Genomic DNA, 117,197 nt, shown 5'->3' on the forward strand with positions numbered 1-117,197 from the left:
ATGTGGGGACGAGGCCTCTATTTCAGGTGAATCTTTGGGGGTTTATTCCCCTGGCTTTGAAAAAGCACCTAGAAGTGTAAGTGGAGCTCTGCAGGCAGTTCCCTCCCTCACGCTGTGACTTCCCAGACCCACATGTTTGAAAGCCACCACGACTGGACAGTGGCCCCAGTAGTGTGACTTGGGGGGGACAGGTACCAAGTCAGTCCATTCCTAAGAGTTGGGTCCTGTGCCAGAGAATGTGATGGGCTTTGAAATTACAAACTAAGCTTTTGAAAGGTGACGTGCCAAGCAGCTGGGACGTGAAACCCCTGTAAGATCCCAACATAGGGCAAACACAGTGCCAGAGATGTTCAGTGTAGACAAGAATACCTGGAAATCGCTTCCTCGTTCTCTTAGGGCACAGGGTTATTCCCATCAACTTCAACAGTGCAGGACCTAGCCCTCAGCGGCCAAGCTGTGAGTCCAGGGTTCTGTGTGTCCCCAGCACCACAAACACCTTGAGCCCAGTAAGAAATACAGCTTCCTGATTTGCACCAGAGACCAGTGATGCCACCCACTGCTGCAGGAGAGACACAACTACTGTACTGTTGTCTGGCAGAGCAGCTTACAATATTGGCTGTTCCGTGTAAGGGCCCCAGCTCCTGGAATCTGGTGATTAGGGAGAATCTTGGCTTTCATTTAAAACAAAGCTAAGTGGAGTGTCTGGCCCTCATGAGTGCAAAGCTTGAAAATGTGACCCAAGTGCTCCCCAAAGACTCAGAAACCCGACAGCAAAGACGACACCCCTCCCACCCTCCCTTATTTTGATAACTATCAGGATTTTTAAGCCAATCATAAAAATTGGGACTTTGGGGGGGGGCCTGATTCGTGGCTTTCGAATACTTGTCTTTGGGGCTCAGCAATTCAACCGGCACATAGGCCCAACCCTACTAGCCTGTTGCGAGGGTGGGGGCTGGCTGTGCCACATTCCCCTCTGCATCACCTTTCGAACCGGACCAGCAGCCTCCCTCTGGGGGATGGGTTTGGGGTAGATAATTTTCAGGCCTGGACCCAGCTGCTGAAAACCTGTCCCAGAATCCCCTTCCTCTGGGCAGAATCCCAGCCACCGAGCAAGTCAGCAGCCATGGGGAGGGCTGGCAGAAACAGCCGCCGCTGTGCCCAGAGATCGGACACAGCAGGGCCCTGCAGTGATCCGTGGCAGCAAAGAGAGATTCCGGTGGCCCCTCCCCCCAAGCTCCCCTCTGCAGTTACTGGCAGGCAAAGAGAAGGGGGCTCCCAGGCACAAGCCCCCATGCGGGGAAGGTCTACTGCTGCCAGGGCTGCAGTGACAGGGGCTGGAAGGGCACCCTGCCGGTCAGGCCGCTCCGCACACAGCTGGCTGGATTTACTGCTGAGTATGGGGAACTAGCACCTGCCCCACTGGCCAGGCCTGAGCCTTGACACCATCTCCTCAGTGCTGGGAGCCCCCCCCCCGCTGCAGCTCCCGGAGGCCCAGCTTGGCCAGGGAGGGGCTAGCAGGTGGGCAGCACGCCAGGAGCTAACAATGTTGATTAATGTTCTGATGTCTGCTAAGCCCCTTCTAAAAACACGCTTTAATATTTCTGATATGTGCAAATCTATTTTGTATCCTGGAAATGTTACATGGTGCCGGGATTAGGTAATGTAGATAAATTCTGTGGGGGGGCCCGGCCACAATCATTTGCAAATACAGCCTGAGATTAAGGTATTTTTTTGAAAGATTAGTTGGTATTACCACTGATTGTGATATGCAGGACCGGGCTGCAGCCCCACTTTGCCAGCCCGCTGCACAGACCTGCATTTAGGATATTGGATGGTATTGCAAAGATCTTAAGGAGTCAGTGCAATAATACTTCCGATCTAATGAAAATTACAGTGCTAAGCTGGGGAGGGGGCATGGCCACCCATTTATTATTGTTACGGAATTGCTTTGGAAGCACACACCCAAGAAAGCCAAGAGCCAGAGGTCACCCCGCTGCACACCCTGGGAGCAGAGCCTCCCTCCAGATTAATTCAGCCAGGTACCACCGCAGGGGTTCAGACACTTAACCCTCCATGTCCTGTGGCAACCCAGAGACTCCAGGGCCCAGCTGCCATTCAGGCTAGTGTTTGTTCCAGTTCCTAGTGGTTAGATGGAGTGGGGGTTGGGAGCCTAGCAGCAGGGAGCTGACACAGCTAAGGGCTGTTTCCAAGTTGGCAGCTGCTCCTCCCATGGCAGCCTGGCCTCGCTAGCTGGGTTTGCCCCCATGGCCATGGGCAGCAGTTTCCAGCTGGCACTGCAGGTCCGAATGCCTTGCCCAGCACAGAGCCCAGCAGTGCCTGGTGCCAGCTGCTCAGTACCAAACTTCAGAGGAGCTCAAGGTGCCAGGCCTGATGGTTGCCCCCTGCAGCACCCGCCTCGGCCGGGCCCACGCCTAGGGCTCGCCCAGGTTGGTGACGATGGCCGCGTTGTAGATGAGGTCTGAGATGTACCCTAGGGAGGTCTGTGCAGGGAACATGTCCCAGCAGGGGAGCCCCTCACCAGCCCTGGGCTCTGCTCCCTGCACCCCCGCCTGGCTGGGGCTGGCCAGTGACCACTGGGCTCCCCCCTGGCCGCAGCGGGGCTGGCAGCTGTCCTCCCACAGGAGCTGCCCCTGGAAGGCAGAGCCCAGGCTGGGCAGCGCTGGGCCCAGGCACCTCTGGGGGGAGCTGTCCCGCAGGCGGAGCTCGGGCACCTGTTGGCTTCTGGCCCCTGGGCACTGGGGCAGGAGGCAGCTGCCCTGGGGCGGTGGGGGGCAGGAGGGGGGCGGTTTACTGGCCAGAGCCCTCCCGCAGCGCGGCCGCTCCAGCTTCCCGCTCTTGATCCTCCGTGCGCGGCGGTTCTGGAACCAGACCTGGGGAGAGAAGGGCTGTGAGGGACTCCCCTGCCCCGGGCCGCAGCGCCCCGCTGCCGCCCACCCCAGCCCCATGGCGGCGCCCCGCGACCTCCCAGCCCGCGGGACACGGCGGGGCACCAAGGGCTCCCCCGCCCCGCCCCGGCTCACCTGGATCTTGGCCTCGGGCAGCTGGGTGAGCTCGGCCAGGCGCTCGCGGGTGCCGATGTCGGGGTAGGGCAGCGCGGCGAACACCCGCTCCAGCTCGCACAGCTGCCCCCGGCTGAACGTGGTTCGCTTCCTCCTCCGGGGCCCCGCCGGGCAGCCCCCCGCGCCCCGCTCCGGCTCCGGGCGGCTCCCTGCGGGCAGGGGAGACGGGGAGAGCTCAGTCCCCAGCGCCGCTCGCAGCCCCGGCCCCCGGGAGCCTCCCCGGCCCCCCGGCCCGCGCCCCCGGGATCCCCCGCCCCAGGCTGCCCCGGCGCCCTCCGCACCGACCTGCTCGGGGCTCGGGCCGGCGGGCCAGGGGGGTGCCCCGGGCGGGCGGCGGGCAGCGGCTGGAGTCTCCGTCGGGGAAGAAGAGCCGCGGGCTGAGGAAGCGGCGCGGGCCGGGTGCGGGTCCCGCCCCGCTCATTCTCCTGCCGGGGGCTGCGGCTCAGCGCGGCCGCCCGGCGGCTCCCCGGGCCTTTTATCCCCTGCTCCGCTCCCCCTCCCCGGCCAGCAGCTCCCAGGGGTCTGGGACCGCCCAGGGCTTTGATCCCGCCGCCGTCTGACACCCGCGGGCTGCCCGCCCCAGCCCAGCCGCGCCCGTCGGGGGGATCCCAGCCCAGCCCCCCCATCCCCAGGCCCCCCAGCCCAGCCACATGCTCCAGCGAGCCCAGCCCAGCCCTGTCTCTCCCCACCCCCAGGGACGGGGCTGTCCTTGGGCTCCCTAGGTTGGGGCTGCTTTAGCCAGGTCAAGTGCCCTGGGCTGCCGCCTTGCCCTGCTGTCTCCCAGCCCTTCGGCCCCCAAGGGCACTGGGAGCTCAGGCCGCTTTGCACTGGTGCATTCCCTTCCTCCAGCGGGGTGAGCAGCCAGAGCCAGGCCCTGCCCCGGGGGGGGGGGGGGGGGATGACCAGGGGTGGCCCAGGAGCTGAGGAAGGGAGGGCCCAGGCACCCAGCAGCAGCGCCTCCCTTCCGCGGAGCCCAGGGGTAACTACCTGTGGCCCCCCCTTCCCCGTGGAGACCTGGGCGGTTGCTGGTTCCAGGTTTGGAGTTTATAAGGCTAAGCTGGGCGGGGGGGGGGGGGGGGTGGCTCACAGCAATATGTGGCCCCAGGCAGAGTAGGGTTGGCTGTGGAGACACAGGCTGAATGCTGAGGACCAACCCAAATCCCGATTGTGAGCCTCCCTTTGCTCTGGGACGGCCCTTTGGTTCCTCACTGGTTTCTTGATGGCACCCACCAGGTGCCATCTAATTCCTTGCGGGGTGCTGGCAGGGCTGGCCCCAGTTCCCCACACAGGATATTTCTGCATAGGTCCACCCGTCAGCGTCTGCCCAGGGCCACGCTCCAGGCCAGCCCCCTCTGCACTCGTGGTCCAGGCTTCTCTGTGGGAAATCCTGCCCAGGCTGGCAGCCCACAGGGCAGGGTGCCCTGGGGAAAGTGGCTGTCAACCTCCCAGTCTGGCAAATGGCCAGTGGCACCAGCCTGAGAGGCTATCAATGCCTGAGAGGCTGCATGCAGCTGCCCATGGGCTCCTCTGTGGTGTGGTGGTTGGCAGTGGGTTGGCTGCCCTGAAGGCTGTCGACCCATCTGCACCTGGACTATTAAGCATGGAATTGCCTTGGCCTCACAGGGAGCCGCATGACCTGCAGCTGCTGGATTGTTTGGGGAATTGATTTCCCAGGGGAATAAATAGCAAGTGCTCCCCTTGCCAGGCTGCCAGCTGCAGGAGCAGTGCAGACGGGAGCAGACGCCTCTGTGCCATCCATGGCTAGCAGCGGAGTATGACACCAGAGTAGCCTCCCCCAGGGCCCTGTGAATTGGGACTGAAAACTAACTCCAGCCCATGGGGGGAGGAGGGGTGCAGATGGGACTGGTCTCAGTTTGCCGCACCAATGGCTGGCGCTGCCCTGCTCACGCGTGCAGTGGAAGCACTGTCTGCACTGTAGCCCGGGCACGGCCAGCCCCTCCTGTGCCTTGGTCAGTTCCTGGTGCAGGGACAGAGGGGCTGGAAGGTGGATTCAGTGTGAATTAACCAAGCAGCCAGAGGAGCAGAGAGGGGAAGGGGAGAAGGAGGTCAATGGGGCCAAGGCTGCTGGTGGTAGGGCCTGCAGAGAAGGTGTGCAAATATGAGGGGCACACCCACTCCAGCGGCAGGCAGAGAGACACCAGGCCCAGGGGGGCCAGGGTTTCAGGCCTGTTCCTCTCATCTGTGTGGGGAGGGCTCCACGGGACAGCGGCCGTGCTGCGGCAGGCAGGACGCAGCGCTGCCAATGTGCCGTGTGCAGGGCCCCTTGTGGCAGGGAGGGTCCAGCGAGTCATGGCCCCTTCCTGGCTGACACACAGTGGCCCTGCTGCTTGCCTGGCAGCTGCCCTGTGCCAGGCCCCAGCGTTGTGTTTCCTCCAGCCCCCATCGCCCGCTCAGTGGGGCTCCCGCTGTCATTGCTCCAATTGCAGCCACTCGCCTCTCCCTGCTGAGCGGGGCTCAGAGCTGGCTGGGGTCGTTCCCCCCTTCTCGCTGGGTACCCCTGAAAGAGGCTGGCTTTGGCCAGCTTCCAGCAGCAGGTGGAGTCAGACTCCAGCCCCCTTCTCCCTCTGGCCCCTCCTCAGGGAGCCTCCCCTGCAGCTGGCCACTTTCCAAGCCAGGGGGGAGGGTCTAGCTGAGCAGGTGAATATTTAACCGGAGAGCCGGCACTTGTTTTGCTTGGGCAGCTCTAGGCTGGTTGGGGGTGGTTCTGGCTGGAGAAGGGGGCCGTTGGGCAGCCGAAGAGCTGCAGAGGAGAGCTGTGGGATGGAGCCGGAGCTGGGGCAGGAGCCCAAGGTGGGCGCAGGAGCCAAGCCGCTACATCTAGCTGCTCAGTAAGCCAGAGAGTCATGGGAGCTAGTGGGGAGGGGGCCCCATCTCTTGCGGGCCACCGAGGGACTAGGGGTGGTCAGTGCACCCAGTGCTGGTAGGGGGAAAGGACCACAAGTCCCTTCAGCCTAGGGGGGCCCCTGGAGTCTCCTATTCCTCCACACCTGGTGCAAGGGTTCCGTTCCCTCTGGCAGTGGAAGGGTTAACCACATACCTGGGCAGCTGTGTCTGGCACATCAGACCTCAGCATGCTGCAGCTGGTGAGGGGCTGCGGGGCGCTGGAGCCCAGAGAGAATGAGCCCAAAGCCTGAGCGGCTGCACGGCCCAGTGAGCCAGCCCCTGGCTCCCCCACAGCTCTTGGGGCTGCCAGAGTCCCTGCTCCCCACACTGGTTGTTTTCCCCAGGAGCCCAGCAGGCGAACAGGAGGATTCCATGGACAGGAAGGAAACATGTCTCCGGGTGGTGGTCAGGTGAGGGGGCAGGGACAGGCCTGGGGGAGCAGGAGGGCACAGACCAGGGTTGGGACTGGGGGCGGTGGGGGTCACTCAGAGGATGTAGGTGCTACAGGAGGCTTAGCAGCAATCCGCCCACACAGCACAAGGGGCCCAGACGAGATTGTGGGTGAGGGAAGGTGTGGGGCCGAAGGAGGAGGGTGGCTGAGGGGTGCATGAGCTGAGGCCGGGTTTAGGGGCTGGCACCTGGGACCAGGAGGGTGCCCGCATGGTGCATGATGCCTCTCCCTTTGGCTAGGGTTCGGCCCCTGACCTGCCAGGAGCTCCGCAGAGGGGACCAGCGTGTGGTGCACTGCCTTGGGGACAACACCATCTACGTGAGTGCCCCGCCCTGGAGAGGCCAAAGCTGGGCACTGGCCTGTCTGGGCCCGATGCTGAGCCAGCTCTTCTCTCCCCGTGCCAGGTGAATGCGGCCGGGCAGGAGGTGGCCTTCAGGGCAAGTGCAGCATTCGATGCAGGCACGTCCCAGGAAGGGCTGTTTGAAGGCAGCGGGATGAAGCGACTCATAGCGCTGGCAGCAAATGGGTGAGGCTGAGGCAACCCTGCGTGGAGAGCATGGTCCCCTTCCACCCCCCCACCCATAATCCCCACCCAGCCATGCACATGCTCCCTCTCCCCCAGCCCCCAATAGCCCCCAGCCGGGCGTGCACCTGCTCCCCCGCCCTTGCCTGTAACCCCAGCCAGCCACGTGCCTGCCCCCATGCTTGCTCACCCCACTGTGGCCTCCTTCCCAGCAGCCAGCTGCAGCTTTCTGCCTCCACACGCCTCCGGGCACAAGCACCCAGCAGCACCCACTCCCCAGGAACCACCCGCAGCACCCTCCTCACACCAGCGCGCGCCCACAGCCGTGCACCCCTTCCCCTCCTTGTGCTCTCAGCACCGCCTTGTGCCCCGCTGTCCGACCACAGTGCAGGTCTGCATTCCCTGGCTCCGCCACGAGGGGGCGCCTTGCACCCTCCCAGGAAGGGCGCAGGTGCTCAGCGGCTCTTTGCCCCCTCGCCCAGGTTCTCCTGCACTGCCTTTGCCTTCGGCCAAACAGGCTCTGGAAAGACCTACAGCTTGATGGGACCCTTAGCTCAGGTGAGAGACCCCCCTCGGGGGTAAACCCGCGGCGGTGCTGAGCAGGTACTTCAATCAATGCCTTACTGCGCCCCCTGGATCATGAGCCCCCCCCTCTCCCAGCAGGGGGCGCTGTGGGGAGCGGGGGAGGGCGTGGCTGTGGGGGGCGCTCCCCTCTACCCCAGGCCTGGCCTCTCCCAGCAGGGGGCGCTGTGGGGAGGGGGGAGGGCGCTGGCTGGGGGTGGTTCTCAGTTTCCTGCTGCAGGGGGTGGAAGCTCAGGGCACCCAGCCATTGGCCTTCCGAGACTTCTCCCCTCTCTGCAGAGCGAGGGCCAGCCGGTGACTCCCTACCTCATGGGGCTGATGCAAAGGGCCTTTGTGTGTCTCCTGGAGCAGACGCAGTGCTACAGACCCGGCCTCGTGCTCAGTGCCTCCTATGTGGAGATACACAATGAACAGGTAGGGCCACCCCCATCACCCTGCCTGGATAAAAAGCTGCAGCACCTAGCACCCCCAGCCCAGGAGCAGGGCCGGCTGATGGGCACCAGACAGACCTGTCCCTGCCCCCCATTACCTCTCTGCCACAGCCCTTCCTGCTCACCCACGTCCTCCTGGCTTTCTGGGCTCCATTCCCACCTGCCCCAGTGCCTCTCCTCTGTCCAGGTGAGAGACCTGCTGAGCCCAGGGCCACCCAGGCCCCTGCCCGTGCGATGGAGCAAAACCAGGGGCTTCTACATCGAGAACCTGCTGACTGTGGAGTTTGGGAGCCTGGAGGCCATCATGGACCTGCTGCAGGAAGGTACCGCATGGGGCATCTCCAGTCTTGCAGGGCGCTGGGGAGGGGCAGAGGCGGGACCCCTGGTGAGTGGAGACCCCAGGGCTCTGCAGCCCATGGGCAATGAGCCCAGTGCCCAAGGGGCCCCCTGGAGGCCAGGTGGGAAGTGAATTCCCTTTTGCTGTTCCTGGTGATGGGGAGCTCACCACATCACTCCCACGAGCAGACCCTGGCACAGTCCCGCCCTCCCTGGTGCCGAAGCATCCCGCCTGCGCCAGGGCATCACTCTGGCCTAGGCCACCAGCTGTTTTCCAAGGCAGGACTGGCAGCCTGGGGGCCCAGGCAGCAGCCAGATGGGAGCAGCCCGTGCTGGCCTAGACCCTGCCGCTGAGGGAAGAGGCTCCATCCCTGTTCCTGGAGCTGCAGAGGGGCCCCCCGTAATGAGCTCAGGACCCTGGGACCGCAGGTTCTGCAGGAGAGTGAGGCCCAGCGCCAGGGGGGTCAGGGGCTGTTTAAGCTTTTTGCCTGGCTCTGACCTGCCTGCACCTCCCACTCCCAGGCACCCGACGGCGGCAGAGCGCTGCGCACGTGCTGAATGGGCACTCGAGCCGCAGCCACGCCCTGCTGACCATCCGCATCCACCGCAAGGCTGTGAGTCACTCACGTCCCCGCACGCGGGGCCTCGGGGGCCAGGGCACATCCCACCCTGCTCCCAGGGGCGCCAGCAGCTTGTGGGAGGGTCCTACGGGCACACGGGGAGGCAAGTGGGCACTGGCCTGAATGGCTTTGATTTGCTACTGCCCTGCCCACCCTGCAGGGGCAGCTCCAGGCAGAGGGGGCCCAATGGGGAGTTCTGGGGCAGACTCCATCATGGGGAGCCCTTGGAATATTTGGCAGCCAAAGCCCTTGCCCTTGTTCTGCTGCTGGGGGGCTGCTCTAGGCTGACGCCTTTGTGAGCCAGCCTGGTGCTTCTCCCTTCACTGGACTGGCTAGGGCCTGCACTGGAGACCCCAGGATTTCCAATGGTGGGGCGGGGGCTGGGAGTGTCCCTGAAGGCCAATGGAGCAGGACACCTGAGAGCTTCAGTCCCTCCCCTTCCCCGCAGCTAAGCCCAGACCCCAGCTCCTGCCAGCAAGGCGTGCTCTGCTTCGTGGACCTGGCCGGCAGTGAGAGGGTGAAGGACACCGGCTCAGCTGGGGAGCGCTTAGTGGAGGCCAGCAACATCAACCGCAGTCTCCTGGCTCTGGGTAAGGCCCCTGCAGCCGGGCCAGAGAGAGGGGCCAGGCTGGCATGGCGACAGGGAGCGGGCACCCCCAGCTGGCTGCAGGCTCGGCTGGGCCTCGAGGCTTGTCTGTGTGCTCATCGTCTGGAGCAGCGTCACCTGAGAGCCCAGGCAAGTGACGGCCTGTCCTCCCCGCAGGGCACTGCATCTCTCTGCTGGTGGACCCCAGACGGAGGCGAAGTCACATCCCGTACAGGGACAGCAAGCTCACCCGGCTGCTGGCGGAGTCCCTGGGCGGATCTGGGATCACGCTCATGGTAGGAGCCTGGCCGCCCTCTGCATCTGGGGAAGGGCTGGGTGAGGGCCTGGAGCCGCGGCCCCACAGGTGCAGACCTGGGACAGGAGCAGGGGCCTGTCAAAATCACATTGCAAGGCTGTGGCCAAGCAAGGAATGGAACCCAGGAGTCTGGGATTCCAGTGCTGGAGCTGGCTAGCCTGGGGCCGGGGGGAGAGACTCACCAGAGCCCTCTCTGCTGAGGGCCCCACTGGGAGCTGCTCCTCAGCCTCGTCCCTTGTCCGGCAGGTCGCCTGCATCTCCCCCTCCTCGCGCTGCCTCCCGGAGACACTGCACACGCTGCGCTTTGCCAGCAGGGCCAAGAAGGTCACCACCAAGCCTGTGGCGCAGAGGGTAAGGCAGAGAGCTCTGAAAACAAGGAGGGGCACATGGGGTTAGACTCGGAGCCCAGTGTCCTGTCTCTGACAGCGGCCAATGCCAAGTGCTTCAGAGGGAACAAACAGAACAGGGCCATTGTCAAGTGATCCAGTCCCCGGCTCCAGTCCCAGCCTTTGGTGGTTTAGGGACACCCAGTGCATGGAGTTGTGTCCCTGCCCAGCCTGGCTGACAGGCGTTGATGGATCTAGGCTCCAGGAACTCCTCTCGTTCTGGTTTGGACCCAGTTATACTCCTTGGCCTTCACAACATCCAAACATATGAGTTCACTGCACCCCCAGGGCAGGGCCCTTGTGGTCAGGGTCCCCTCTAAGCCTTGTGCCTTTGATTTCCCAGGTCTCCCGGGAGAAGCTACTGCAAAGTTTGGAGCAAGAAATCCAGGCCCTGCGGGAGGAAAACTTCTCCCTGCGCCAGCAGCTGCGTCTGCCCAGGATACGGGGCGAAAGCCCAGCCACCCACACACCCCCCACCCGTGCGTGCTCCTGGGGGGCAGGGCTGGGGGTTAGAGGGACCCAGGGATGCCCTGGAGGACAGGAGTGGGGAGCCTGCAGAGGGGCACCAGGGGCTTGTGCATCAGAGATGTATGTGACCTGCCACCGCCCAGGCCCTGGCCCAAGTGCAGATGCAGCAGCTGGGCTCCAGTTGTCACCCATCTCCTCTTCCTTGCAGAGCTGCCCGAGTGCCAGGGAGAGAACTGTGCCCCCGGGCAGAGAGGGGCCCCAAGGAGAGCACCCGGCTCAGCCAGGCGCAGCCTCTATGGCCTCGTACAGGACTTTGTGCTGGAGAACGAGCAGCTCAGGTAGCAGCAGGACGTTCCCCCTCCTGGGCTGACCCCTGGGAGACTCAGCTCCTGGCTGCGGGGGCCAGCCCCGGGCCTCCCTCGAGCCCTGACGTGCGGGTGAGCCCCAGGCATGGCCTGGTACCTGGCACTCAGGACAGCGGTCACTGGAAAAGCGATGCCCCCCTACGCACATGGGGTGGGCAGGGCCGAGCCGCGTGTTCCCTAGCCACCTCAAACCAGCCGCTACCCCACAGCACTGCGACTCTCCCAGGCAGCGAGGCCCTGCCCAGCTCCTCTCCGGCTGGGCTAAGGGAAGGGGCACCCCTGCCCCATTTCCCTAGGCATGTGCCTTTCCCCTGGCCTGGGGGCAGCGAACGGCTGGGAGCCGCTACTCCGACCAGGTCCCAAGCCAGAGACGCCCCCGCCTCGGCCCAGGGGCTCACCCTCAGGCCAGGTGGCTGAGCTCTCCCCTGGCACAGACTCACCAGCAGCTTTACAACTCCCACTGCCCGTCCCTGCCTCTTGCTGCAGAGGCTCCCTGCCATGCCCAGCTCTCTGGGCGACTCCCAAGAACCACCGCCGACCCTTCCCCATGCCTGGAAGCGCCCCCAGCAGACCGCGGCTGCCCCAGCTCAGTCACCCGACCGGGAAGGGGGCGCAGCTCAGCTGGGCCTGGAACCCCGAAAGGTCAGCACTGCTGGGCCAGGTGAATGAGCCAGATCTCGCTCCTCCCGGCCCTCACACCTGGCGAGGGGTTGCCCCAGCGCACTACCCAGAGGGCAAGGTGAGCAGGGCAGCGCTGGGCCCTGTCCATGCGCTGAGTCTGGCCTGGCACAGGGCAGGCTCCCTGCATGGGGGAGCCCTGCTACTGTCTGGGTGAATGGACAGGGTGGGGCCCAGCATCCACGGCTCACCACGCTCTCCCCTTCCCATTGTCCTGCTTGGCCAAGGAGGGAGCCAGTCCTGCTGACAAGCACCTGAGCCCTCCAGGGGCCGGTGGCAGGGCCTGAGAGCCCCGTGGGTGGGTAGGGCCCAGGCTGGAGACCTGGCTGGGTGACAGCTTGCTGCGCTGCAGGGTGAGGAAACCCCTCATTAGCCAGGCCCTGAGCTGCGTGTGGGACGGGGAGGCATTTCTGAGTCACCTGGAGGACTGGGGGGGAGGGTCCGGGCTCTCAGTGCTGGGTGTGGGGGGGTGCTGAGTGTGCAGGGGACACCTGACGTGTGCTGGGTGCATGGGGGGGGCACTCAGCATGCGTTGGACATGCAGAGGGATGCTCGGGGTGAGGGGCTCTCTGCTGGGCATGGTAGAGCCGAGACCCGTCCCTGAGGCTAATGCTTGGGTTACTCATGGGCCACGGTCCCCAGGGCAGGTGCAGTCCCAGGCCTGGCAGAACAGCCGCGCCCGGGGAGCCCTTGCCGGAATTTCTGCTCCAGGCAGCTTCTCAGCCAACCGCTGGCCTCACCCGGTCCCTGGAGCTGCTGGCTGGGGGAGTGACCTGCCCATCAACATGGTGACCCCCCCCAGCCCTCCTGAGTCCCACCCTGCCAGGTCTCTCCCCACCCCAGCTGGCTCTTTCCTTGCTGGGCACCGTAGCTGGGAGGGCCCAGTTCCTCAGGCATATTGGGATGCCTGGGACTGCCCCACTCCCACTTGTCTCATTTACGTTCCAGGCACCCGGAGCCCCCCCTGGCCTTCAGCAGCTGGGGCCACGACAGACGCTCCCCCGAAGCCGCCCCCGGCTCCTGCAGCATCCAGGCCCCAACCTGCCCCCGCCCTGTCCCCGGCGCAGCCCAGTGCGGCCACGTGAGTCTCCTTTTCCTGTCTGACTTGGCGCACGAGGCCCTGACCCCTCGTGTGTCCTGCATGCTGGCCTGTCAGCCCAGGGGAGCCACCGCCCCAGGGGAGCCACCGCCCCAGTGTCTGGGCTGGCTCTGGCTCTGCCCGGGGGAATCTGGCTGACAGGTGCTGTGGGGCCCAGCTCAGCACAAAGGGCAGAGAACGGATGGGCCATGGGGCCTGAACTCCAGCCTCCACCCTGGCCCTGGAGCCCCAAGCCGTGCGCGGAGCTACGCCCCAGCACACTGAGGGCGCTGTGCCGGCCGGCCGCCTGAGACACGTCCCCTCCCGTGCTCTTCTTCCTCTTGCAGACGCCGGCTCCTGTCCACGCCTGCCGCTGCCCCTGCTGCTGTGCTGTCCGGCCAGCCCACGCCACCCCCTGCCAGCGCTCCCAGGTACGGGCCACCCCCGCAAGGCTGGCTGGGAACAGGAAGCTTTCAGCCTAAGGGCTCTGCTTGTCCTTCCAGCTGCTGAGGGAGCTGCCCCCATGGGAGGTGCTCGCTGCCGAGAGCAGTTCCAGGTTCCAGGGGGTTGGGCAGGGCAGTGCGTGGGAGGACCCGGCTCCGCTCTGGCCCCAGCAGCACCCTGTGGCTCCCTGGCTACTCCGTGGGAAAAGGTGAGAGTCAGCAGCCTGGGCCCAGGAGCGAGTCCCCCAAGACAGGGCAGGGGCTCAGGGCACAGCGGGAGGTGACCCAGGGAGAGGGTGGGAGGCCGTAAGGTGGGGCAGCCGTGGCCAGATTTGATGTGGGCCCCAGACTCACTGCACATGCAGCTGCCTCTAAGCTGCAGGAGCTGGCAGGTTAGTGGCCTCCTGTGCTCCATCTGGGCCACCAGCCCTGGCCCCAGCTCTCAGCACAGGCCTCGCTTGCACTGCAGGGGCCTGCGCCGAAGGAAGAGCTCCACTGTCTTGTGTCTGCTCCTGGGAGACACCCGGCAGCAGGGCCCTGAGCCTCCCCCCGGCCTGGAGGGGCAGGTCGCACCGTCGGCCCCGCCCCTGCCAGGGCAGCCAGACAGCAGCGCAGGGCGCCAAGGTAAGCAGCTGAGGTTTCCCTACTGGATCTCTGGCCACGCGGGCTGGAGGGGTCAGAACTGGGGTGACCATCGGGGGCTCTCGACCGTGCAGATACTGTGAGCCTGGGACGGGAGAAGCCTTTCCCAGCATGGTCTGCACAAAGGGAAATGTGGGGCAGAGGCTCCCTGGAAGCCATGCCTCCATGGAGCTGAATCAGTGGGGGGAGGGAGGAGCTCCTTCGCTTTGGGGCCCATCCCAGAATCGTGTCCCTTCTCCCAGCTCCAGCTCCCTGACACCCGCTGCAGCCAGAGGGGAGCGGGGCTGAGCCCAGGGCGGGGGGCACGAATCGCTCCTGTCCTGTGCGGCCAGCAGCAGGAGCTGCGGCTGGGGGAGGTGCTGGACTCCATCGCTACCGCCTGCGGAACCAGGGACGCCCGGGACTGACCCCGCACGTGCCCCACGCCAAGGGACCAAGTGATCTATTAACCCTCCCAGTGCCGTGATGGAGCACCCCATGGCCTGGTGAGCGGCCAGGACACAGGGCCCCAGTCCCCTGCAGGCTGCGGGGAGGCAGGTGGGGCCTTGCCGGGGCGTGGCATGCACAGCCCTGCCCACGAAGCTCCCCCTGCCCCAGACAGACGTGGTCCAGGGCTGACACAGAGCTCCCTGTTTATTTGGCTTTCGCGAAAGACCCAGCTGCTGTGGATATGGCGGGACGGTGGCGGCCCATCCCCGCGGGGGCGCTCCTCTCCCGCTCAGGGGCAGCCCAGCCAGTACTGAGCGATGGGGCGTGGGTAGCGAGGGCGCACAAAGTCCACACGCTTACTGCGCAGGTTGAGGCGATAGTACTTGTCTGCGGGAGAGAAGGGCGTGACCGTCAGTCCCCGGGGAACAGGGCCCAGGGCTCCGCTCACCCACCCTCGCCACAGCTCCGAGCAGCAGGAGCTGAATGGGCCCTGCTGGCCTCCCCGAGCATCCCCCAAGCATAGGGACAACCCTGCTCAAGGCTTCGGCCAGAGTCCAGGCTCCACCAGGGCAGCCTGACTCCCCGTGCCCAGGCCCAGCCTGCTCCGGCTCTCCTCCCCGCCATGCGGCGCCTCTCCACGTCAGCCCCATCGCTCATGGTCAGGCCGGGCAGAACTGCAGGGCCCTGGGAGAAGGTGGCCATAAGGGGGCTGTGGGGGCCACATTGCAAAGCTGAAGCCAAGCCCTGCTGGGGGGCTAGGTCAGGTCAGCTGTGAGAGCAGCTGGGGTGAGCTGATGGCACTGGGACCCACCTGCCACGAAGAAGTAGACGCTCTGGATGGGCTGGCACCGGGAGCCCCCTGGCAGCCAGTCAAGGTCCATGTCCAAGGAGTCGGACTCATCCTGCAGCCAGTCCCAGACGGTGTGAGCTGCCGGCCGCCGGCTCCTGTACCTCTTGCGGTGTCGGCGGGATTTCCTCCTTCGAGCCCAGCTGCTAGCCCTCGAGGAGACGTAGATCCTGCCGGCCATGGCAGCATCCAGGTGGCTTGGCACCCCCCTCCAGTCTCTGCTGATGTACCGTGGTCCACTGGCCCCACCTGGCAGAACAGCACAGGGTGGGCATGAGGACTGGCTGGCTGCATCGCTGCCGAGGGTGCGGTGTCCCATCCGCAGGCAGAGGCTCACCCAGTGGGGAGGCAGCCCCGACCGACCGCAGGCAGCATCAGGGAGTGGGGTCCCCAGGGCCTCCAGAAGAGGGAAGGAAAGAAGCTGGCACAGGGGAGCAGAGCCGCCCCTATCCCCATGACAGGGCAAGGAGCAGGCTGGGAGGAGAGATGTGATGGCAGGACCCAGCCTGCCACAAGGGGGCCTGGAGCCTAGCCATGTTTCCCTCCTCCCCAGCTTTCTGTTCACCTTCACAGCCCGGCAGCATTGGCTCCAGTTAAAACAGACAGCACCTGGTACCTGATTCTGTCCTGGTATGTTGGGGGGCAGGGGGTGCCGCGCCTGTACGGGGGAGAGCAGTGGGTGCAGTGTGCATGGTGCAGGCTGGGGACATGGGTTGTGGTGTGCAGGTGTTTTGGGGCTGGGGGGATGCAGCGGGGGGGCTGCGCTCTGCATGCAGCTGGGTGCTATCACTCCCTTCCAGGCTCCCAAGGCCCTTGGGCCTGTGAATCTGGCCTCTTGCATGCATTGGTCCCACTAAGGAGCACTGGGGTCTAACGTTCTCCAGAGCCGGATCAGGGGCCCTCAAACTGCCTGTCCTCTTTAGCGCCTGACCTCCCAACCTGCATCACTTCCTCTCTGAATGGCCCTGACTCCAAAGCCCCTAGCAACTCCCATGGCCTCTGGCTCCCCCCAGCCCACTGACTTCAGTGAGCTGCTTGGCCCGATCCCATAACCTGGGCCATTCCTCCCCACTTACTGCGCATGGAGCCCCCAAAGAGCAGTTGGAAGAAGTCCTCCCAGCTGTCGCCCTGCATGAGTGTGTAGTGGTCGAACACCAGTGATGGGGAGGACACCTCGCAGTCCTGCCGGCTGGGCTGTTTGGCAAAGTCATATGCCCAGTAATGCTTGTCTGGAAACGAGACATGGAGCCTGTCAGGCTGGAGAGATGCCATCCTGCTGGACGGGGCTGGGGCCCAAGGCGCAGGCTCCTCACCCTGCTGGCTAGAGCAGGGCAGGGCATCCCCCAGCACTGGGACGGGCTGGCAGTACAAGGCAGCTCCACGCAGCAGCCCAGGGGCTCGGCAGCCTTCATAGCGTAGCCAGGCTGATTGTTTGTTACCCGTCTTGGCATGCTAGGAACACTCCAGGCGCTGGAGGCAGGTTTGCGGCGAGAGGCCTGGCTTTCCTTTCAATACAATACAGCTGGGTGCCATGACCGCGTGCAGCGAGCAGCCCAGACACCCCCTAGCTACGGGCAAAACCATGTTTATTAGTGTCTAAACCCCCCATTTCTAGCCACTCTCCTGAATGCCTGGAGCTGGCAGTGCCAACTTCACCCGCTGCCTGGGTACGCAGTCAAGGGCCCTGCAGCTGCTGGGCCCTGTGCCCTCTGGCTGAGCAGCCGGGCAGGGACTGCCCAGCGCTCTCAGACAGCATGGCTGCGGAGACCAGCAGGCGCGTGGGCAATGGGCTGCAGTGAGCTGAGGGCACTGCCCGGGTGTGGGGACCATGCCCCAGGGGCACTGTGGGGGGGGCACAGCTGGGAGGGGTACTTGGGCCAGCTGGGAAAGAAGCTCATTTACCTTTAAAGAAATAGACCCTCTCCTGGCCATGGTAGCTGTGCGCAGGGAGGGCGAAGGCTGCGTCGATGTCATCAGGGATGTCCTGGAAGCCGTCGGAGATATTGCGGGGGTAGTCGGGGTCCAGGGCACCGTCATCGAAGCGCCAATACTGACTGCCCTTGGGAGACAGCCACAAGGCAAGGTCAGCTGGGGGCGCTGCTGCTGGGCAGAGCCTGCCGGGGGCCCAGGCAGCATGTCCCTCCCCAGAGAGCAGGATTCAAGAGCCACAGAACCTGTGGGCCATGAACCCACAACCCTGAGCCTGCAGCAAAGCGTCCGCCCCCGTTAGCGCTCTCCCCGCTGCCAGGTAGGACACTGGCCTGGCCATGCCCCGAGACACCAATGGGCTGCCTGGCACACGCCCACGGGCTCTTGGCAAACTCCTCTGTCACTGTCCCACCTTTGGCCGGGGACATCAGCTGTGTGCCTGGCCTGTCAGCTCTGCCGCCCTCCTGCAAAGGGGAACAGGCCAGGGGGACGAGGCCTCGCTGCTCATCGGCGTGGCAGCCTGAGAGAGGGGCTTCCCAGAGGAGCCGGCTGCGGCGAGCTGGGCCGGCCCGGTGGTGTAACGGACACCACAACGGCGAGTGGCGCACACGAGTCAGGCACAGGCAGGACTAGTCCAATCCCTGCTCGCAGACCCACCTGGAAAATGTAGGTCTTGCCCTGACAGTTAATGCGTGTGAAGGCGGCATCGATGGGCCCCTCGATGCCCCAGACATCGCGGATGAGCTTGGGGTAGCCGGGCCTCACGCTTTTCTCGTCCAGTTCGTAGACGTATTTCCCTGAGCGAGAAGGGAGACAGGAGCTGTGAGCCCCCCGCTCCCTAAAAGTCCCCCCCGCTTTGTTTCCAGTCGTGTCTTCCCGCCCCAAGTGCACACAGTCTGGAAGGCTGGCTATCTGCCGGGAGGTTCCGCACCATGCCGGAGCCGTTGACCATGCCGACAGCCCTGGCAATGCAAGCGACCCAGGGCCCTCCCTGCCGGGCAGCTCAGTTCTGCCTGCGTGGGGGACTCAGGCTGCCAAGAGCCCAGCCAGGGCCAGCTGTGCCGGTGGGCTTGATGGCATGGACGTCTCTGGGAACTGGGCTGAGACCCACCTTCCCCCACTAAGCATCTGGCCAATGGGAGTGACGCGCGATGGAAGCGAGTCCGTGCCCTGGAGGGGGAAGCCTGTGCAGCCCTTTCCCATGCTCTGAGCCGGCCCCCGCCCAGCGCCCACGGGCAGCACCTCGGAACGCGTAGAGAGAACCGTTCTTCAGGTCCGTGAACGCATCAAAGGGCTTCCCGCTGCACAGCTCCTCCTCCTCCTCCTCCTGCTGCTGCACCTGCTCCAGCTCTTCCAGCCCAGTGGGCACCAGCAGGGGGGCACCACTGCCTGGCACCGTGACCGAATCCGCAGCGGCAGCAGTGACTGGGTCTGGAGATGTGGTTGGGGGGTCAGTCCCTGTGTCGAGGACCTCTGCAGTTTCACCCAGGGTAGCGCTGGTGCTGTAGTCCATGTAGTCGTCCTCGGGGAACGCAAACATGTCCCCGCGGGTCACTGCGCACAGGGCATGAGAGAGGCTCAGCACGATCCCGTCAGCAGCCGGGAGCCCAGAGGACGCTGCAGCCCTGACTCTGTGCTGGGGCTCTTACTGGCTGGGCCAGAGGTGATGTGCCGCCAGAAGAACGTTCCCATGCAGCATGGGAAGAAGGGTCCCCTCTACACTCCTCATCCCCTGAATCAGTCTCTAGCCCCCAGACTCCCTGTCCCTTGGAAATCACAAGGGCCCCTCAGTGAAGGGGGCTCAACATCAGCCTGCCTCCTAATGGAACATCCCACTGACCAAAGCAGCTGCGGAAAGGGGCAATGCTGGCTGGGCACTGACCCGGGGCACATTGCCACGTGCAAATCTGGCTCTTTGTGCAGCCTGGCGCCCTTCCAGCTAGCAGCCAGCCAATGGCAGCCGCAGGAAGCGGGGGCCTTGCTTGTGAGTGCTCCCTGGTGAGAGGAAAGGGCCCTGGGGGGCACCAGAGGGGGAAGGTACCTTTCAGCTTGCAGGTGCTGGCGTAGTCACTGCAGCAGCTCCCGTAGTACACGCAGAGGGCATCACACTGGCACTTCCTCTGGGCATTGAAACCATCCTCGCAGTGGCCCACACAAGACTCTGAAACAGCCAGCTGGGAAGTAACCACAGCACCCCCGCCCTGGCCCAGGGAATGAGCCACGGCCCCTGGGGTGGCCAGCAGCTCCCCACACCAGCCACACTGCTAGCGATGACGGGCAGCTGCATTTCTGTAGCAGGCAAGCCCTGCACACTGCACCGGGATTTCACCCCTCCCTGCTGCACCTCTCCCTCCCCCCAGGACTTGCTGAAGTTGAGGGTGTCTGGCTGCTCGCCCCCCTGCTGTGGGGTGTATGATGTGTGACTAATGCTGCAATACAGGAGACTCATACAGGCGATCTGCCTGTGGGGAGAGGTCAGCAGTGCCTGGCTGATCCTTTAAAGATCCTGTCCACAGAACAGGCTGCCTGGCAGCCCCGGCCAGAAGCCCAGCAGGCTCCTGGGGAATTTGGCTGCTGCTTTCTCCTGGGCTCCTTGGCCAGTTGGAGGCCTCAATAGCCCTAGGACTCAGTAGCCCAACAGACCCATTTGCTCTCTCCCAAAAGCTAGCTGCAAGCAGGAGCTAGGGAACACTTTGAATTGGACTGTCCAGCAGGGAGCCCAGCCAAGGGAGAGCAGAGACTTACCTTCAACTGCAGAAGCCCCGCAGAGCAAACCCAGCATCAGAGCTGGGACCAGCAGCCTCATGGCGCGTGGCTTGTCTGACTGCTCCAACTGCTGCTGGAGCTGGGCTGCAGCCTCCTGTCCCAGGAACTCACTGTTTGCTTAGCCTGCCCCTCTCCAGGGAGAAAACAAACAGTCAGAAGGTCAAAAAAGCACAAGAGCAAGAGGTGACTGACGCCCCCTGGCCTCTCCCCAGCAGGCCTGGAAGGGGTCTGAAGGCTTTTGCACAGTACCTGCTGGGACCCTGCTCGGGGGGCTGACTCTCTATAGCAGGGCTAAACAAAACCCGTGCACACCAAGCTGAAGGCAGTGCCAATCTTGCTAGCTAGAGCCAGGTTTGAAACCCACTGGCTGGCGTGGGCTGGGGAGTCTTTTCCCAACACCTCGGCAGCCCCACAATAAGGAGCTGGCTAGCGGGCAGGAGATGAGAGGCCTTTTCAGACAATCATAGTTTAAGGCCAGAAAGGACCACCAGACCATCACTGGGGCACCAGCTCCACCCAGCACCGCATCCTAAACCCAACAACCGAGACCAAGTCCAGCCCACAGGAGATGGGAGTTAAAACACTGTTCGAGGGTCCAGTCAATGTTACCAACTCACCAGTCACGCATGTGCCTGACAATATCAAAACCCAGCTCCTGTGGTGAAGGTTACGGGAGAATCTCAGCTTCTGTTTTATAGCCAGTAACTTTCTAGCCCTCACTTTTGCAGAAAAAAGTTTGAAAATCATAGACTCATAGGACTGGAAGGGACCTCGAGAGGTCATCCAGTCCAAACCCCTGTATTCATGGCAGGACTAAGTATTATCTAGACCATCCCTGCCCCGTGTTTGTCTAACCTGCTCTTAAAAATCTCCAATGATGGAGATTCCACAACCTCCCTGGGCAGTTTATTCCAATGCGTAACCACCCTAACTATTAAGAAGTTTTTCCTAATGTCCAACCTAAACCTCCCTTGCTACAATTTAAGCCCATTGCTTCTTGTCCTATCCTCAGAGGTTAAGAAAAAATTTTTTTCTCCCTCCTTGTAACAACCTTTTACATACTTGAAAACTGTTCTCATGTCCCCTCTCAGTCTTCTCTTCTCCAGACTAAACAAACCCATTTTTTTCAATCTTCCCTCATAGGTCATGTTTCTAGACCTTTAATCATTTTTGTCGCTCTTCTCAGGATTCTCTCCAAATTGTCTACATCTTTCCTGCAATGTGGCACCCAGAACAAGACACAATACTCCAGTTGAGGCCTAATCAGCGCAGAGTGGAATGGAAGAATTACTTCTCGTGCCTTGCTTTCAGCACTCCTGCTAATACATCCCAGAATGATGTTCACTTTTTTGCAACTGGGTTACACTGTTGACTCATATTTAGCTTGTGGTTCACTATGACCCCCCAGATCCCTTTCTGCAGTACTCCATCCTAGGCAGTCATTTCCCATTTTGTATGTGTGCAACTGATTGTTCCTTCCTAAGTGGAGTACTTTGCATTTGTCCTTATTGAATTTCATCCTCTTTATTGCAGACCATTTCTCCAGTTTGTCCAGATCATTTTGAATTTTAATCCTGTCCTCCAAAGCACTTGCAACCCCTCCCAGCTCGGCTTTGTCCACAAACTGTACTCTCTATGCCATTATCTAAATCATTGATGAAGATATTGAACAGATCTGGACCCAGAACCAATCCCTGTGGGACCCCACTCATTATGCCCTTCCAGCATGACCATGAACCATTGATAACTACTCTCTGGGAACAATTTTCCAACCAGTTATGCACCCACCTTATAGTAGCTCCATCTAGGTTGCATTTCCTTAGTTTGTTTATGAGAAGGTCATGCAAGACAGTATCAAAAGTTTTACTAAAGTCAAGATATACCACGTCTACCACTTCCCCGCTATCCACAAGGCTTGTTATCCTGTCAGAGAAAGCTATCAGGTTGGTTTGACGTGATTTGTTTTTGACAACTCCATGCTGACTGTTACTTATCACCTTATTATCTTCTAGATGTTTGCAAATTGATTGCCTAATTATTTGTTCCATTATTATTCTGGGTACAGAAGTTAAGCTGACTGGTCTGTAATTCCCTGGGTTGTTCTTATTTCCCTTTTTATAGATGGGCACTATATTTGCCCTTTTCCAGTCTTCTGGACTCTCTCCTGTCTTCCATAACTTTTCAAAGATAATTGCTAATGGCTCAGATATCTCCTCAGTCAAATCCCTGAGTATTCTAGGATGCATTTCATCAGGCCCTGGTGATTTGAATACTTCTAACTTGTCTAATTTGTCTGGATTTGTGCTGGAAATGGCCCACCTGTTGATCACTTTAGATAAGCTATTACCAGCAGGACAGTGGGGTGGGAGGAGGTATTGTTTCATATTCTCTGTGTGTATATAAAGTCTGCTGCAGTTTCCACGGTATACATCTGATGAAGTGAGCTGTAGCTCACGAAAGCTCATGCTCAAATAAATTGGTTAGTCTCTAAGGTGCCACAAGTACTCCTTTTCTTTTTGTGAATACAGACTAACACGGCTGTTCCTCTGAAACCTGTCATTATGCAAGGCACTGCATTTAGCCGTATGGAGTGGAAATCTATCAACTGCATGAAAAAACTTGTACAGATACAGACAGACATCATCTTCCTTTCCAAATGCAAACAGATGGACATCGTACCAAAAGGACTGAAGGTCAAAAATCCATTACAATCTACATACCACACAGACTATGCTGACAGCTTGTGCCTCACGCTCTCAAAGAAACTGCGGAATCACCTGATCAAGATCCTCTACAGCAAACAGGGAAAGATTAAGAATGAGCTCTCAAAAATGGATACTCTCATAAAGAACCAACCTTCCACACAAACTTCCTCGTGGCTGGATTTTACTAAAACTAGACAAGCCATTTACAACGCACACTTTGCTTCTCTACAAAAGAAAAAGGACACTAAACTTTCTAAACTACTACATGCTACAAGGGGCCACAGCAATGGTTCCCTCACCCCACCTAGCAATATTGTTAACCTATCCAACTATACTCTCAGCCCAGCAGAAGCAGCTGTTCTATCTCGGGGCCTCTCCTTCTGCCCCTCCACCCCCACGAACATGATACAGTTCTGTGGTGACCTAGAATCCTATTTTCGACGTCTCCGTCTCAAGGAATATTTCCAAAATACCTCTGAACAACATACTAATCCGCAGAGGTCTCCCTGCCAACACTACAGAAAGAGGGATTCTAGATGGACTCCTCCTGAAGGTCGAAACAGCAGACTGGACTTCTACATAGAGTGCTTCCGCCGACGTACACGGGCTGAAATTGTGGAAAAGCAGCATCACTTGCCCCATAACCTCAGCCATGCGGAACGCAATGCCATCCACAGCCTCAGAAACAACTCTGACATCATAATCAAAAAGGCTGACAAAGGAGGTGCTGTTGTCATCATGAATAGGTCGGAATATGAACAAGAGGCTGCTCGGCAGCTCTCCAACACGAGTTTCTACAAGCCATTACCCTATGATCCCACTGAGAGTTACCAAAAGCAACTACAGCATTTGCTCAAGAAACTTCCTGAAAAAGCACAAGATCAAATCCGCACAGACACACCCCTGGAACCCCGACCTGGGATATTCTATCTACTACCCAAGATCCATAAACCTGGAAATCCTGGGCGCCCCATCATCTCAGGCATTGGCACCCTGACAGCAGGATTGTCTGGCTATGTAGACTCCCTCCTCAGGCCCTACGCTACCAGCACTCCCAGCTACCTTCGAGACACCACTGACTTCCTGAGGAAACTTCAATCCATCGGTGATCTTCCTGATAACACCATCCTGGCCACTATGGATGTAGAAGCCCTCTACACCAACATTCCACACAAAGATGGACTACAAGCCGTCAAGAACACTATCCCCGATAATGTCACGGCTAACCTGGTGGCTGAACTTTGTGACTTTGTCCTTACCCATAACTATTTCACATTTGGGGACAATGTATACCTTCAGATCAGCGGCACTGCTATGGGTACCCGCATGGCCCCACAGTATGCCAACATTTTTATGGTGGATTTAGAACAACGCTTCCTCAGCTCTCGTCCCCTAAAGCCCCTACTCTACTTGCGCTATATTGATGACATCTTCATCATCTGGACCCATGGAAAAGAAGCCCTTGAGGAATTCCACCATGATTTCAACAATTTCCATCCCACCACCAACCTCAGCTGGTCCAGTCCACACAAGAGATCCACTTCCTGGACACTACAGTGCTAATAAACAATGGCCACATAAACACCACCCTATACCGGAAACCTACTGACCGCTATTCCTACCTGCATGCCTCCAGCTTTCACCCTGACCACACCACACGATCCATCGTCTACAGCCAAGCTCTGCGATACAACCGCATTTGCTCCAACCCCTCAGACAGAGACAAACACCTACAAGATCTCTGTCAAGCTTTCTTACAACTACAATACCCACCTGCAGAAGTAAAGAAACAGATTGATAGAGCCAGAAGAGTTCCCAGAAGTTACCTACTACAGGACAGGCCTAACAAAGAAAATAACAGAACGCCACTAGCGGTCACCTTCAGCCCCCAACTAAAACCCCTCCAACGCATTATTAAGGATCTACAACCTATCCTAAAGGATGACCCAACACTCTCACAAGTCTTGGGAGACAGGCCAGTCCTTGCCTACAGACAGCCCCGCAACCTGAAGCAAATACTCACCAACAACCACATACCACACAACAGAACCACTAACCCAGGAACTTATCCTTGCAACAAAGCCCGTTGCCAATTGTGCCCACATATCTATTCAGGGGACACCATCACAGGGCCTAATAACATCAGCCACACTATCAGAGGCTCGTTCACCTGCACATCCACCAATGTGATATATGCCATCATGTGCCAGCAATGCCCCTCTGCCATGTACATTGGTCAAACTGGACAGTCTCTACGTAAAAGAATAAATGGACACAAATCAGATGTCAAGAATTATAACATTCATAAACCAGTCGGAGAACACTTCAATCTCTCTGGTCACGCAATCACAGACATGAAGGTCGCTATCTTAAAACAAAAAAACTTCAAATCCAGACTCCAGCGAGAAACTGCTGAATTGGAATTCATTTGCAAATTGGATACTATTAATTTAGGCTTAAATAGAGACTGGGAGTGGCTAAGTCATTATGCAAGGTAGCTTGTTTCCTCTTGTTTTTTCCTACCCCCCCCCAGATGTTCTGGTTTAACTTGGATTTAAACTTGGAGAGTGGTCAGTTTAGATGAGCTATTACCAGCAGGAGAGTGAGTTTGTGTGTATGGGGGTGGGGGGGATGTGAGAAAACCTGGATTTATGCAGGAAATAGCCCGACTTGATTATGTAAAGAGTTGTCACTTTGGATGGGCTAGCACCAGCAGGAGAGTGAATTTGTGTGCGGGGGTGGAGGGTGAGAAAACCTGGATTTGTGCTGGAAATGGCCCACCTGTTGATCACTTTAGATAAGCTATTACCAGCAGGACAGTGAGGTGGGAGGAGGTATTGTTTCATATTCTCTGTGTGTATATAAAGTCTGCTGCAGTTTCCACGGTATACATCTGATGAAGTGAGCTGTAGCTCACGAAAGCTCATGCTCAAATAAATTGGTTAGTCTCTAAGGTGCCACTAGTACTCCTTTTCTAACTTGTCTAAGTAATTTTTAACTTGTTCTTCCCCTATTTTAGCCTCTTCTGGTCCTAGTGTCCCCCAAAGGCTCAGAGAGCAAATGACCAGAATCCAGCATTTGGGATTTTTGAGGCAGTCTCATGATTTTTTGGGTCTGACTCACGATTTGTGACCACCTGGGGCTGGCGATGTTGACATGAGCCCCCAAGACATGCAGGGATGGCTGCACTTTAGGATCTGAGTGAAGCTATTTCCCTGTGTATCAGCAGCTGCAGGGCCAGTGACCAAACCACCTGGCACTCCAGAGTGGTGAGGGGCTGAAGCCAGGGGCCAGTGAGCAGCCTGGTTGCATCATGCAGAGTCTGGGGTCTTTGCTCACTTTCTCTGTGCTCTCCAGTTCATTGGGTACACAAAGCTCTGTGTATTCTGCTCCCAGAATTCTCATTTCATCAGAGCCTCTCGTTACCAATTAACATAAATTTGGCTCTTCCTCCTGGCTCCTGATAACTCCTAGCCATCAGGGGGCAAGGAGCAAGGCTCCCAGATCCACATGGGCTCAGCCTGTACACGCTGCCAAGGCCCAGCCGGAGCACGGGGCAGCCTCCCATTGCAAAGCTGGGCCCAGCTGCTCTGCCCCATGTGGGGCATCTCACATCGCTATAGCAGAGAGACACTGCACACTTTGTGCCAGAGTTGCTGGGATTGGACAGACCGGGGACTGGTCTGTGTGTGCTGCTATCTGCCCTTGCAGGAGTCATGTTTGTTTGTCAGCCTTATCACCCCTTCTGTAGGCTGGGAGACAGAGACAAGGGGACCTGGGAGCTCTCAGATCTGCCACACCCTCCTGTTCTGCACTAGGAATGCAGTCGGCAGGGACTGCTGAAGGCTTCTCCACCAGACGAATGGGGTCAGCAAGACCGTAGGGACAGGACAGTGGGAAAAGCAGCGAAAGTCAGGCCGGTACGGATAGGGTTTGCCAGTTACCTTTTAGTTCAGTGATAAAGGACTAATTATCTTCCGATACATTCACATGCACGCACACACCAGCTAGCCACCCCCAGGGACACGCGCACAGACCAGCTAGCCACCCCCAGGGACACGCGCACAGACCAGCTAGCCACCCCCAGGGACACGCGCACAGACCAGCTAGCCACCCCCAGGGAGACTCACATGAGCTAGCCAGCACCTAGGGAGGCTCATTACAGTCCGTAGCCCCCTGTGCTCTGTGGACTCCTAGCTAAGATGACCTATTGCTAGCACTGGGTAGAAAACATGGGCCAGGAAACTCCTTACAGCTCTGCACTCAGCGTCTCCTGGAGGCCTGGGACATTCCGATCCCGCTGTTTACTGTCCCCTGCCACAAGATAACAGCCCTTTCCTGTGACAGCCCCGGCTCTATCCCTCCATGCAGGTGCAGGGAGGATCACCAGTGGCTGCTATGGCACCAAAACGTCAACTTGGATTTAAGTCTCAGGCTGAGATGGCTGCGGCTTGGCTGTGGTGCAAAGGGTTTTAACGGCTCTTTTCAGCACGGCCAGGCAACATCCAGTGTCTTTTGTCCTGTGTGTCTGTCTAGGCTAGGTGACAAAAGGAGGTACCAGGCCAAATCCTGCTTGCAGCTACCCTGGGGTAAATCTTGAGCCAATGGACTCACCCTGATTTACACCACTCTGAATGAGGACAGCTTGGCCCGGTAGCGAACGTGCACGCGGGGGCAGGGCCAGGCAGGCAGGACGACTCACCCACCTGTGCAGAGAAGGAACAGAGCAGCAATCAGCAACGCCGGGAGGCCTAGGGGCAGGGGCTGCTTCCTGGGGGCTCCGTGGGGACTGCGGAGGGGAGAGGGAAAGGCAAGTGTACTCTGCTGCCTCCTGCTCCGCCCAGGCCCCAGGCCAGCCAGGAGCAAGGGGCAGCCCCCCAGGCCCACGCCACCCTCCTGACTGCACAGGGAAGAGTCTATGGGGTGAGACCATGGACCAGCTGGGGCGGCTCAGGGCGGACCAGCTGCGGGGGCAGAGGGGGGCTCTGGGTGAGGAGGGCCTGACGGGAAGGCTGCCATCCCTGCTCAGGGGATTGCCAGAGCATCTCTGGTGGCCGCAGGAGGAGGGGATGCTGTTGTCATAGGGACAGATCCTCCTTGTCGGGGCGGGACCTGAGAGGGTGACGTCGCCCCCGGGGAGATGGGAGGATGCTGAGCAGGCGGAGCCTGGATGGGTCTGGAGCAGGCAGTGCAGGGAGCAGCTGCCGTTCACTCACCTGGTCCTGCGAGCTCTGCATCCCGGCAGCGCGGCAACAGCATCCGGGTCTGGGAGGGGAGAACAAGCTGGCACACGTCAAGCACTGCAGCTGGTCCCCAGCCTGGCTCCACCCCTCCTCCTCCTGCCATTCCAGCCTCCTTCCCCCAGCTCCACCCGCTTTGTTCTCCATCCCTCCCGACTCCTCCATCTCCCTCTGCTGCAAGCAGCAACTTCTGCTCTCGCCCCTGCGAGGGCACCAGGCCGCAGAGCCGCTGGCCTGCCCAGGGTCCGTGCACAGCCCTTTGCAGCTGACTCTGTGCCCTCCAGGACGAGTCCCGGGCCAAGGCTCCCAGGCCCCAGCTGTGGAGGCTGAGCTGGGATGCTGCTCTAGGAGCTGCCCATGGTTCTCACCCTGCTCGTCTCCATCTATAAACTGTGCCGGTTTTTTGCCATGTCCAGTTCAGAGAGGCTGTCGGTGCCTGAGTACATGAGCCATGCATGCTTGTGGTCAGGGGTGGGAGCTGCCCACAACCATCGAGAAGTGTCCCCTGGCGTGAGCATGGATGTCCAGGTGGCTCTGGATCGGATCCTCCCTGACCTGCACCTGGCCATTTCCTCCCTGAAGCAGGCAACTGACCCCCAGGATCTCAGGAAGGGGATTGCAGAGATCTTCCAGCTGGTGGAGGAAGCCTGGGTGATGCCCACCCTGGGGAGAGATGTGGCCAAAGCTCTGTGTGATGTGATTCGCCTGGAGGGGGGCCTGGACCTGCTGCTGAACCTGCTCCAGGCAACAGAGCTGGAAACCAAGTGCCAGGCAAGCAAACTCCTGGAGCAGATCCTGGTGGCAGAAAACAGGTGAGTCTGCAAAGGACACACACCCAGGTGCCCCCTGCCCCCAGTGCCCCCTCCAGAGCCCTTCCCCCAGCACACATCCCGCAGAGACACATGCCTGATAACAGACCCACAGCCCAGCCCTCAGACATCCCTCACCCACTGCACACACAGAGGACAGAGGCCCCCAGCACATCCCAAAGAGACGCCCCCCTCTGGAGCAGGAACATCCCACACAGAGACCCACCAGCACAGACATCAGCCACCAAACACACACACTCCACAGACTCCCACCCCACAGTACAGAGACAGCCCAAAACACCCGAGACAGCCCACCACCCACAGAGACACTGTCTCCCTCACACACAGAGCACTGCCTATGCTCGTACAGACACTGCTTCTGCACACAACCGAGGCAGACGCCCCCCTGGCCTGCCCCATCTGCCCAAGGTTCCCGCCACCCCTCCCTTCTGTTGTGGACAGCGATGCACTCCGGACTGCAGGCTCCCGTGGCAGGGCAGAGTCATTCACACAACCGGGTGACTCCAGCAGCATGTTCCGTTTGTATGTCACACGTTTGGGGTCTTTGTCACAACGGGCGTCCCCTGTTCAGGCCTTGGCAGGTGAGGGGGACGTACCCTCTGGGAGCCGGCTCACTGCAGAGGCTGCCCAGCACGGCCAGTAGCTGAGGATGAACCATGGTCACGATGGTCATGCCGAGGGCCCCCACATTGGCCCCACTGTCCTAGGTGCTGTGGAGACACGGCACTGAGAGGGATGGGCCAGCGTATTTGACAGAAGGCCCTAAAGGCTGGGGAGGTGGCAGCCATGAAAAAGGGGCTGAGGCAAAGTGCAAGGGACACTGACACTTGCTAGCACATTCTGGCTCAAAACACGTCCCAGGCTCAGCTAACTGGGTCTCGCAGTTCTCAGCCCTCTTAGGAAGCAGGGAGACGAGGAGTTCTGCCCCTGACATCCACAGGGACCGGCTCAGGCACCTCTTGTATGGTCCAATGCACGTACTTGGGTTCGGTCTGACAGCTCCAGCCCTCCTGCTTGGATGAAATGAGACCTGCCCGCCGTGTTCAGTCACCCAGCTCTGCCTGCTCACTCATTTAGCTGAGCAGAGGTTTCTGCAGCATAGGAGGCAGGTTAGTGCCTGGATGAGTTTTCCAATCGTCCTCTCTCTTGCTGCAGCATTTGTATCTGCCTCTCCCTGGGCTGGGCTGTGAAATCATCTTCCACAGGGTGCATCTCATCTCAGCCAGTGACCTCAGCCTGCCGGTGGCTGTGCCATACACTGACAGCAGTGTCCCCTGCACCAGAGAGCTGCTCTCCTTGTCCCCAGGACACTGAGTGGCTGGGGCCGGGCACCTGGTTCTAAGCCCTAACTCCCTGCGAGTTCAGAACGTTCTTCACCCAAGCCCTGGTGTCAGAGTGCTGCAGATGACAGGCCCACGGGCCGGCAGCTTCACCCGGTCTCTAATGATTCCCTCCTGGCTGCTGCCATTGGCCTTTCTGCCCCATCTGTGAGCTAGGCTGCTGGTTTCTCTGATTCCCTCCCCACTATCCCCACATCCTTTCCCTGATCCCTGTGCTGGCTTCCCAGACTCCCAAGCCTGGTTCCTTGCTCCCAGATTGGACTGTATCTGTATCTGGACAAGTAAACCTAGGGTCTTGGACTCTGCGGGGAGGAGTCCGAGGCAGAAAGTCTCTGCAATCTGACCTGAATTTCTTGTTTTAATAAAAACAAGGAGTCCTTGTGGCACCTTAGAGACTAACACATTTATTTGGGCATAAGCTTTCGTGGGCTAGAACCCACTTCATCAGATGCATGGAGTTTTAAATGTTTTAACATTTCCTGCAAACCTGACAATCACGTTGTCTAACCCATCAGTCCTACCAGCTGCCCAACATGGCAGCTCACTCCAGCTCGGACATTTTCATCCACGATTCCCCTTCCTCTCCTGATCTCCAGCAGGTTTCTACCCAGCTGCCACTCTGCCTGAGCCATTCTGCTCTGCATGGACCCTGCTCCAGTATTCTTTGATCTGCTGCACCCTCACAACCCTGCCTGCCAGGGCTGCACTGTCTCCAGGCACCAGCCGGTAGTTGAGACTGACACTGCCTTGACTGTGCAGCTGAGGTCACACAGAGCTCCCACCAATGTGGGTCTGCATAGCTGGGTGTCCAAAGAGGCTGACCACGATGGTTAGGACTCGCTTTTCTGGGAGTAGATTCTAGGTACTGGGTAGAAGGATTCATGCTTAGAAAGTGAATGCACGAGGCACGTTCTTTGCAAACGCATCTGAGTGTGAGTGTAGTGGGACTTGCGGCTGTCGGGGAAGAGCTATAACGTACATATTCAGTGCAGGAGCCATTTCTGAGAACAAGGTCTCCTCTGCAAACGCGGCTTGGTGCATGTAAGGATCAGCACATGCTGCAGCTGGCCCCGCTGTGGAGTCTGGGGCTCACCCAAATTTACAGCCTATTCTGCCCCCTCCACTGAGCCCAGTGGTAACAGCAGGACCCAGAGAGGCAAAGAGGTTAATTAGGAGAATGCATTAGGATGTCATTAACATGGGAGGAAACATCAGCTCAGAGAGTTTGAATTCAGCCCCTCGGTTTCTGGCAAGAGGGAGCGGCCGTTTGGCCCTGCTGTCTGACTCATACAGAACCACACGTCCTGCATCTGGGCAGGGAGACGAGTCTGTTCACTCTGTTCCCAGCCAGCCCTCTTGCTGCAGCCTAGCGGGCTGTGCTCTGCCCCTATCAGATGCAGGCTTGGAGTGTGATTGCGCCCCAGAACCTCATAGGGGTGACACCAAGGTACCCCTCCTCCCAGCGTTCCCAGGCTGAAACCCGGGGATGCTCAGAGGGCACTGTGGTCACCCAGGGATGAGCCGCAGCACTTCAAACTGAACTAAGGTTCTCAGCCTGCTTCCTGCCATGGCCATGCAAGCTGCCAGTCACAGCAGCTCCTACCCAGAATCCTTTGCAACTGTTCCCATGCTGCAACAAGCTCAGGATGACAGTGCCCTGCCCTAGCCAGAGATTCAGAGAATCCCCACGCACCTAGTGAGCCTGGAGACTGCGTGGAGGGGCCTGGACTCTGGATCCCAGCGCCAGGCTGAGTCTGCTATCTGAGTTGATTCCTGTCAAATTGAGCCCAAGGTCACTGTGAGCAGCACAGAGAACAGGAGTTCCCAGAAACACCCATCTCACCTGCACTGATGGGAGACAGGGGCTGCCTGGGTTGCATTCCTTTAATGTAGCAGGCAGAGTTGCTATCTGCCTGCAGGGACTTTGCTGACCCTCCAGCCCACCCCTCTGTGGAGTCCAAGGGCCAGAAACACAGTGCTGTTCTTCCCAGCCACTGGCCGGAGATGCGATAAGTACCGACTGCTCCAGTGCCCCCAGCCGGTGCTTGTACTGGACCTGCAATCCGCATTAGCCTATTGACGGCATGGTGCAGAGTGTGCGGCCCACCACACACCCCACACACTCTGTCACAACCTGGCCAGTCGCCAGTCTGCTGGGAGGGGACCTCATCACTTGTACGGGAGCTGCACCGAGCCCTGGCACTATGTTTCTAGGGCTCACTCCCAGCTTCCGGTCTCTTGTCCAAGTCCTTCCTTAGGATGAGGGACCCCATAGTCCTGCTGCCCCAGACCCTGGAACGAGCCACCCTGGTTACTTACACATGCTCTCCCAGCGCGCTGGGCTCCTGATTCAACCCCTTTGGGGACAATGGGACAAGGATGCAACGAGCTTCCTAACCACATCGACTTTACTCCAAGAGCACTAGAGAGCTACAGATCTTTGCAAATAACCAAAATCCTGACCCTCCATTTCCTCCCCACCAATCTGATCTCTCACCTCCTGGGAGACCAAGGACTGGTCAGCGTTTCTGGCTGGGGAGAGTCCCTCCTGCCTGACCCCCGCCAGCCAGTGCCTCTAGAATGTCATGGTGCTTGGCTCCCCCTCCACAGCAATGCCTCCCACCTTAAATACAGTCTCTGTCTGTGTTTGCCATGTGGCCGGACTGAGAAAGTCCATCTCCTTTCCCCAGCCAGACATCTGCACAGATAATTCACTCTTCCTTGGGCCAGCCAGCAGTTGTGATGGCCCCAGATTGCTTGTCATGACTTCTCAGTTGCAGTCATTCAGCTCTGCATCCAAGACTTTCCTGGGCTGGGCACCTGGTTGGACTGCAGCCTAACAGACCATGTTCTCATGGGCACGACCAGAACAGGGGGCAGGACAAGGACAAAGAGTCACAAAACACAGTGGTGCGCACAATTTGCTAGAACAGATGCCCCCACCCCCATCACATGCTACACAGATCCTGGGTAGACATCAGGAGTGAGTCATGGGCACGAGCTGTGGGCCCCAGCAGGACATGCCCCAAGTAACCTATCCCTAGTCAGGGTGCTGGGAAGCCAGGAGGCTCTGTGATGTGGCAAGAAAGCCCCTGGACAAGCATAGGAGACCTGGCTGGGGAGCAAGTGTCACTAACAGAGGCTGCTCCCAGCTTTCATCTTGCGAAAGCCCCCCATGGGCTCAGAGGCAGGTGAGAAGGGAAACAAGAAGCACAGTCAGGAAATGTGCCTGCAAAGCATGAATTTGAGAGCCTTTGAAGAAGGGCCTGCCTCGCAGTACCTCAATGGCCTGGAGCAGAGAGCCAAACCCCAGCAAACCTGGTGCTCTGGGGAGCTGGGATGGGGCTAACAGACAGAGAGGGCTTTGCTGAGGGTTGTAACCACCTGTGCCAGTCAAACAGACAGAACCAGCTGAAGAACATGAGCAGGAACACAAGAAGTGTAACCGCGTCAGTAGGCACCAGGGAAGCATGTCCTTACACATTCCTGCTCGCAGTGCAGACCGAGATCACTGGGGACAGCGAATCATGGCCAATCCAGCTAACATGCCAGGGGAAGGGAGTGTGGGACTCTGCTCAGGTGTGTGTTTATGTGTCTTTCTCCTGTTAACTACAGGGTGAATCCAGACCACTTCCAGAGCATTAACAGAGCAGGGCACAATGGGCCCTTCTGGGTTCTGAGGACCCATGAAGGGGGTTTGAATCTGCTGAGCAGGGAGGTGGCTGGTGGGAGCTTTGATGAGAAGATGGGGACAAGCCTCATGGGGGGAGGGGAGTCAGGTGAGGTGTAAACTCAGGAAATTCACTGCTGCTGATGTGATGGTCTGGGTTGGGGGAGGAGATCCCTTGGGAGATGGGTCTCTGGGCCATGCTTCCTCAGGGGGATCTGGGCGCTCTCTGGATCCAAGAAGATTTGTAAGGCTCTTCAGGCACGAGAACAAAGCAGTTCTTTAGTACCAGCTCTGTACGTATCTAGCCACACTATGGAGGGGCAGGGATCCTGGCAGCCAGTCGACATGAGAGACAGCATCCTGCCATCTGTGCCACCGGGAGGCATTCCACTGTCCGCAGAAACCTCTGTCCCTCCTGGGGCAAATACCAGTCTCTCAGTGCCATGTAAATGCTGATGGGTTCAGTCTCTGGTGACCCTGGCACTGCCATTCTCTTTGCTTTCACCCCTGCTTCTCTTTCTCCCAGGGACCGGATTGCCCGGATCGGGCTGGGGGTGATCCTGAATCTGACCAAAGAGCGAGACAGCCCCCAGGTTGCATGCAGCCTCTCGGGGATCCTGGAGCACATGTTCAAACACACTGAGGAGACCTGTTTCCAGCTCATTTCTGATGGAGGCCTGGACACCATCCTGTACTGGTGCCGCTGGACTGACCCCGTTGTGTTGCGCCACTGTGCTATGGCCCTGGCCAACTGTGCCATGTACGGCGGGCAAGCCAACCAGCGGCTGATGATCGAGAAGAACACAGCAGAGTGGCTCTTCCCACTGGTGTTTTCCAAAGATGATGAGCTGATCCGCCTGCATGCATGCCTGGCCATCACAGTGCTGGCCACCAACAAAGAGATCGAGAAAGAGGTGGAGCGGTCGGGGACCCTGGCGCTGGTGGAGCCCTTCATCGCCTCTCTGGACCCGGAGCAGTTTGCATGCGACTTGCTGGACAGCAGTGACAACAGTCAGGGAAGGACAGCGAAGGACCTGCAGCACCTGGTGCCCTTGCTGGACAGCTCGCGGCTGGAGGCGCAGTGCATCGCTCTCTTCTACCTGTGCATAGAGGCGGCCATCAAAGCCAGGCAGAAGAAAACCAAGGTAAGACTGGGTTTGGGCGGGGGGGGGGCAGGATTACCTGAGACAAGTAGATGGAGGAGGAGGAGGGGCACTGAGGTTGCATCCAAGCAGCCCTGCAGCCTCTGGGAAATGGGGCATTGCTTGCTCCCCCTGTGTGCTCACAGTTCTGCCTATTAGGGTGCTGTTGTAGATCTGAAATGCCCATGTGCCAGGACTGCGTAGCATGACCCAGCGGGAAGGCACTAGGGGAAACAAGGATGTGATGGCTCCTGCTCCTCTGTGCCCAGATTTTCAGTGAAATAGGGGCTGCCCAGAGCCTGAAGAGGATAGTGTGTTACTCCACCAACACCACGGCCTCATCGCTGGCCAAGAAGGCTCTGCGCATGATGGGCGAGGAGGTGCCTCGACGGATCCTGCCCACCGTCTCCAGCTGGAAACCCATCGAGGTGCAGACATGGCTGCAACAGACTGGATTCAACAAATACTGCCAGAGCTTCCTGGTAGGGCCGTGCTTATGGGGAAAGGGGCAGTGGAAAGGCCCTTTGCTGGGAACACACAAAGAACCCACTGTAACGGGTTTGGTCACAGACACCCTCTTGGGACTGTCACCTGATGTGCTGAAATGACCTCTGAGCCTGTTTTCCCTAATGGCTTGGGATTCCAGAACTCCACCTTGTTAAGCCAGACACGCCAGCCTGCTGCAACACAGACCCAGGTCTGGTCCACTCCCCCACAGCTGCAGGCTTTAACCAAAACTGCTCAGCAGGTCACCTTTCTCCAGCACCCAGCTCCCAATGGGATCCAAACCCCAAATAAATTTGTTTTACTCTGTATAAAGCTTATACAGGGTAAACTCATAAATTGTTCGCCCCCTTTAACACTGATAGAGAGATATGCACAGCTGTTTGCTCCCCCAGGTATTAAGCACTTACTCCGGGTTTACTAATAAACAAAAGTGATTTCATTAAGTATAAAAAGTAGGATATAAGTGGTTTCAAGAATTAACAGACAGAACAAATTAAATGACCAAACAGAATAAAACAAAACAGGCAAGTCTAAGCCTAGTACATTAAGAAACCGAATACAGGTAAATCTCACCCTCAGAGATGTTCCAATAAGCTTCCTTCCCAGACTAGACTCCTTCTTAGTCTGGGCCCAGTCCTTTTCCCTGGTACACTCCTTGTTCCAGCTTGGGTGGTAGCCAGGGTTTTTCTCATGACTGCAGCCCCCTTTGTTCTGTTCCACATCCTTTTATAGCTTTGGCACAGGGCGGGAATCTTTTGTCTCTGGGTCCCCACCCCTCCTTACAAATGGAGAAGCATCAGGTTTAAGATGGATTCCAGTACCAGGTGACATGGTGACATGTCCTGGGAGTCCCCAAGTCTCCATTCTTCCTGACCTGACTCACAGAAACACAGGAAGGCTTACAAGTAAACAGAGCCATTTACAACCAATTGTTCTAGTTAATGGAAGCCATCAAGATCCTAAGCCACCATCAATGGCCCACACTTTGCATAATTACAACAGGACCTTAGAGTAATACTTCATATTTCTAGCTTTAGATACAGGAATGATACATTCATACAAATAGGATGACCACACTTAGTAGATTATAAGCTTTGTATTGATACCTTACAAGAGATGTTTTGCATAAAGCATATTCCAGTTACACTATAGTCACACTCATAAGCATATTTCCAAAAAAAGCATATGGAGTGCAACATCACACCCACCCTGTAACCGTTTCTAATAAGGAACCCTATAGATACACCATCACCCAGAGCAATGGCCACTGCCACACCAGGGCAACATCTCCACCAGGCACCTTCAGCCTTGAGGAGAGCTGGATGGGACTAGGCCAGTTTCTTGTCTCACCAGTGCTGCAAGCCCCAGAGCAGGAGGCCAGCCCTCCATGCACACGCACTGCCGTCCCCGGGGAAAATCCCTGCCTGAACACAGCTGGGGCAACAGGCCACCATGTGTCACCTCTCACCCAGAGCCAGAGCATGTTGGAATTGCGGGAGCGGGAGTCTGGAGGGAGAGGCGGTTGACGAGAAGTCCCATCTCTGGATGGCAAAGAGAATGGCTTAGGGCACTGGAGCTTCCCCATGAGCCCCCATGTGGGCTGCCACCATACACTGCATGACCATCTCGTCCATGTCCCCGGCTGAGCCTCCTCCCTGGCTCAGGGTTCCATGTGCATTGTACAGCAAGGCCTTGGTGGACAGCTCTGACATCTCCTCTCTTGGCAGGAGCATGAGGTGGATGGGGACTTGCTGCTGCGACTGACGGAGACAGATCTGCGGGAAGATCTGGGGATGGCCTCTAGCATCATCCGGAAGAGGTAGGACCCTTGTGTCCCAGAGGCATCACTGAAAAGACAAGTGGGAGAGTCCAGGTCAAAGACCTTCGCCTCTCCCCTTCTTTCCCTGCTGTGACAGAAGCATTAGAGGCAGCTGCCTCTGACCTCACACTGGGAGAGGCCTGGGCTCTTGGGGCCTGTGCCCCCCTGTGACTCCATCCTGCTGCCGGGGAAGTTCTCACAGGGTGGCCAATGCCACAGGGAGTGGCTGGATGGGATGGGGAGGGGCTCTCCTCAGCACAGGAACTGGGATGGGGCCCTGTGTGCTACTCAGAAAGCTGAAGACTTACCCTGGGTTCTGCTTCCCTGGCTGCAGGTCCTGCCCCATCACGTCTCAATGCAGAGATCTTCCACTAATCAATCAACTGTCTGTCTGTCCATCTCTCTCATGCACCCTTCACCACAGCATCTGGGAGCTCTTCTCTTCCCGAGTCCCTGCCTTACCCCGAGCCCCATCAAATCCCCTTGTGCTTACATCCGTTGACTTGCCAGGTTTTTCCGGGAGCTGACAGAGCTGAAGACATATGCAAATTACTCCACCTGCGATCGCAGTAACCTGGCTGACTGGCTGGGCAGCATTGACCCCAAGTTCCGCCAGTACACGTACAACCTGGTGACTTGTGGCATCGACCGCAACTTCCTGCACCGTGTGACGGAGGAGCAGCTGCAGGAGGACTGCTGCATCGATGTGGGCTTCCACCGCGTGCGCATTCTCTCTGCCGCCAGGGGTAAGGCCCTGCTCCCTTCTCAGCACGGAGGCCCTGGGGGCCAGTCTGGTCATTGGACCCAGCCAGGGCTGGTCAGATCACTGCGTCGCGGTCCGGATGTGACTAGTCTGGCTGCCGGGTGACCGTTCAGAGATCACCATTAACTCTTCGCTGCTATCCTCTCTCATATCTAGAAATGCTTCACTCTCCCCTGCCGTGCAGTGGCTGCAAATCCACCTCCGAGGGGCCCGACGTGTTTATCAGCTACCGACGGAGCACTGGCTCCCAGCTGGCCAGGTGAGTGCCGAGGGGTCGCCCCATTCAGACCCACTCCAGGGGAAGGCGCAATGGCCCCTGTTCTGCGTCATGGTGCTGATGACTTAGGAATGACCCGGGATCTCTCTGCGGACAGAGAGGGACAGCGGTGCAGGCTGCAGCCCCACTGGGCAGAGCAGCATCTGGAGGGGACAGTGCCTGAAGGCTCAGTGAGGGCAGAGCAGACTGGAAGGGGAATTCAGCCCCCAAACCCTTTCCTGCTTCCCTGCTGGAGCTGACTTGCACTGTCCTCATTCTACACCCCTGGTGGCCCAGTAAGAGGCAGGGCTTAAAGCCTCCCTCCCTGTTAGTTCTGTGACAGCCCAGGTGCCTTGAGCCCGCGCAGGCCTGAGCCAGCAGCTACCGTCTCGAGGGCTGCAGTTGGCTCAGAGGAGCAGAGAACAGGCTTCCACAATCTCATGGTGCCCCCAGATGAGATGATAAGGATAGGGCGTGAACTGCAGGTGCCCAAGGAGGTGCTCTGATGGTGCTGTGCCTCTCTTGCTCCCAGCCTGCTGAAGGTCCATCTGCAGCTGCATGGGTTCAGTGTGTTCATAGATGTGGAGAAGCTGGAGGCGGGGAAGTTTGAGGACAAGCTGATCCAGAGTGTGATGAGCGCTCGCAACTTCGTGCTGGTTCTCTCTCCAAACACGCTGGATAAGTGCATGGGGGACCCTGACCGCAAGGACTGGGTGCACAAGGTGAGAACTCCTGGGCAGGAGCTCAGAGGGACTTGGTGGCACCGCAGGAGCGGGAGGGGCTAGAAATGGCTCTGGCTGCCATGCAGTAGCCATGGGCTAAGCTCTGGGCTTTCCCCGCAGGAGATCGTGACGGCCCTGAGCTGCGGGAAGAACATCATCCCAGTGGCTGACCATTTTGAGTGGCCTGATCCACAGGATCTTCCTGAGGACATGAGGGCTGTCCTGAAATTTAACGGCATCAAGTAAGTAGGGCGGGGCCCTGTCCCAGCCATGCTCTTGCGGTGGCTGCTGACTTGTGTGGAGTGCGGACAGCACGATGCAATCTCGAGGCGGAGGGCGGGTGAGAGAACAGACGCAGGCTGCTGAACGTCACAAGTTCAGGGCAGGGGGTTCTGTCCTCTCTGCAGCTGGGACTCATCTCATCTGGGAGGTGGAATTTTCTTCTCCCGATCTCCCTTGAAATAATTCTCCTCCCTCCTTGGCATTTTGGCTCTTCAGCTACCTGCAGGCAGATCTCGTGTCTCCTGTTGTCCTTCAGGAAAGCAGGGCAGACTGAGCTCCTTCCACCCCTCCTCCTGACCCAATCACTCCAGCTCCTTCATTGCTTCTGCAGTTCTTCTCTGAGCTCTGCTAGCCACTAGTGCAGGATCTCAGACGCGGTCCCCAACACCCATGGCCCCGCGGCCCTTTGAATGGCATCCCAGGAGGGGCGGTGGTCCCTACCGTGCCCGTGGCCCAGGCTTGCCAGGGTTGAGAGGCACCTCGCTACCACGGGGCCATAGCATGAGGGAGCCTTTTCTGTGCCGCTGGGGTTCAGCTCCCTGCCTCTGCTAGCCACAGGCAACCCAAGCCCTGCCTCTCAGCCCACGTGGGCTCTACTGGCCCTCATGCAGGTGAGCGATAGGACACTCCAACCCCCTGCAGTGTCCAGCCCCCATGCACTGGCCACTCGGGATGTCCCCAAAGGACCAGTACCCCCAGCTTCCTAGTGACCTGAGACCCAGCTCTGCGTCACACACAGCACTCAGGTGCTTCCTGAGAAAGCAAGTGTATGTAGCAGAGAACAGAGACTCATAGGGCAGCCAAGTGTATGTAGCAGAGAGCAGAGATCCATAGGACAGCCAAGAGAAATACTGGAAACAAACAAGTCGCCCTGGTCTGATGAGCTGCTGCTCACCCCCCGCGCTTTCTCCCTGGGATGGCCAAGACCCTGCGCCTGCTGGCTGCTCCCCTCCCCCAGGATGTCTGTCTGCACCCCCAGATATATCATCTCTCCCCTTTGCTCTTCACCTGAAAACAGACCACTGGTTACCTCCTCCTGAAGTCCCACAAGCTCCCCCTTACGCTGCCAGACCCTGTCACGGAGTCCCCGGGCGATGCTCTGGACCTGCTCCCCACGAAGCTAGTCGGGACTCTGGGGAAGTCGCCTTTCTGTGAGCAGACTGTCTGCAGGACACACAGCTCACACAGCTTCCACCTTCCTGGGTCTGACCTCAGAGCACTCAGCATCCTCTGCCCCTCTGTGCGCTTCCCACAGCGAGTCCACCCAGGCGGGGTCCTGCCCCCCAACTCCGCAGTCAGACGTGACTCTCAGCCAGCCAGTAAAACAGAAGGTTTATTAGACGACAGGAACATGGTCTAAACCAGCTTGTAGGTGCAGAGAACAGGACCCCTCAGCAGGGTCCATTTTGGGGGGCAGTGAGCCAGACAACCCCATCTGCACTTCACTCCATGTCCCCAGTCAGTCCCAAACTGAAACTCCCTCCAGCCCCTCCTCCTCTGGGCTTTGTCCCTTTCCGGGGCCAGGAGGTCACCGGATTCCTTTGTTCTCCAACCCTTTAGCTCTCACCTGGCAGGGGGAAGGGCCAGGCCATCAGTGGCAAGGAAACAGGGTGTTGGCCATTCTCTGTGTCTAGACCCCTGCACACACCTGCCCTCTAGGGCTCTGCAATGATCATACACCCTTATCCCACCACCTAGAGACTTAAGAACTGCATAGGGGAAACTGAGGTACCCCCACAATATTCAGAGGAAACATTAAGAACAGTTCCGCTTCGTCACAGACCCCCATTGTGAGCCACACAACACACAATGGCCAATGAGGGAGATAAGTGATGGGAACCTGACTTAGGGACGCTGCCTGTGGCTGACCTGCCTTTAGCTACAATGCCTGAGGAACACTCTTTCCAGTGTAGACAGACACATGCCTCCTTTCACAGCACCCGCACATACCATTAGCAAGGTGATGATGTGACACCGGGTTCCAGCAGAACCTGCACGTGACGCACTAGTGAGCTAGAATGTAAACACCAGATCCAGGGTTTCCTGTAACCTGCATGCCCTCTGCCAGTTGGCATTGAGGCCCTTCAGTCACAGTGGCATCCGGGGGGTCCGACAGTGCCCGTGGCCCAGGCACACTGAACAGCATCCCAGTGGACCGGAGGATGGGGTCTGACAGTGCCCGTGGCCTGGTCACACTGAACAGCATCCGGAGAGGGTGGGGGTGTCTGACGGTGCCAATGGCCCAGGCACACTGAACAGCATCTGGGGGGAGGGAGGGGAAAGTCGGTCTCACAGTGCCCGTGGCCCGGCACATCGAGCTCACCTGCAGACTTTCGAGTCCATCGAGCAGGGTGTGATTGTCCATTTTCTCCCCTGGATGCAGATGGTCCCATGAGTACCAGGAGGCCACAATTGAGAAGATTATCCGCTTCCTCCAGGGCCGCTCATCCCGAGATTCTTCAGCTGGCTCAGAGAACAGCCTGGAGTGTGCAGCCCCTCTCGGGCAGACCTACAGCCAGGCAGCACCGCCCCATATCCTCTAGGGGAGTGTTGTTCAACCAGGGACCAGCTTGCTGCTTTCCTAATCTGCATCAGGGAGATCTCAAGGCATGGCGCCGGTCCTCGGCCCAGCGGTTGAGAAACACGGTGCTGTGGAATTCCCAGAAGAGCTCTCCCCAAGTGGGGTTAAATCCTTCCTGTTAGAGCTTCCTGCTTCCAGGGCTGTCCCCTGGGCCCATCCCCGAGGGACCTGGCCCACTTCCCTGGCTCAGTCAGTGCAAAAGGAACGGCCCTTGACTGGGGCAGCAGCCAAATATAAACTCTCTAATTACCCTCCCATCCTAGAATTCAGCCCCAGCACCAAAAGGGAAGTTCTCCCCTTGAGAGCAATGACCGCTTCCTATCTGCCTCCTACAGCCCATCCCAATGCTCTGGGGCAGAGAGACAGCTGTTCCCCTTCTCTCCCCAGTGACCTGTCTGCGACTTTTACTAAAAACACCCATGAGCTGTGTATTCACAAGGGGCAGCAGCTCAGGGATGAGTGGCATCACAAAGTGCCAATGGGCAAGAGAAGCCAAATGAAAGCAAAGCCCTGGAGCAATCCCCTTGTTTTATGTCAGGTCCTTACAACCTGTCTGGGTGGAGACCTGCCCTCCCAGCATCCCAAACAGCAGCTCCCTCTCCCTCCTCCTGGCCTCTCACCACGTGGTGCCCATCACCATCAGGCTTGGGGAGCCTTCTGCTTCTAGCTCAGGTAGAAATCTTTCCTGGAGGCCTTCACAAAGTTCATCTTGTTTTTATCACCTGACTTCTCAGTTCTTGCCCCTCGGGCGCCATTGTAAAGGTGCTGTCAGGCCCATGCGTGCAGGGCAGTGGAGCGTGCTGCTGGGTGGGGCGAGGAAGGACGTTAGCTGCTGTATTGTACCTGTGGGATCATTATACACCGGCAAGGCACTGGGCTGTGGCTGTGCTTTATTCCTGCCGTCTCTGGTCTTCATTCTAGATTTGTCATGGCACCTGCTCCTTTCAGAGGGAGTTTGCTGACGTGTAGCCCAGTGGGTCTGAGTGAGCTTCCCTCTGAGCTCAGGGCTGTGCCTAGGCTGTGTTGGCTCCAGCATTAAGTGACAGGTCATTTCCTCACCTCTCCCCCTGCCCCCCGAGCCAGATCCTTTGCACATTCAAAATCAGCCAGCAGCTACTCAGTCTAAAGGGTACTGGGGATGGGGGCAGAGGCCATTGCCGAGGCAGACGGGTGTTTCCTGGGGATGGGGATGGGCTGACAGCAAGACCTTGCAAGATGTGGGGCCAGGCACAGTTGGGCCCTGTTCCCGGGGGGGTGGAGGGAAGTGGGCTCAGCAGCCTGTACTGCAACCGGAGCTCAAACATGGGGCTTGTTTGCTTTACTTTGCCCTTTTCTGTGGCATCTGTGGGTGCACGGAGAAGCTTGATGGTCTCAGCTTGCTGTGCGGCGGCATGTACCTCACCCTGCACCTCTGCACACACAGTTTGGGTTCTATCCCACCCTCCATCTCTGAGAGCCTCTGATCTTTGGCTGCTGTGGAAGCTGCTCTTAACAGGCCCCTTTCTGACGCAGGAACTGGCCATGGGGTTTTCTTGGAGGAGATTTAATCTTCTCCAAAGGGGTCCCCACGCTGCAGGCTGAAGCTGGCTACTTGGGGCCACACCAAGCACAGCCCTGCCCTAGGAAAAGGAAGGTCATTGACCTATTGAGCAGTGACAGCATGTCCCCACTGCACACCCAGCGAGACAGGCTTCCAGCTCCAGCTGACACATAATGTGACTGAATGGGCCAACAGAGGGCACTCCTCAGGTACCACATCCCTTCTCACCCCCATGGTCCGTGCTCCTCACTGCAGCTCTCCTGCCTGTTCTGTCCTGCTTCCATTCACAGGGCAGCTACTGCAGCAGCCCCCACAGAGCGCAACGCAAGGTTTCAAGCCGGTGTGGAGCGTCAGGCCCACTGCAGTGTAAACACTCGGGTGCCTCTGCACAGCACTGTGTGTACAGGAGCTGCAGGCAGCCAGAAGGGCTGGAGCCTCCCACCCCAGTGCTGAACGGGTTGCTTAGTCCCAGCAATTACATCCACCGAGCCCCCTCTGCCCACAAGCCGGTAGGCTCCAGCCACACGAGACGCGTCCAAAGAAAACGGGATGCAGTGAAGGAACATTTACAAAGTATTCATTATTCATGAGTGGAGATGATGGGCTCCTGAATTATGAATTGCTTTCAATTAGAGGCATTGGGTTTGAGCGCGTGACGCCACGGGCCCGCAGCGGGCGGGGAGGCACAGCAATGCATCTGCAGCTGATGTGATCTGAGACAGCCATAGGCACAGGGACATGGCTTGCCTAGGCTCTGCTCCCTCCAGCCTGCACCTTCTCTGCCACCCAGGCCTAGGGGGCAGGGATGAGCCCAGCTCATGTCACTTTGGACTGGTCTGAAGATTCCAACCCCAGCAGAACTGCAGGCCCGACTCAGGCCATCTGATACCGAGAGTCTCCTCCTCGCGTGGTGAATGAAGGGGCAGAGCCTGTTGTATGCTGCACTGACCCAGAGGCACCTGAATGGATTTTAGGGCAAGAGGACACTATTGTTCATCAGGGCCAGACAAACTTGTCCTTTGGGAAGGCACAAACCATCAGGCCGCAGGAAACTCCAGCTCGTACAGGATGCTACAGTTCGTCTCCTCAGCACCACAGGCTACTGTGAGCCCATGCGGCCTGTCCTCCACCCTTTACACTGGTTTCCCATAGCCAAGAGAGTCAAGGACAAGGACCTGTACAGGTCTAAGGCATGGGGTGAGGGCCATGGCCAACAACTCCACCTCTCAGGCAGTGAAACTTCCTACCATGAGGATAAAGCTGTTCTGTGTGGGAGACAGAGCTTGCTGGGGGGCTGGTCTGAGACTGTGCAGAAACTCCCCTGGGAGCTAAGCCCAAACTCCCACTCCCAGCACCAGAGCCACTGCTCTGACCTGCCTTCTCAAACACAAAGAGCAGCATGGACATAGCGAGGGGGGAACCTACCAAAACATTCCACTGCCCACATCTTCTCTCCTGGAAAGAGGATGAGAGACAACTGCTAGCCATGTTGCTTAATGCATGAGTAGAAGGCGCTCAAGTACTGGGGTGCTGAGGGCAATACAAGAACCTGTATAATATAATATAGAAACAGCCTCCATTTTACCCAGGCCCTGGATGTCCCGGGCAGGGTTTGGGATTAATGTGAGCATGGAGCTCATTGAATTCTAAGGACAACCATACTTGCTGCTCATAGCCACACCATGGTAGGTCGTGCATTGGCCCCAGGCTTGAGGATCTGTGAGGAGAGCCTAGAAAAACTTGTTTAAGCAAAGCACTGTTATTCTTCCATAAATCCTATTGGATTCTTCCTTTATACACAGTGGATGACTGACACACAAGGCCAGCATGGTGGGACCAATGAAATCGAACTGTACAGACACTGCCAGCTGGTGATACTGGCCAGGAGAACAGACCTGCAGCCCAATGGGATCAGCTAGGATTTAGTGGCCTGGTGCTGCACTGAGGAATTCAGATACAAATTCATCCACAACCCTGAACTCCTGGCATGCCCTGTTTGTAGGGAAAGTCAGTGTTAGCCTGAAGCTCAGAGTTGGCCAGGCAGCCCCCACATTGAGCTTTGTATTGACATAGCTCAGCATTCTTACAATGGGCCCACTGTGATCAGATCAGGCTCCTAAGGCAGCCGATAACCGTTCTCCCCTCACACACCTTCCCACTGCATGTACCATCTCGCCCCATTCCCCACTTGAGCAGGGGCTAAACAAGAGCTTGTGCTGGTTTGGCAAATGCTGCATATTATATTTACAGGCAGTAACAGAATCAGAGCTGCTGTGAGCATCACTCCAGTGCCCAGGAAAAGGTTAACCCAGTATGTAGTTGCTGCTAGCAAGTCTCAGGGGATTATCTCTAATCTTTATGGCTCCAGGCTCTTTGATAAGCTCATTCTCCACCTGGCATCAGATTATTTGCTGCTGCTTTTTACTCCAAAGTCTTCAACCCAGAGAGAGAAAAGCAGGAGAATAATGGAGAGAGATAAGCAGGGAAGGAAGTCTGGACAAACTGGAGAGAGTCCACAGGACACCACCACAAATGATAAAAGGTTTAGAAAACCTGACGTATGAGGAAACATTTAAAAAATGAGAAAAGAAGACAGTCTTCTGTGTTAAAGGTTGTTATAAAGAGGATGGCTGTTATAAAGAGGATGTGTTAAGGGCTGTGATAGAGGATGGTGGTCAGTTGTTCTCCGGGTCCACGAAGTTAGGACAAGAAGTAATGAGCTTAATCCGCAGGAAGGGAGATTTAGGTTAGATATTAGGAAAATCTTTCCAACTGTAAGGATAGTTTAAGTATTGGAATGTGTTACCACTGTAGGATCCCCATCCGTGGAAGTTTTTAGAAACAGACAGCTATCAGGCATGGTCAAGGTTTACTTGGTCCTGCCTCAGCAGAGGGGGCCGAGCTAGAAGACAACCGCTCAAGGTCCCTTCCATTTTTATGATTCTATAGAACAGCTCTGCTGCCAAGGCCAGCCTTTATGGGCCATGAGAGGAACCAGGGACTTGCTATTCTGGGAATGAGCAATCTTGTCCTTGTCATGAATCCGATTACAAAACAGCACAGGGACTATCTCAGCACCTTGCATAAGGGGTTTGTTATCAGCAGTGCCACTTAATTACTGTACAGATCATCACCGGTTTCAGAGTAACAGCCGTGTTAGTCTGTATTCGCAAAAAGAAAAGGAGGACTTGTGGCACCTTAGAGACTAACCAATTTATTTGAGCATGAGCATCCGATGAAGTGAGCTGTAGCTCACGAAAGCTCATGCTCAAATAAATTGGTTAGTCTCTAAGGTGCCACAAGTCCTCCTTTTCTTTTTGTACAGATCATATATTCAAGGGGAAACAAGTTTAACAGCTGTTAGAAGAATAGCTGTGAAGGCTTTGCACACCGTGGATTGGTGAGAGGTGTTACTACCTCGGCAGGGGATAGCTGAGCAAGTGACAGTGTGAAAACATAATGGCACCTTCCACTGTCTGGGAAGCGAAGCAGCAGTCCGCTTGCTGACAGATTACGTCCCACAGAACGTATGATCTCCCCCCTGCAAATACAGCCCCCTGCCCTGCTCCCTCATCCAGCTCAGCTTAGTGATAGGATGAGATTGATCCTGGCTCTGCCATTCGCTTACTTTGTGGCCTTAGGAAGTCACTTAATCCACAGTTATAGAATTTAGGTGCCCACAGTTATGGATGTGGGGACAGGTTTAGCTTTAACCCATCTTCCTCAGGCTTCCAACCTGCACTGCCCACCTTTGCAAAGAACTTTGAAATCCTGGGCTGAAGGGCACTAGGAGAAGGGCACAGTGTAACGTGCCTTGGCACTTCCCCCATCAGCTTCTCCTCTGTGGCACACACTGCACTGCGGCTGATGCTAACACCCATCTGCCAGCTGAGAACAGCCGAGCTCCATGGGACTTGTGTGCACTGCCATTAGTTCTTCCATGAATGGGCTCTGCAGCTAAACAGGCAGAAGGGGAGAATGTCCCTCCAGGCTCACACGCACTCCTAGGAAGACTTATTTCTCACTCTCAGCTTGCTACAAGAGCCTGGCCTGAGCAGTATAGTGCAGAACAAGTCCAACCTAGTGATGTCCACGTGACACATTGAAAACCAAACAACCCAAGCAGTTTGGGTGCAGACGGGGGCCCGGGCCTGCCTCTCTCCCTCTACAATCTATTCAGCCAGTGCTGGGCTTCCTCTACTTCCATTCTGCTCTTCAGGTGCCATCTCTTCCGGGAGGGAGAGGTGAGTTTGGTCATGAGTTTCTTTTTCCACACTAATGGCTTATTGGCCACTCAACAGGGTAGAGTGCCCTCTGTTCAGAGGGGAATTTGCGCCCTGGCGTTGCCCCCAACCCCTCAGCAGGAGAGCACATTCCCCCATGGGCCACCCAGCCTGGCCTATTAGTTCTCACTCCTCTGTCACCTGCAAATGGGCATCAGCAGCATCTCTTTCTACTCCTTTACTTTTAAAATTGCTTGTGTTTTCCCAGACAGGCCGAGCCAGCAGGACCATGAGGCGCTAACCCTGCTGCCAGGATCAGGTTTTTACTGGCTGATTAAAGCCATGATTTCCAGCTACTTGGAACTTTAAATAAGCAAGAACCTTAGAGATTTTGTACGCTCATTGGTCAGATCTTCCCAGCAGAATAAGCAGCAGCTTTCCAACCAGCTTGCTCAGCCACACAAATAATTTTCTTTTGGTGAATCAGTGCTTAGGCTTGTGTGAGGGATCAGGAAGCATCCGTAAAGTGACCATATTCGGGTGTCGTGTCCGAGATTTCTATCCACCTAAGAGAGAAAGGACAGTGTCAGAACTCTGCCTGCACAAAGCCAGGGCTTTAAAATCTCAAGGGAAGAGAGAGGAAATGGCCCTGCGAGAAAAACTCCACAGGTCCAGCATTACTGCACTTCTCCTATAAGCCCCACCCCGGCCTCCCAGCCAGAGCCACCACCACTGACAACGTCAAAAGCAACCTCGCTTCTCTTGCTTTAACCAGCAGGGCAACTGAAGGATGACAAGCTGTTGAGTGTACTCAAGCTCTTCCCTACAGCAGCTGCTGGAGGAAGCGGTGAAAGAGCAATATTTTGCCCAGGCTCTGAGCTCTCCACCTCTCCTCATAGTCCTTCTGTGGATTGGTGCTGAGCTCTGGGACAGCACAAAGCTCAGGGAGATATAAAGTAAGAAAAATAAACTGTCATGTTTTAATGGAATGACAGCTAGTAGCTCGTGCCAGCACAGTGCAGGCAGGCAACGCATGAGCATTACATACATAACTGTGACAATGTGCCTCAATCCTGACCTGGCATACCCCCTGCAATTCCACTCCACACATTCAGCTCTTGAAATGTAACTCAGTTCTGAGCCGCTTCCGCCCCCCACCATCCACACGCACATGGAGTGCAGGGGATGTGTGTGTGGAAATGTTGCAATGTGGACACATAGTGAGTAGGAAGAACCCCACTGAAATCAGTTTACTTGTGAGCCACGAGAGAACTTGGGCAGTGGTTTCCCCAGTTGAGAAACTTGGACATCGGCCTACTGTGGCACCAAATTCCTTCCAATTAGCAGCATTTAGAACAAGCCTTGTAAAGGCCTATTACAAGCCAGTGTCCTGCAAGAGACCCCACCAGCAACTACAGAGCCACATACAAAGGCTTTTAGACCGAGTTATAAGACCAGAATCTTAGTTACCCAACAAGAGCAGCTGGAACAAGCAGAATTATTGCCCCAAACAGAAAGGGGAATCCCTTCATGAAGTGCAGGCTTGCAGGGTAGAGAGAGTTGAACACTCCTGTGGCCACAAGCGAGCAGAGACCTTCCACGCAGGCAACAGAGGCAAAAAGAGCACCTGGAAAGACACCAACGTCAGAGCTTAGCAATGAAGCTCCCCTTTTGGCCACCCTGACCATCTCGGTACATTTCAATAAGGCAATCTGGACCTTACTAAAATATTTCCACTCAGATCAGAAGGTGGCCCTTTTTCTTTGCAGTGCAGGTGCCAAGGGCTGGGAGCTGAGATAGGTATGATGGGCCAAGTTCAGCACGAGTGTAAGTAGGATAACTCCACTGCCCTCCATAAGTTGCACTCACCACAGTGCTGAATCTGGACACTGCATCAGACGGACTGTAAATCCCCCGAGGCAGAAACTAGCTAAACGTAAGTGCCAAGCACATTTTATCACCCAATAAATATTAAACACAGCAGAGATCTGCAGGTTTAGTTTTATAACCTTGGAATCAAATTTACACTAGCTTCACTCTAAGAGGGGCCCACATTAGCCGGTTGGAGGAACCAGCGCTTTCATTTAATCACTGGGAAGCCATTTCTGGGCTACACTGCACTAAGCCCGTCTTCCCCTCTCCTGACTCTGCAGGGGCATTTCCAGCCAGGTCCGTGTACAGGAGGCAAAGAGGCCCAGGTCTCCCCAGCGTTATGGAGAAGGGTAACCCTACGTCCTGTGGTCACATCCTTTACTAGCGCCGAGTTCTTCCAAATGTTGCCAGCTCACGCAGACCAAAGCCATACCCTGGGTTATTAGTGGTTCCAGAGTTTATTTTTCAACCCGTTCTAACTCCAGTTCCCGTGAAAGGTTTTGCGACCAGTGGGAGGTCATAAGTGACCCAGCCCCAAGATTTAACGTGCTGCTTTTCTCTTTGACTAGATCTTCCTCGGCACATTCTAGTCCCAAGTAGGTTCACTGTATTGCCTAGAAAAACTGCTCACAATGCTGCACAATGACTGTCCTGTGCAGGGCCTGGAGATGTGTGCATATGCCAGCGGGACGAGGGATCAGAAGAGCGCGGAGTTTACCCGACCTGGTCCTTTTGGTGCCTCCTGCCAGGAGAGGCTGAGGCACACTCCTTGGGTTGTTTGGTTTTTAATGTGTCACGTGGACATCACTAGGTTGGATGTTTCGGAGCCTGCTGTGGGTTATACGGGTTGATCACTTACCCTGATCTTTCTCATCCACTAGTTTGGACAGCTTTGCCCGGATCACTGGAGTGGCTGCCATTGAAAGAAACAGGATTCCATAACCTGTGAGTGAGAAATAAGACACACCCAGGAGGTTTCCTTACCTGTGGAATAACATTGCTAGCTTAAAACAAAACCAACCCCACAAATAAAACACTTGTAGCTGCCAAGGAGCCTGCCATCCTCCTGCCATTAGCCCATGCGCGCCCTGCAGCCCACCTTCTTCTAGGGCCCCTTTGAGGGTAGCTTAAGATACCTTGTTTGTGTGGCTTTTGGTTAGTCTACAACTGTCTGTAGCGATTCCCTCTACCTGCAGCACCACCGCCCGGTGGGGACAGTAAATACAAGGTGTGACAGGCTGCTGATCTCAGCAATTTTGGTATATGGATACTTTGGAGACGTCTCTTCTGCCTTTCTGTCTTTCCAAGAGGATGCCATCCTCTCCTCACTCCTCTGGCAATTTTTAAGCTAGGACACTGTGCTACCTGGACTTAGGGATTCAGCATCACCTGTGAACATCAGTGGTGTCGTGGAAGCAAGTGAAATCAGAACCAGGCCCGAGATGTTGGAGAGCAATCCTAACTCTGCTACCCAGGTGTCTTCAAGGCACAGCTGCAGTGCCCGCAGCCCTGCCAGGCTGCTCAGGTAAGTCAGGTAACTAGCCGCTGAGCCATAGCCAATCAGATCAGAGCCCCAGCAGAGAGGGGAGCTGAGTTCGTATAGGACAAAGATGTCCCTGGCTCCAAAGTGGATGGTGACAATGAGAAAGAAAGTCAGAGAGTAGAGAGCAAGCTTCTGCCTGGATCTCTGGTACCCTGGGGCTACATACAGCCTGTACACAGACACGTAGTGACTGAGGGTGAACAGCTTGGCTGGTTTCCTCTCCTTCACCGATTCCTGGAGACAAAGAGCAGCATAGAGGGCAGTGGCAAGACTGACAGCAAACACGAGCCAGAAAGGATTGATGTAGCCCTGAGCTTTGCGCCACTGCCCTCCAATGATGCTGGCCAACATGCCTGCCATGCCAAGGCACGCCTCCAGGATGGCTACACGGAACGTACGGGAACGCTGGTCACTGATGTCCGCCACGTAGGCAAAGCAGCTGGCCAGGATCAGGTTGTAGTCCCCCATAAGGCCACAGAGAATGCGCCCAAGCAGGAAGTAGCCAACAGGCAGCCTCAAGTACATGACAAGGAGATAGATGGCAGCCTGCAAGGCCATGCCCACAGCAGGCAGGATGAGTGTGGGACGCCGACCCACGCTGTCACTCCATGGTCCAAAGAGAGTCACGGAGAAGAGACCCACAAAGAAGCCTGCCAGGTTGATGTAGAGGTTCCAATGGGAGGCCAAGGTCGCCACTTCCTGAGACAGGAGAACAGACACAGGCAGGTGAGGCCCCTGGAAGGCACAATATCTGTCCCTCAAGGTCTACGTACCCGGCCCATCACCTCGGGGTCTGAGCGAGGTGCCGGAGCTGCGAAAATATGGCCCAGCTTCCTCCCAGCTCTGCCTGGCTGGGCACAGAGGGGTTGTGGGGCAGCCCCTGAACCCTGTGTACAATGGGGCCACGGCAAGCCCGGGGGTGCGGCCGCAGCCCCAGCCCCCCTAGTTCCAGCACCTCTGGGGTCCCAGGGCTGGGCCCGCTCTCGGGCACCCACCCACCGACAGCAGTCGGAGCGCAAGGGGCCCGCGCCCCCCGACGGGCTGCCCGCGCCCCCCGACGGGCTGCCCGCGCCCCCCGACGGGCTGCCCGCGCCCCCCGACGGGCTGCCCGCGCCCCCCGACGGGCTGCCCGCGCCCCCCGACGGGCTGCCCGCGCCCAGCACCGCCCGCCTCCCGGCCGCCTCGCCCACCTGCTGCCGGGGGTCCCCCGCGCCGCTCGCGTTGCCGCAGCCGGGCGCGCCGCTGGCCGCGGAGCCGTTGTAGCCGAGCTCGGCCCCGAGCCGGTCCCACAGGTACTGGGTGCAGAGCGGGGCCTGCAGGGCCAGCGCCACGGTGCCCAGAAAGAGAACCGGCTCCACCGCGGGGGCGGCCCGGGGGCAGCGCGGCCGCCCGCCGCCAGCGGGGCCCGGGCTGTCGGCCATGGCGGGGGCCGGCGGAGCGCGGCGCGCCGCCCGCAGAGGCAGGAGGCGGAGGGGAGGCAGGCCCCGCCCGGAGCGGACGGCAGAGGGCCGGGGCCGCGGCTGCCAGACGCCTCCCCCCCAGGCCCCGCATGCCCGGCGGCCGGAGCCGCCTCTGCTGGCCGGCGCAGAGCGTGGGACGGCCTCCATGGGGAGAGCGCGGGGCTGCCGGGGACCGAGCGCCCCTGGGTTCCGCCCTGCCGGGCAACGCGCTCAGCCCTTCCCCGCAACTAACCCCCGTGCCCAGGCTCAACCCCTCTTGCCCGTCTGCATTTAACCCAGTGCCCTGGGCTCTGCCCTTCCCGCCCGTGTGCGCGGTAGCGGGGAGCACAGCTTCCACTTCAGTTCATTCCCCTCCCACCCTTTTTGGGAGCGAGGCAGTACAATGAAAGGGGGCCAGGAGTCATTTCCTCCAGTTGTCTCCTTTTAGCACTCTTCACCTTCTCCCATTCCCTCCGCTTTGGGAAAGTTGCAAAGTAGCCAAAGGGGAAAAAAGGAAAAGTGAAACTAAAAAACCCCTACACCTTCTGGTGCATTCAGTGGCAGAAAAAGGAGAAGGGGAAAAACAGATGTCAGCATTTCTGGTTTTGACAAAGGAACACACAAGTTTTGCTGAAAAGAAAATCTTTGCAAAAGTCTTGAGTTTTGAAAAAGCCTGTTTTTAAAATGGGGGGAAAACAGTTGTAAGGAATAAATTGCATTCAGCTCTAATGATCTCTTTATCTGGGATCTGATAGGGCAGCCATCACCCTGCTCTGTGAGCTCTTCCAGTCAAGGCAGGAGTCTAGTTCCATAGGGACAGAGCCTGCAGAGCTGGGATGAAATTTCAAAAGCACCTAAGAGTTAGATACCCAGGTCCAGACCCATACAAGTATTTCAGTGGAAAGTAGGGGCTTAAATAGCTTTGGGGATCTGGGCCCCTCTGATTTTGGAATCTGAGGGGGAAGGGGAATATTTAAAGCCATCAAATCAAGGAAGTAAAGGTAAGCACACGTGCAAGTGTTCTGCAAATCAGGGCCTAATTTACATTATATTACACATTGTGTTGGAATTGGCACTTTGTCTTTTTTGGGCAACAAATACTTAAACTTATGCCGTGTAACTTCCCCTGTACTTTCTCCTTTTGATTAGTTCATAAGCTAGTTTTGAAGAACACAAGTTCAAAATAAAAAACAAAAGCCTGTTATAGATTTTCTTACAAATTGAGGGCCTAAACTAGTGATCAACACAAGAAATCCAAGGGACTTCAGTGTGTTTCTGACCATTTGTGGGACTGGGCCCTGTCTGGTGATGAACTAATTAATCTTCAATGAGTTCATGACCCAACAAGGTGTGAATTTGCATAGTTCTATTGATGAAAAAGTTAAGTTTTTATCTTAGCCAGGTTAATCTTCAACAAGATGATGTTTGACAATGAAGGAGTTTGTTACAGGCTAGCTATCAGGTAATGACCATGACAATAAAAAATCTGTTTCAGCAATTTTACCACAAATGATATAGCTGTGTTTGCTTATGAAGAAGACTTGCTGTACTTCGCATACTTCTTGGTGGCAAAAATAATGTATGTTGCAAAGCTAAGGAGATGGAACTTTGAACATTCACATTTCTCTATTTCTTATGAACAGAATCACAGAACTTACTGTTGTGTCACTACTTAATTATAACATAGCATTCAACCACATTCACGTTAGTGACTGATGAATACATTTAAGATAAACTGACAATTTATTAAAATGTTTTCCCCCCTCTCAAACTACAGCTGTAAAAGAAAGTTATAGTTAGTAACTGAAATAAACAAAAGTCTGGAGAGTCAGATTGTTGTTAAGGTTATTCAGGAATAATTTCAATTAAAATATAATATGTTGGGATTCCCTCCGAGACCTTTTCCATTTGGCTTATCCCCAACACCTTGTCTAGTGCTGGGAGAACATGTCAGGTCATTCCAAAACATTCAGTTTGACTCTGGATTTTGTCACTTAAGTTCCTTACTTGGCATACAGCAAAGCTACGATGAGTTGATCAGACTCAACCATAGGGGGTGAGTATCTGGCATTCCACACATCCAGAGTTACACAGATAACCTCTTCCTTTGTGTTCATTTATATGTTACATTGCATTTGCTGTACATTACACCACACATTTTTGGATTGGCTTAGTTACTTTGCAGGAACCAATCCCAGACAGTGTGCTCTGTCAATATGCTGTTCATGTGGAACCTGATCTTTATATTCCATGTTTATCTTGTCCATAGTCCCTAGCATAAAGCTGTTGTTTCTTGTCTAGCTAGTACAGAAATCCTGGACTCCAGCATACTGTTTGTCAAGCCCCTATTTACAACTGAACCTTCCATTCATCTTCCCAATTATGCCCACTAAGAAATGAAGCAAGTTACTTATGTCAAGCCAGGCCTACATAATATTTGAACTTATTTTTAAAGGCTGAATATAACTTAGCAGCTTTAACTTGTAGCAGTTTCTGGCTGAGTTACTTTCAGATTTGAGGATATTTAAGTAGCATTCATCTTCCTTCCAGCCTGGCTGTATCTGGAGATTTGTGACCCGTTACCTGGAGAATGCTGTATTTCAGGAAAGTAAAAAATGCTGGGCCCTGGAAAGCTGAGCTCAAAGCAATGTCCTGTCCGTGTGTCGACTCCTGCACAACGCACATATGAGGTCACGGAATGGCTACCCCAAGGTGGGCAGCATCTCCTCATGAGTCTGCATAGCAATTCACAGTGCATGAGGAAGACAAGTCATTTTTTAGGCTGTCTGTCCCTCTCAGAAGAGCATTTTGCTGGATCATCTGACATTTCAGACTGTGGTCTTTAGATAAGCATTAGAGTGACCTGTTTTGCTCTCTAGTTTATGTAACTGGGCCACATCCTCAGCTAGTGTAAACTGTTGTTGCTCCACTCAAGTCAATGAATATATGCCAATTTACACCAGCTGAGAATCTGGCCCACTGTATTCCTTCCCCTCCACTCCCCATGGGATCTCACTGGTGCTGCTGATTGCTGATCCCCTCAACTGCAGGTCAAAACACCTGGTCCCTAGACTAGAGCTAGGGCAAGGCCCGTTTGTCCTTCACTTCAGGTGGATGACATTATTGCTGGAGATGTTCATCTTCAAAAAGAGCCGGTTTTTTAGAATTCTTGTATGTGTTTGCTACAGTATTTTTGTAGTTTCAGCAATTAGAATGGAGAGGAATGCAAGGCCAGGCAGAGTCTATCCTGAGCCCCCAGCTGATATACAGAAATAGTCGGTTATCCTTCTTTCGAGGGAGAAGAATGTTTGTGTGTCTACCCCTGCAGGTGCTTTCCCCAGGAAGCATATGCAGCTTTTACCCACTAACCACAAGCTCTGGATGGAGAGAGCTGCAGGACCCCCAATTACACTATTGCCAAATGGCACCACCAACTCACCTCTCAGCAGGTAGACACCCATGTACAGCACCTCATCTCAGCCAGAAGAATTGTGGGAGCTTCGGTGGAAATAAGGAGTGGAAATGGAGCTTCCAGGGATGTGTGGCTATGGAGGAAGAAGAAGTATTTGTAAGCTGAGGTCTTTTTGCATTTCTGTCCCAGAGACAGGCCTGCAGCTGAGAGCTGACCTTCCCACTAGCCACAGAGAGCTGGGAATAAAACTTCCTTTTGGAGTCTGATGGCAAACGTAGGAAATAAAAGCATAAAGTGCTATAATGAAGAAATTTCTTTGCCGTTGGCCAGTCTCCTGGTTTATAATACAGTTTCCCTCTTTCCCACCATCAATACACTCAGATACTGTACAGCAGGGTTCTCACCCTTTTTCTTTCACAGTCCCCCCCAGACATGCTATAAAAACTTCAAGGCCCACCTGTGCCACAGTAACTGGTTTTCTGCCTATAAAAGCCAGGCCTGGCATTAAGGGGTAGCAAGCAGGTCAATTGCCCATGGCCCCAGTGCCCCATGAAGCTAAGTTGTTCAGGGCCCCAGGCTTCAGCCCCATGCAGTGGGACTTTGGCTGTCTGCCCTAGGCCCCAGTGAGTTTAACACTGGTCCTGCTTGACGGACCCCCTGAAACCTGCTTGTGGCCCACAGGAGGCCTGGACCCCTGGTTGAGAACCACTGCTGTACACTACTTCAGGTTAAGAAGATGCTAAAGTGTACGGATGATAGTTCAGTCTAAAGCCCTTCCTAAGAAGATGGAGATGTTAAAACTCGGGACTATTGATTATTTAACACAACAGGATGTTCCTCTTGCACACAGTGAGCCTGAATCAAGGGAGCAATCTGACTTGCTTTTCTCCAGTTCTGGGAGCTCAAAGCATCCATAAACCCATTTTAACTGCCCTAGGAGAATTCTTTGTTGAGGGATCCTTTGTTGGTGATGAGCCACTATGACAGTTCTTATGTCACCCTCTGTGTCTGGCCATTGGCTGATCCAGGAGTCCCTTGGAGCCATGGGCAGATGGGCAGGTTGGTCTAAATTAAGCTGGGGATGGGGTCAGATGCAGGACTAGGCAAGAATAAAGGCAGTTTAAAGCTGCCTCTATCTGCATACCCACTCTTGGTCCTACACTGAGCACAGCTTGGCCTGAGCAAAGACTCTGGCCCTGTAGTTTCCTAATTGCAGATTTTGTTGCAGTTCCATGACCAGAGCATTCTTATTCACTTTAATTGCTATCAACTGTTATGTAAAGGTAGGTATGAGATTTTTTTAAAATCCTGTTTCCCTTATGAACTCTTTGTGTGGTAACAATGTCCCTCTGCATTTATCAGTTGCTTGCCCCTTATTTATGGCTGTTGCCAAACACAGACTTATGCTAAATTGAAATTAATTTCTTGTTGTCCTTAGAACTTCCTTTCCACTGCACTTGCGCTTTCTGCTTCTTCCATCCTGCTTATGAAATCAGGCTGTTTTTATAATGTAAGTGAAGTAGGCCCTGTATATATTACATCAACAGCCACCATATTTCTTTGGACAATTAAAGTTTTGGAAAAAAATGACAAATGACTGATTGCAGGGTCTGGAAAGTAATCTCATCGCAGCAGGAGGTCGCTGGTTCTTTCAGAGCATTCAGGCATTGGGCTTGTAAATTGCACAATGAAATTGTAGCTGTGCTGGGTAATGAAGTTACTTAACATCTGCCATCTGCGGATCTTAGAGCTTTATACAAATACTATTAATTAATTCAGCCTCCTGCCTCCTACTCCCCGTCTTACCAGGGTGCTGCATTGCCACCAAGAGCTTAGAACAAAACTGAGGTATCCTGACTGCCAGTGCCCTGATTCAACCAAGAGACTGTCCTGCAGTGACATGATCATTTCTCTCCAGTGACTGGATGAAAAAAAAAGGCAAGATTAAAAACGTATCTTCCCTTTTGGCCTTCTGAACAACTGAGATTAGTTTACAAGAGTGACATTTTTAAGAAGTAACCATACAGTAATCGGTGAGTTTAATGGGCCTGCTAGTTTCTGTGGAAAACTCTCAAAACTCATAATTCCTCCTGACACAAAATAAATAACTTTCCAATAAAACAAATGTTGGTGATATTACTGTAGAAACACAACATTAATATCATGGCAGATGTGCATAGGATACTATTTTGAGAAAACCACTAGATTAAAGAATGCTAGGTTGCTTGATTAAGCACCAAAGTGAAGATTTATTCTGCTCATGTGCATTATGATATAGTCTTTAATTACATGATCACACACTGATTCTCAAACAATAGAAGTGAACATTATACAATTTTTTCTACAATCTTGCTGAAATCTTGGACACGTGTATTATCTTGTAGTTGTGTGTCCTACTCTGTGTCCCAGACAGTGTCCATGAGTGGTGATTACAAGATATGCAGTCATTAAGGCAGGGCTCCTGCAGCTGTATTTCACTTCAAGTGGAAGTTCGTGAATCAGTGACTGATTTCTAGAGCTTGTTTCTCTCCTTGACCTGCTGCACTGACAGACAGCACATTGTGTAGTCCACCTTTACTTTACTGTAGTTACAAGTTAAGATTCATTGCTAAGAAATTTTATACAAAGCTGTAATCATGTGTCCGTTATTGATCTCAGTAAAGCAACCAGGCAGATACCCTGGAAGGAAATTTACATTAGTGCAGATGATATCTATTTGCAGATGCTTTATAAAACAGATAAATTGACATGGATATTTATGTCACTATATAGACATAAGAGGAACAATGAAATCAATGCAAAGAGCCTTTACCTGTGTTACATCTATTTATTGTGTATTCCACCAAGAATTCCTGTTGTGTGCTCTGACATTACAAGAGATTACTCTAGCATCATTTTAAGCCTTGAAATGTTCCTTTGGGTCCCTCTTAACCTCATCACCCAAGAAAACAAAAAGTTGACACAGGGTTTTCTGCACAATCAGTACAACCATGGCACTAGCCCTTTTCAGACTCTGAGTTGTGGGAGTTCCTCTGAAGGCAGTGAGGTTCTTGTGTTTGATTTTCCCCAGTGTCTTTGTACATTGGATATTGGGTTTCATGACATTATTTGTAGCTGTTTTGCTGGTGCCAGAACTGTACTAATGCTTCAGGCCTTACTCTAGGAAAGTCTATGTTTATGTCCATCCCTGTTCAGGACAGTACTGGAGCATGTTCAGTGGGACTTAAGTACATACTTAAATGTTGGCGTGTCCTTCAGTGCTGTCCCGAATAGAGATCCTTTCTGGAATCAGGAACTCAAATTGGTCCTCCATTTCAGATGTTGCTTTTGTGGCATGGACCTCAATATCCAGTATCTTGAGCTGGCTTTTTAAGGAAAACACATATGTTTCTGGCCACATTTCTGTGTCACTGTGTTTCATCAGTTATATTGGGAACAAAGAGAAAAGCTATCCTCTGTTAGCACTGTTTTCAAAGACAGTCAACATTTCAACTTGATAGACCTCAAAATGCCATTAAAGAGCAAGTGTCCATGTGAGGTGGAAAAAATCTGAGACTGAAGTCTTTTAAGATCCCAGACACGCCAGCCTTGTGATTTACACAGAACATATCCTGTACGAACTGTTGCCAGTCATGTAGCCTTTCTGAAGCATTCTTGCAGTGGTAGCAAAGACGTTTGAAGAAGAATGCACACTGAGTCCGGCACCTGGAAGCTGTGAGATTTAAATGAACGGCTTCACAAGGACCCCAAGTTTCCCTGAATCTGTTTTGCATAAGGACTTGTCTACATTAAGTAATATTATTGTGTTTCCTTTGAATGTGATTGTGAAGACTCAACTTAGCGACAAGTTGCTGGCCATGATTTGTCGTGGTGTGTGCTGTTGACTCACTCCTGGCTAGCACTGTGCCAGATAACTCAAGTCTTGACAACCCTCTTCAGACATGATTGAACGTTATAACGTAGACATTTTAGTCTCAGTAATATTGTTCCTAAAGGGCTCCCTGAGGGCATCACCTTCTTCCACTGTCGGTGATACCATAGTAGGGACCAGCCTGCTAGCAACAATTCCATCCATTTCTTAGTGAGATCAATGTGAAGTCCCTTCCATTGTCTCAGAAGCAAAGAAATGTAGAGCTTGTCTACACAGGGCCTTAGTTCGCACTACTTGGGATGTACATTCTAGTGCATGCTAGCATGTTGTGCCCTAACTGGCCTGTGTGGGCCCTGCTGAAGTTCCCTAGTGCACTTTAATATACTCCTGTTTCAAACAGTGCTATTTTAATGTGCACCAATAAACGTAGTGCACATCAGCAGGATCCACCTGGGTCAGTGAGCGTGCGACATGCTATTGCACATTGGAATGTGCGTCCAAGCCAGTGCAGACTAAGGCATTGTGTAGAAAAGCTCCTAGTGCATCCCAGTTTTTGTGACTTTGGGCCCAATCCTGAACGTCTAACTCCAGGCCAACCCTTCAAGGAGGTTCTGTGTGAGTGAGGAGTTCAGAACCAGGCTCTTGTGGGGTAACATTGCCTGACCAGAGTAGGGGCAACATACTTTGCTGGTGTAAGCTGGTGCCACTCTAACAGTAAGTGGAGCTGTGCAAGTTTACACGAGCAGCAAATTGGGCTCATTTTATGGTTTAATTACTGTAAAAACCTTACAGCCTAATTACCTGATGCAATAATTACCCCACAAAAGGAGTCCAATTCTCTTCCTAGGGTATGAAGTAGGAAGGCTGGGATCTCTGCAGTCTCCCTCTGAGACTGGTTGGGCCACAGTGAGTTAATTCTCTGCTGAATTTATCAAGCATCAGAAAGATTTCCCTTAGAAAGTTCCTGGCCTGTCCTTCCTTCTCTGCCCCTCCTTTCTTTGTTCTCTTTTCTCTTTCACCCTGATCACAGTTCTAAAAACAACACCCTACCTGCCAAGGTCAATGTTTAATGTTTCAGAGCCTTTATATAATCCCCATGAACAGACCTGTGCACGTTTCTTCACTGGACTAGTTCCAGCACCATGACTGCTGTGTGGAGAGTGATTGTGGCCCACAGGAATTATCTGATTGCTTTGCTAGTACCTTTACTGATTCTTCCTCTCCCGCTGCTCGTTCCTACCCAGGTAAGAACTCTTCACTGCACTAAGAGACTCCGAGTTATTTGGAGAGCACTGCGTCTTTTAAATTACAAAACCAAATGGGAACCACAGGTCCCTTCCCTGAGTAACTTCCATTGTTTCTGAGCTGGACACTTACCTTTCCAGCTAAAAGAAAAGGAGTACTTGTGGCACCTTAGAGACTAACTTTTCTTTTTGCGAATACAGACTAACACGGCTGTTACTCTGAAACCTTTCCAGCTAAGTCCCCTTAGACAACTGATGGGGCACCTGGAATACTACAGCAATGAGGACCTCACTGGATAGACAGACTTGTAGGTCTATCATGAAAATGTGTTACTGAATTACAGTAAAAATGTAACTTGCTTCAGATGATGGCCCCGATTCAGCAAAGCATTTTTGCACGTGCTTAAAGTCCATACCTATGTGCCTAACCTTAAGCACATGCTTTAAGCCTCAACTCAGGAAGCATTTTATGCTCAACTTTTAACTTCCCTCCTGATTTTCTCAAAAAATGCCTTTTCTCCTATTTTTCAAGATTTGTCTTGAGACTGAGGAAACACTGTCAGGATTTTTTGTTTTATAAGTCAACAGGACAAGGCATTTCTGAGCTATGGGACAAAAATAAGGTGTGTTTCCCTTTTTAAAAGTTTTGGAACTTTTTTTCTTTTGGAAAATTGTTTTTAAAGAATGATTTGGTCTAGAATCTTTAAAAGTCCTGGGGGACACTTAGTGTTTATGATTACTTCTGACAAAGTTAAGTTCAAATCTTGGAATTAGTCACTATAGACTTTTAAATTGTGATCATGCTAAGATATTCCAGTGGACTTTAAAAACTCTGCCCAAAGTCTGTTAGAGTTTAGAAGTTCTGCTAGCAGAGTGCAGCCCACACAGAGTATGTAAACTCTCAAATGAGCCGCACTGGTTCAGGGAGGCTACAAACTCTGCTCGCAGGATTTGATTTGGATACTCTTTCGCCTTGTGTTTCAGTCACATTATAATATAGCACAATATAGTATCTTTAGCAGAAAAAATATAAACTTCAACATCCTTTTCACTTAATTACACACACAAAAAAACTGTGAAAGAACAATTGGAGAATTGTTCTGAATTCAACACAATGAAATTCAATAAAGACAAGTGCAGAATACTTCACTTAGGCATCAAATGCACAACTACAAAATGGGGAATAACTCGTTAGGTGGTAGGTACTGCTGAAAACAATTGGGGGTTATAGAGGATCAGAAATTGAATACAAGTCAGCAATGTGATGCAGTTGCAAAAAAGGCTAATATTCTGGGGTGTATCAGCAGGAGTGTTCTATGTAAGACGAGGGCGGTAATTATCCCATCATACTCAGCTGGAATACTGTGTCCAATTTTGGGAGCCACACTTGAGGAAAGATGTGAACAAACTGGAGAAACTCCAGAGGAGAGCAACACAAATGATAAAAGGTCTAGAAACCTGGATCAATTTGGAAAGATTAAAAATACTGAGCATACTTAGTCCTGAGAAGAGAAGACTGAGGGATGGCCAGAGAACAGCCTTCAAATATGATAAGGCTTATTATAAAGAGGACTGTGATCAATTGTTCTCCATGGCCACTGCAGGTAGAACAAGAAATAATCAGTTTAATCTACAGCAAGGGAGATTGAGGTTAGATATTAGAAAAACTCGCTAACTCTCAGGGTAGTGAAGCTCTGGAACAGGCTTCCAAGGGAGGTTGTGGAATCCCTATCTCTAGATGTTTTTAAGAACAGGCTGGACAAACAAGGGCCAGGGCTGGTCTAGGTTTACTTGGTCCTGCCTCAGCGCAGGGGGCTGGACTCAATGACGTCTCAAGGTCCTTTTCAGCCTGACATTTCAGATTCTATGATTATTAAGGTTATAAAGCCAAGCACTCAAAAGTCAGGAAATGACCAGGATGAAGGTTGCCTGTGCAACCTTAATTCAGCCCTCCTGTGTGCATGCATTATGATATGGTCTAATTACATGATTGCATACTATGTTTTTCCACAGGACCCCAGCCTCATTCAGTGCACAGAGGATGGACAATGTACACTTAAAGAGCAGCTATTCCAAATTTGCTTTTATCCTCATTGTACAATGTTTGGCCCTGGCCTTATTTATTGTCCATTATTCAAACTCTGCACTGGATACAGAATTATTAATTTCTTCATGGGTTTTTCTATGGCACTCATCACTACAGTATGAGTGCTTCACATACATTAATTAATTTACCTTCACAACACCCCTATGTGGTATGGAGACGGTATTATCCCCATTTTACAGATAGTGAGCTGAGGCACAGAGATTAAGGTCAAAAATTCCACTAATTTTGGGTGCCCAATTTGAGACACCAAGGACCTGATATTTTTGAGAGTACTTAGCATTATATTGACCGTACATGTTTAAAACACAGCTCCTATTGACTTCCATTGCAACTGTGAGTTTTCAGCATTGCTGCAAATGAGACCCCAGGCTATCAAGTTGGGCCCCCAGAAAATGAGACACATACAATTACTGATCCCCTGTGAAAAGTTTGGTTTCAGTGACTTGCCCAGCATCACACTGGAATTCTGTGGCAGAGGCAGAGATAGAATCCAGTTCTCCAGGGTGGCATTTAACTGCCTAACTATGAAATAATCCTTTTTCTGCCTGCAATCCTTTGTCTCATTCATTACACACCTTCCAACTTCTGAAGCAAAAGAGGAAGGGTCCTACAAACATATTCCTCCACTACACAGCCCTGATTCATCTCCAGAGCATAGTCCATCCTACACACTAAATGAGTTAGGGATTCTGTGGAGAAATAGTTTCTGATCATGTAATTAGACTTCATCATAATGCATACACATCACAGGGCTGAATTAAGGTTGTATATGATAACTTCCTAAATATTGAGTACTTGACTTTGTAAACTTAACATTTATTCAGATTTTTGTGCAATTTCCTGCACAATTTCAATTAAAAAAGCAAACTGAAAAAAACCCATACATTCCATCACATGGCATGATATTGACACCCACATGAGTTATCAGCAGGGTTGGAACCTTTAGATCCATGGCACAGATCTCTGCAACCAGAGCAAAAATAATTGACAGCAGCAGTAGGTTGTCATCCTCTCTGTGGACCAGCACAGAGGGAGATGAGACATACACGTTGCTAGGGGGTTTTACAGATTTGCTGGCAGCAGAGGAATGATGAGACTCAGGAATCTTGGGTTCCACTCTAGGCCCTGGAGGGGTGTTTGCTAGTGGGCACAGACTTTTCTGCCCCACCCCCTCCAATCTGTCCCTGTTCTGTCTCTTCCCCACCCTGGATCCTTGTCCCAGTTCCACTCTACTGCTCAGGTTTCTCATCCCAGTTCCAATCACCTTGGCCAGCCACACCTAGTCTCCCCCTCTGGGACTGCTATCAGTCCCAGTCTCTCCCCCTCCCCATACTTTATTCCCAGACCAGAAAATAACCGTTGGGTATGTTGAAATGCCTGTACTTATCCTTGGGGACCCAGCCTACCCCTTAATGCCATGGCTCATGAAGCCATACACAGGCAGCCTGGACAGTGGTCAGGAGCTGTTCAACTACAGGCTGAGCAAGTGCAGAATGGTGGTAGAATGTGCATTTGGACGTTTAAAAGCGCGCTGGCGCAGTTTACTGACTCGGTTAGAGCTCAGCGAAACCAATATTCCCACTGTTATTTCTGTTTGCTGTGCGCTCCACAATATCTGTGAGACTAAGGGGGAGATGTTTATGGCGGGGTGGGAGGTTGAGGCAAATCGCCTGGCTGCTGATTACGCACAGCCAGACACCAGGGCAGTTAGAAGAGCACAGGAGGGGGCGGTGTGCATCAGAGAAGCTTTGAAAACCAGTTTCATGACTGGCCAGGCTACGGTGTGAAAGTTCTGTTTGTTTTTCCTTGATGAAACCCCCCGCCCCTTGGTTCACTCTACTTCCCAGTAAGCTAACCACCCTCCCCTCCTCCCTTCGATCACCGCTTGCAGAGGCAATAAAGTCATTGTTGCTTCACATTCATGCATTCTTTATTAATTCATCACACAAATAGGGGGATAACTACCAAGGTAGCCCAGGAGGGGTGGTGGAGGAGAGAAGTACCAGGAGGGGTGGTGGAGGAGGAAAGGACAAGGCCACACAGCACTTTAAAAGTTTAAAACTTATTGAATGCCAGCCTTCTGTTGCTTGGGCAATCCTCTGGGGTGGAGTGGCTGGGTGGCCGGAGGCCCCCCCACTGCATTCTTGGGCATCTGGGTGAGGAGGCTATGGAACTTGGGGAGGAAGGCGGTTGGTTACACAGGGGCTGTAGCGGCAGTCTGTGCTCCTGTTGCCTTTCCTGCAGCTCAGCCATACGCTGGAGCATATGAGTTTGATCCTTCAGCAGCCTCAGCATTGAATCCTACCTCCTCTCATCACGCTGCCGCCACCTTTCAGCTTCAGCCCACCACTTACTCTCTTCAGCCCGCCACCTCTCCTCCCGGTCATTTTGTGCTTTCCTGCACTCTGACATTGTCTGCCTCCACGCATTCATCTGTGCTTTGTCAGTGTGGGAGAACAGCATGAGCTCAGAGAACATTTCATCGCGAGTGCATTTTTTTCACTTTCTAATCTTCACTAGCCTCTGGGAAGGAGAAGATCATGTGATCCTTGAAACACATGCAGCTGGTGGAGAAAAAAAAAGGGACAGCGGTATTTAAAAAGACACATTTTATAGAACAATTGGTACACTCTTTCACGGTAAACCTTGCTGTTAACATTACATACATAGCACATGTGCTTTCGTTACAAGGTCGCATTTTGCCTCCCCCCAGCGCGTGGTTAGCCCCTCCCCCTGGCTAACAGCGGGGAACAATTCTGTTCAGCCACAGGCAAACAGCCCAGCAGGAACAGGCACCTCTGTGTGCAGTTCTGGCCTCCCATGTTTAAGAAGGATGAATTCAAACTGGAACAGGTACAGAGAAGGGCTACTAGGATGATCCGAGGAATGGAAAACTTGTCTTATGAAAGGAGACTCAAGGAGCTTGGCTTGTTTAACCTAACTAAAAGAAGGTTGACGGGAGATATGATTGCTCTCTATAAATATATCAGAGGGATAAATACCGGAGAGGGAGAGGAATTATTTAAGCTCAGTACCAATGTGGACACAAGAACAAATGGATATAAACTGGCCACCAGGAAATGTAGACTAGAAATTAGATGAAGGTTTCTAACCATCAGAGGAGTGAAGTTTTGGAACAGCCTTCCAAGGGAAGCAGTGGGGGCAAAAGATCTATCTGGCTTTAAGATTAAACTCGATAAGTTTATGGAGGAGATGGTATGATGGGATAACATGGTTTTGGTAATTAAATATTCATGGTAAATAGGCCCAATGGCCTGTGATGGGATATTAGATGGGGTGGCATCTGAGTTACCCAGGAAAGAATTTTCTGTAGTATCTGGCTGATGAATCTTGCCCATATGCTCAGGGTTTAGCTGATCGCCATATTTGGGGTCGGGAAGGAATTTTCCTCCAGGGCAGATTGGAAGAGGCCCTGGAGGTTTTTCATCTTCCTCTGTAGCATGGGGAACGGGTCACTTGCTGGAGGATTCTCTGCTCCTTGAAGTCTTTAAACCATGATTTGAGGACTTCAATAGCACAGACATAGGCGAGAGGTTTTTTGCAGGAGTGGTGGGTGAAATTCTGTGGCTTGCATTGTGCAGGAGGTCAGACTAGATGATCATAATGGTCCCTTCTGACCTAAATATCTATGAATCTATGAATGGCCCCTTAAGAAAAGCACCCTATTTCAACCACCGTGACCATGAATGATATCACTCTCCTGAGGATAACACAGAGAGATAAAGAATCATAGAATCATAGAATATCAGGGTTGGAAGGGACCCCAGAAGGTCATCTAGTCCAACCCCCTGCTCGAAGCAGGACCAATTCCCAGTTAAATCATCCCAGCCAGGGCTTTGTCAAGCCTGAAAGAGTGGATGTTGTTTGAACACCAGCAAACATACACTGCAATGCTTTGTTCTACAATGATTCCTGAGTACGTGCTACTGGCCTGGAGTGGTAAAGTGTCCTACCATGGTGGATGGAATAAGGCTGCCCTCCCCAGAAACCTTTTGCAAAGGCTTTGGGAGTATATCCAGGAGAGCCACAAATGCCAGGGCAAATTAATCATTAAACATGCTTGCTTTTAAACCATGTATAGTACTTTAAAAGGTACACTCACCAGAGGTCCCTTCTCCGCCTGGCGGGTCTGGGAGGCAGCCTTGGGTGGGTTTGGGGGGTACTGGCTCCAGGTCCAGGGTGAGATTCCTGGCTGTTGGGAAAACCGGTTTCTCTGCTTGCTTGCTGTGAGCTATCTACAACCTCATCATCATCATCATAGAATCATAGAATCATAGAATATCAGGGTTGGAAGGGACCCCAGAAGGTCATCTAGTCCAACCCCCTGCTCAAAGCAGGACCAATTCCCAGTTAAATCATCCCAGCCAGGGCTTTGTCAAGCCTGACCTTAAAAACCTCTAAGGAAGGAGATTCTACCACCTCCCTAGGTAACGCATTCCAGTGTTTCACCACCCTCTTAGTGAAAAAGTTTTTCCTAATATCCAATCTAAACCTCCCCCACTGCAACTTGAGACCATTACTCCTCGTTCTGTCATCTGCTACCATTGAGAACAGTCTAGAGCCATCCTCTTTGGAACCCCCTTTCAGGTAGTTGAAAGCAGCTATCAAATCCCCCCTCATTCTTCTGCAGGCTAAACAATCCCAGCTCCCTCAGCCTCTCCTCATAACTCATGTGTTCCAGTCCCCTAATCATTTTTGTTGCCCTTCGCTGGACTCTCTCCAATTTATCCACATCCTTCTTGAAGTGTGGGGCCCAAAACTGGACACAGTACTCCAGATGAGGCCTCACCAATGTCGAATAGAGGGGAACGATCACGTCCCTCGATCTGCTCGCTATGCCCCTACTTATACATCCCAAAATGCCATTGGCCTTCTTGGCAACAAGGGCACACTGCTGACTCATATCCAGCTTCTCGTCCACTGTCACCCCTAGGTCCTTTTCCGCAGAACTGCTGCCTAGCCATTCGGTCCCTAGTCTGTAGCTGTGCATTGGGTTCTTCCGTCCTAAGTGCAGGACCCTGCACTTATCCTTATTGAACCTCATCAGATTTCTTTTGGCCCAATCCTCCAATTTGTCTAGGTCTTTCTGTATCCTATCCCTCCCCTCCAGCGTATCTACCACTCCTCCCAGTTTAGTATCATCCGCAAATTTGCTGAGAGTGCAATCCACACCATCCTCCAGATCATTTATGAAGATATTGAACAAAACCGGCCCCAGGACCGACCCTTGGGGTACTCCACTTGATACCGGCTGCCAACTAGATATGGAGCCATTGATCACTACCCGTTGAGCCCGACAATCTAGCCAGCTTTCTACCCACCTTGTAGTGCATTCATCCAGCCCATCATCATCTTCTTCCTCATCCCCAAAACCTGCTTCCGTGTTGCCTCCATCTTCATTGAAGGAGTCAAACAACACGACTGGGGCAGTGGTGGCTGAACCCCCTAAAATGGCATGCAGCTCATCATAGAAGCGGCATGTTTGGGGCTCGGACCCGGAGAGGCTGTTCGCCTTTCTGATTTTCTGGTAGGCTTGCCTCAGCTCCTTAAGTTTCATGCGGCACTGCTTCGGGTCCCTGTTATGGCCTCTGTCCTTCATGCCCTGGGAGATTTTGACAAATGTTTTGACTTTTCAAAAACTGGAACGGAGTTCTCTCCCCATACAGCGATCAGATCCCATACCTCCCGTTCGGTCCATGCTGGAGCTCTTTTGCGATTCTGGGACTCCATCATGGTCACCTCTGCTGATGAGCTCTGCATGGTCACCTGCAGCTTGCCATGCTGGCCAAACAGGAAATTGAAATTCAAAAGTTCGCGGGCCTTTTTCTGTCTACCTGGCCAGTGCATCTGAGTTGAGAGCGCTGTCCAGAGCGGTCACAATGGAGCACTCTGGGATAGTTCCCGGAGGCCAATACCGTCTAATTGCGTCCACAGTACCCCAAGTTTGACCCAGCAAGGCCGATTTCAGCGCTAATCCCCTTGTCGGGGGTGGAGTAAGGAAATCGATTTTAAGAGCCCTTTAAGTCAAAAAAAAGGGCTCCGTCATGTGGACGGGTGCAGGGTTAAATCGATTTAACACTGCTAAATTCGACCTCAACTCCCAGTGTAGACCAGGGCCTAGTCTCTTTTCCCAGTCAGTCCCATTTCCCTCCCCCCCACACACACCTCCTAGCTTCCTGTCAGACCTGTCTTCCTTTGCCCCACTCCTGTTTCTCCCCACACTGGTTCCTAGTCCCAGTCTCCTTGTTGAACCAGTCTTGGTCTCCCCCAGCTCCTCGTCTGATCTCAGTGTTGTTCCCCCAGCCAACTGTTTCCTAGTCCCTACCCTCATTTCCCTCACCAGCTCCCAGTCGCCTGGCCCAACTAGTCCCAGCCTCCCCTCTCCCAGTTCCAACCTCTCCCTCGGTTCCTAGTCCCAGGCTCATCCCCACCCCAGGCTCTTTCCCAGCTACTCCCAGTTTCTCTCTTTCCTACTCCTACCCTGCCCAGACCAGTCCCACTAGGCTCCTTGTCCCAGTCTAATCCTTGCCCTCCCCCACGTCTGGCTTCTGTTCTCGTTACATTCGAATCAGATGATTTCCTCATCCATGCTTCAGTGGTGCCAGCAGGGGAGTCATTGAGAGCACAAAAGACAGAGATTTATGGTGACCAGACAGCAAATGTGAAAACTTGGGATGGGGGTGGGGGATAATAGAGCCTATATAAGAAAAACACCCCAAAATCAGGACTGACCCTATAAAATTGGGACATCTGGTCACCCTACAGAGATTCCCGGCTTGCAGTTCCAGTGCCCAGCCTCAGCCCAGCCAGGAGCAGCCTTTACAGGAAAGTCTGGTTTGGCACCTCTAGTAGCCCAGTCTGCTCAGAACTAGGAGCTGTGAGAGACTCGAGGGTGGTATCTTCAGAGATTTTAGTAGCTAAAATCAAAGAAGTCTCTACTGAGCATGTGCAAACTGCAATTTTACAAAGGTTTATAATTGGGCCAAATTTGGATTTTCAAAGGACAGCACAAGGCACATCCCGGAGACAAATGGCAAGTTTCAGCTTCCTGCTCCAAAGTGGGGGTGGGGGGGAGGCTGCTAGAGCTGTTCAAAAATGGTCTCCAGAATTTTTTTTAACGGACAAAAAAATTTATTTTTCCCTAGCCTTATTCTCAGAAATGGCTGACTCATTTTGGCTGAAATTTTCCATAAAACTTCAGCCTGATGCAGACAGCTGCCATGTAAAATTTCAGCCCAAATGGTTAAAGTTTGGCAAAGTTATGAACAACTGAAAACAGGGTCTTATAATGGGATGCGGTGCACAATCTTAATAGTAGCAGGTGCCACCAGTCCTGCCTATAATAATATATTTAAATACTTTCTTTAAAAGGCTAAAGAAATTCACAGACAAAACACTGTGTGTACAGTTTGGCTCTAATTTAATACCATTACATGGAAATGATGTTTTTAGATGTTGCAATGATAAAAATGAAGTAAATGCTTGAAAGTGTAGAAACACAAAGGTCCAGATATGGAAGCACCCTTAACTCTAACTCTGTCAACACCATTCCTCTCCCTGTCCATCAGCACTCTCTTTCCTCAGCCACCATCCTCCTCCGTATTTCCAATAGGGACTATAAGCTATCAACTCCATCTGGTAAAATACAATAATGGTATAAAGAACCAGAGCTATTCAGTTTTCTGAACGCTGGCATTATGAGATTCTAACCCTAGTTCACCAGAAATCCCAGCAACTACTACACTGTAGATATAGCCTCCAGCACATATGGGACACTGCCCAAAACACTGGCACAGAAATAGTTCAGCTGCCTGTTCACAGCAAGAAACACCAACATTTCCCTTCATATACTGCCACATACAGTCTAGAAACAACAATGGATACTGCGCATACCCACAACCCCCATGAAAGCAGTGGGAGCTGCAAGTGCTAAGCCTCCGTTAGGGCCAAAGGCCAAGAGTCAGGGCCCTGTTCATTCCACAATTTTGTGACCATGGAATTCACCCCTTGCTGCAGAATCTCAGCTTATGGGAGAGACTTTCAGTGGCACAAATGGGTATTAAGTGCTTGATTCCCATTAACTTTCAATGGCAGTTGGGTGCCTACCTTCTTTCTGTGCCTTTGAAAATGTCCTCTGGTGGTTATTGCCCTTATGGTGGTAGAGGTAACCTTAAAATGTGAACAGATTTCAAACTGATGCCATGTTGCCTGCCTGAGTCTGCAGACATCCTGAAACAATATATCTGAGCAATGTAACCTGTCCTATTCACCTCGGCCAGGGGGACTCTAATTCCATGGATATAAAACTCTAAATTTTGATGCAGGCAGGCATCTGGCATTTTGTTTTCTGTTTCCCTACCCCACTGAGACCTGTCCTCCAGCGTTCCACAGAGGGACAAGTTCCCTGCACTGTTGCATAGAATCAGGAAGCAAGGCATCAAGGAGCCAGACCTGAAGTCCAGCTTGCAGTGAGGTGGGGGCAGCCAGAAACATCGGCTGGCCAGCCTGGAGAAAGGTGCAACAGAAGAGGCCCTGGTAGCTGGGGAGATAAGATGCTGCAGCTGGCTACAAGCTCCCCTCCTTTCCTGGCACACATGATGGTCCTTAGCCAGACCACCTAGGCATAATGAAGGGAACCAAAGCCCAGGGAGTGGAGCTGGGCTGGAAAGCAGAGTGACAAACCTGTCCTTGAAAAATAATTTCTGCCAAAAACAATCATTCACAAATTTTACACAGAGTATTTTCAACTATAAGCCATAGTTATGTGTGAGTTGGGGAGGTTGTGATGAGGGAAATGGGAATGAAAGGTATTTCATGGCAATAGACTAGATTAACATTGCTTCAGAATTTGGTCCCCTCATGCCACAGAGTAGAAGGGGCCCTGCCTATAGCCAAGCATTTCAAAAGTGATGATAGATTCATAGAGTTTAATGCCAGAAGGAACCATTAAATCATCTAATGACCTCCTATATATCACAGGCCATTAAATTTTATCTAGTTATCCCTGTACTGAGATCAATTACTTGTGTTTGACTAAAACACATCTTACAGAAATGTATCTAGTCTTGATTTGAAGGCATCAAGAGAGTGAGAATCTCTCTCGATGCCAATCTCAAATGAGTAGTTTGTTCTAATGGTTAATCACCCTCAACTGTTAAAAATGTATGCCTTATTTCTAATTTGAATTTGTCTGGCTTCAGCTTCCAGCCACTGGTTCTTGTTCGGCCTTTCTCTGCTAGATTGAAGAGCCCTTTAGTATCTGGTAGTTTCTCCCCATGAAAGTATTTACGAACTGTAATCAAGACACCTCTCAATCTTTGTTTTGATCAGCTAAACAACTTGATCTCTTTAAGTCTCTCCCTGTGTAAGGCATTTTTCTCCATCCCTCAAATAACTGTTGTGGCTCTTTTCTGCAACCTCTCTGATTCAAATTTCTGGATGTCCAATCTGAGACACCTTAATGGAGCCCGATTTTCAGAAGACAGGCACTCAGCCCTCTCTGAAAATCATGCCCCTTGAACATCTCACCCAAAATCACTTGTCACGTTTGAAAATTTTGGTCAAAGAGCCCAGTCTGCATCTTTTACTCTTCAAAATATGGACTCAGTGGAATATCCCACATACATGTAATCCTCTGACGTGATTCAGGTGTCTCTGCAGAGAACAGGTGGTCAGGATACAGGGTCAGAGTTCAGAATGTGAGAAACCTTAACTCTCAACTATTTATATATAACTGTGGTATTTTAATAATGCTTTCTTTTTCTTATTAGTATTACAGTGATCGCTATTTACAACCTCAACTAACTGAATCATGGCTTGTCAGCAAGTATTCTGTCAGTCTGATTTCCTGGTCATTTGCATGCCAAGATTTGTGATTGTTATTATTTGCTTTGCAGTAGCACTCAGAGGCCCCAGTTGGGTTCTGGGCCCCATTGTGTTAGGCTCTGTATAAATACAGACAAAGCAGTGCTCCCTGCAGCGTGGGGGTCCCCAGTCTGCGACAGTATAAGACACAAAGACACATAATACATGACTATGTACATGTTTTTCTAACAGTGTAAAGTGAAGTAGCAAAAAAAGTAGTTAATGAAATTAAATGGGACTTAACTCAGATAACTGCTTATGTGGCTGGGGAACAGGATCCAGAACTTTTCACTACTAAGTCATGGCTTCAAACCCAGCCAAAGTTGGTAGTGCCTGGAAGTTACCATTTTATCAGGTCTTTGGTATCTCTTGTGGAAAGATTTGGTAGATCTCAATTCAGTGTCACAAAGGGCACCAACTGGCATCTACAGTTCAGCAGAGGCCAAGGACTGACTAGGCCCTGGAGAGACAGAAAATATTTCTGACCCTCCAAGTCTAAATGTGGCCTTTACAGGTTAAGATTGGGCACACTGCTGGGCCATATGGGAGAAGCTTGCACTCTTACACTGGCTCAACAGTGCATCTTCAGTGTACAGGGCTGTCAAGCTGACACCTACACTAAAAGGGGGAAAGAAAAAAAAACAAGAGGAAGGGGCAGGACGCATAATGCCACACTCAGATGTCTGATCCCTCACAATTAACCAGCATACCTTCCTAGTAGTTAACTTGCCCCATTGGGAGATATGGCTAGGGCCCTGAGATAAACTGTTGTGTGAACAAGGGTAAAACAAACAGAATTATAAAGGCTTTCTCTAAAGCCAAAGGAAGCAGAAATTGACAAAGATAAAAAGGCAAATAATCAACACCACACAGAAACCCAGCCACTGAGCTGAGCCTGATGCCTGAAGCTTCACTAGACCATCTAATCTGATAACCAGCTTTGACTTCGAAGGAGGGTGTAAACTTTCACCTCTCTGTCTGTCTGTCTCTCTCTCACACACACACACCTCTCAAAGAATTATATCCTGAATGCCAGGCTGGTGGTCATGGCGTCCCCTGGAGCATGAACAGGATTCGGAGCAGTAGCAAAAAGAAAAGGAGGACTTGTGGCACCTTAGAGACTAACCAATTTATTTGAGCATAAGCTTTCGTGAGCTACAGCTCACTTCATCGGATGCATACTGTGGAAAGTATAGAAAGTATATAGATCTTCTATACTTTCCACAGTATAGTATACTTTCTATACTTTCCACAGTATGCATCCAATGAAGTGAGCTGTAGCTCACGAAAGCTCATGCTCAAATAAATTGGTTAGTCTCTAAGGTGCCACAAGTCCTCCTTTTCTTTTTGCGAATACAGACTAACACAGGCTGTTACTCTGAAACCGGAGCAGTAGCAGGATGTGCAAGATCTAGAGTGGAGGGTGTATGAATGGAGACAGAAGTATCTCTGTCCCTGGGGATAACTGATGGCCCCGCTGGTTGCCAGTAGCACTGATATCCCTTTTCCAGGCCTCCAGACAGTTTCTATTTTTCGTTTTTATAAATCCCAATGGAGTAGGATGTGGGGGAATGTTCTGAGGAGAGAGTCTAAACCAAGGCCCATAATCACTGAATTCTTCACTGTCCCTGGGTTGGAGCCATACAATGTGAAATATTATTAGGCCCCCCATACTCCCCCTTTCCTGTTACTGTGTTCCTGACAAGCTTTATTGGAGGTGACCCTGTGCAGGTGGAATGTGTCAGCATCCCAGGACTTGCCAGGGATTCTCACTGACAGCTTTGCCAAGAGAACCCAGTGGCTTCTCACAGGTACACTAAATGGGAGAGATGGATTAATCAACATTGGGAAACTCCAATTAATGTTCGGCTTGATGGAATATTTAACTAGGGAACTGCACTTTTTAAAGTTTCTGTGGTTGCCACTGAATATGGGGGGCCAAAATCCATCCGTTCCTTTCCTCAGAAATCCCTCTCTTCCCCCCATTCCTGCTGCTGAAACCCTTATCCAGGACCTGGTAATCTCTACCTAAAGTACTGCAACTTTCTACTCTCTGCCCTTACTCAATCTCACCTTTCATCCTTCCACATCACAAGCTCTCCATCTCTTTCCATGCCATAGTCATGCTTGCCTCTTGCTTTCCTGGGTCTTCATGGGTCTGTCCGTGCCTGCTTTTCAGCTTTTGTCTAGTGCTATTCCTCTACTTAGACCCTGTGCTCAGACCATTCCGTCCCACTCCCTTTAGAGCATTCTCCAGAAGATCTCTGTGCTGTCTCCCACATTGCCAGATAGGTTTGAAATTATCTCGATTCCAGATTCCACATAACTCTTTTCTTCTTCAAATCCCTCTGCAAACTTCCTGCTAGTCACGCTTTCCAGCATTGACCCACACTTCTGAGTCAGTCGCAGAATGAGGGGGATGTAAGCCACCTCCCCTCAGTCCCCACCACAAGGCTGATTCCTTCCCTCGGGCCTGAGTCACCACTGTGTTACCACCTGAGGAACTACACCGAAATAAATGCAGGCATGTCATAAAAACTGGAGTAACGCACTGGTAAAAGAGACCCCTTGTCTGGAGAGGGCACCTTACAGCCCATGGTTCCTTCCTCTCCCCAAGGAAAGAATCCCCATGCAACATGCTATTTCAGATCACCTTGAGGTGATGTAATGAAGTAAATATGTTTAATTTAGAAGCTGGAATGGTCTTCCAGAGCAGAAGTAAGCCAAAGTCGCCTGGAGAAAGGGTGGAAACAAACGTTGGGATCGTTTCACGATGGGGAAGGAAGAAGTTTTTGAATAATTTTGTGAATTGCAAAGGGCATTTTACAACAATACAAAATAAAAAAAGAAATCCCAGTGATTAGGAACTGAAGTTGAACTGTGATTATAGTTTGTCAATTAGCCTGTGCAAAGGCTGCGGCTAATTGTGAAAAATCAAATGAAAAGTAAACATATAATGATTTACAATGCTAGAAATCAAGGCTGCAGAAACCAATCAGAGTTCATCTGGGCCACTGAATGAAACAGTACAGGAGAAAAGTGAACTGAACCAAAGACTAACTGAGCTGTTCAATCATTCAAAGACAGAAGTAAATCAGGGAGAAGTTGCTACCATCAGCAAAATCAAGGAGTCTGTTCAGAACTTCCGCCTTATCTGGGCAGGGTTCAAAGTCAGTGATATATTTCTTTTTCTGTGTATAAGTTTTGCGTTTCCTTGTAAAGACTCTTCCACAAGGTCACCGTAAATGCTGCCCCCTTATTTCTATCCCAGATCTCTGACAAGGTCACTGAATGCTTTGCTCTTTTCTCCGTGACAGGAGGCAGATAACTGGGATCTGTTCCCCTTCTCTACCTGGGGCACAGTTGGGAGAAAGAGGCTAGAAGCAGGCCTCTGACTGAATGCTTAGTAAGAGCGTATGAATAAGCTTGTGGGCTAGCGTCTCAGCCAGCTGTGCAGTGTGCTCTGATTGTGCGCATTCTCTTTCAGGAAGCCCGATGTGGTTATGTTATCATCCTGATGGCGCTGTTCTGGTGTATGGAAGTCCTGCCATTGGGTGTTACTGCCCTTTTTCCTGTCGTGCTATTCCCGCTCATGAACATAATGGATTCAACTAAAGTAAGAGATCTGGCTCTTACCTATCTGCGTCCCCATCAATTTCTCTCAGTGTGTCTGGATGTCTCTCATCTGGTCAGTCTGCAGGGACAGGATGGTTCCAACACGCAGTGTTGAGGGGGAGGAAACTGCATGACTGGCACCCAGAGAGAAGGCTCACAGAACAAAGAATTTCTCTGCCCACCTGGAATGAATGCTGGGTCCAGCTCCAGAAGTGAAACCAAAGGAAAATTATTAGCAGTACGGGATGCATGTAGCCTGCATAACAGTGTCTCTGACCCTCCTTCAGTAAATATTCTCTCTCTGACTGTCTGGCTTCTCTCTCTGACTGTTTTCTCTCCCCTGTTTTCTGTTACAGGTCTGTATGGAGTATCTGAAGGACACCAACATGCTCTTCATCGGGGGGCTGATGGTGGCCATTGCTGTTGAACACTGCAACCTACACAAGCGCATCGCCCTGGGGGTCTTGTTAATCCTTGGGGTCAGACCAGCCCTGTGAGTGAGAACCTCTGAAGTGGGGGGAGGGGGCAGTCAGTGAGAAGACCAGATTCCACCCAGGGAAGGAGTTTGGAAATCTTTTCATTCCTGATTCAGGAAAGCACCAAAGTACATGCCGACGTCCATCATTTAAGAGCTGTCTTGATTCGGGCTCTTTGTTTGCATTTGGTTCTCATCTCATTTCAGCCAGAAGGCTATGTGGGGTTTGGGAGTCTCCTGTGTGATGTGTGATATGAGTAATGAACTCCTGTGTTCTCCGATATGTACTGCAGCCAGCTCTCTTTCTTTCCCCTGTCTATATATTGGATGGAAGGACTGACTTAATAAGAAATATTTAATATTATGTAGCTAAATGACAGTGAGAAAGGGAACAGCATAACCAGACCCATAGAAAAGCACTGTGTTAATGATTATGATCCTGAGTGGGGACTGGGGTATCTGTATTTAAAGAGATTAGAAAACCAGGAGCAATTTGGTTTTGAATGATAATTGTAAGGCAAAATTACAGAGGTCTATAAAATATACAGAGAAAGCTATATGATCCTATCTAGTTTGTCCCATACCACAAGAACAAGGGAACATTTGAGGATGTTATAAGACAATAGGATAAAAATAAATAAAACCCAAAACACTTTTGTACATAATTTGTAATTAGCTTGTGTATCTCATTGCTGTAAAATAATGTGGTAAGATCCAAAGGAAGACTAGACTTTTATATGAATCAGAACAGAAACTGCAGTGATAAGAGGTGGGATAAATTACAAAGATTATTGATTCTCAAGCTTAACAGTGTTAACTGATCACTATCTGGGCTCAAAAATAAATTCTCTCCCAGGCGACAGTGTTATACAATTAGCTGTCCCCCCAGGTCACTATCACCCCAATTTCAGATCTGTTCAGCTGGGCAAACTTCATCTAATCTTGTGTTAAGGGCCCTCTGCCCATGCATGGCCTTGGTACCATTCTGTAATGATGATCTGCGTGGGATGTACTGTACATTACAAGCCAAAAGCTCTGTGCTGCTATTCTCCCCTAGTGCTAACTTCGTTTCCTAACAAAGAGAGCTCTCTGTACAAGGAGATCCACCACTGGAAATGCTCACCCTGGCCGTGCCCTGTACCCCAGTCCAGGACACATTAGCTAGTCAACAGCTAATTAATGCATTTCCCCAGAGGAACAGGAGCTGACAGGACAGTCTTTATACCACAATAAAACCTATACAGAATTCTAGCCACAGCATGGAATGGTTTTCAGTGCAATCATGCATGGATCCTGTCAAACAAGCTGTTGCCATATGTATCTTTTTCTCCTGGAAACCTCTCCATCCTCTCCTAGACTCCCTCTTCTTCCCTGCCTTTCATCCTCCTTCCTCCCCGAGAAGAACCTGGGCTAGTAGCGAATTTACATGCCAACAAAATCCAGGCCATTAAGTGATTGAGAGAATTGAAGATAATTTTGTCCTTCTTTGTGCCTGTGGGGTGGGAGAGAAATGGGGTAATGGAGCACTGTGAGAAAAGACTGTGCCCTTGACTTCTGAAGTGAGCTTCACATAGTCCTCTTCATTGCAGGCTGTTTATGGGCTTCATGTCTGTCACTGCGTTTCTGTCCATGTGGATCAGCAACACTGCCACCACTGCCATGATGATACCAATAGCCCAAGCTGTCCTGGAGCAGCTGCACAAGTCGGAGCAGGAGACCAGCCCAGCTGGGCGCGTGGCTGAGAGCATCAACAAAGCCTTCGAGCTGCAGGAAGCACCAGATAAATCAGATTCCTCTCAAGAGACACAAACACAAGGTGCATAGCTGTAGGCGTTTTCTTCTTTAGGGTAATGGAGGATATGCAGGTGCCTTCTCCATCTCCACCTTAGGTGCTTCTGGCCTCAACATTCATCGCTGCTTCTAAATTTTAACTTAATAAGGGAGGAAGATGTCTATGGCATCCAGACTATATCAGAGAAGATTTCTGATATGAGATAACTCTTTAATCTCGCAAAAAAAGGTATAACAAGACCTAGTGGATGGAAGCTGAAGTCAGAAAAATTCAAACTGGAAATAAGGTGCAAATTTTAAGTGAGGGTAATTAATCACTGGAGTAACGGTCATAGGGAGGTATCAAATTCTCCATCACTTGGATTCCCTAAATCAAGTCGGTTGTCTTTCTAAAAATATATACTGTACCTCAACCACAAATAATTGGGCTTGATACATGGATGGCAGTGTGCAGTTCCCTGGCCTGTTTCATGAAGGAGATCATGTTAGAAGATCACAGTGATCTCCTACTGGCCTTAAAATCTATGAATTTGTGAACAGGCAGCTCCCTTTCTTTATCAGACTTCCTCTTCTTTTCTGACCCCTTGATTCTACTCAGGTGTCCTTGAATTTCAATCACAAGCTTTTTTTAATCAGGTCCTGATGTGGGATGAGCTGCCTGTTCTCCAGTTGCCTGTGTTCCTGAATGTGTTTTCTTCTCCCACTTCCTCCCACAAGTTCAGACATTGCTGAGTCCAGTTACTAGTGTTTGCATGGTGTAGCCACGTGGTGTTATCACACACTCACATTTTGTGTATTATTCCAATTTTCTCAAAAAACCTCTTTTCATCGGATTTTGTATCAATGCAAACACGAAATGGGACAGAGGCTCAGGGAACTGCCAAAGTCTGCCCTGAAATGACCATGTCTTGACGCCATTCCTCACCTTGGGGTAGCCTGTTGTTTCCTAAACTGGAAATACTTTGTTAAGCAGGCCCAACAACCTTCCCAATTCCTTTCTTGCCCAGCTTGTGCAACTCTTCTCTTGTTCCTGCCTCTGCACCCAGATAATGGACATGTGCTGACAGTGGAGGAAGAGGAGAAACTGAAAGACGTGAAGCAGCTGGAAGAGGAGAAGCACCTGACATTTTGCAAGGGAATGAGCCTCTCTGTTTGTTATGCGGCCAGTATTGGAGGGATCGCAACCCTGACTGGTACTACCCCCAACCTGGTGATGAAGGGACAGATTGATGAGTGAGTACAGAGAGGTTTCGGACTGCACCCCCAGAATTGCTGTCTGTTAGTAGTGTAACCCTTCTGCCCATCAGAGTTGGCAGCAACAAGGGCCGGGTTCAATATCTAGGGGATCCATTCCAACAACACAATGCAAACCGGCTCGAGCTCCCACCCAGTGACCTGGGACAAATATATACCACCCCCGCTGGGCGCCTCCAAGAGGCAATACTTCCCCTCTCGCAAGCACATAGTCTGAGTGTAGCAAAAAGCCTTTTAATAACAGAGAGAAACAATTGGCATTATGTTGGGGAAACACCACCAACAGGATTCATAACACAACCCATGAGCAAAAAACCCACCCCAAGCAAATTGGGGCATGCCCTTTCCCTTTGGTTCTTGAGTTCAGCAACCCCAAATCACCCAAAGTCCCAAAAGTCCAGTGACCCAAAAGTCTCTGTCCCTGGTCAGGGCAGCCCCAGAGTTCGAAAGTTTATCTGCAGAGCTTTACCTCCCAACCTGGGTGGAGAAGGGGGGGGAGGAGAGAGAGGTAAGGGGCACCTTACATGATCTGAAGCTGACCGCCCCACAGCTCCATAGGCCTTCGCTCCGCCAGCCGCCCCACGAACTGCTTCACTCAGCTCTGCGGCTCACAAGCAGCTCCCACCATCCCACGAACTGCTCCACCAGCCGGTCCACGAAGTGCTCCACGTCCCACAAGCAGCTCCCGCCGTCCTATGAATTGCTCCACCAGCCTGTCCACAAGGCACTCCGGCCATCCCGCAAACTGCTCCACAATATATCTTCAGGCTCCCCCACTACTTAACACAACACTCAGTGATTTCAGCTCTTAGTCAGTTCAGCTCTTTGGTGAATTCAGCTTGTAGTAGGGGAGCCTCAGTGCTGGAGCACCATTAGCCCAAAGTGAGCTCAGCAGCCTGTGACTAGACTCCTAATGGAATCAAAATTAGCTCTGATATTCCACAGTGGAGAGAGGAGGAAGTGCAATTAGCATGTAAGGCCCTCACCAAGGGGCCCATGTCACCAAGTATTAATACTTGTCCCCAGCCTCTCAATTCACAGAGTTTTGGAACCCATGACGCTTGCCTAGCGAGTGCTACTTAGTTGATGGTGAGTCCCTTCATCATAACAAAAGGCCAAGTACAGTTCCAAGCACAGTTCCCATAAGCAGGGTAATAACAATTTATTCTTCCTGCCCCAATAACAGAGACACTGGGGATCCCACAGCAGCCAAAGTGACCATTTGGGCAGCTATGGCCTCATTCTAGACGGGGTGGGTGTGCCTATGCAAATGAGATCAGCCCCTGAAGTTCTTTTCCACAACTTGCCACACCTCACCACCAGATGTCAGGGTGGAGCTCATCCTGACACTGCTTACATCAGTAACCTTGGGCTGGGGCCAAAGCAGAGAAGGACAAAATAAATTTGACACTATTCTGAGGAAGGGAGAACCAGGACAAGATCGTTTTTGGACTGGCCCCACAGCTCCCTCTCCTCTCTGGGCCACAGATTATGAGGCAGAAATGAGTGCAGTTGTACAGGTGACATCTGTTTATACTTCCAGGCTCTTTCCTGCCAATAACAATGTGGTGAACTTCGCTTCCTGGTTCATGTTTGCTTTCCCTACCATGTTACTATTGCTGGCTCTTTCCTGGATTTGGCTCCAGATAATGTTCTTGGGATTTGAGTAAGTACTTTATGCTCATTGAAACAAATATAAATTGATGCTTCTGCCATTGATCCTGTCACAGTTTCAGCGTAACTACACCTATATTCCTTGCTCTGTGATCTGCTCCAGGAGTTCCCAGTCGTGTTTCAGATCTCCAGCCATCACCTTTTTCTGGATAGGAATCCTTGTCCAACTCCCTTCTGACCAGGGGTTTTAAGGCTGCACACTCCCTGATCTACACTGTGATATCCCTAGCAAGCCAGTCTGCCTAAAGGTCAGCGCCTGGGCTTTGCTTTCTCTCCAAGACTATGACCAGTGACAAGTTACCACTCAGCTCCTTCTAAGCAAGCATATTTATTCTGAATGTAAAACCATTACAGAGAATGCATATAAATACAATAAAAGAAACTATCTGCATGGTAAAAAGCTTACCAGAGGTTACTCCCAACTTCAACATAGGGGTCATTGCTTCAAACCCCACAGCAGGATTTTCCCTGTGTTTACATGTTCCTAATGGTCTTTAGATCTGGAACCAGCACCCAGACTGAGCAGATGAGCTGTTTCTTTATACATCTGGGGCCTTTGATCGCCAATCTCCAGGAACTGGTAATCACCCAGCAGTCACCCTCTCCTTTGGACATAGCTTCAAAAGGAGGGGTTTTGCATAATCAGAGAATTTGTATTATCCACTCCCCAAGGATTCCCCAGGAAATCCACTTACCACTTACCCATACAGGTAGGAACTGCAGAGAAACAGACAAACAAAAGAGTCCCATTCAATTCCATCACATGAAGGCAGACAGCTAAATAGTGACACATTTTTAAGTGCTTGTATACAAATGCTAGAAGTCTAAATAAAAAGATGGGTGAACTTGAGGGCCTGGTATTAAATGAGGATATTGATATAACAGGCATCACAGAAACTTGGTGGAACAACGACAATCAATAGGAGACAGTAATACCAAGGTACAAAATATGGTCACAGTCTTGGGGGAGTGGCCCTACATGTGAAAGAAAATATAGAGTCAAATATAATAAAAATCTTAAATGGAGTACCATAGAATATCTATGGAAAGAAATTCCATGCTTGAATAATAAGTGTATAGCGGAAGGAAAATACTACTGACTCGCTGACCAGGATGGTGATAGTGACTGTGAAATGCTCAGGGAGAGGCTACAAAAAAAGAAAACCCAAAAATAATGAGCAATTTCAACTATCCCCATATTGACTACATATATATCACCTCAGAACAGGATGCAGAGATAAACTTTCTAGATATCATTAATGACTGCTTCTTGGAGCAGCTAGTCCTGGAATCCACAAGGGGAGAGGCAGTTCTTGACTTAGTCCTAAGTGGAGCACAGGATCTGGTCCAAGAGGTGACTATAGCTGAACTGATAAGTAATACTGGCCATAAGGTAGTTAAATGTAACATCCTTGTGGGGGGAAAATACCAAAGAAACCTACCACAGTAGCATTTAACTTCAAAAAGGGGAGCTACACAAAAATGAGGAAAGTAGTTGAAAGGAAATTAAAAGGAACAGTCACAAGAGTGAAATGCCTGCAAGCTGCATGGAAACTCTTTAAAACCACCATACTAGAAGCTCAAACTAAATGTATACTCTGAATCAAAATTAGAAGAAAAAAAATAGTAAGAAGATCAAAAAATTGCCACCATGCCTAAACAGCAGAGTAAAAGAGGCCATGAGAGGCAAAAAGGCCTCCTTTACAAACTGGAAGTCAAATCCTACTGAGGAAAACAGAAAGGAACATAAACTTTGGCAAGTCATGTGTAAACGCATAATTAGGCAGGCCAAAAAAGAATTTAAAGAGCAGAGAAAGAGAGACAAAAACTAACAGCTAAATTTGTAAGTACAGTGGAAGCAGGAAGCCTGACAAACAATCAGTGGGGGCACTGGAAGATCAAGGTGCTAAAGGAGCACTCAAGGAAGACAAGACCATTGCAGAGAAGCTAAATAAATTCTTTGCATCAGTCTTCACTGCAGAGATTGTGAGGGAGATTCCCACACGTGAGCCATTCTTTTCAGGTGACAAATCTGAGCGACTGCCCCAGATTGAGGTGTCAGTAGAGGAGGTTTTGGAACAAATAGATAAATTAAACAGTAAGAAGTCACCAGGACCAGACAATATCACTCAAGAGTTCTGAAGGAACTCAGGAAACTGGAGAACTCCTAACTATGGTATGTAACCTATCACTTAAATCAGCCTCTGTGCCAGATTTTTAAACAGCGATTTTTAAAAAAGACTCCAGAGCTGCTCCTGGCAATTACAGGCCAATAAGCCTAACTTCAGTACAAGGTAACTATAATAAAGAACAGAATTATCAGACACACAGATGAATAAGATATGTGGGGGAAGAGTCAACACAGCTTTTGTAAAGGGAAATCATGCCTCATCAATCTATTTAAATTCTTTCAGGGTGTCAACAAGCATATGGACAAGGGTGATTCAGTTGATACAGTGTACTTGGATTTTCAGAAAGCATTTTACAAGGTCCCACACTAAAAGCTTTTAAGCAAAGTGAGCAGTCATAGCATAAGAGGGAAGGTCCTCTCATGAACAGTAACTGGTTAAAAGATAGGAAACAAAGAGTAGGAATAAATGGTCAGTTTTCACAATGGAAAGAGGTAAATAGGAGGGTCCCCCAGGGGTCTGTACTGGAACCAGTCCTAGTCAACATATTCATAAATGATCTAGGAAAAAGGTTTCAGAGTAACAGCCGTGTTAGTCTGTATTCGCAAAAAGAAAAGGAGGACTTGTGGCACCTTAGAGACTAACCAATTTATTTGAGCATAAGCTTTCGTGAGCTACAGCTCACTTCATCAGATGCATACTGTGGAAAGTATAGAAGATCTTCTATACTTTCTATACTTTACTTTCCACAGTATGCATCCGATGAAGTGAGCTGTAGCTCACGAAAGCTTATGCTCAAATAAATTGGTTAGTCTCTAAGGTGCCACAAGTCCTCCTTTTCTTTCTAGGAAAAAGGGTAAACAGTGAGGTGGGCAAAGTTCGCAGATGATACTAAATTACTCAAGACAGTTAAACCAAAGATGATTGTTAAAAGTTACAAAGGCATCTCACAAAACTGGGCGACTAGGCAACAAACCAGCAGATGAAATTCAGTGTCAATAATTGCAAAGTAATGCACATTGGAAAACATAATCCAAACATACCAAATTATGGGGTCAAAATTAGCTGATACCTCTCAAGAAAACTATCCACTATGACCCGAGATCTCTATCTGAAAATATGTGCTCAGTGTGCAGCAGCAGTCAAAAAAACTAAGAGCATGTTAGGAACCATTAAGAAAAGGATAGATAATAAGACAGCAAATATCATAATGCCACTATATTAATCTTTGGTACGCCCACACCTTGGTACTCCATGCAGTTCTGGTTGCCCCACCTCAAAAAAGATATATTAGAATTGAAAAAGGTGACAAAGAAGGGCAACGAAAATGAATCGGGGTCTGGAATAGATTCCATGTGAGGAGAAAGTAAAAAGACTGAGACTGTTCAGCTTAGAAAACAGCAACGACGGGGGGTATGACAGAGGCCCATAAAATCATGACTGATGAGGAGAAAGTGAATCAGGAAGTGTTATTGACTCCTTTTCATAAGACAAGAATCAGGGGTCACTGAATGAAAGTAATAAACAGCAGGTGTAAAACAAATACAAGGAAGTATTTCTTCACACAATGCACAGCCAACCTGTGGAACTCGTTGCCAGGAGATGTTGTGAAGGCCAAAAGTATAACTGGGTTAAAAAAAAATAGATAAGTTCATGGAGGGTAGGCCCATCAATCGCTATTAGCCAGGCTGGGCCGGGACACATCCCATGCACTGGGTGTCCCTAAAGCTTTGACTGCTAGAAGCTGCAACTGGTTGACAGGGGAGGGATCACTTGATAACTGCCCAGTTCTGCTCATTCCTTCTGAGACATCTAGCACCAGCCACTGTTGGAAGACAGAATACTGGGCTAGGTGGACCATCTCTGACCCATATGCCATTCTTATGTTCTTATGAAGTCAGAGCACCTAGCCCCTCCCATCCATTGTGCTGCTGTGGCTACATTTCTATTTTTAGTGCACTAGTTTGATCAGAGTTAGTCTGGGAATGTCTTCCCAAACTGGAAATTACACCTCCATCCCAAAGTGTAGCAATACCTTTTGTCTCTCCCATCTTAACCCCCTTCTCCCAACATCTTTGAGCCCACTTGCCTCTCCAGCTACTGCCCTTTCTCTCTGTCATCTCTAAGCTCATTGAATGCACTGTCTACAACCACTATTTTGAGTTCCTCTCCTCCCGTTCCATCCTAGATCCTCTCCAATCTGGCTTCTGCCAACTTCCACTCCACCAAAACCACTCTTGGCAAAGTCTCTCATGACCTGTTCCCTGCCTGTCTGTCATTCAGGCCCATAACCTTGGTATCATCTTCAACAACTAGATCTTCACATCCAGACTACGTCTAAATCTTGCCGATTCTTTCTGCATGACTTCTCTAAGATACAACCGTTCCTATCCATCCATGCAGCTAATACTCTCAGCATCTCACATCTCCATTACTGTAACAACCTTCTCTCTCATCTTGACAAATGCAGCCTTGCCCTGCTCCTATCCATTCAGAATGCTGCTGCAAAGATCACTTTCCTAACTGGTTACTATAAGCACATCATCCCTCTTCTTGAATCCTTCCACTGGCTCCCCTCTTCTCTGTCACATCGTACAAAAGCTGCTTGTCTTCACTTCACAGACGCCTTACAGCCTGTCTTCACCCAACCTATTATCTTTTATTCACTACTGAAATGTCAGCTCCTGCCTCCAATGGGCCCATGATGTCAGCCCCCATTGCCCACTTGTTAAAAGTTCAAACAAGGCCCTTGGTGCTTTCTCCCAGGCTGCTCCTCACACTGGTGAGGATCTGTCCATATTCATCCTCAAAGCTACCTCATTCTCCACCTTCAAATCCCTCCTCAAAACTCTCCTTTGCCTCAATGCCTACAAAAAACTTGACACCAGTTAACCGATGGTGCACTGAGACCACAGCTGACCTTTTTCTCATTGTTTCCTTGTACCTGCCATTTCTCTCTCTGTGCCTGTCTAGTGTCCTTTGTCTCACATTTAGCCTGTACGCTCTGTGGCACAGGGACTGTCTTTTTATTCTGTGCCTGTGCAGCACCAAGCACAATGGGGTCCTGGTCCCTGACTAGGGCTCCTGGGCGCTATGGTCAGACAAATCAATAACAGTGGTTTTGGCACGCCGAGAAGTACAGACTTCGGATGCCAATTCAGTATGTTCTTTTAAATGCTGCAGATACCCAGGGAATTGCTATGACATCTGCTTCTCTGTTTTATTCTAGCTTTCGGAAGAATTTTGGTTGTGGAGCTAGTGCGTCTATGAAGGCAAAGCAGAAAATGGCTTACAGGGTTATCAAGGATGAGCACAAGAAGCTGGGCCCCATGAGATTTTCAGAGATAGCTGTCACAGTCCTCTTCTTATTATTGGTGGTGCTTTGGTTTACCAGAGACCCTGGGTTCATGCCAGGCTGGGCAACTAATGTCTTCAACAAGAATGGCAAAAGGTATAATTGCTTTTCTCATCCCCCCAAACAGCAGCCAAACACTGAACAGTAGAGATCCAGTATGGGCGTGCAGGAGAGCATCCTGCCTTCTCTGTTCCCATCTGGATAAATCCTGCACAGTCTGTGGCCTAGCCTTCTGGCCAGTACCATGCCAAATCCAGATGCAAAATTTTGCCCCAGATTGTGCTGCCCTAGCTCCTTCAATACCCCCGCCAAACATACTAGACTCATTTCTGGATCAATCTTTTGCAGTTATGTGACTGATGCTACAGTTGTCATCTTCATTTCACTTTTGATGTTCCTAATCCCTTCAGAGATCCCCACCTACCTATGTCGTAATAGGGCTCAGCAAGTGCAACAACAAGGTAAGAACTAGCTCAGTACACCAGAAAATCAAAATAGGACACAGGAAGTTTCCCTGCATCTTGGATTTACAAAGGGAATTTCAAACACTGAACAATTCCAAGGAGCCAAAGAACAGTGCTGGGGATGTGTCTTCAGAGCTGTTTGGGGTTTCCTGCAGGACTGAAATTATATGCTTTCCACTGTGCAGTTCGCTGATCACAGAGTGATTCCGTTTCTGGTACATCAATTAAATGAGACACTGCCCAGCAAAGGGGATTATATGCATGTATCATCACTGCTGAAGCTGGAGAGTCAAGGAGGAGACATAAAATTTCCTGGGGGGATACCTAGCAGCTCTGAGGATATGTTCCCACACATCTAGTCCATTCTTCCACCTTCTGGGGGTCAGGGCGAGTTCCCTATGACCTACTCACTAGTGTTTTCTCTAGTCTAGTTTAAAAAGTTTGAAGTGATGAAGCTTCTGTCCCTTCCTTTAGGAGACAATCCCATAGTCTAGTAGATCTCACTGATTGGAAGTTTTTCCCCTACCCCATCTCGTGTTGCTCCAGCTCTCCACTCCCAGGAGGAAATGCAAGAGGTGGGGATCTCACAGGCATCAGATACTCGTAGTGCTGCTGTGTCTCAGTACAAATTCTCAGCTACATTGGGAGCATGGAGCTGAGAGAAGGGCTATATTGTGGGCACTGCTGCTGCTTGTCAGAGGAGCAATGTGCACCAGAGCAACTAAAGAAACAGCTGGACCAATGCCCACAAAGCTGCTGCAGCTTACACTTTCCCCTTGTCCCTGGGAGTGGAGTGCAGAGATGCTCCCCTGGATGTGCTCTCCATCCCTGTGGCTCACAGATTGGTTCTGGATTTTAGATAGCACAAGACAGACTTCAGTGCTCCCTGCTCTCTTGGACTGGAAGACGGTTAATCAGAAGATGCCCTGGAACATTGTGATTTTGCTGGGAGGTGGCTTTGCCCTGGCCAAAGGCAGTGAGGTAACTTCATCTGTCTGCTTACCGGAAACATTTGTCTAACTGGACAAGGTTTTATTTTATCTTTGTTTTTTTGCACCCTGTGGAACACCAGAGGGCACTCTAGTAGCACCAAATGTCCATGACCAGCATTAAGAACACTTCTTGTGCTGGCTCCTGAGTCCCTATTGCTGCTACTCACAGATGACACAGCCACTACCCACGGAGGCAGAACAACTAACTGTGATTCTGAGCAGGGGACTCATGCGGGAAGGGCCAAACACATCAAATAATGCAATTCAATGATGACTTATTGGCATGACAAGCTGCCCAAGTGTTGCCAAAGTGTGAGGAGGCACAGGCAGGCAAGATCTGCCATGATGGGATTCCAAACGATTTCAAGCTTCTTTACTGTTCAGTGCTGTATCTGTGCAATGCAGTGTTGCCACGTAGTAGCCAGCTGGGCTAAAGGCTGCCTGATGCAGACACCTCCCATTAAACAGAAGTTGTGCAGCAGGTGTGACTTTCATCCCCATAGACATTTGTTAGCAAGCGTGGCTGTGAAATGGAACAGAAAAGAACCGAAGGAAGATGGTAGAACATAGTGTAGAGTCTAAGTCAGAAGCTTTTTCACTGTGATTAGAAGAACATTATGAGTAGCAATATATGCAATTGATGGGCCAACCATGGACAACTTGTTCCTCTCGCACCTCAGATTTGGAAACCAAATGTTGGAAATTGATTTAGAACAATGAGATACTGAATTGAATTGAACGTAAGAAAGCACCATTTCTAACAAATAATCATTTGTTTTGTGGTAACAACTAGAAGCTCCAGTCAGGGATTACGGCCCTATTTTGCTAGGCATTGCACACACCGATAACAAAAAGATATTCATATATCACAAGAAACAACGGGTGGCTACACCAAACAGATGGTGCGGTGAAGCACAAGGAAACAGCGAGAGGATTATGATTAGTGTAGTAAAGCAATGGTCACAGCACACCAACAGCCTGGTTATTGTTGAGTTTTGTAGGCATTGCAGCAGGGGTGAGGTTTAAGGAGAGATCTGAAGGAGGATAATGTAGTACTGTGCAGATTTTAATGGGGAACTACCCTCATACACCAGACGTGGCATAGGAGAAACTGTTTATGGAACAATCTGATGAATAGGAAATAAAGACTTGCAGCACTGGTGGTCCATGCTGTGTAAGAGATCATAAACAAAGCAGGGATAGGCCACGAAGGACGTTACAGACGAAGACAAGTTGTTTGTGTTTGATGTGGTGGGAAAGAGTAAGTCAGTGGAAGGCTGCAAAGAGTGAGAGGATGTGGTCAGAGTGACAAGGCAGGAAGATCATCGTTGTGGAAATGCTTTTAATGGATTTGGAGGGGCTGGAGGGGCAAGGTGGCATTTGTCAAGACCAGAACAGAGGAGCTCATAGTAGTCAAGATGTGAGATGAGAATGCCTGCAAGTTTTAGCTATGTGGACAGAGGAAAGGCTGGATCACAGAGACGTTATTCAAGAAGAAGCAACAAGATATAGACATGGCCAGGGTGTGTGAGTCTGCAGAGACAGCTAAGTCAAAACTGATATCCGCTTGCAGGCCTGAGTAACAGGGCGGATGCTGGTGTTGTCCACAGTCACTGAGAAAGGAAGGAGGAGGGGTCAGAAGGAGTAAGAACTCAGTTTTGACTATCTTGCATTGAAGTTGGCAGCTGGACGCCCACAAGGGCCTGTCAGAAAGATGGACTGAGATTGTTGTTTGGACAGGAGACAGGTCCAAGTAGTGATCACGTACAACTAATGCCCTGCACAGTGTAATGGGAAAAAAGCCCTTTATACCAAAAAGGACAATACAGTATTCTTTCCCTCTCAGTGGCTTTAGGATGAAAAAAGTGTGTGAGTCTTATTCATTCCCTTGAGTTCTGTTGCCTGTGAACAAAAACTAGCTGCTTTTCTCCAGAGAGCAGTCTTTGAGTGAGGCAGTGGGATTGGCAGGGGAAATATGTTTACAGAGTGTAGCTCCGTTATGGTACTTGCCCAAGAACATGTCCACGGTGCTGACCGACCTCTCTTCATCCCTCTCTTTCAGGAATCTGGTTTGTCCGTATGGTTAGGTGGCAAACTGACCCCTTTGCAGAATATCTCATCTCCCGCGATTGCTTTGCTGTTATGTCTCTTGGTTGCCACTTTCACTGAATGCACGAGTAATGTGGCTACCACCACCCTCTTCCTTCCTATACTGGCTTCCATGGTAAGTGCCACCTTTTCAGATTGCTTCGGCAGGAAAAGTAACAGAACCTTCTATCGTGTTCCAAGTACAGACCTACTCAGCTACTCGAAACCTCGAACAGAGCCAACCATAGGCTCATGCCCTTGATCACGTGATAAGGGTTAGGATATAGATATATTACATATATTCTTTCTAAAATAATGTGTGCAGGTGAAAATAACAGGACTGATAGGCCAGGCAACTGCAGTCCTTTTATTCACAACGAAGACAATGGCAGTGTTAACTTCCCCATACTACCACATCAATGTGCCTCATCATGACTTTCCAGGATAACCTCTAGGGGTGACAGCATAGATCAGTCTTCACGGTCCATTCAAACCTTTGCAGGTCCACTGAGTGTGGCTATAAGGAGACCACTAGTGCCAACTATGGGGGTAGTTTTATGATGTGAAAATCTGGAACTGGAGTAAGAACCACCAGACCTATTTTGCATAAGACACTGAACAGTACGACTAACCTGTAATTTTTCACCCTCTTACCCAACCACTGCCCCTCAGAGCTTGGGGGCTCTCTTTTTCAAGTGGTACATTTACTTAGCTCTTGACGTATGACTTTGATGACTTTTTTCCTTTGTTTACTGATTTTGGATTGGACTATGCTAATTGTGAACAATAATTTATATTACAGTTGTGGCCAAATGCCCCAAGCAGGATCAGGACCCCAGTGTGCTGATCACAAGGAACTCTTGCTTCCTGAGCACAACAGGGGTGACTGGAAGCTTCTCAAGTAGGATGGAAAGTGTCCTGGAGTGTCTGGGAAAGGGAAGGGTGGGACATGTGTCACCGCTAAACACAACCAGATTCTTCTGGCCCAGACTCCCTATGAACTTTGCTGGTATTAAAACTGTCTCTCTTCTTCTCACCTCCTGCACAGGCTCAAGCCATCTGCCTCAATCCGCTCTACATCATGCTGCCGTGCACACTCTCAGCATCATTGGCTTTCATGCTCCCAGTGGCTACTCCTCCCAATGCCATTGCCTTCTCCTATGGAAATCTCAAAGTTATCGACATGGTGAGCAGCAGGGCACCCCTCCGATTTTCAGTTACACTGTGTTTTGCTTTTCTCCTTTTTTGTCTTAGTTTTTCCTTGACAAGGTATTACAGAACGGATTGTACCCTGCTAAAATCAAATGGAATAAAGAGCATAGACCTGTGCATTAACATAGGTCACTGTGACCCTGAAGTACACTCCAAGCCATATGAACAAGAGCTGCTAATGAGCTCTTAGAAAACAGTCAGAGACACTGTAGGGAAAGAGTTTCTTAGGGTGCTCCAACAGCAACCGGGAATTGATGGGAAATGGAAGTGTGTAGCTGTGCAGATAAACTAAATGTAAACTGTGGTGATGGCAGAAGGGTTCCTATCCTACTGCTTTTCTGCACAGTCTTCTGCATTGCTTAGGCAAAGCCTCAGATATTTGTCTCTGCCAGTTACTCAGTCCATTCCACCATGGCGGGACTTCCCTTTCTCACGATAGCACAGAAAGAGGAGGGCATCTTAATAATGGACATCTGAGGGCAGCAGCATTGCCCTCCCAAAGTGAACACCAGATCTAGATGCCAAATCAAGAAAGTTAGAAACACAGAATCATAGAATATCAGGGTTGGAAGGGACCTCAGGAGGTCATCTAGTCCAACCCCCTGCTCAAAAGCAGGACCAATCCCCAATTAAATCATCCCAGCCAGGGCTTTGTCAAGCGTGACCTTAAAAGGAGATTCCACCACCTCCCTAAGCAATGCATTCCAGTGTTTCACCACCCTCCTAGTGAAAAAGTTTTTCCTAATATCCAATCTAAACCGCCCCCACTGCAACTTGAGACCATTACTCCTTGTCCTGTCCTCTTCTACCACTGAGAATAGTCTAGAACCATCCTCTCTGGAACCACCTCTCAGGTAGTTGAAAGCAGCTATCAAATCCCCCCTCATTCTTCTCTTCTGCAGACTAAACAATCCCAGTTCCCTCAGCCTCTCCTCATAACTCATGTGTTCCAGACCCCTAATCATTTTTGTTGCCCTTCGCTGGACTCTTTCCAATTTATCCACATCCTTCTTGTAGTGTGGGGCCCAAAACTGGACACAGTACTCCAGATGAGGCCTCACCAATGTCGAATAGAGGGGAACGATCACGTCCCTCGATCTGCTCGCTATGCCCTTACTTATACATCCCAAAATGCCGTTGGCCTTCTTGGTAACAAGGGCACACTGCTGACTCATATCCAGCTTCTCGTCCACTGTCACCCCTAGGTCCTTTTCCGCAGAACTGCTGTCTAGCCATTTGGTCCCTAGTCTGTAGCTGTGCATTGGGTTCTTCCGTCCTAAGTGCAGGACCCTGCACTTATCCTTATTGAACCTCATCAGATTTCTTTTGGCCCAGTCCTCCAATTTGTCCAGGTCCCTCTGTATCCTATCCCTGCCCTCCAGCATATCTACCACTCCTCCCAGTTTAGTATCATCCGCAAATTTGCTGAGAGTGCAATCCACACCATCCTCCAGATCATTTATGAAGATATTGAACAAAACCGGCCCCAGGACCGACCCCTGGGGCACTCCACTTGACACCAGCTGCCAACTAGACATGGAGCCATTGATCACTACCCGTTGAGCCCGACAATCTAGCCAACTTTCTACCCACCTTATATTGCATTCATCCAGCCCATACTTCTTTAACTTGCTGACAAGAATACTGTGGGAGACAGTGTCAAAAGCTTTGCTAAAGTCAAGAAACAATACATCCACTGCTTTCCCTTCATCCACAGAACCAGTAATCTCATCATAGAAGGCGATTAGATTAGTCAGGCATGATCTTCCCTTGGTGAATCCATGCTGACTGTTCCTGATCACTTTCCTCTCATGTAAGTGCTTCAGGATTGATTCTTTGAGGACCTGCTCCATGATTTTTCCGGGGACTGAAGTGAGGCTGACTGGCCTGTAGTTCCCAGGATCTTCCTTCTTCCCTTTTTTAAAGATTGGCACTACATTAGCCTTTTTCCAGTCATCCGGGACTTCCCCCGTTCGCCACGAGTTTTCAAAGATAATGGCCATAATGGCCAAAGATAATGGCCAGTTCTGCATAAATGTGTGGCTAGGATTCCAGGACTTCTGAAAAAACTTAGCCCTATCCAAATAAATACTCAGTCTGCTTAACAGGTAGCATAGGGAGCCCAGTTTACTCTGATGTGAATGAGGGTTTGATAAGAAAACCAGATTAATGGTCTGGGTTAGGTGATTTAGCATCAGCTACAGGCAAAAACAGTGGTACCGAAATTAAATATCGTGGGTTTAATTTATGACAGACGAAAGGCCCAGAGCTGCATAAAGTGGCTCTAAAATTCCCAGAGCAAGTTGGGTAAGAATTGCCCCCAGTGCAGGAACTGACTGTACTGTGAGGATCCCTCACAAGACCTGCTATGGGGGCATGCTGGTAGGGCTGGGAGAGGTGTGCTGGAGGAGAAGCCACAGAACATAGCATACACAGCTCCACAGCACTATGCGGGGGCCACTCCAGCCTCCAGAGCAGCTCACAATTGGGATCGCACAAAGGTGGCATAAAATCATCTCAGGTCTCCCTCCCCCTAGGCTGAGAACTATGTGGTATGCCTCGAAGAGGCTCCACTCAGAATCCGATCCCTTGATTCCTGCTTGTTTTGCCCTGCACACTGCTATAGGAATCAATGGATCCCAAATTTACAACCCCTTCCCCACCCGGGCCTCTATGTCCCCAGCACAAAGCCGAGCTATTCCACCCAGGCCATCCTCAGATGGACATGGCTGCCCAGCCTGGGTGCCAGAATAAGGATCTACAGATCAAGCCACAAAAGCTGTCCATACAAACTCTCTATTCCTGATCAGCAGAGAGGAAAGAAAAAACAGATTTATTTAAACTAATGACACTGTTTCTTTACAATTCTAGGCTAAAGCTGGGAGTGTTCTCAACATCCTGGGTGTCCTGACAATCATGTTAGCCATAAACACCTGGGGCTACCCCATGTTCGATTTGAATCACTTTCCAGTATGGGCAAACAGCACATCAGCAGCTTCCTGTAAATAACACAGATGGACAATGGAACCAATAATTGTGTCTGATGGAGCAGTATCGTTCACTCTGACCAGCAGCACCATCTACTCAAGCTTTGGTGATGTACTGGACCAGACACAATATCTAGAAACAAAGTCACCCAGATGTTAACAGCAACACAATTATCTGACTCTTCCGCTGTAGGCAAAAGATATAGCCTTGTGCTGTGCAACCCTTGCTGGGGTCCCCAGGCTACCTCTCTCTTGAGAGCCAGTGGGAAATTTCCCCCAGTATCAGGGACATCCATCAGCTCTCAGATTTTGCCTGAAAATTCAGTTTGTTTTGAGTGTGCAAGGAGAGGAAAAGAAGTGTGACAGAGAAGTGTATGTAAGAGGATGGAGGGAGACATTTGCACCTGATGTTTTGTATGCAACTGTGTGTGTTTGAAACCTCTGCTTGTAGGTACAGACCTCTCTGTGTATGTGTGCTTGTGCATGGGCATGGTGAACATAAAACGGTACGTATGATCTGCAAGCAGTCCTGCGACGTATGTATTGTAACAGTTATGGACAAATCAAAACACTATCTAACCCTTCTATTTCTCTGTAATTTATTTATTTAAAATTCACTCTGTAAGTGTAGTTCATAAGAGCTTCTGAAAGTAAGAGGCTGTTTTCACTAGCACATCAATTTTATGACTATTTAGGGAGGCTCTAAAACTGTGCAGGGGTAGTCTATTTTTTTGTCAAGGTCCAAATTTGTTGGTCAAGGTACAGTCAAGGTCCAAACTCCAGAGAAAATAACAAAAAAATAACAACAATAATGATATAATAAGTACATAAAAAGATTTTGGGGCCATTCAAAAGTGTCTTGCAGTCTGGATTTGGCCCGCGGTCTACCTGTTGACTACCCCGCTATAACGACATGACATGAACTCTAGCATTCTCCTGAGAATGGGAAAATTCTTGTTTCCTAAAGTATTGGTTGAATTAAAGAATGTGTATGCAAATCCTACATTCTGGCTAGTTTTTCTATAAGAAACCAATCTTTCTGCTGCCATCTTGCACAAGTCAGCTCCCCAAACCCTTGTCCCCTCCCCACGGCAGAGCCAGCATAACCAACCTTTGTTTTAACACCAAGAAAACAATTATGGAATATCCCTTAGTTTTCAGATTTCAGGTCAAATTGCAGAAGTGCCTACGTGATGTAGGAACGTAAGCATGCACTGACTTTCAGTAAGACTTACCACATTCCGAAGGGGAAGATTTTTAAAGATTTTTAAAGATTGTTAGGCACCTAACAATGCACATGGGCACCTGGAAGGATTTTCAAAAGCACCTAAACAGGTTAAATGCCTAACAGCCATTGAAACTGAAATCAATGAGAGTTTAGCATCTAACCTACTTAGGTGCCTTTGAAAATTCCATCAGGTGCCTACGTGCGTCTCTAACACTGAAATAACATTTTCAGAAGTGCCTATATGACTTTGGGCCAGGCTGTCAAAAATACCTTTCATCTCTCTATTTACCATGTCCACTAGAGAGCAGATGGACAGTACTAGTTATCTCTGGGAGAAGGGGAGTATATCATAATCACCAGCGCCATTAGCAGGGAAATGCAGAATGTTATCACCAAATTTTTGAGAGAGAAACCATTGTCTCATACAGAAGCCATACCTAATGCAGGCAAGAGCACAGAGAAATGGAAAATCAGGATTCATTTTGACAGGCCACTTCCTTGCCTGTCTTTGGGAAAATCAGGCCACAGGTTCACAGAACACTCCTGATATATTTGCATAAAATCTATCTTGTTCAGGAATTCCTGCAGCACACACGCCAGAGCACACCCTTCCCCCCCTCCCACCCCTCCAGGTTTGATTCTAATCACCCAGCTGGTAAAACAAGTATCAGTCTACAGGTACACAGTGTCAGGTGCCACTAAAACCATAGGCTAGAAAAGGTTTATCCTGCTCTGCTAATGACCTGCCATTTCATTTGTGTGCAGTGTTAGAAGTCAGATGACCTGACCCATCTGGCAGGATTCAGATTTATACAAGCAAATATTTGATGCCACCTGCCAAGATCCCTGCAGTCTCCACAGGGAGGATTTATGATTTGCTTGCACATTTATTTCTGTAGTCCTGTGTGAGATGACTACAATAGCCAATGCCTTGTTCAGAGAAGGACTCTTCTCCTCCTTCAAATATGCAGTAATTCTACCCATACTGAAGAAACCTACTCTGTATACATTGATTCTAGCCATGCACCATCCTGTATCAAACCTTCAATTCCTGAGTGACTCCAGAGCTAGCCAAAGGCCAACTGCAAGCTTATCTAATTGAAGGCTATGTCATAGACCCAGGAGAATCTGGATTCAAGCCAGGACATGAGTTGGAAACAGCATCAGTGGCACTGATGGATGGTTTCCTGTTACCTATGGATGGAGGGCAGACATCTATTCTCCCCCTTCTTTACTTCTCTGCAATATTCAGCCAATACACTCTCAACCAATTGTCTCACCTAAGAGAAGTGCTCCAGGGGAACGTGATAAAACACCTTAAGTCTTTCCTGGAGGGGGACACAAAGAGTACTGATGAGAAACGGCACCTCTGTCACTGGACCACTCACTTGTGGAGTCCCGCAATGATTCTCCCTCCAGTTGTATTCAGCACATACATGCAGCTTCTAGATGAAACAGTAACCCAACATGGGCCTAGCTGTCAGCAATATGTAGATGACTCAAATGACACACATCTCCACTTATCCTTCACGATGTACAACTCTACTATTACCACCAAGATGGCTCAGGGCTTGGAGAAGATCAGCTCATAGATGAAGAACAGCTGGTTGAAGCTGAATCCAAGTAAAACGGAAGTGGTACTGGTGGGCAGAGGAAAGCACTTTGTGGAGTTTGCTGCCACAGTACAGCCTCCTCTGGTTAAGATACACACCCATAATTGGTGTGCTCCTGTCCTCCTCACTGATGCTAAGCATCTTCCACATGTAGTAACACTTTCTGTTGTCTCTTGTTGGCTAGAACATTCTGTCCTATTCTGGTGGACGATGACTTGGTTTTAGTTATACATGCCTTTGTCACCTCTTGTCTGGACTACAGCAATCATACCTGGCCACAAAGCCATCAATCCTAAGGAAACTCCAACTAGAACAGAACACATCTCCTCAGCAACACAGGCTGCTGTGAACATATCAAGCCTGTCCTCCGGTCTTTATACTGGCTTCCCATAGAATACTGAGTCACGTTCAAGATCTCAATCCCTACCTGCAAGGTGCTCAATGGCATGGGCCAGCATATTTAAAAGATTGCTTAAAGCTCCAGAATGAGGGCTATGGGTGACATCTCTACTACTCAGTCACAATGGGACTCTGTACCACAAAGGTAAAACGAGTGTGTGCACCAGACAGAGCTTTCTCATGGGCTGGTCCAAGACTGCAGAGCAAACTTCTACAATAGGTATGTGGCTGGAAACCCTGAGGGACCATATTTTGAGATGAAATTGGTGACTGAAGCCCTTCTGCCAGACAGCATGGTGGTGAAAGACAGGGGATCCACCCAAGAAAAATTGAGAATCCAAGTTATCTTATTATCTGGAGGTGGCTTTGATGTTGGTGCCTATTTATCTCTCCACCCTATGAATTTTATCCTGAGACATGACTCCAACTCCTCTGAATGTTTCTTCTCTTCCACTTATTATCATCATGATTAGAAGACTAAAAGGTATGTATATACTGCAACAACAAAAACCCATGTCAGCGAGACTCAGAGTCTGGGTCATCTGATTCACGGGGCTCGCACTACGGGGCTAAAAATAGCACTGTAGATTTTCTAGCTTGGGCTGGAGCCCGGGCTCTGAAACGTGGTAATGGGGGAGGATCTCAGAGCTCAGACTCCACCCTAAGCAGCAGTGTCTACACTGCTAATTCTGGCCCCATAGCATGAACCTGAGTCAGCTGACCTGGGCTCTGAGACTCACTTTTTTCTCAATATAGATGTATCCCTTGATGAAGAGGTGTGTTCTATGTGTGCATCTAAAAGTGGCAGATCTCACTGTCATTCTGAGTATTGATGGAGGGAGTTTCCTCCCGGGGGCCAGGTGCCACGACAGCTCAGGTTCCTGCTTCCGTCAGTCTCACTCCTTGTGTCGACAGCTCCTAAGGGCTTTAAAAATTATGACCAAGATCTTGAATTTGATTGGGTACGGAACCAGTGTAATAGCTAGAAGACAAGGATGAAGGGTTTGCATTTTCCTTTCCCATAGAATAGTCAGGCAGCTGGTTTCTGTGCCAATGGAGCTTTTCCAAAGCACTCTTGTACCAAGCTAAACCATTCACCTTCCCTCCCTGTGTTTACACCTATCAAACATTATCCATTTAATCTAAGTATTTGCACTACACTCATCACCATGGAATCTGAGTGCCTACCAGAATAAAAAAGCCAAACAGATGGTTTATCACAGACCTGTATTCCCTCTTTGCTCTTCACTTCCAGGAACAGGAGGGTGTGTGGGTTTCTTTGTTTTGTATTTTTCTTCTCAGTTCTTACAGATGGTTTTCATATCCCTCTAAATTGCTGTTTAGCTAGGCTATAAATATTTAATTCTTTCGTATGTCCCAATAAACCTGTCCTTCCAGCCCCTTAAATCCTCCATATGATTCTCTGACTTCTTTCCATGTCTACATCTTTAAGGTGCTGAGTTGTTCAAAAGTAAAGGCAGGAGTGCAGGTGCAGTCTCTTCACCAGTATTAAGACAGTCCTTGAGGTCATTAGAGGCAGAAGAAAGATGCAGCATGGGGTGCCCAGGGGCAAGTGGGTTAATGTTGTATATTCCCAGTGTCATCAGCACATGAGTACCCATGATCAGCATCCCCTAGGAAATGGCTCCAGCAGAAGTTGCAGGACCAGGGACACTGAGGGAGTCAGACATCCCAAAAGGGACCATTCGTCTTCTGAAAGGAGAGATGTGACAGGCCCTAGCCTGCTGAAACCTGGGCACTGCTGATTAAACACTCACAGTGATACTACAAAGCAAGGGGGAGAGCGGTCAAAGGGCAAAGTTCAGACCTGTATTTGTCCCAGAGAGATCTAAGGACTGATTCCAACCTGAACTGGTGGGTGTCTTGGCAGCAAGTACATGCAGGGCACTTTTATTGCCTGGGGTGTGCTAAGGGTAGAGCAGATTGAGGTACAGCTGAGTACAATGTATCAGTGCAAAAAACCTATAACACACCACCAAACCCCCCTCCAAATGTTCTGTCCCAAGCAGGTTGCAAGTGTTTCTACACACTGTTACTGTGTTCACTGTTACTGTGGTCACTCTCAAGGCGCGGCTCCCCTTTGTGTCTCCATTGCTATTGCCCTCAAGGGGTGGCTCTGACTTCCCTAACCTGTGATCAAATTTCACAATCTTTCCTAAAACTGTCAGCTCAGCACCTGCTGCAGAGCCGTGTGATTCACAAAGCTGCTCTATATCTCAGAGCTGACACTGAATTTGCTTTGCATAAGAGTGGTAAGTGCTATATTTGTTAATGAGGGGACGGTTGCCTGCATGTCTGTCTGGCTAAAAGGCAAGGGCACTGCAAAACCACAAAACACAGGTTTCCCACAGCACATGCCAATGAGTAAGTGGGTGACTCGCAGTCAGCTCCTCCATATCCCCCAAGAGTTATAATGTTGAGCCTTGCCGTGCCCAGACACACACCTACCCATGGAGCTACAGGCACACACATGTATACACACAAAAGAATCTGAAGGATTTGCTCTGACACACACATATCCATTGTACAGGAAAACACCAGGGAATATGATGGGCACTATGCCAACTAATAAAACAATACAAATAACTTACATTTATAGAGTGCATTTCGTCATAAAGGATCCAAAAGCACTTGTGAAGGGATATGTAAACGGTGCACAGGAATCACTTCACCCAGCACTGAAATTCTGCCACGGCAGGGATAGACTGCAATAGCTATCCTAGAATACAAAGCCATACTACAATAGAGTTTGGAACAGGGGAAGTGCAATCCTATAGCCTCTTGATCTTGCAGAAAGACATTACCTAGAACCTCAGCCAGTCAAAGAGATGCTTTTTTATCACATCCTCTGAGGATCCTGGAGTGCATTCAAAAGCCACAGTGGTGTGGTGTGTTCTATCAAAGCTATATGAACTGAAAACATAGCTGTGTCCTAAACAACTCTCTCACAAATAGGTACCCCTTGAGGGAGGGGCAGAGAATTCACTACAGTCCCCAGAGATGTATCCCAGTGTTGATACTCCCTCCCCTAGAGGGAGGGAAGTGAAGAGAACTTGGTTTGTGCAGGCAGGGAGCCTTCTCTCCATGGCTTGTGAGTTTTTAGCTTGGTTTAGCAGGGGTGCTGAAACAATTTATATAGTAGTGGTGCTGATGATGGAAACAATGGAAACTATGTATTTTGTTTCAGAGTAGCAGCCGTGTTAGTCTGTATCTGCAAAAAGAACAGGAGCATTTGTGGCACCTTAGAGACTAATAAATTTATTTGAGCATAAGCTTTTGTGGGCTACAGCCCACTTCATCAGATGCATGCAGTGGAAAATACAGTAGGATGATTTTATATACACAGAGAACATGAAACAATGGGTGTTACCATACACACTGTAACAAGAGTGATCAGGTAAGGTGACCTATTACCAGCAGGAGAGAAAAAAAACCTTTTGTAGTGATAATCAAGATGGGCCATTTCCAGCAGTTGACAAGACCTTGTGAGGAACAGTGGGCAGGGGAGGGAAATAAACATGGGGAAATAGTTTTACTTTGTGTAATGACACATCCACTCCCACTCTTTATTCAAGCCCAATGTAATGGTGTCCAGTTTGCAAATTAAATTCCAATTCACCAGTCTCTCCTTGGACTCTGTTTCTGAAGTTTTTTTGTTGTAATACTGCAACTTTTAGGTCTGTAATCGAGTGACCAGAGAGATTGAAGTGTTTTAAATGTTATAATTCTTGATGTCTGATTTGTGTCCATTTATTCTTTTATGTAGAGACTGTCCAGTTTGGCCAATGTACATGGCAGAGGGGCATTGCTGGCACATGATGGCATATATCACATTGGTAGATGTGCAGGTGAACGAGCCTCTGATAGTGTGGCTGATGTGATTAGGCCCTATGATGGTATCCCCTGAATAGATATGTGGACACAGTTGGCAACGGGCTTTGTTGCAAGGATAGGTTCCTGGCTTAGTGGTTTTGTTGTGTGGTGTGTGGTTGCTGGTGAGTATTTGCTTCAGGTTGGGAGGCTGTCTGTAAGCAAGGACTGGCCTGTCTCCCAAGATCTGTGAGAGTGATGGGTCGTCCTTCAGGATAGGTTGTAGATCCTGGATGATGCGTTGGAGAGCTTTTAGTTGGGGGCTGAAGGTGACGGCTAGTGGCGTTCTGTTACTTTCTTTGTTGGGCCTGTCCTGGAGTAGGTGACTTCTGGGTACTCTTCTACGTAAAAGAATAAATGGACACAAATCAGACATCAAGAATTATAACATTTAAAACACTTCAATCTCTCTGGTCACTCGATTACAGACCTAAAAGTTGCAGTATTACAACAAAAAAACTTCAGAAACAGAGTCCAAGGAGAGACTGGTGAATTGGAATTTAATTTGCAAACTGGACACCATTACATTGGGCTTGAATAAAGAGTGGGAGTGGATGTGTCATTACACAAAGTAAAACTATTTCCCCATGTTTATTTCCCTCCCCTGCCCACTGTTCCTCACAAGGTCTTGTCAACTGCTGGAAATGGCCCATCTTGATTATCACTACAAAAGGTTTTTTTTCTCTCCTGCTGGTAATAGATCACCTTACCTGATCACTCTTGTTACAGTGTGTATGGTAACACCCATTGTTTCATGTTCTCTGTGTATATAAAATCGTCCTACTGTATTTTCCACTGCATGCATCTGATGAAGTGGGCTGTAGCCCACAAAAGCTTATGCTCAAATAAATTTATTAGTCTCTAAGGTGCCACAAGTCCTCCTGTTGTTTTTATGTATTTGGTGTTTGTTATTACTACTTCAAGCTATGGGGTGTTGCCATATCCCCAGCACCCCATGCCTCAGGCTGTATACTGCATTATTCTGAGTTACTGCAATATTATATGTTGTATTATTGTCCCATTCCTACAGGACAAGAACACCCACCCACCCACACACTAACACCACCACAATAGGTCCCTTTCCTAGCAGAGTGTGTGGAGAGGGATTTCCCCTCTCCTTTCTGGATGTGGTCCTGCCAGGGCACAGATGAGGCACACAGGCAGTCGTGGGAAGCTTGCATTCTCTTGGCTTGCTTTACCTATTCTGGGGATAAAGAGCTTCAGGTTCTGTGGCTGTCAGTTTGGAAGCAGAGTATTCTTGTTCAATGTTTTTTGAAGCAGAAAGCGATTTTATATGTCTGTGCTGAGGAATAAAAGCTTGGAGGTGTGGGATGGAGAGGAAGAGAATCAGTAATGCAGGGAATTTGGGAAATCTGAAACTTCAACTCATCAAGGAATTTCAGAAACCTGGAATCCTTTCCAACATGGAACCAATGAAATGACTTACACTGTGATTCATTCAACTTTATGACTTGAGTTAATAATGACCAACGTGCCAAAGCCTGGAAATAAAGTGGTTGGCACGCACTAATCACCAGGTGTCCAAAGGAACAACCACCTAATGAACCTTAATCATTACTGACAATGTTGGGCATTTTCTCTTATTAAACACATTTATTGTTATTTATCCATTAATCATATTTACAAGACTTTGGAAATGTACAGTTCAGCTGCTAATCAGAGACCATGGGCGGATTTGTGTGCAATGTGCCATCTAGTGGCTGGAGATAGTTTTCCTAATGCATGCTGCTGAGCGGAGCTATTTGTCATCTAGAGATTTTGGTGCCAATTTTCACGCAAAAACATCCTCGAAGAGCCAACAGGAAAACACATGAGATGAAGAAAAGTTTAACTGGTAATATTTGTCAGAGGAGCTGCATTGCAGAACTTCTGCTGAATTAAAAATATAATAATAATTCAACTGAATAAGAACGGAGTCAAAGCCTGAAAGAAAAACTGAATGGACACAAAACTGAAGAGAAAGAACAAAGGAAAAGAACAGTTCATCTATCCTGTTATGAAGAACACCCTGGTATGTTATTGTAAGTTCTTCAGGACAGGGACATGTCTTTGAATGTTTGTCCAGCATCTAGCCCAGTGGGGCCTGAATCTTGATGGCTACTTAGGTTCTACTGTAATATACATAACTATGAATAATAATATTAACATCTTGCTCCTCTGCTGCCCATGTCAGACTTGTACTGCAGTGTTACAGGATTTCCTTCTAGCTCCATCACCCCACTGTGCTCTGGGTCTGAGCTCAGACTTGCAGCGTAGTGTTAGTGGAGTTTCCTTGGCTTCCCTCACTCAATGCCCAGTCTAAACCAAGCAGAGACCCCAGACATCCATCCCCAAATCAACCAAGCGGCTTTCACCAATGATCACGTGCCCAAAACTGGTTAGGCAATCTTTCCCTTCCAACTCTGATCTGGAACAGCTAGACTGGTTTGGTTCATACCAATATCAACATGCAGCCAGAATCTCATGAATCTCAGACTTTATGTGGTGTTTTGCTTCTTCAATAAAGCAAAGTGAGAAGTAGTTAGAAATATCTCTATAATTCGGCTCCATATTAAGATGGACCCTCACAGATGACGTCAAAGGAACAAGCTGACACAAAAGGAATACACCTCCAGTGCAAACTGTTGTCAGGGCAGCAGCTCTCCTGTCGTCTATCAAGTGGGCCCTGGGCAGATAGTGACGGTTGGGCCGGTGTCACTGTTCAGATTCTAAAGAGACAGCCAAGTTTCCCCTGTGCCGCAGGATTGTCCTGATGAAACTTGCCAGAAAATTCAAAAGGATTTGCTTTATTTGTAAGACGTCTGTCCCCTGAAGCATGTTTGGATTTTCTTCCTTGTTCTACCTTTGGCAATATCATTCCTGCCACATGAAATATACAATCATAAATCATCGCCTGTATTGCAGATACCACAGTTGTACAAAGCAGGCTTCCTTGCACCTGTGCTCTTCTTTTCACGTCTTTCTGCAGAGCTGATCAAAGGGCTTTGTGATACCAAGAGCAACCACTGCTACTGAAAAGGCAGCACAACCCCAAGAGATACCACCTCTTCCACTTGACATGGTCTGTGTAATTTCAAATCCTTATCATCCAGGTCAGATTAAAATTGTAACATCTCTGATACTTGTTCATATGACTTTCAGGGGCTGGATGGCTCAGGGGATCCTGCAGGCTGAGAGTCTGGGGTAGAAAGCTTTCTTCTCTCATTGGCAGTGAAAGTCGTTACTTATCTGATGGCCATTCAGTGTTGTGTGTGAAGTGAATTGGAAATCTCAACCCAATTCTTGGTATATAGGTATCCATACTAAAAATACTCACCACAACTAGAAGTAATTGTCTGGTGGACAGTCTCCACAGAGAGGCCAGATACTGAATGGATCATGGAACCTGAACTCCTCTCTCTTGCTTAGAAGTGGTCCTTCCATGTCAGGGATGAGGCACACTAGAGGGAAGTGTGGAAAAAATTGCTTCGCCAGAGCACATGCTGTACCTGGTAAGGGAACAAAGAGAGAACTTCAGCCTTCAAGGCTGTTAATCCAGGACTTTTCATCAGTGCTAAATTCAAGTGTCTAGCTGCCCTTCTGCTTTCAGTACATCCAGAAACGTGCCAGTGTGGCACCATCAGGCCAAAACAATCTGCAGTGGGAGTAGCAGGTTTATAGACAGCATGTAGCATGACCAATATAGAAGGTGGCTTCTGTGATATATTCAGAAAAGTCTGAGGTATACAGCAACCAAAGGGGCAAGTTCTGTATGCCACCCTGTCCTTGGAAACAGCAGTCCTTTCCCTGCATGCACACGGGGTATGTGGAAGTACAGGAGTTCATGGTTGTGCTTCTATATTTTGGCAGAAATCCTCTGAAGGAAAGCATGCAGATTATTACCCTAGAAGTGAAATCTCTGGTCCTGTTTACTCTGTAAGCACACACCTGTATCTCATAAATATGAGATCGCTGATGGAGGTAGGGGCAGGGACTAAAATCTTTAGTTTCCTCCATACCAGGTGCATTCAAGTATGTAATATCTTTCTAGCCACTATTTTGGATCAGTGCCACTTTTGGCCCACTGTACCTGCTGAACAGCCCCTGCAGGGAATGACTCCAGAACATGCCTATGCTCCCTGCTCCAGCAAGATTGTTTCTTGGAGCCCTGACGGGTGCATACATAAGTCAGTCAAATCCTGACACCTCTCAGCCCAGCTGCAGCTCCTTCAAGACACAAGACGACATGGCACTAAATCTTGTGCTAAGAATTTTGCCCATTTTTCTTCCTCTTCCCATCCCTCCAAGATGTAGCATTTAATTTCCTGGTGCTGTCAGCGTGTTTTCAATTTCTACAGAACATAAAATGTGGAATCTCACACTGCAGCCACATCAAGAAGCATACAGGTGAGAAGAATAGAGGGCATCCTACGTAAAGTAAGCTTGGTGTCTTTGTGTCCCAGATACTTAGCCTCATGGGATACTAACCAGGCCTATAAAATCCAGAAAGGTGATGAGCCTGACTGTCTGTAACATTCCTTAAAGGGTGGTTTCTCCTGCATGTGATTCTGGACAAATATGTAACAGACAAAGAGGAATCCACATAAAAAGGCTAAATTTCCCACAGAAACAAAATTATATTTCCCATGTGTTTCTTCTTAATGGATGGCAAGTTGCTTTAAAGAGCATTCTGATGATAGAAAAATGTTGTAAATGTCTCTTGTGACAAAGACAATTTTAGTAAGTGCAAAAGCAGGCCCAGGTGATACGAGTTGCAGGAGACAAGGCACACTGGTGTCCACAGACAGGGCTGTGCTGATTTCCTGACTCTATTTCTTTTGAAGTCACATCTTCTCTTTGGTAACAGTGCCAGATAACGTGATGCAACATTTACTGGAGCAGAGCATGTAGTGAGAAGCAGTCTGAGCAGGTATGTTTTACCACATAGGCTATGATACAAGGGCACAGCCCACCTCATCAGCTATCCTGGGACAGGCTTTTTAAAATAGTTTTATTGAAGGGAAAGACTAGAACATACAAAGAAATATAGTTGTGTCTTCATCATGCTTCAATGCAAGCAGGAAGTTAAGTCTTGTGATACATTTTATTTTAATCTTTTGTTCATGACTAAATGGCATTTTGCAACTGTTTAGAGAACAAGCACTAGAAGAATAAAACTGGAGGTGACAGATTGTAGTGACCGGATGGAACTGAACGGTGTTGCACAGAATGGATGGAATGGGATTGCTTTAGTTTAGACTGTATGAATTGGGTGTAATGATATTATCATTATTTGGTGAGCTCCGACATCATGCTCAGCACTGTACAAGATATAGAGGAAAGCAAAGTCTCTGCTTTTTGAAGTTTACATCTTCGCTGGGAGATGACTGTATGAGACAGCATGACAGTGAACTGATTACACACAAATCGTAGGAAAATACTTCTATTTATTAGATTTTATTTAGATTTTAATTTGTCATGTAAGAAATATTTGCATGTGCAGCAGTTGTAAAAGAACTAAGTATGGCACCACCTGCCAGGCTAATAACAATAATTACAAATGTAATAAATTGTTCATTGGGAAGGTAACAAATTGTCAGATCCTTTGAAAGTCACATTGGCCCAAGGCAATTCACCACAGACACATTCACCAGTGATGAGAAAATAATGGCAATGGAAGGACAAGAGCAGTTTTCAGGACCTGAAACACTCATGACGGATCAGAAGACATTAAAACTCAGGACATTCCATGTGACGTGTTCCCACCTGTACAATAATCTGGAGAAGCCTGCTCGAGAGAGGTTTCAGAGTAGCAGCCGTGTTAGTCTGTCTTCGCAAAAAGAAAAGGAGGACTTGTGGCACCTTAGAGACTAACCAATTTATTTGAGCATGAGCTTTCGTGAGCTACAGCTCACAAGTTCACAAAGGTGCCACAAGTACTCCTTTTCTTTCTGCTTGAGAGAGAATCTCTCATCTGGTAAATCCTAATTTTCTTTCTCCTTAGGTCTATATGTTTGCACCATTTTACATTCTACACACAGTGTAAGCTGCAGATTATTTGATGCATGATTGGCAGTGAGATAGCTGGAGCTGGATGCACAGAACTCTGAGAACATTTAGAGATGGGAAGACCCAGCAGATTTAGGCTGAAGTTTTCAATGTGCAGATCTGCTTATCAGGATTTCAGCCACATGTTTCACACCAAAATTGGCAGAAAGGGTGAATCAGTCTTATTCCCATGAAAGCCTAGCAGGTAAACTCTGAATGGACTGGAGGGTTTGGAAGAATATGTAAGCACAGAAACACCTGTTTAAGAAGCTGAAACAAACTTTATTGGAATAAAAGTGAAACATTCACTTGCAATAACTTCTTCTGGTGCCTCCTTAACTCCCCTCTACTTCCTATACAACACTTGTCCCAACCTTGATCTGCACTGAACCCCCTTTGGATTGGGTTCTTCTGACCATCCTGCATGTCACTCACTCAATTTTAGTTCCCAAGTCAGCTCTTCTGCCCTACCTAAGTTTCTCACCAGAGGCACACCGCTGGTCTGCTAGACAGGAGCTCCCCTCAGTTGCCCAGTCTGGAACTTTACCATCCATTTTAACTCTGAACAAAACACACCATTTCACGTTGTTTTAAACATGCTCCTAGGAAAGGATTCTCACTGTACATAAACAAACGTCAATACTGAAAATATGGCCTCATTCTTTCATGGCCCTGCAGGCATGTAGCCCTGCCCTTCGCTGCATCCCTAACACTTCATTTTCAGTGTCTGAAATTGAAAAGCAAATCCAGGAATTTGTGAGTGCAAAATACTTGCCTCAGTCCCATCCCTTTTCCTCCCTCCTCAGGAAGAGCTGCTGACACCCACAACCTTGGGCATAGGAAGATGTCTGCTGCTGAATCCTGAGCCGGTTCTCTGCTCCCAGGCAGCAGAAGAGAGAAGAAAATCAAGTCAGAAGTGCTACATAAGCAGTTCTTCCTGAGGCCAGTGGTGAGCTCACAGTCCCAGTAAGTCATCTAGGAGGGGCCCATGCAAGGCAGGAGCCTGCTTTTGTTCTTTGCTTTGTATTGGCAAGGGAGTGATATTGCTGTGGTACAACACTCCACATATTTACATGATTCACTCCTTATTTCACTGAACCATTTTCTAGTTTCTAAAATAATACCTGCTGGGATTTTCCCAACTTCTGTCTGCCCAAGTTTAAGGTATTATATTCTCACTGCAGAAGGGGAAGACAAAAGATGGGAATTCAAGCAAGAGGTGAAAATTCTGAGATGAGATGATGGAGACCCCCTGACAGATTTCTGGCTATATCAAAATCCAGCCTCAGACATCAGAATGAGCCAAATTCTGCCCTCAGATATGCACATGCAATTCCTATGTACTTCAACATGAGCTTGTGCACACGCATCTGAAGGCAAAATCTGGCCTGATGTCTCCAAAGTTTCATGCACATGATCTTAGACGGGTCAGCTCAAGATACTGACTGATAGTCGATTATTTACACTCCACAGTCTCCCTGCCAAGTCTGCAATAGCCACAGATTTCCCCAAATCCACGCCGGCTGTAACAATGATGTGGTTGGTGTGCCCCCCCAACGATCCATCCCAGCTCCTGTCTGCTATTGAAAGGTTGTACAAAAAGTGGCTAGGAGAATCCCAGCAGAGCGTTCCTTAGGAATGATCCAGGTAATCGAGTTCAGCTCCTGGTTCCTATTTCGAAGGCTGTGCACTAGCTGGTTAGTCCCTGAGGTAGGAATTTCTACCGTGTGGCAAATTTTTAAGGTGACGTTTTACCTGTTGAAACTACAACTACAACCGTGATTCTGTAACCAGCTCATGTCATTTTCATGTTTCAAGAAAAATATTTGAGTTGCGTTCACGCAAGAGCTTCCCCCCACAACACAACCAAGGGTTAATTCGGTTTGTGCATCTATGCCTGCCACACCAGCCTGCGCCTGTGTCAGTGCATCCTGAGAAAATCTGGGCAGCTACGCCACAGTGCGTCAGGAGGTGTAGCGTGCCAAAAGGACATGCACACGCTGGAACCAGCAGCACGCGGAGCAGAGCACTCTGCAGCCTCCTACTACACGGAGAGAAGGAAAGCAGGTGGACCAGCCATACTATTATCGGGAATGGGTCGGGGTTGCAATTTACCCTGAAAAAACAACAATAATAAAATCTGTGCTGAGCCAGTTACAAAAACACAATTATGTGGTAGCCTAAAAGCCTCTGGCAAGGGAGAAACCGGTTAGCTGCATGGTTAGCTAAATATTAAACATGTTGCATGTGGGGAAAAACATGTTTAGAACCACTAACTGGTTACAAACTTGGTTAAAACGTGTAGTGTAGACAAGGAATGCCAGAAGTAATGTTGTTTCTATCAGCAGTATTCCTTTACTTAGTTGTTACAGGAAATACTTGAATACTGCAAATACAGAGGTAAAGTTACTTAGTTATTCTGTGGCCAGGCCGGATTAATGCAGGAGCTTTAGGGGCTGCAGCCCAGGGCCTCAGGCTAAGGGGGGCCCCGCAGGCCTGTGGGCAGGATGTGGTCCACTGCTTCTTTTCATCCAACCCATGGCAAGTCTCCACACCATGGGCCGGACACCAGTCCCCAAGCCTCGGGCTGCCCCCAGGGCCTGGAGCTGCAAGTGCTGGCTCGTCAATGTGCCCCTGCGGCCCCTAGGTGAGTGGCATTCAGGGAATCTCTGCGTGCTGCCCCCACCCGCAGCACCGGCTCCACAGCTCCCATTGGCCGGGTACTGTGGCCAATGGAAGCTGATGGGGTGGTACCTGTGGCAACAGGCAGTATGCACAGCGCAGAGCAGCCTGGCCCCTCTGCCTAGGGCCTGGACATGCCAGTCACCTCTGGGAGCAGAGCAGCACGGAGCCAGGGCAGGCAGGGATCCTGCCTTAGCTCTGCTGCACTGCCGACCAGGAGCCGCCTGAGGTAAGCGCCTCCCAGCTGGAGCCTGCATCCCATAACCCTCTTGCACCTGAACCCCATACCTCAGCCCGGAACCCCCTCCTGCACCCAAACTCCCTCCCAGACCCTCCACCCCAATATCCTGTCCCAGCCCTGAGCTCTCTCCTGCACCCAAAGTCCCACCCAGAGCCCGCACCCCAAACCTCCTGCTGCACCCCAACCCCCTCCTGCACCCAAACTCCCACCCAGAGCCGCACCCCGAACCTCCTGCTGCACCCTAACCCCCTGTCCCAGCCCTGAGCTCCCTCCTGCACCCAAACTCCCACCCAGAGCTCACCCCCAAACCTCCTACTGCACTTCAATCCCCTGTCCCACCCCGGGGCTCACCCCAGAGCCCAACTCCTGGCTGGAGCTGCACCCTCCCCTGCACCCCAACCGCCTGCCACAGCCATGAGCCCCCTCCCCACTCCAAACCCCCAGGGGCCCCACAAAATCTAATAGCCCCGGGCCCACAGGAGAGTTAATCCGGCCTTGCCGGTGGCAGTATGTCCTAGTGGCTAGAGCACTGGACTGGGACTCCAGAGACCTAAGTTCTGTTCTCAGCTTTGTCACTGATCTGCTGGGGGACCTTGCGCACATCACATCCCCTCTCTGTGCCTCAGTTTTCCCATCTGTATAATGGTGATAATGATCCTGACCTCCTTTGTAAAGTGCTTTGAGAGCTACTGATGAAAGAGCTCTCTGAGAGTTAGATATGGTTAGCAGTAGTTTTATTGAAAGGCAATTGACAGGTTTGTACACTTTCCAGAAAGGATCTAGGAGACCCTGTGAGCTAAGTACTGCATTCCTATGCTTGGGTCCCACATGGGAGACTTGAACCAGGCTTTCTGAGTCTTTGAAAAGGATTTGAATGCAAGTGTGAAATGTGTTTACATATCTTACAGCCTGAGAACTAACACTGTACATTACCTGCAAGTTTATTTGATCTGCACACAGAGCAGTGTCACATGTCACTCACAGGCAAATCCTGGTGCCAGCTCAGTCACAACACAGGAAAGGATGCTTCAGCATTCATAACAGAATAGTTACAATTGTCAGCAAAGAGAAGAGAATATGAAAATTGTCCAAGAGCTAAAAGGTGCACAGACGATTTACTATAATCCTGGCTCATTCAACACACTGAGAAAGCACCTCAAAATTTAAGACTATGGAAAATAAAAAGAGCAGATATCAAGATTTAGAAGCAACCATCTGAATCAGAGCATGAGTGATCATTTCATTGTTTATGTCCCAGTGTCACATGATCAAAGCTGCATAACACACTCAAAATCATTAATGTGACATGAAAAGATATGGAGGAGTCACGTGGTGTAAGGGTCTCACCTCTAGTTACAAATGTTCTTAAAATGCCCACAATCCCTCAGGTCCTTTAAAAGAAAATGATCATAATTAATGTCTCACAAAGAACCAGAACACAACAGTATGCTCATCAGAATGTCACCGGGTATGAGCTCTAGAAAAAGCTGGGTAAAAAGAGGCCAGAGGGGTTGGAGGAGGGAGAGAGAGGGTAAGTTCCCCATTCTTTCCCCTCCAATACCAATATCTAAGTTCCCAATTTCATTGCCAGGTCATATGAGTCAGCCCAAACTCTTCTCATTTCATTAACCTGTTACGTCTCTTGATTTCGGCCACAATCTCCCATATTCATGATTTTCTCAAAGAATATTTTTATTTACCCACCTGCTGTGCTCTGGATGCTGATGTGTGGCAGACTCTCTCCTTTTCTGTGCTATATCATCCCAGCTCCTTCATCCCCTGCTCTAAGTCTGCCATACTATGCATGTAGCAAGACAGCTAAGAGTGGAGGAGCCACAAGACAGAGCAAACAAAAGACAGCCCAGCCTGCCTAGCTACCACTTAACCAGCAGCTTCGGGTTAGGAAAGTTCTTCTCTGTTGTTGACACACTGTAATGGAGAAGGGAGGGGAAATTATGAGAAGCTCCCTTAAAATTGCGATCAGGTGGGGAAGGGAGAAGTTGCCAAGATATTTCCAACTCTGCACTAATCACAGTGGTGTGGGAAGACAGAAAGCTGATGACACCTCATTAAGACTTCACAACATGATTTTAAAGTCTCCTTCTGAACATATCTTTGACCTTAACAGTTACCAACTTCAAGATTATTATTATGTGCTGCATCCAAGGGTGCTAAAGGAGTTGGTGGATGTGATTGCAGAGCCATTGGCCATTATCTTTGAAAACTCATGGCGATCGGGGGAGGTCCCGGAAGAGTGGAAAAAGGCTAATGCAGTGCCCATCTTTTAAAAAGGGAAGAAGAAAGAGCCGGGGAACTACAGGCTAGTCAGCTTCACCTCAGTCCCTGGAAAAATCATGGAGCAGGTCCTCAAGGAATCAATTCTGAAGCACTTAGAGGAGAGGAAAGTGATCAGGAACAGTCCACATGGATTCACCAAGGGCAAGTCATGCCTGACTAATCTAATTGCCTTCTTTGACAAGATAACTGGCTCTGTGGATGAGGGGAAAGCAGTGGACGTGTTATTCCTTGACTTTAGCAGAGCTTTTGATACAGTCTCCCACAGTATCTTTGCCAGCAAGGTAAAAAAATGTGGGCTGGAAGAATAGACTATAAGGTGGACAGTAAGCTGGCTAGATCGTCGGGCTCAACAGGTAGTAATCAATGGCTCCATGTCTAGTTGGCAGCCGGTATCAAGCGGAGTGCCCCAAGGGTCAGTCCTTGGGCCGGTTTTGTTCAATATCTTCATTAGTGGTCTGGAGGATGGTGTGGACTGCACCCTCAGCAAGTTTGCAGATGACACTAAACTGGGAGGAGTGGTAGATACACTGGAGGGTAGGGATAGGATACAGAGGGATCTAGACAAATTAGAGGATTGGGCCAAAAGAAATCTGATGAGGTTCAACAAGGACAAGTGCAGAGTCCTGCACTTAGGACGGAAGAATCCCATGCACTGCTACAGGCTGGGGACCAAATGGCTAGGCAGCAGTTCTGCAGAAAAGGACCTAGGGGTTACAGTGGACGAGAAGCTGGATATGAGTCAACAGTGTGCCCTTGTTGCCAAGAAGGCTAACGGCATTTTGGGCTGTTTAAGTAGGGACATTCAGATCGAGGGATGTGATCATTCCCCTCTATTCGACATTGGTGAGGCCTCATCTGGAGTACTGTGTCCAGTTTTGGGCCCCACACTACAAGAAGGATGTGGAAAATTTGGAAAGAGTCCAGCGGAGGGCAACAAAAATTATTAGGGGGCTGGGGAACATGACTTATGAGGAGAGACTGAGGGAACTGGGATTGTTTAGTCTGCAGAAGAGAGGAATGAGGGGGGATCTGATAGCTGCTTTCAACTACCTGAAAGGGGGTTCCAAAGAGGATGGGTCTAGACTGTTCTCAGTGGTAGCAGATGATAGAACAAGGAGTAATGGTCTCAAGTTGCAGTGGGGGAGGTTTAGGTTGGATGTTAGGAAAAACTTTTTCCCTAGGAGGGTGGTGAAGCACTGGAATGCGTTACCTAGGGAGGTGGTGGAATCTTCTTTCTTAGGTTTTCAAGGTCAGGCTTGACATCATGGCTGGGATGATTTAGTTGGGGATTGGTCCTGCTTTGAGCGGGGGGTTGGACTAGATGACCTCCTGAGGTCCCTTCCAACCCTGATATTCTATGATTCTATCCTTAGAAAATATTCCTCCTTGAGTAAAGCTGGAAGGGCCAAGGGCTCCCAGAGCTATACTGGTCCTGGCCAAGGAATGGTGCTAATGAACCACTGCAATGGCTCTAGCAGACCCAAGTTCACAGTGTTAGGAAAAACTAACCTACACCAACCATGACAAATTCTCTCAGCCACATATCCCAGGCTACACACAAGCAGCAGGCAGACTGCATGTCAGAAAAAAAATATTGTTAAATGACATGGTGACATTAACATGTGTCTGGCTCACCTGGCAGAGTTTCACCTAGAGCAGAAGGGCACAGGTTCAAGTCCAATATCAGCACTTGGGCTCATCCCTAACACTAAAACAATAGAGACAAGGTAGGTGAGATAATATCTTTTATTGGACCAACCCCTGTTACAGAGACCAGCTTTTGAGCTTACACAGGGTTCTTCTTCAGCTGTGTAAGCTTGAAAGCTTGTTTCTCTCACCAACAGAAGTTGGTCCAATTAAAGATATTGCCTCCCTCACCTTGCCTCTCTCATATCCTGAGACCGACACAGCTACAAAGGCACTGCCTACTGAAACAACAGAGCAGTATTTGTTGGGAGGGGCTGCTGAACTGCTGGAGGTGCTGTTCTTTAGAAGAGATATTAAATCAGCAGTCAGGAAGTGATAGTTCATATTGAACAGTTTTGAGTAGTTTCGTACAATGTTTAATCTTACATTGAAATGGCTGGATATTGCAACCAACAGATAGAAAGTTCTACAGATCCCAGCAGCAGAATCCTGTTATTTGAGTGCCAGATTTGAAACCTACATTCCAGGTCAGCCCCTTCAAGGCTCCCACAGACTCTCACATTTTCCTGAGATTGTGAAAAACCAGAGGGCAAAAGAGAGAAACCCTTTGTCAGAGAGAAGGGCTAGAATTGTAGCAAGGTTACAGCTTGGAGGTTTCAAACTGCCAAATAAACGTACTTGAAATTGTTTCTGCGGGACCAAAATGGGCTGCAGTGTATGTAGGTTAATCCAAGGCGTGTATTCCCTAGGGATAGCTCAGAAGATAAAGAGCAAGCCCTAACTACTATTTAAAGGCAGTACAGCAGACGGTTAAGTTACACCCATGTGTGTCTTCCCTGAGGTGATCCCAGGGGAGGGATCACAGGCCGCTTTTCCTATTGAAAGGTTGCAGACTAGCTGGTTGGGTTATGTCTGTAGTAATTTTGTAACCATATTGTCTAAACGTTATGATACAAAAACGATTAAAACAAAATCTACAAAGCTGCTCATAATGAGTAGCAGAAACACTGTGGCCACCACTAAAAACCAAAGTATAATAAACCACATCAAACACTGTTCCCAGGCACATCATGACTTGCAGATGATTGAACCTGGCCTCTGGTGGGCCACAAAGGGGACAAGTTCCAAAGGGGGGATCCTCCGCTGAGAGAATTCCAGGGACTAACAATAATGGCCAATCTTAAATGCAATGGCAGGATTCCAGTCAGGTGAGAAGCAGTCTCTCAAGTAGTGGGGCCTGAGACCATTCAAGGCTTTAAAGTTTGTCATAAACACCTTGAATTGCACGCAGAGAGCCAGTGCAAAGCTCTGAGCACAGGTTTTAAATTCTCATTGCAGCATGCCCCACTCAGAAGAGCGCTAGATGAAGACTCCACTAGATGAAGACTCTGGGACAGGGGACAAATTGGAAAAAAGAAAAGATCTTGATACTCCTCCTAATTTCACCCTTGAGATGCCCAAATGAGAAGCCACTGAGTAGATAGTGCATGCTGTCTGGGCTTCTTGGGATTGGCTCCTTCTTGAAAGCAGAAAAAGTAATTGTTGTTACTCTCCTAAATGCTACCCCCCTCATAGAACCAAACTGAGACACCACTCTCCGTAGATTGTGCAGATTTTCTTCACTTTCCTCTCTTTTCTTTTCCAAAATGCCCTGATCAACAGTGACATTGTTAACAGTGTTGACATTTTAATAATCCTCACTGGGCCCCTGAGTTAACGCCTCACTACAACAAAAAGGGGAAGTTCATATTTCTCAAAGCAATTTTTTCAGACTCAGCCAAACATCACTACATTAGTTATATTTGCTTCACAATATAAAGGTTTTCTTTGCAAACATGAAGGCTAAAGATTTTCTTTTTTCAAAATGGAAACTTAGATTCTGGAGCACAAGCTGGCAGCTTGGAAGAAATGCCAGTACACTGAATAACTGCTTATCACCCCAATTCATACCCTGCCCTGGAGGAATCCAAAGGGATAGCTCAAAATATAGTTCGTTACAGTAGTCTAGTCTGGAGGTAAGAAAAGCTGTAGATGATTGTTATAAGGTCAGCATTAGAAAGGAAAGGTCACCACAGTTTGGCCACAGTACTGAGGCTACCTGGGAATCCAGGATCCGTAATGGATCCAGTAAGAACATCTTGGTGAAAGTGGGTATATGCCTTCAAACAATATTGCAGACACTGTCTCAGTCCATTCCTCTAATTCCTCCCCACCCCGTTATCTAGGTTAACTCACAACCAGTTCACTTTCCTCCAAATCCC

At 50.6% G+C, this 117,197-nt stretch overlaps 5 protein-coding genes and 2 long non-coding RNA genes across 27 annotated transcripts; 4 read left to right on the forward strand and 3 right to left on the reverse strand.

The window, feature by feature from the left end:
* Window positions 1-4,489: 4,489 nt before the first annotated feature.
* KIF12 (kinesin family member 12) lies at window positions 4,490-22,504 on the forward strand. Of its 14 annotated transcripts, XM_075120889.1 has the most exons (17): window positions 4,491-5,929; window positions 6,329-6,394; window positions 6,675-6,753; window positions 6,840-6,961; window positions 7,441-7,516; window positions 7,820-8,294; window positions 8,830-8,921; window positions 9,376-9,517; window positions 9,691-9,809; window positions 10,076-10,180; window positions 10,559-10,694; window positions 10,892-11,021; window positions 12,675-12,807; window positions 13,152-13,235; window positions 13,308-13,456; window positions 13,717-13,871; window positions 21,047-21,387. In XM_075120889.1, the coding sequence occupies exons 1-17, from the start codon at window positions 5,862-5,864 to the stop codon at window positions 21,121-21,123; spliced, it is 2,208 nt and encodes a 735-aa protein (XP_074976990.1). In that variant the 5' UTR covers window positions 4,491-5,861; the 3' UTR covers window positions 21,124-21,387. The 14 variants fall into 14 exon arrangements, with proteins under 14 accessions (XP_074976991.1, XP_074976990.1, XP_074976994.1 ...); XM_075120890.1 differs by lacking the exon at window positions 6,329-6,394 and having other exon boundaries at window positions 4,490-5,929; XM_075120893.1 differs by lacking the exon at window positions 6,675-6,753.
* On the reverse strand, window positions 10,059-28,262 carry VTN (vitronectin). Of its 7 annotated transcripts, none has more exons than XM_075120904.1 (11): window positions 28,174-28,262; window positions 27,782-27,830; window positions 27,180-27,271; window positions 19,840-19,991; window positions 19,136-19,255; window positions 18,337-18,648; window positions 17,752-17,891; window positions 17,068-17,224; window positions 16,242-16,394; window positions 15,130-15,414; window positions 10,059-10,195 (listed from the first exon to the last, which is right to left on the reverse strand). In XM_075120904.1, exons 4-11 carry the CDS (start codon window positions 19,898-19,900, stop codon window positions 10,155-10,157), a joined length of 1,269 nt encoding a protein of 422 aa, XP_074977005.1. In that variant the 5' UTR covers window positions 19,901-19,991; window positions 27,180-27,271; window positions 27,782-27,830; window positions 28,174-28,262; the 3' UTR covers window positions 10,059-10,154. The 7 variants fall into 7 exon arrangements, with proteins under 7 accessions (XP_074977005.1, XP_074977001.1, XP_074977000.1 ...); XM_075120900.1 differs by lacking the exon at window positions 10,059-10,195 and adding an exon at window positions 14,505-14,705 and having other exon boundaries at window positions 19,840-19,983; XM_075120899.1 differs by lacking the exon at window positions 10,059-10,195 and adding an exon at window positions 14,505-14,705.
* On the forward strand, window positions 27,861-42,589 carry SARM1 (sterile alpha and TIR motif containing 1). 2 transcript variants are annotated; one of them, XM_048824303.2, is made up of 9 exons: window positions 27,861-28,617; window positions 34,172-34,790; window positions 35,057-35,269; window positions 37,022-37,113; window positions 37,624-37,859; window positions 38,033-38,135; window positions 38,665-38,854; window positions 38,975-39,096; window positions 41,520-42,589. In XM_048824303.2, exons 1-9 carry the CDS (start codon window positions 28,163-28,165, stop codon window positions 41,677-41,679), a joined length of 2,190 nt encoding a protein of 729 aa, XP_048680260.1. In that variant the 5' UTR covers window positions 27,861-28,162; the 3' UTR covers window positions 41,680-42,589. The 2 variants fall into 2 exon arrangements, with proteins under 2 accessions (XP_048680260.1, XP_048680261.1); XM_048824304.2 differs by having other exon boundaries at window positions 35,057-35,215.
* Window positions 36,376-37,630, reverse strand: LOC142069514 (uncharacterized). Its single transcript, XR_012665369.1, has 2 exons — window positions 37,422-37,630; window positions 36,376-37,141 (listed from the first exon to the last, which is right to left on the reverse strand). It is a non-coding gene; the product is annotated as an uncharacterized LOC142069514 (long non-coding RNA).
* A 1,228-nt stretch (window positions 42,590-43,817) lies between the features above and the next one.
* SLC46A1 (solute carrier family 46 member 1) lies at window positions 43,818-52,641 on the reverse strand. The gene is made up of 5 exons (XM_048824313.2): window positions 52,086-52,641; window positions 50,742-51,594; window positions 50,212-50,295; window positions 48,951-49,107; window positions 43,818-48,046 (listed from the first exon to the last, which is right to left on the reverse strand). The coding sequence occupies exons 1-5, from the start codon at window positions 52,500-52,502 to the stop codon at window positions 47,989-47,991; spliced, it is 1,569 nt and encodes a 522-aa protein (XP_048680270.1). The 5' UTR covers window positions 52,503-52,641; the 3' UTR covers window positions 43,818-47,988.
* Window positions 52,642-54,958: 2,317 nt separating this feature from the next.
* LOC142069515 (uncharacterized) lies at window positions 54,959-57,871 on the forward strand. The gene is made up of 2 exons (XR_012665370.1): window positions 54,959-55,046; window positions 57,556-57,871. It is a non-coding gene; the product is annotated as an uncharacterized LOC142069515 (long non-coding RNA).
* Window positions 57,872-60,754: 2,883 nt separating this feature from the next.
* SLC13A2 (solute carrier family 13 member 2) lies at window positions 60,755-95,819 on the forward strand. Its single transcript, XM_048824296.2, has 12 exons — window positions 60,755-60,861; window positions 76,341-76,469; window positions 76,825-76,961; window positions 78,533-78,759; window positions 79,781-79,967; window positions 81,532-81,654; window positions 87,021-87,242; window positions 87,495-87,607; window positions 88,470-88,591; window positions 90,665-90,826; window positions 91,739-91,876; window positions 94,774-95,819. Exons 1-12 carry the CDS (start codon window positions 60,760-60,762, stop codon window positions 94,909-94,911), a joined length of 1,800 nt encoding a protein of 599 aa, XP_048680253.2. The 5' UTR covers window positions 60,755-60,759; the 3' UTR covers window positions 94,912-95,819.
* Window positions 95,820-117,197: the final 21,378 nt, after the last annotated feature.

The sequence above is a fragment of the Caretta caretta genome, chromosome 17, assembly GCF_965140235.1.
Source record: "Caretta caretta isolate rCarCar2 chromosome 17, rCarCar1.hap1, whole genome shotgun sequence".
In the NCBI taxonomy this organism is placed as follows: Eukaryota; Metazoa; Chordata; order Testudines; family Cheloniidae; genus Caretta; species Caretta caretta.

What these genes read in the sequence shown, in the direction of transcription:
- KIF12 (XM_075120884.1), top strand. Translation starts at nt 6,992, where the DNA reads ATGGTCCCCTTCCACCCCCCCACCCATAATCCCCACCCAGCCATGCAC. An exon ending in GATCTGGGATCACGCTCATG is followed by an intron (nt 9,810 to 10,075) that starts GTAGGAGCCTGG and finishes CTTGTCCGGCAG; the next exon opens with GTCGCCTGCATCTCCCCCTC. An exon ending in GCGCAGCCCAGTGCGGCCAC is followed by an intron (nt 12,808 to 13,151) that starts GTGAGTCTCCTT and finishes TTCCTCTTGCAG; the next exon opens with ACGCCGGCTCCTGTCCACGC.
- VTN (XM_075120902.1), bottom strand. Translation starts at nt 19,900, where the DNA reads ATGAGGCTGCTGGTCCCAGCTCTGATGCTGGGTTTGCTCTGCGGGGCT. An exon ending in CGGGGCTTCTGCAGTTGAAG is followed by an intron (nt 19,256 to 19,839) that starts GTAAGTCTCTGC and finishes TGGCTGTTTCAG; the next exon opens with AGTCTTGTGTGGGCCACTGC. An exon ending in CTTTGGGGGCTCCATGCGCA is followed by an intron (nt 15,415 to 16,241) that starts GTAAGTGGGGAG and finishes CTGTTCTGCCAG; the next exon opens with GTGGGGCCAGTGGACCACGG.
- SARM1 (XM_048824303.2), top strand. Translation starts at nt 28,163, where the DNA reads ATGGTTCTCACCCTGCTCGTCTCCATCTATAAACTGTGCCGGTTTTTT. An exon ending in AATACTGCCAGAGCTTCCTG is followed by an intron (nt 35,270 to 37,021) that starts GTAGGGCCGTGC and finishes CTCTCTTGGCAG; the next exon opens with GAGCATGAGGTGGATGGGGA. An exon ending in ACTGGCTCCCAGCTGGCCAG is followed by an intron (nt 38,136 to 38,664) that starts GTGAGTGCCGAG and finishes TCTTGCTCCCAG; the next exon opens with CCTGCTGAAGGTCCATCTGC.
- SLC46A1 (XM_048824313.2), bottom strand. Translation starts at nt 52,502, where the DNA reads ATGGAGGCCGTCCCACGCTCTGCGCCGGCCAGCAGAGGCGGCTCCGGC. An exon ending in CGGGGGACCCCCGGCAGCAG is followed by an intron (nt 51,595 to 52,085) that starts GTGGGCGAGGCG and finishes CTCCTGTCTCAG; the next exon opens with GAAGTGGCGACCTTGGCCTC. An exon ending in AGTGGATGAGAAAGATCAGG is followed by an intron (nt 49,108 to 50,211) that starts GTAAGTGATCAA and finishes GTGTCTTTCCAG; the next exon opens with GTGCTCTTTTTGCCTCTGTT.
- SLC13A2 (XM_048824296.2), top strand. Translation starts at nt 60,760, where the DNA reads ATGACTGCTGTGTGGAGAGTGATTGTGGCCCACAGGAATTATCTGATT. An exon ending in ACATAATGGATTCAACTAAA is followed by an intron (nt 76,470 to 76,824) that starts GTAAGAGATCTG and finishes TTTCTGTTACAG; the next exon opens with GTCTGTATGGAGTATCTGAA. An exon ending in TCAGCAAGTGCAACAACAAG is followed by an intron (nt 87,608 to 88,469) that starts GTAAGAACTAGC and finishes TCTGGATTTTAG; the next exon opens with ATAGCACAAGACAGACTTCA.